The sequence below is a fragment of the Dasypus novemcinctus genome, chromosome 16, assembly GCF_030445035.2.
Source record: "Dasypus novemcinctus isolate mDasNov1 chromosome 16, mDasNov1.1.hap2, whole genome shotgun sequence".
Classification (NCBI taxonomy): domain Eukaryota; kingdom Metazoa; phylum Chordata; class Mammalia; order Cingulata; family Dasypodidae; genus Dasypus; species Dasypus novemcinctus.
The window spans coordinates 21,225,613-21,369,791 of NC_080688.1; the positions used below are offsets into that span (position 1 = coordinate 21,225,613).

Sequence of the window (144,179 nt, forward strand, 5' to 3'; positions counted from 1 at the left end):
AGGAATGGGCGGATGGGTATTATTGCCCAAGAAATTGGGGGGAGGTTGGGGCAACATACCGACATAGGAGATTGTCAGGGGTTGGTTGAGAGTATAATGCTGAGAAAACTTTTTCAGAATATAATTAGGACAGTTACCTGTTTAAGATACTCAAAGGGGAAAATCTGACGCAGGACAGACTCCTAGGGAATATCTGAATGCTCATTTTGCCAGAGTGGGTTATAACATCGGGTAGAGACCCATATAATGAGAGTGAAGGTAGACCCACATCCTGGAGAGGACTAATGCCATCAAATAGAGGGAACCATATCTCTCAAGAGAAAGGTTGGCTCCCAGGGCATTAGGGCAGTTGAGCAAGTCAAGCCTTCAACACTTTTGCAAGTATCTCTGAACATGGCTCCTCAAGAAATGAAGATTGACTGTCACTGTGGGCCCCAAGAGAGGGGGAAATAGATATTGAGTAGATGGAACCAAAGTAAATGTGAGGGCAAAAGAAGTGTTTCACAAGAGTACACAAGGATGGATATAAAACATGTAATATTACACCAAAAACATATAGGGCACGACAGACTAATAATGTAAACCATAATGTAAAACATAGGATACCTAAAAAATTTAGAAAACTGTATAGCCTAAAGTATAAACCAAAATGTAAACACAAATGTTACCTTGTTTGAAAGCTATTGTCTCAATATCTGTATATCAGTTTCAGTAAATAAGATAAGAATAAGTTAAAAGATTATCGCTGTGAAAGGGAAAAGGTTTTATAATGGATATGTGGAAGTACTGTATATTGTATAGATGAATTACTGTGATCTAAGGCTCTTGTAAAGAGATGCTCAATAATTAGGGAAAAAAGAAAAGAAAAAGATAGGATGTAGAATTTTTCCAAATCAATATGTATTCTATATCTAACCTTTAAACTCATCTCTATATTGCATTTTACTAGTAAGAAAGCCTGACATTGTATTTGGCTTCACTTTTCAGGAAGTTTTGGATCACAGACTGGTTCAACAATGGCAGCGGAGTAATACTGGTATGGGATGTTATTGACAGGGGACATATGTTTGACAGGGAGTTATACAGGGCATGTGTCCAGGGTGCATGGAAATGTTTGGATATACTCATAATGGAAACAATTAAAAACAACAGCTGTGGGGGTACTGGGTTCCTGGCTGAGGGGTGCTCTGTCTTGGTCCCTAGGGGAGCAGCGGCAGTCCCCCAGGTGCAACGGCAAGGGCCAGGAAGGAATGAGGGTCCAACAGTGAGCCCCTGATACTAATGACTATTCTTGTGAGCCTATACACCTGAAATAAGAACAAGGCCTAGAGCAGCACTGTGCCTAAGAGTTCCCTCCTGACAGCCTCCGTATTACTCAAATGTGGCCAGTCTCAAAGCCAAACTCAGCACGTAAATGCAATGCCTTCCCCCCAGCGTGGGACATGACACCCAGGGATGAGCCTCCCTGGCGCCAAGGGCTCACTACCAAGTACCAGCTGATGACGTAACTAGAAAATGACCTTGAATTAGAGGTTCAACGCGGACCAGCAGAATATCTCTGTCTACATATAATAACAGTAGTTAAAAATGCTGTTTGACCTACAGTAAGGGGGAAATGGAAAGGACAAATGAGTTTATATGGCTATGAGTCTCTAAAAAAGAGTCTGGAGGTTGTCAGAAGGATTGCCCTTATGCACACATGAGCAGAGTCTCAGAGACAGATAAAGTAGATACAACCCCAGGTATTGGTTCTTTTGAGGGCTAAAGAGACCCACAGGTTCTATGGGCATGGCAGATGGAGTTCACTGCCATGTCAGTTGGCCCTTCTTTGGAGCTGGTGTTTCTGCGTGATGGAGGTGGACTCAGATGGGATCTCTTTTCACAAGCCTTTCATGCTACTTTACTGGAATTGTAGTTGGTGCTAGGGTGTAAGATATATCTAGGGGATTTGAATCTCTGGACTGACAATATGATAGCCAGGCCCTGAGCCTCAACAGACTTCAGCTCCTACACTCTGATTTATTGGACTTACCCCACTCAGCTAACATGGAGTTGAAGAATGTCAACCACCACACCATAGAGCCTAGAGTGCCTACAACTGAAAGCAGGAGGATTGCATCCAGTATCCATGTGGAATCTAAGCCTCTTTTGACATAGATTTGGAATGGACACAACCAAGCCAAGGTCCACAGGAAGGAGGAATACAGTAAGGATTAGAGTGGACTTAATGATATTCTATTCATGAACTATTGTGGTTAATAATCGAGAAAATGTGGCATTGGTGTGGAAAAAGTGGCCATGGTGGCTGCTGGGTATGGGGAATGGGAGGAAGAGATGAGATGTGGAGGCATTTTCGGGACTTGGAGTTGTCCTGAGTGGTGCTGCAGGGACAATTCCTGGGCATGTATGTCCTCCCATGGCCCACTGGATGGAACATGGGAGAGTGTGGGCTATGGTGTGGACCACAGGCCATGGGGTGCAGTGATGCCCAGAGATGTACTCACCAGATGCAATGGATGTGTCATGATGATGGGGTGAATGTTACTGTGGGGGGAGTGGTGGGGTGGGGGCGGTGGGGGTGAATGGGGACCTCATATTTTTTAATGTTATATTTTTAAAAAATGAATAAATAAAATTAAATTTAAAAAAAGAATTACCAAAAAAAAAACATTGGAATCATATAATAGCATATTTAAGGAGGCAAAAGAAAGGATTGGTGAGGTTGAAGAAATGGCTTCTGAAAGTGAACATAAAAAAGAACAGATGAAGAAAAGAATGGAAAAAATTGAACAAAGTCTCAGGGACTAAATGACAGCAAATGGTGTGCAAACATATGTGTCATGGGTGTCCTAGAAGGAGAAGAGAAGGGAAACGTGGCAAAAGGAATATTTAAAGAAATAATCGTAGAAAATTTCCCAACCCTATTGAAGAACATGGATATTCTTGTCCAAGAAGCACAATGTACTCCCATATGAAAAAATCTGAATAGACTAATTCCAAGACACATAGTCATCAGAATGTCAAATGCCAAAGACAAAGAGAGAATTCTGAGAGCAGCAAGAGAAAAACCAATGCATAACATATAAGGGATACCCAATAAGATTAAGTGCTGATTTCTCACCAGAAACCATGCAGGCAAGAAGACAGTGGTCTGATATATTTAAGATAATACAAAGGAAAAACTTCCAGCCAAGAATTTTATATCCAGCAAGATTGTGTTTCAAAAATGAGGGTGAAATTAGATTATTCAGAGATAAACAGAAACTGAGAAAATTTCTAAGCAAGAAACCAGATTTTCAGGAAATACTAAAGGGTGTGCCAGAAACTGAAAAGAAAAGACAGGAGAGAGGGGTCTGGAAAGGAGTCTAGAAATGAATCAATAAAAGTAACTAAAAGTGTCAAAACAGTGTTGAAAATAAAATATGACAGATAAAACTCAAAGAGTCAGAAATAAACTTAACCAATGATGTAAAGCACTTGTATTCAGAAAACTGCAACTAAATATTAAAACAAATAAAAATAGTCCTAAATAACGGAAGAATATCCCATGCTCATGGATTGGAAGTCTAAATATCATTTAGATGTCAAATCTACTCTAATTGTTATACAGATTTAATGCAATCCCAATAAAATTCCACCAGCATTAAAGAAAAAGTTGAAAACATGATCATTAAAATTATTTGGAAGGGTAAGGAATTCTGAATAGGCAGGGACATCATAAAAAGGAAAAGTGAACCCTCATCTCCAGAATTTAAATAATAATACCTACCTATAGTGGTAAAGGCAGCATGGTACTGGCCTAAAGACAGACACAATAGACCAATGGAACCAAATTTATGGTTCAGAAACAGACCCTCACAGGTATTGTCAAGTAATTTTTGACTAGCCTGTCAAACTCATACAGCTCAGGCAGAACAATCCATTCAACAAATGGTGCTGGGAGAATTGGATATCCATAGCCGAAGGAAAGAAAGAGGACCCTTATCTCATACTTTATCTAAAAATTAACTCAAAATGGATCAAAAAACTAAAAATAAAGCAAGAACTATAAATCTTCTAGAAGAAATTATTGGAAAATGTCTTCAGGACCTAGTGGTGGGTGGTGGATTCTTAAAGGAGATAAGAGGAAGCCTGGGTGGACTGCTGATGTTTAATGTGTATAGAAGTTTTGATCGGCTTTGCTGTGAAAGTGTGGAAATATATAGAATAGATGGCAACACACAGTGAGTGGCAGCTGGTTTATGGATGGAGATGTGACTGAAGATGGTAGTCTTGTTATATAAATGCCAATTGACAGAATGCTGGAGAGTGATCTGGTGACTGGATGGAACAGTGGACCAGTAGGTGGTTGAGAGTTGTGGTTGATAGTGCAAATGTGGGAGTGTCCTTTGTGAGCTAGAGCAAATGTATATCACTACTGCAGGGTGTTGGGAGTGTGGAGAAGCGTGGGAAAAGTGAGACTGGGATGACCTATGGACTGTGATTAATAGTAATAATATAATATTCTTGCATCTGTGCAGAAGATGTGCTGTGTTGATACTGAGGCAGTGTGGAAGGTGTGAGCCAAGTGTACACTGTGGATGTGGTAACAATAAGATGATATTATTTTATCTGTAGCAAATGACAGACCACATTGTGGTGTGTTGATGGAGGGGTGTTGTTTCGGGATTCTGCACATGTGCATGACTGTTTGATAAGTTTACAATATCTGTCATAAAAATATATTTAAAAAATAATAATAGGGTGGGTTGGGGGAAAACACACCAAATGTAAGATAAGAACTATGATTAATAGTAAGATTTTGACAATATTCTTTCATGGTTTGTAACAAACATCTCATGACAGTGCCAGGTGTTGGTGGAGGGTTGATATGTTGCACCCCTGTATGATGTTATGCATGTTTGCTTTTTAAGTTCAGAACTTTTACTATACACTTAATTGTTTGTGTATGTTCCTATACAAATAATATGAGGATGATAATAGTGGGATTGGTTGGGGGAAAAATACTTTGTTTAGTAGCAATATTGTGACAATGCTCTTTAATCATTAGTTAAAAAGGTTTAACAACAATGCAAATTATTGGTGGTAGGTTGAGTTATGAGAGTCCTGTATGATGTTATATATGTTTGTTTTGTAAGTTCACAACTATTATTATACACTTATTGTTTATGTATGTTTATGTATGAGTGATATACTTCAATACATTTTTAAAAATTAAAAAAAAAGCAGCTGGAAGCATGTCATCAATGGCATAACCTGGACACTCACTAGTTAAAGAGTAACAGACCTCCCCATGGGGAAAGAATGTACAGATGATATAGCAAACTTTAATCTTCTGAAGACAGTGTACCCCCTTCTAGTGATAACATCAACAAACACCCCATTTGGTGAGGTTTGTACCTCACGTAACTCTTGCAGAAACTCCATTCTTATACCCTGTGGAATGTCTTTGTCCTTCAACCCAATATATTACCCCTGCTTCTCTCGCTTCTTTGCTGAGTGCTATCTTCATACATTAACCAGCCACCATCACAGAGCCTCTCCTGTTCATAAGTCTCAATAAAGTTCATGTCTATCCACTTGCTTGGTGTATTCTTTGGACTTACAGCTGCCCCATCTTGTGCCCTTCAAAGATGAATTGGAACAAATAGCAACTCAAAGAAACAAATATGTAGGAATAAACTTAAACAATGACATAAAGGGCCTGTATTCAGAGAACTACAGTGTATTCCCAAGGGAAATGAAAAAAGACTTAAATAAATAGAAGGGCATTCTGTGTTCATGGTTCGAAACACCAAATATCATTAAGATATCAGTTTGTACCCAAACTGGTCTATAGATTTTACTGCAAAACTTATAAAATTTCCAACAGCCTTCTTTGTAGAATTGGAGAAGAAAATTATCCAATTTATCTGAAAGGGCATCTGTACCTGAAGAACCAAAAATATCTTTAAAAAAAAGAATGAATTTGGAGGATTATCCTGGACAGTAAAGAACATTATTTGCTACAGTGGTAAAAAAAGCATGCACTGGCATGAAGATAGAAAGACTGACCAATGAGATTAAATCAGGAGTTCAGAAATACACCCTCACATACATGACCATGTGATTTTTGATAAGGCTGTTGAACCAAACTAGCTGGGTCAGAACAGTCTGTTCCACAAATGATGCTCGGAAAACTGGATTTCTACATCTAAAGAAAGAACAAGGATGTTTATCTCACACCTTATACAAAGACAAAAAACAAAAAACAAAAAACTCAAAATAGGTCAAGGGCCTAAATATAAAAACCAGAAATATAAAACTCCTGGAAGAAAATGTAGGGAAACATTCAAGGTCTTGTTATAGGTGATGGTTTCTTGGGCCTTATACAGAAAGCACAAACAATGAAAGAAAAAAGTAGATAAATGGGAATTCCTCAAAATTAAATAATTTTATTCTTCAAGAAGGTGAAAAGTCATCTCACTCAATGGGAGAAAATCTTCATAAACCACATATCTAACAATGGTTTTATTTATGTTATATAAAGAAGTCACATAAGTCAACAATAGAAAGACAAGTAACCTAATTAATAATCAGCAAAAGACTTGAATAGACATTTTTCCAAAGAGGAAATACAAATGAACTGAAAGAACATGAAACAATGTTCTATGTCATTAGCTACTAGGGAAATGAAGATGAAAGCTAAAATGAGATACCATTTCATGCCTTACAGAATGGCAATTATTAAAAAAAAAACAAAAGTATGGGTGTTGGAGAGGTTGTGAAAAAATAGGAACACATCCTTACTGATGGTGGGAGTGTAAAATGGTGTAACTTCTGTGGAGGATGGTTTGGGGGTCCTCAGGAACCTAAATCTAGAACTGTCCTACGATCTAGCAATCCTGCTACTAGGAATATATTAAGAAGGACTGAAAGCAAGGATGTTAACAGATATTTGCCTACCAATGTTAACAGTGGCATTACTCACAATTGCTAAAATATGGAAACAATCTAAGTGCCCATTATCTAATTAATGGACAAACAGCATGTGTTATATACATATGCTGGACTATTATTTAGTTGTAAGAAGAAAGACCCAGAGAAGGACATGACAACAAGGTTGAACCTTGAGGATATTATGTTGAATGAAATAATACAGACAAAGAAAGACAAATATTGTGTGTTCTCTCTGATATCTACTAAATATGATTAGGAAGCTTATGGGATTAAAGTATGGAGTATAGGTTACTAGGAGACAAAATGTTCTCAGTGAAGGGAGAGGTGAGACTGAATATATATAAAGTGTTTAATAAGGATGAATGTAAATATTTTGTAATGAATAGATTTGAGTAGCACCTTATAATGAGTATAACAAATGCTGCTGATTTATAAATGGGATTGTGGTTGAAAGGGGTAGTGTAGGGAGTTTAATATTAATTGAAAGACAGCTAGAGGATAATCTAGGGGTTGTATAACAGTGATTTTGGTGATAGATAAGGATTGTGGTTAATAATATGAATAGGAGAATGTTCTTCTACTACCAGGTGTTAAGAATATGGTGATACATGGGAAAAATACAACAAATGAACTTCCAGACTCAGTTACTGCAGTATCGCAAAAGTATTGCAATATTTTTGTAGCAACGGCAAAGAAGGTACTATATCAATACTGAATGCCAAAAATATTACGTGGGGTTTAAATTAATGAGACATGAAAATAATTAAGCATTTTTCTTCATTGTCTTTATTAACAAGGAGACCTTGATCATGTCATTTGAGAAATAAGGGTTCATTTATGTATCTTTCTGAACAGTGGAGAAACTAATTGTTAGGTTTTAGGATAAAGTAAGATAAATGTGCCTGTACAGAATTTTTTAGAGTAATACCTTCGTAATTTCTTAAATTGCCTTCTGTTCTTTTATTTTTTGAAGTTGAAATAAAGTTAAAAAAAAAATCAATGGTGGGCGGATGACGTCATCAACACAGCGACAGAAGACAGCCCCTGAAAAAAATCCTCCCCAGTTACTCAGTGAATGTTCCAACTCAACTTCAGAAGGGCACTGGTCCTGGCTGCTGCGAGACCACAAACCCTACCAGGCACTGAATCAGACATGAGCTTTATTTGGACTTACGAACAGGAGAGAGTGTCCGGAGAAGGCGGTCTGAAGAATGTTGGTAATGCATTGCAAAAGAGGTAAGAAAATGAGGGGCAATATAAAGGGTCTCCGCTTAGGGTCACGTGAAGCACACAAATGGGGTCTGGTGATATGATCATAAGAAGGAAGTTAATGCCTGGAAAAGATTATAGTTTATGATATCATCTGTATGTTCTTTTCTCTATGGGGAGGGTGGTTAATCTTTAACTTATGTTTAGGTCACGCAGGCAGCCACGTGTTACAGGCTTTGTTTCAGTTAAGTAGGGAGAGCCCAGGCTTGGCTCCCACAGTGAATAATATAAGGGGAGATCCCAGAACTATGGAGGATGGTAGAGACTGGAGAAGGACTCCACAAATGCTGAATTGAAGAAAGTAAAATAGCAGGTAGGACACTCCTTTCCAGGACCTGCCAGTCCTCTTCCCTTCCCTCTCAACGGGTCCTGTGCAAAGCTTGGGAGTTCTCCCGAGGCAGCAAGCAGCCTGGGACCATCTCACCAAAGAACCATACTTTAGCCTAACTCACATGAGTCAATTAGAACCCCAGGCATATCCAGGCACAGAGATCCAAGTGCACGGAGATCCACGGTGGAAAAAAAGGTGCCGAGGAATGCGGAAAACAAAAGGGGGGTGGAGAATAAACCGCAGCAGATTGGCAGTGGCTGAGTGGTTCACTCTCAATCCAGTTACTGTCAGTAGGACTCCCTAAATGTAGAAAGGACTTTTGTGGATGGACCCACTTTTCTGGAATGACCCCATGTGACTCCAGAGGCAGGATAACCTAGCAGGAAAGAAACTTAAGCCAGAAAGCCACACAGAAAAAAAAAAAAAAAGTGGGGAGGATTAAACTGAACTACTCTAAGACAGCAGGGTCCCAGAAATGAAAAAAAATGTAAGGAGCACTGAGTGAGGGAGAGTATTTAAAGAAATTATAGGTGCTAGTGAGAAAATTCTGTACAAATACAAACAGAACAGATCAAGATTCCTGCTTGTGGAAGAGAGGAAAGAAATTGGCAGGCTATGGCAGGTTGTTATGATTCAGGTCTGGGGATAGGAGCACTTACAAGAGATAGGAACTTAGTTAAGTTTCAGTTTGCTGATGTAGGTCTTAGTATGAAGGATTCCACCTGGGAACTACTTAGTTTAATGATTTCCCCCAATTCGATCTGGCTCCTAGCCATTGAGAGTTTTGATCCAAATGTAAAGTGTTCAGTCCATGTTCTGTTACTGCCTAAGGTCCTGGAGTAGTACTTGCAGGTTGTCAGGTTGGGCTCACAGGTGAACATGATGCCAGTTTTCCCTTCATCATCATTTTTATGTCATTCTAGACATGAAGGAATCATTTGCTGGGTCACAAGTGGCTGAGGACACACATTCAAAACTCTTGAGAAAAAAGTGTACCACGGAGACTATAACGAAAGGTATAATGAGGGATAAAACTGTCCAACTTCCCTAAGCTCAGGCCCCCATAATTGGAAGCAACCGAAATCAAAGTGATCAAATCAGGGCCCTGTGGAAAACCCTGTTTAAACCATGTGTCTTATTTAATTATTTCATGCAATTGTGTCTCAACTTCTCCAGAAGTGCTTACCCAGTTAAACCAGTTGGTGTTGGCAATGGCAAAAATGCCTCTTTGTTCAGTTTACAAGCAATCAAGTTTGGCAGTGCTATTGTCTAAAACAAGTTTAGCTAATAGATCTAATGACTTGTTGAGCAACTATAGCTCTAGCAGATTCAGTAATATCTCCTATTATGATTAATTTCTAATCGTGCTTTCATTTGTTAACCCCGATCCAAGTTAGCAACAATCTGCAAAAAAAAGGCAAACCCAGAATCACTAACTTCCTGGGTAAACACTGATTTGCGTGAAAATGCAGATTGAGGGGAGTAGTCTAGTGAAAAGTTTCAGATTGATTATACACTCCTAGGGGACTGTGTGGAGACGAAGTGCACATTGCCCAGACGTTTACCAGCTATCAAGGCAATTTACGGCCTTGAAAATGTTTTATAAAATTTCCACGATTAAAATATTGCATGGCAAAGCAATATAACTACAGACAAGGTGATGTTGTTTACAGATTCATTGCTAGGAATACTATCATTTGTCCTTAGTATCCTACGTTCTCTGATATTGAGGATACAAATGAAGATCTGACCAAAATTTATTGGTGTTGTGAATCTCTTGCAGACCCAGTGCCTTAAACCTGAAAGTAGATCTGCATTGTCAAGGTAACTTGTAGTTCACGAAAGCGTGTGTATTATTACAGTAAAATTTCCAAGCTCTTCTGTGATATCTGTATAATTCTTTAGACCAGTTGTGTATCCAATATGGTTGATGCCAAACAGAAGCAGGTTCTTTCTTCCCAATGCACTTTAAAGACCAATTCCTGAGACACTGGAATTCCAAAAGAGAAAGAGTGTATTTGCTAGTCTATCAAACAGGTCATGGGCCCAAGGGCCTAAAAACTTGCCTCCCTGATTTTGAGGAGTTTAAGGATTTTATGGATTCAAATGGGGGAGGGTAGAGTGGTTACCCATCGCAGTACTACATATACACAAGTGTAAGCCTCGCAATGAAGTATTCATAAACAAAGGTAAGATCAGAGTAGAACAACCATCAGAACAGTAAGTATATGCAAGGGTGAGCCTAGTTTGAAATAACTGTAAAGAAGGGTGAGGTTGATCTTGCCAGTTTCACTAATTTCAGGTATTAGCTTTGGACTATTCCGTAATATACAGAAAAATAAGAAAAAAACCACATCAGAATAACAACAATTTAGTAATCATGAACTTTTGTTCATTTTTTCTTAGGAGGTACTGGGAATTGAATCTGGAACCACATTTTTGTGAAGCAGGTGCTCAACCATTGAGGTATATCCACTCCTTATTAATTCTGATTCTTGGTTACAGGGTTACAGTTCCAAGAAAGTTCAAAACAGAGTAAAGAGGTCCTTGGCTCTAGTAGTCATATTTTATGTGAAACATATGGTTCACTTTGATCCAAAAAGACTGAAGTATTTGGGACAAGAAGGAATTTTGTTATTGGTAGAACAATGGGGTCTGCTGCAGTGTGCATAGATCAGAGTTTATGGTAATAAATCCAACAGTCTATGAGGTTTCTTACCTTTGAAATGTCCTGGAATAAACAGACAATGGCATTGTGTTTCCAGGCCAGTGCAAAGACAGAGAATAGGAAAATATAAAGATTTTCTTCATTCTAAGTGTTATTAAGGTAATCTCTATGTGAGGACTTCATGTCATGACTTGATTTGTCACCTTGGGAATATATAGTCTACTGTGTGACATTGTCTACTTCACTTCTTGGCTAGTTTGATTGTTAAGTCTCCAGAGTTAGAGTTAAGTCCAGGAGTCTGATAGAACTTTTTTAGTTGAGTGATACAGACTCATGGATCAATATGTACAGTGTCAGAAGTTAGGAATACTTGGCAGGGTTCATTTAAATAGTGATCTAGGGTTGTCTTTACATGTGTTATTTCCAGTAGACCCATTATCCTGGTGTCAGATTATAATAAATGGGTATCTGTCATGGGGGACAAGAAAGGTGTCCTTTACCTATTGCAGATAATGTTTAGCATAATGCATTAAAGATTTGCAAATTGGGTCATATTATGGTACTTTTAATTACAACTGTTTTAGTAGTGGCTACTATTACATGAAAATATGCAAGAGCATTTTAAAAAATAATCAGGGTCAGTCCTTTTTGTGTAGGCCTCTTTCTTAATCAGGGCAACCATAGATGGAAGTAAAATGACAGAAAGGACATAATTAACTTGTCTACAATTTTTCCCTCATACATGAGAAGCAGGCACTTAGTACTGAGATGCACCCTCTCCCCTGTCCACGATTTTCAACAAGCATACCAGAAGAAGTGAGGAACCTTCTTTGTTTCCATAACATGCTGAAATCATGAATTGAAGTAAAAGTATATCTATCAATATAGATGTTAAAGGAATTTTCTGCAGATAGAAAGCAGGTTTGGATAAGAGCATAGAGTTCATCTTTTTTGGCAGAAGAAAATTATGGAAGACTACCTAATTCAATCAGTGTGTCATAGCCATATAACCTTTTTGGAATGTAATATTGAAATTTCTAGCACAAGAGGCGTTAACAAATAGAATGCCATCTGGGTTGATCATAAGAGCATGCATGGAGTCATTAATTTTGAAGATAATCGTTTATAGTCATGAGGTACTCACTCATTGGTTAAAGGTAGCAGGGTATCAAGGTTAAAAACATTGGAGCATTTTAGGTGAAAGTTAAGAAATGAAATAGAAGAATCTCATTGAAAGTCAGTTTTCTGGACAAAAAATTGTTAGGTCTGCACAGAGTTAAGTTTGCTGAGGTTTTATTTAATTTGGCAGCTTCTTATATCGCTTTAACACAGTTTGAGTAAGCATAGGCAACTGTATCAAGAGAAGTGTTCTCATATACTATAGATTTGGAATTTCCACAGTGTTCTTAATTTAACATTCCTAAGTCTTGCTTATTTAACCATTGACTCCAATTATTTCCTTTTATCAAGGAGGACAGATCCTGATGCATCCCATGCAAATAATTATAGTACCATAAATCTAAGAATATTCAGTAAGAGTTTTCAAATTCTGGAGGGGTCAGGCAAGGAAATAAAGATGGATATTTTATGAATTATACATAGCACAATTCAGTAAAGGATCCCTTGTACCTAGTACATAGAACAATAAAATATTAGCAATAATCCAAAGAAAACTGTAATCATCCTTTAGCAGTTCATTTAGCCTTAGATAATCAATCTTTGTTTCATTAGATCTTCTGTTATCAATCTTATGAACACATCAGTGTCTTCATTAGAATTCTGGAGATCTTGACTCAATACAGTAGTATTCTCTCAAAGTTATTTGAGGAATGTCATAGAAGCAGTGACTCAGAGAAATTGGCATAGTTCTTTCCATAGGTCACTGAGACAGTTTTTTGTTGTTGTTGAAGATTACACACTCTGGCCTGTAGCTGATTGCAAATGCTTTCATGGAAGCATCAGAATAAAAAACGATTTGTACATGACAGAAAACTTAAAATGTCCATAATTAGCTTATTGCTGATTTTCAAAAGTGTGTATTAGAGTTCATGAAACAGTATTTTAAGAACAACTGAACTAATGACCAACAATACTATTGACCAATATCAGACTTATCAGAACTTGGACAACTCATGGATAGCGAGGCTATTGACAAGTCTTTTTTATATAATTTCTGAAGTGTTTATATTAATATTTATCCTATATTTAACCAGTAGAAAGTTACAAAATACTTTTTAATTTCATATCACTTCCTCTGGAAATGTTAATGTAGCAAATAAAATGAACTGGCTTTATCACTTCTCTTTTTACAAGGTGAAAAACAATTCTTTGTGATTTTCCAAGGTTACTCTGGAAAATCCCAACAAGATATCATTTATGGTTCAAATTTTAGAAAGAAACTGTCAAAAGTTGTCAGATTTAAACATTTTTTAAATAGGATCATGGGAAACTGAAACTTACTTAATGAAAGTGACAACAGAAGATTTTAAAAATAAAGAGGAGGCAGCATGATGGTAAAAAATACTTTATTTCAAAAGTGAGAAAGCTTGTCTAACACAATTAAAAGATGGTAAGATCAGTAGGAAGCACAGGAGATTATTCTGATAAGTTACAGAATGTTTCCCACTAAGCAGGTTACTTGATGTTTTAGGAAAACCTTTTATTAATTTTTATTAAGAGCAGACCAACAATCCAAGTATATTTTGTCATTGTAACAGAAAGAAAACCAAATACTAGTTTTGTGTGAATATACTGTCTGATAAGAAAACTCTTAAAAATCTTATAAACCTATCACATCTTAAACTATCCTGACCTTGACTGATAAAATCCCTTTTCTGAAAACCTACAACTTCCTATATCTATTCAGGATTGTATTACATATTCCTGTTTCTCATTCTGTAACAACCTATCCTTTTATTTTAAGACAAATCTATTTCTGTCCCTTAGCAAACCATGTACTGCATACCTTACATGCTTAAGTTCTCAAAAAGATTTTGTAAACTGTCTTCAACCTAACATCCTTCAAAACACAATTTACATTTTTTGATCATTTTAAGTACCTATTAGATATAATGTTATATTATTTCATTAGAAAACTGCATAAATTTAGGAAGAATACATTGAAATAGTATAAAATTGTTTGCTTATATTGTACTTAGTAATGATAATTCCAGACATAGCTATTTTTATTTATTTTTATTTAGTTAATATTTAATCAGTCCTAGGGTTTACCTGAAGTATGTGAACTTTAATTTTTTCAAATCTTTAGATTTACGTCTATGAATATTCTGTTTTTACCAGAAAAATTAGAAGTTTGTTTTCCTTAATTTCTGGAACTATAGGTATATTAATTTATATTAAGTGCTTATTTATCTTTAATCCAACTTGAATAGAGCTCTTTAGAGGAATTTCATAAATTATTTTGGTAACTCAACTCAGAGATAAGAAAATGTCATACATCAAACATACAGACATAAATAGAGAGCTTATCGGTTCAATTAAAAATAATTTAGCTATGTGTCAGACACAAAAATATAGAAATAAAGAAAACATAGAATCCCCATGAGCTTGCTTTTTCTCATTTGTGTTTCAGAGTCCTTTAATGAAACTATTTTGGAGTCTTGTAATTTTTTAGTAATTTCTGAGTGCTAATTAAAGTAGGCAGTCCGTTCAGCTGTTTAATTTGGGAGTTCCTTTTCTAGAGTGATGAGTAATTTTGTGTAACTGGATATTCCCCAAAATGGACATGGAAATTCCAGGTTGTGTTTGGTGAAATTTTGCCATTTTGTTAGGTTGATACAGCTAGCCTCATAAATTTTAAACATGTAATATGCCAAAATATCAGAGAATCAAAGTTTTTAGATAAAGATGATTTTCCCATCTTCATCACTTCACTTCTTACCTTGTACACTGGCAAAAAAACCCAGCAGTAGCAGTAATCAAAAGGCTAGGGACCCAGGCTCAAAATTTGAACTTCCTTATCAACAAGATCAACCCACTAAACTTAAGACTGAGAGCTAGTAAGAAAATAATGGTGCTCAGATCTCAGATTGACTCATCCCTAAACCTTCGAGATGGTGGGGAGGAAAGAAAACATGAAGCGTTCAGCATGCAGTTTTTAAAAATTTATTGAAGTATACCACTCATACATAAACATACATAAGCAATAAGTGTATATTAATAGTTGTGAACTAACAAAACAAATGTACATAACATCATACAGGGCTCTCGTACCTCACCCAACCACTGACACCTTGCATTGTTGTGAAATATTTTTAACTAATGATCCTCAAAATATTGCTACCAGCCAAAGTTTCTTTCATTTGGTGTATTTTTCCTGCAACCCACCCTATTATTATATTTATTTTTATTTCATTTATATATGAACATACATAAACAAGAAGTATATAGTAAAAGTTGTGAACTTACGAAGGAAACCTGCATAACATCATACAGGCATCCTGTACATCAACTTACCACCAACACCTTGCATTGTTGTGAGACATTTGCTACAAATTAAGAAAGAATAGCATCATAATCTTACTACTAACTATAATTCTTATCTTAGATTTGGTGGATTTTTCCCCCCAACCTATCCTATTATGTTTAAATATTTTTTTTTTGACAGAAGTTGTAAACTTACAAAATAATCATGCACATGTGCAAAATTGCCATATAACATCACTCTATCAATACCACACCATGTTGGACCATTTGTTACAGATTATGCGATAATATCATCAGACTATTACCAGGTCCTTAGAGTACCTTTGGTACAATTTTCCATACTCCGCCATATATCATCACAGTACATCTTTGTCACATGGATATTACATTATTACTGTTAAGCACAGTCTATAGGTCACTCCAGTTGTATTTCTTCCATGCTTCTCCACATCCCAATACCTTGTACTAGTGATATACATCTGCTCTAGCTCACAGTGGACACTCATCATCTATACAATCAAACCACAATTCTTATCCACCTCTGGGTTTACCAAGTTTTTCAGTCCCTATATTATCCTCTAGCTTTCTGTCAATTGGCATTTACATCCATATTCACATTTATAAACCGTTACTCACTATGTGTTACCATCAACCCTATACATTTTCACACTTTTACAATAAAGTTAATTACTACAAACATTACATATCAGTAGTCCAAATTAATTCTCCTCTTATCTTCTTGAAGAATCTACCACTTACCACCAGGTCTTGAAGAAATTTTCCTATATTTTTTTCTAGAAGCTTTATGGTTCTTGTCTTATATTTAGGTTTTTGATCCATTTTGAGTTCATTTTTGAATAAGGTGTGAGATAGGGGTCCTTCTTCCTTCTTTTGGCTATGGATATCCGGTTCACTCAACACCATTAGTTAATGGACTGTTCTTCCTGAACTAAATGGGTTTGATAGGCTTGTCAAAAATCACTTGACAGTAGATGTGAGGGTCTGTTTCTGAACCACTGATTTGGTTCTATTGGTCTATATGTCTGTCTTTATGCCAGTACCATACTGTTTTTACCACTGTAGCTGGTAATATGATTTGAAATCTGCAAGTGAGTCTTCCAATTTAGCTTTTCATTTTCAAGATGTTTCTGGCTGTTCAGGACCCCTTATCCTTCCAAATAAATTTGATAATCATGTTTTCCATTTATTAAAAAAAGGCTAGTGGAATTTTTATTGGGATTGCTTTGAATCTGTACATTGATTTGTTTAGAACTGCCATCTTAATGATATTTGGAGTTCCAATCCATGAGCATGAAATGTTCTTTTAATTATTTAGGTCTTTTTTGATTCTTTTAACAATGAGTCATAGTTTTCTGAATACAGGTGCTTTTCATTGTTGGTTAAGTTTATTCCTAAATATTTGATTCTTTTAGTCACTATTGTAAGTGGAATTTTTTTCCTTACTACCTCCTCAGATTGTGCATTACTAGTGTCTTTTAAAATTTATTTCATCTAATATAAGTATGGCTACTCCAGTTTTTTGGTTACTGCATGCATGGAATATCTTTTCCAGCCTTTCACTTTCAATATATTGGATCCTTGGGTCTAACGTGAGTCTCTTCCAAACAGCATTTAGGTAGTTCATATTTTCTTATCCATTCTGCCAGTCTGTGCCTCTTCATTGGAGAGTTTAATTCAGTAACATTCAATTTATTATTGCAAAGTTAGTTCTTATTTCAACCATTTTGACCTTTGGGTTATATCTGTCATGTTTTCTTTTCACCACTCTTTTGAGACTTTTAGTTACTTTTGCTGGTATAATCTTCATTTCTAGACTCTCTTCCAAGCCTTTCTCTCCTGTCTTTTCTTTTCAGACTGTAGCACACCCTTTAATATTTCCTGCAAAGCTGGTCTTTTCATTACAAACTCTCTCGGCTTCTGTTTATCTGTGAATATTCTAAACTTGACCTCATTTTTGAAAGAAACTCTTGCCAGGTATAAGATTCTTGTCTGGAAGTTTTTTCTTGCAGTATGTATATAATACCACTGTCTTCTTGCCTCCATGGTATCTGGTGAGAGCAAGAAAATAGACACTTAATCATATTGGGTATCCCTCATATGTTATGCATTGCTTTTTTCTTGCTGCTCTCAGAATTCTCTGTCTTTGGCATTTGACATTCTGATTAGTATATGTCTTAGAGTTTGTCTATTTGAATTTATTAAGATGGTGGTATGTTGTACTTCTTGGACATGGCTATCCATGTCCTTCAATAGGGTTGGGAAATTTTCTGCCATTATTTCTTCAAATATTCCTTCTGCCATTTTTCCCTTCTCTTCTCATTCTGGGACACCCATAACACATATGTTTGCATGTCTCTTGCTGTCATTTAGTTCTCTGAGACCTTGTTCAATTTTTTCCACTCTTTTCTTCATCTGTTCTTTCGTATGTTCACTTTCAGAGGCCCTTTCTTCAAGCTCACCAATCTTTCCTTCTGCTTCTTCAGATCTACTAATACATGATTCTAGTGTATTTTTTATTTCATTTATTACACCCCTTATTTCCATAAGTTCTGCTGTTTTTCTATGTTTGCTTTCAAATTCTTCTTGTGCACATTCAGTATCTTCTTAATATCCTTAATCTCTTTAGCCATCTCATGGAATTTATTAAGGAGATTTGTTTGAATATCAGTGATTAGTTGTCTTGACTCCTTTGTGTCACTTGGAGGGTTATCTTTTTCCTTTAACTCAGCCATATCTTCCTGTGTCTTGGTGTGGATTGTAATTTTTTGTTGTTGTCTTGGCATCTGGCTTACTAGTTGTATTTTTTCTGGGTGCCATTTCTACCTTTAGTTTGGTGTTTTCTTGCCCTTTCTTCCTTGCTAGTTGTGTAGGAGGAGTCAAGGATATACATGGTGCCTTAAGCTGTGGAGGCTCATGCTACCTGCATTGCTCCAGGTACCAATGAATCTTCTCCCAACTTTCTCCTTTGTAGGAGTAGGGACAAAGCCAAAACTGTGTGTGAAAATCCAAGTCATGCAGGCCTAGACTCAGGTTGCCCAGAGAGACTGATGAAGCTTCACACGCCTTACTCCCCTGCCTGGGGCAGGGATAGAGCTCCAGGTGTGGGCAGCAAACCATGCCTTGCGGGTCCAAAATGACCACCATTTCCCCAGTAGTCTTCTGACCCTTCAGTCTCTGCCAGCCAAATATACCTGCAGTTACCTGGAGCGGATTGTGTAGGGCCCACCAGCTTCCTCCCTGCCAAAAGCCTAGGCTAGAGCTGCAGTCCAATCTGGGTAAAAGAAGCCAGTCCCTAGAGACACTGTGATTTTTAGTCAGTCTGGCTTCCCCTCATGCTGGGACTGAGTCAAAATGGCAGCTACCGGCCTCCTTTTAATGTGGACATGTTCAAACTTTAGCTGTTCTTAGTGTTATACTTCAGCCAGCTGAAATCAGCAATAAGTTGCTGAAGTCTGTGGCCTACCATCTCTCCCTCCCCTGTTTTTGGGAAATGGAACTTCCAGTTCCAGTCACAGAATAGCTTCTGAGGCGGCTTGTGCTGCCAGAGTAAGATGATCACCAGCATGTGTGGTGTGGCATGTACTTTCCCAGAGAGGCAGGTGCAGGACTCCCAGTTTCCTCCCTGCTAGAGGTGGGGCTGTGGCTTAGGCTAGAGCAGTAATCTAGTCTGGATAGAAATAAGGCATTTCCCTATCAGCCCTGTGATTTTCAGTCTACTACATTTCCCCTTATATCAGGGCAAATTTCAAATGGTGGCTACTGGCCTCTTTCTGACTTGGACAAGTTCAAACCTTAGCAGTTCTGTTATTAGGATTATACTTTAGCCCATCAAATTTACTAATCAGTAGCTAAAGTTGCTTACCAACTATCTCTTCCTCCCCATTTTCAGAAAGTCGATATTCTAATTCCAGCTGCAGGATAACTCCCAAGGCAGCTTGTGCCTCCAGTGGAGGATGGGCACTGGCCTCCGTGCTGTGGAGTACTCTGCTTATAAATCTTCTCTGCCAATGGGCAGTATCCTTCTTCCATTCCTTCAGTGATGTTGCAGGATGCTCTTCTGGTATCCTGGAGCCCCCAAACAGGTGCTTCAGATAGCTCTGGATGTTTACAACTGCCCTATAGCACAAGCTGGCTCTAGGACCTCCTTACTCTGCTGCTATCTTGCTGGTGTTCCTCAGCAGGCACTCTTGTCTGTTTTTCTTCTTGTCTCCAGAGTCATCAGCAGTCACCTTTGGATCCTGTCCTTATAGCCAAAACTGCCCCCCCAAAAACCCCAAAATTTCAAAGGAAATTAATTTTCTGGATCTCTTATCTCTTTTAAGCAATTCATGAATTGGACAACATACAATCTGTAAAATGGAAGGGAGCCCTGAAGAGTGAGAGTGAGACGGCTTCTACAGACAGAATAATGTAGTCTTTAAGAAATAATCTTATTGATTGACATAGGATAATTTTCCTTACTTGGCTTAGCCTTGACTTAGAGGAACTAAGCTACAGAAGAAAAAAGATCTGTTGATTTATGATTGGTTGTTCTCAGGATTCTGGTTCTGGAATAGGAGCACTTACAGTGACAGGAACTTAGTTAACTTTGGTTTGCTGACATGGGCTTAGCATGAGAGACTCCATCTCAGGCCTGTGTAACTTATGTATCATCTCACAGACTTGTAACTCTTCTTGTTCTTGATAAGAAAATGCTTACTATTTTCTCAAAAGAAATTAGAATAATTTCCACAATTATTCAACAACATATATATTAAAGTACCACACCCTAAAAGCAGTCTGACTTTAAAGAGCTCATGGACCCACCATAAAATGTTTCATACAATAGGATGGAAGAAAACCTCAAAAGTTTGAAAAGGATAACCAATATTCCCTATTCAAAAGTAAATTAAATGAGAAAATTATGACAAACATGGAAAACATCATCTATGAACTGAAAATTAAGGGGGGAAATTCTTCTAAATAATATTGGCACAAATAAAATATGCATTATGAAGAATAGCCATAAAAGTTGAATATACTTCATAAAATCACCAGATTCACAAATCTAAACCAATATTCCTGAGATAAGTATTGGTCTTGTAGTTTGTGAAATACTTATATAAATTAAAATAAATAATTAAATAATATAAGCACCTACCTTAAAAGTTAAAAGAAAGAAAATTAAATATTATTGGAGTGTAGTCATATGGAAGCAGGTCAATAAAGAAGAAAAAAATAAATCATTTATAAATGGAAAAAAATAGAAGAGCCTCCATGTTGCTCAAATGTGGCCACTCTCTAAGCCAAACTCAGTATGTAACTGCATTATCTTCCCCCCAACGTAGGACATGACTCCTGGGGATGAGCCTCCCTAGGGCCAAGGGATTACTACCAATCACTAACTGGAGAAGCAACTAGAAACAGACCACGAATAAAAGGGTCAACTCAGACCAGCAAAATATCTCAGCCTACATGTTGGATCAAGTGTCAAAAACTGCTCTTTGACCTTAAACAAAAGGGGGAAATGGCAAAGACAAATGAGTTGATATGACTAAGAGTCTTCCAAAAAGAGTTGGGAGGGCATCAGAAGGGTCGCGCTTACCCATACCTCAGCAGGACCCCAGAAAAAGCCAAAGTAAATACAACCCTATGCACCAGTTCTCCTGAAGGCTGTCGAGATCCACATGGTATATAGTGATGGCAGATGGGTTTGGAGCTCTGTGCTGTGTCAGAGGGCCCTACTTTGGAATTTGTGCTTCTGAGTGTGACGGAGCTGGACTCAGATATGACTTTTCTACACATGCCTCTTCTGTCACTTTTACTGAACCTGTGATTGGCACTAGGGCTAGTCCATACATAGGAGACTTGAATCTCTGGACTCCCCATGTGCCAGCTGGGCCCTGAGCCTCAGCAGAGTGGCGACTCCTACTCTCTGGTTCGTTGGTCTTTCTCAGGTCAGCTAACAGGGAGGTGAAGATGGTCAACCACCACACCAGGGAATCAAGAGTGCCTACAACTCTAAGCAGAGGAATTGCATCCATCATCCATGTGGAATCTAAGCCCCCTCTTTTTTTTTTTTCTTTTTTTTTTATTTTTATTTTTAAAGATTTATTTATTTAATTTCCCCCCCTCCCCTGGTTGTCTGTTCTTGGTGTCTATTTGCTGCGTCTTGTTTCTTTGTCCGCTTCTGTTGTCTTCAGCGGCACAGGAAGTGTGGGCGGTGCCATTCCTGGGCAGGCTGCTCTTGCTTTTCACGCTGGGCGGCTTTCCTCACGGGCGCACTCCTTGCGCGTGGGGCTCCCCCACGCGGGGGACACCCTTGCGTGGCACGGCACTCCTTGCGCGCATCAGCGCTGCACATTCTAAGCCCCCTCTTGATCTAGAAGTCATCCCAGGGTCCACAGAATGGAGGAATAAAATATGGGCTAGAGCGGACTTACTGATATTCTACTATAAAACTACTGTGACAAGTAATAGAAGAAATTTTAGCATTGGGGTGGAGAAAGTGGCCACAGTAGTTGCTGAGGGCAGGAGAAGGTAAAGGAGCTATGATGTGGGGGCATTTTTGGGATTTCGAGTTGTCCTTAATGATACTGCAGGGTCAGCTGCTGGACCTTATATAGTACGCCATAACCTACTGAATGTACTGGGGAAGAGTGCGAACTACAGGGCAAACTATTATCTGTGTAGTGCAGCAGCACCCCAAAATGTGTTCACTGAGTGTGATGAGTGTGCCGCAATGATGAGGGCGGTTGTTTGTGTGGAAGGAGGGTGGTGGGGGGATGGGGAATATACAGGAGCCTCTTATATTTTTTAGTGTAACATTTTTTTTGTGATGTATATATCTTCAAAAAGATACAGTTTACAAAATGATATGGTGGGGGGTGGGGAGTGGGTTATGTGGGAACCTCTTATGTTTCTTGTTTTTTTTATGTTTTTTTAATGTAACATTCTTTGTGATCTATTGCGATAATTTTTTAAAAATTAAATATTATTGGGGTGTAAACATATGGAAGGAAGTTAATAAAGAAGAAAAAAATAAATCATTTATGAATGGAAAAAATAGAAGAAATATGTAAATTTCAGATCAACATTCCTAATGGTTCTTTCTGCAATGAAGATAGTGTTCTATATCTCCACACTCCATTACAGAAACCACTAGCCACAGATTGCTGTTGTGAACTTGAAATTTGGTTAGTTTTACTAAAACTGAATTTTTAGTATTACTTAAATTTTGTTAATTTAAATTTAATAGTCATGTATGTCTGTTACTTACAGTATTGAATAGAAAAGGCCCAGAATCTTGGAAATTCAATTAAAAGTAATGAAATAGCTTTAAATAAAAAATGAATAAAGGACACAAATAGGAAATAAGAATGGTAAGGCTAAAGTTAATAGAATAAAATGGAAGATATTTCTTTGGTATAAAAAAAAGTGAATATAATCAGGACTTATAAAACTGCAAGTAAATGTTGCCTGCTCACATCTATTGTTTGGAGAACAAACCCGAAGCCCCAAATTGGTCGAAATGTTGAGGTCAACTAGGTTCTGAGACAGGTTCCAAAAGAAAGCAGCACTTTCTTTTCTTCCCAAAGTCCTGCTCTGTCCTGTTTCTTTTTCTTAGGTGACTATAATCTCTATTTTTGCATACTCTTCTTTTTTTCTTCTTTATTTTTTTTTGAATGTTACATTAAAAAAATATGAGTTCCCCATATACCCCCCACCCCCTCACATCAACAACCTCTTTCGTCATCATGGCACATTCATTGCATTTGGTGTATACATTTTGGAGTACTGCTGCAGCACTTGGATAGTGGTTTACATTGTAGTTTACACTCTCCCCCAGTCCACCCAGTGGGCCATGGCAGGACATACAATATCCAGCATCTGTCCTTGCAGTACCACCCAGGACAACTCCAAGTCCTGAAAATGCCCTCACATCATCTCTCTTCTTCCCTCTCCCTACCCTCAGCAGCTACCATGGCCACTTTCTCCATATCAATGCTACAATTTCTTTCATTACTAATCACAATAGTTCCATAGTAGAATATCAGTAAGTCCACTCTAATCCATACTCTATTCTTCCATCCTGCGGGCCCTGGGATGGTTATGTCCACTCCCCTCTATATCAAGAGGGGGTTTAGATTCCACATGAATGATGGGTGCAGTTGTTGGCACTCTTGGCTCCCTGATGTGGTGGTTGACCTTTTTCACCTCCCTGTTAGCTGGCAAGGGTAAGTTCAATAAACCAGAGAGTAGAAGTTGCAAGTATGCTGAGGCTCAGGGCCTGACTGTCACATGGACAGTCCAGAGATTCAGGTCTCCTGAGTATACACCATCCCAGCACCAACTACAGGTCCAGTAAAAGTAACAGAAGAGGCATGTGAAGAAAGGTCACATTTGAGTCCAACTCCATCATACACAGGAACACAAACTCCAAAGTAGGGCCAACTGACATGGTACTGAACTCCAGAGCCATCTGTCATGCCCGTAGAACCTGTGGGTCTGTGTAGCCCTCAGGAGAACCAGTACCTGGGCTTCTATCTACTTTGGCTGATACCCTTTTAAAACAGTCACATTAGGACTGTATTCCAGGGGTCACACCCTGATTACACAGATAATAAACACAGTCAGTGCTTCATTCTGTGGGACACACCCTGTTCATTTTCATTGGATTTACCAGGTAAGTTCAAAATTATAAATCACAGACGTTGGCTATGTAAGGCTATTGTTAAAAGAAATTATGACATTTCATTCATTTCTTTATTCATTCTTAATTTCTTTTGGTTGCGTTATGTGTACTAAGAAATATTCCAGGTCCTGGAGATACATTGGGGATCCTAACACACTAGTTCTCGTAGATAAAAGCGTGGAATTCTCTGAAATAAATCTGGAAATAAAAGTAAATGGAAAATGAATAAATATGACCATTTATATAGTCCTAAGGTGTGACAAAATTCAACAGGTTCCTGGGATGATGAATGGAGGGTGAGAAAAGTAGGATAGAAGCTACATAGGATTCCTAGAACAAAATAAATTGTTAGTAATTATCTGAAAGAATATTGGAAGCCAATTTTATATTTATTTGGATAAGGGGAAATTATGTAAAAATTATAATACCAAAAAATGCAGGACATAATTTTGTTGCCGTTTTCACTCACAGTTGAATTGAACAACTATTTGAGAATTCAAGTGTTTCCTTTTAATTTGCCATTTTTATTATTTTACTATGAGTATGGTATCATTTATGTATAAAAAGATATATTGAGAGTATAAATGTTCATTAAAATTTAGAAATAATTATGTCTGCATTTATAATCATGTATTAAAATATTTTTTTTATATTCTAGAGAAAATTGAACTTCTTTGAGTAAAATCTCATGCGCTTTCTATATTTGACATTATCTGTACATTTTTTTATTGAGGTGAAATTCACTTAACATAAAATTAACCATTTTAAAAGTACAGTCAGTAGTAGTTAGTACTTTCACCATGTTGTGCTTCAGCTTTGTCTAATTTCAGAGCATTTTTTGTCAACTCCAAAGGAAACCTACCCACGAAAGGAGTTATTCCCCCTTCTCCACTTCCTTAAGTCCCTGCTAACCATTAATCTTCCTGTCTGTATGGATTTGTGTATCCTGGATATTGCATATAAATGAAATCTTTTTTTAAACTAAATTCCAGTGTATGGATACAATGCATTTTGATTATCCACTCAGTAGGTGATAGGTATTTGTTTTTTCCCACCTTTTTGTTTTTGTAAATAATACGGCTATGAACATTTATGTACAATTTCTTTAATATTTCTCTTCCATTTTACGCCAGTATCACACTATTTTAATTACTGTAGATTTGTATTATGCTGTGATAAAGAGAATTGGGTATCCTCTTGGTTTTTTTCTTCTTTTTCACTATAATTTCCACTATTCTGGTTCTTTTATAATTCCATGATTTTAAGGGTCAGCTTTTTCATTACATTTTTTTAATGACCTTTTGGATTTTGATATATATTGCATTGTACCGCTAAATCATTTGAAGAGTATACGTTAGGGTTCTCTAGGGAAACAGCACTGATAGGAAATATCTATAAATTGAATGAGATTTTATAAAATTCTCTCATGCAGCTGTGGTGATGCACACATCCCAAGTATGCAAGGCGGGCTACAAACCAGGGGCTCTAATGAAAGTCCTTGATCATTTCCCAGGAGATGCTGGTGGTCTGAGGTAGAGATGGGAATTCTCTCTCTGAATGCTAGAATTACTTCCCCTTTTCTGAATGTTAGACTTTAGTGCCATGTATATTGAAAAAAAAATTATAGCTGTAGATGTGTATTATTTGAAATATAGAAATGGATATCCTCTAGTTTTGTTCTTTTTCATTATAATTTCATCTGTTCAGGGTCTCTTAAAATTCCATAATTTCAAGGGTTAGCTTTTACATTTCTTTTTAACATTTGTGGGGTTTTGATAGGTATTGCATCGTATCTCCAAATCTTTTGAGGGAGAATTGCCACATTAATTTATTAAGTCCTCTTTAATTTCTTTCAGCAATATGTTACAGATATCAGTATACAAATCTTTCAGAGATTGATTAAATTTGTTCCAAGCAATTTTTTTTTAAAGATTTATTTATTTCTCTCCCCTTCCCCCCCCCACCCCGGTTGTCTGTTCTCTGTGTCTAGACATCCATCTGTTGTTGTCAGCGGCACGGGAATCTGTGTTTCTTTTTGTTGCGTCATCTTGTTGTGTCAGCTCTCCATGAGGGCGGCACCATTCCTGGGCAGGCTGCACTTTCTTTGGCACTGGGTGGCTCTCCTTATGGGGCGCACTCCTTGCGTGTGGGGCTCCCCTACATGGGGACACCCCTGCGTGGCAAGGCACTCCTTGCGCGCATCAGCACTGCACATGGGCCAGCTGCACACGGGTCAAGGAGGCCTGGGGTTTGAACCGTGGACCTCCCATGTGGTAGACAGCCGCCCTAACCACTGGGACAAGCCTGCTTCCCTCAAGCAAATTTATTCTATTTGATGCCACTATAAATTAAGTATTTTCTTAATTTTTTAGATTCCTCTCTATGTATATGCATAAATACAACTGATTTATGCATGTTATTATTTTACCCTGCAACTTAATTTCATCCATTTATTAGTTCTAATAGGTGTGTATATGTGCATGAGTCTTAAGTTGATATATTTGCATCTATTCTATTGGATTTTCTGTATAGAAGATCATATCATCTCAGAATAGAGATCATGTTAGTTCTCTTCCAGTTTGCATGCCTTTTGTTTCTTTTTACAGACAAACTGCTCTGACAAGAATATCCGGTACAATGTTTAATAGCAGACAGTGAAAGCAAGCATCCTTGTCTTGTTAATAATCTTTGGAGGAAAGTATCAGAATTTCCCTATTGTTTTTGATACTAGCTATAGATATTCCATAAATCTCCTTTATCATCTTGAGGAAGTTAATTTCCATTCGAAGCTTTTTGATTGCTTTTATAATGAAATGATGTTGTGTTTTATCAAATGTTTTTTCTGAATCAAATTATATGATCTCCTTTTTCAATCTTAGTGGGGTATTACATTGGTTGATTTCTGTATGTTGACATATCCCTTGCATTCCTAAATTATACCCTACTTGGTCATGTTGTTTAATCCTGTTAGCATTCCACTAGATTTGGTTTGATAGTGTTTTGTAGAGAATTCCAAGTCTTTTCTAATTTCCTCATGATTTTTTTTTGAACCCACTGTTTGCTTAAAATGTGTTGCTAATTTCCACGTATTTGTGAGTTTTCCAGGTTTCCTTCTGGAATTGTTTTTTACTTGCATTTCATTGTGTTCAGAGAAGATATGTTAATCTTTTTAAAATGTTTAGACTTTTTTGTGACCAGGCATATGGTCTACCCTGTAGAATATCCCATGTGCACTTGAAAGAATGTGTTTTCTTCTGTTGTGAGGAGTGTCCTGTACATGTTTACTAGGTCTAAGTGTTTTATAGTGTTTTTCAATTCCATTGCCTTAGGATGATTGAGGCAACATGGGTGATTCCTACCTCTAAAAATGTATTAGTGACTTGCCAATGACACTGTGAAGGAACATCCAGTGTGGTCTTCTTTCAGATACCAAACTATCAACAATTTGGAAGCCTTTCTTGAACACTCAAGTCCAATGTTGGTGCCTATCTAAACTTTACCAAAACATCTGTGTTTCTACCAGAGTCTTACCACTAATAATGCACTTTTCTTGACAGCCTCCTCCCCCAGAAAAAGACCTCCAAAAGTTCAGATATCCAGGTCTATGTGTCTTAAATTTTATATCAGAGATTGGCATAGGAAGAGGATCAGAAACTTTAAAGACAGAATGGTAGACACTAACTTAGGTATTTGTTATTTATTAAGGCCCAAATTTGGGGCTTATTGTTGAAGGAAACCCACATGAAAGAAACAATGGAAGAACTCTGAAGAAATTCATGCCCAACCAAGGAATGCTGGGGACTAATTTGGATGTATATGGGGGCTGCCTAAGTCAGTTTCAAAGGTGATTAAATTAAAGCCAATGTTCACTGACCTAAACCATTCCAGAAAAACCTGAAATGAGATGACTGACAATGGGACAAAAAAGAACATGTAATCCAAACTGTGTAAATTTATGAATACTTAGACTCCTTGTTTCCAGGTTAAAATCATTTACTACATAATATAAGCAATAGAAATGACAGTAAATTTTCAAGAGGAGGTCACTTTTTATAGGAAAGTATAAAAAGTATATTTTTGTACCAGGCTGTATAGGGGCACATTAGATTACTTCAAAAGTTTCCCTTTTCCATAACATCAGATTCATTTTCTTCCTTATCTAATTTTTGAAGAATATTTTGTTGGTTATGTAGTTTAAATTATGACATCTGTTTTAGCTATTTTAATAATAATTCATATTTTCTAATACTGAAGATAGAAATTTATTCATAAAATTTGTTAATTGCCTCAGTTCATCCTAGGAGGTTTTTGCTGTTGTTAGAATTATTAATTCTAGGAATCTCATTAATATGGCGATGTTTCATATTATTTAGAAAATTTGGAAAATTATGAACCATGCCTTTCCCTTTTCTGTGACTGGTATACTCTTTACTCAAATATTTCTATATAATTCTTTTCAAATTGCATGAAAAATTTTCTAAATTGATAAAATATCTTAGGGCTCATACTTCGTAGTTCCCATGGTGAGGATATGAATGGGAAGGCCCTGGGCCCAGAAAGTGCTTCTGGGACAGAAAACTATTAATAAAAGTAATAATAATAAAATGTCAAATATGATTGCTATATATATATGGATATTAAATTTGTACCCCATGATAACCATAAGGAAAATATATAATAAATATATCCAGGTAGAAATGAGAAGGGACTCAAAATGGTACAATACAAAAACACAAATAAATAAGAAAGTAGGCATTAATTAAAAATTGAGGACCATCTGACCCATCCTGCCAACCCTAGCGCCCCTCAAACCTGCAAAGCCCAACCCAATAGTATCCCTATGCCACCGTCTTTTCCTTTCACTGCAAAACTACTTACCTCCACTTTATCATCTGAGCCTCAGTGGAGCTGCAGCACCTACTCTCTGGGTTATTGGACTTGCCCATGTCAGCCAACAGGGAGGTGGGGATGGTCAACCACCTTACCCGGGAACCGAGAAAGTCTGCAACCGCAAGCAGGAGAATTCCATCCATCAGCCATGTGGGATCTACCCTCTTGAGTTAGAGGTGGAATGGGCGTCACCATCCCAGGGTCCTCAGAATAGAGGAATAAAATATGAATTAGAGTGGAAAAATAATAATATTTGTTCATCAACCTTAACAAAATTTCCACACTAATGCAAAATGTTAATAATAGGGAAAACTACGTGTGTGTATGTGGGAACTCTGTGTTTTCTGCATGATGTTTCTATAAACCTATGACTTCTCTAAAACCATAAGGTAGGGGCAGATGTAGCTTATTGGTTGAGTGCCTGCTTTGCATGTACAAGGTCCTAGGTTCAATCCCTGGTAACTCCTAAAATAAATAAACTAAAAATTAAAGAAAAAAAAAAGAATTGAGGATCAAAGAAGGATATAACATTCACAAAGACTAAATAACAAAATGGCAGGAGATAGTCCTGCATTATCAGTAGTGACTTAAAATGAAATGGATTGCAGTGCATGCCTGGAACCAAAGGATTATTACCAAGCACCAATCAAAAATGCGTTTGGAAAATGACCTCAACCAAAAGGGGGAAATTTAAATACAAAAGAGATTTTATGGCTGAGAGATTTAAAGTGAGTTGGGAGGTTATTCCAGAGGTTACTTTTATGCATACTTCTGGAGGACCTCACTAACTGCCACCGTAAACAAAGCCTCAAACAGACATTCTCCCAATGGCTCAAGAAACATCTGGACGCTATAAAGGGGTACAACCCCATGAAATCAGGACTCTGTTGGTGGGCCTTGCTTTGGACTATGTGATGACCTATTTCTCCACTGTAACAGAGTTAGGCTCATCTATTATTTCCCTATAAATGATTCTTCTACCACTTTTATTTGAATCTATAATTGGCACCATGCCCCTGATTAATGACCTGGCTGTTGATTAATCTTCCCTCAGTAGTTTGTTAGCATCTTGTACTTAAGACATTAGCCAGAATGTCTCAGTTCCACTTACAGGGATAAGACAATAACTTATTGAAAAAGCAGACCAGATGGCATTAGGTGACACCCTTTGGTTCACTACATCAGTGACATCCCACTTAAGGATCTAAGGCCAGGCATGCCAGAGTGGTCAGCAGAAAAGGGAGTTATGGAAACCCTGAATTTGTGATTAATTAACTGTTGAAAGTGAGATAGCAAGGATAAGGCTGATGTGTTAGAGGAAAACAAAATTAAGGACTGTATCCCGTTCCTCATTCATCCTTAATGAGGATTCCTTAAAGCAATCCTGCATCTTTGCTGATCTGGCAAAACTGTGCCATGTAGCCTTCACTTTTTTCTCTTATTTCTTTCCCTGCATATAATAACCCCAACTCACATTCCCATAGGGAGTTGGTTTTGGGACAATTCCCCCCGTTCCTTGCTTATGCACTCAAAGTATATCACCTTTTCACTGAGAGACCTGTTTCTCCTATGTGGTGCTGAATCAAGTAGACCCTTTTATTGGAAACAGCCATGTTTATGGTAATAATTTTTAGTTAGCCAGCAGGAGCTATGCTGCACTGGGACCCAGCCTCCCAGGGCAGTCCCCCAGAGCAGCTCTGATCCATGTGTCAACAGCGATGGGGCTTCCCTGGGTCCCTGAGCTCCATGCCTATCAGCTGCCTGGGGAGTTCCCTGGAGGACTGGGGCTGGAGGTTCCAGGCAAGGTTTCTGCCATGGTCAGACACTGGGTGCTTTTGACAGCTGGAAAGTGGGCTTATTAAAATTTCTTTCCTTAAGCAGCTCTGAAAGATTCAAATATATTTGCCAGATCTAGTTGAACTGGTTTTCTTTTAACCTATTTTGTTTTAGGAGGTACTGGGGTTGGAACCCAGAACATAGTACATGGGAAGCAGGTGCTCCACCACTGAGCTACAACCACCTCTATTAATCTAATTTTAGTAGTTTACTCTTTATTCTTAGTTACTAGAAGGAAAATAACCAGTCCTTCCTAGTTCTACTCCCAGGAATGTCAGTAATAAGATAGTAGATAATATCTCAGTAAAACCACAAAATGATGCCAGGAGAAACTTCTAGCCCAGGAAATCTGTAACTTGCCTGGGATTAAAGGTAGTGAACTAGGACATCAAATGAGTTTTGCATAGAGGAGATAACACAGGGTTAAGAAATTTGCCCAGATTCCCCCTCAAGTGAATGTAAAAACATTGGAGTCATCACCCACATGGAGGCATCACTTGATCCTCAACCTCTATTTCTCCTAAAAAACCTTAGCCCCAGTTCACTTTGAATTAGTTTTGGGAACTTTACTCCAGTTCCTTGCTTGTACACTCACAGTAAATCACCTTCCTACCTTGACTTGTTTCTGTTTTGTGGTGCCAGATCATGCCTGCCCATCTATTGGACATAGCCATGCTTATGGTAACAGATTTTGGTGAGCCAGCAGGAGCCATGCTGCTCTAGGGATGTGCCTGCTCCCTGGATCAGCACCAGTCTATGTCTCATCAGCCATGAGTCTTCCTCAGACCCTTCAGGTCAGTGCCTAGCAGCTGCCCAGGGATTTCCCTGGGGGACTGAGCTTGGAGGTTCTGGGCAAAGTTTCTGCTATGGATGAACATTGAGTGATTTGTGTGAAGGTGACTATTTATTTTCCTTTGTTTAAGGAGGAGTAGGTATTATACCCAGGATCTCATACATGGAAAACAGACACTCAACCACTTGAGCTACATCTATTCCATGAAGGGGATTCTGAAACTGAGATTTCACTTATGCTAGGTAAGTGTGTAAAATTCTTTCTTCTGTTCTGATCTGTGTTTGTTTTAACTTTATCAGTGTGCTCATGTTGAGGGGACAGTGGATTGGTTTTGTCAGTCTGTTAATGCTGAGAAGACTGCTGAAATTTATAATATTTATTTATTTTTTCCTTCTTTATTTTCTTTTAAATGTTTCATTCAAAAAACAAGGTCTCCATATACCCCCCACCCCCCGACCCCACTCCTCCCACATCCACAACCTCTTCCATCATCGCAGCACACTCACTGCACCTGATGAATACACTTTGGAGCACTGCTGCACCACATGAACAGTGGTCTACATTGTAGTCTACACTTTCCCCCCAGTCCACCCAGTGGGCCATGGCAGGACACACAATGTCCAGCATCTGTCCCTGCAGCACCACCCAGGACAACTCCAAATCCTGAAAATGCCCCCACATCATATCTCTTCTTCCCTCTCCCTACCATCAGCAGCTGCCTTGGCCACTTTCTCCACATCAGTGCTACAATTTCTTCCCTTACTAATCACAATAGTTCCAGAATAGAATATCAGTAAGTCCACTCTAATCCATACTCTATTCCTCCATCCTGTGGACCCTGGGATGGTTATGTCCACTCTCCCTCTACATCAAGAGGGAGCTTAGATTCCACATGGATGATGGATGCAATTCTCCTGCTTGCAGTTGTAGGCATTCTTGGCTCCTGGTGTGGTGGTTGATCTTCCTCACCTCCCTGTTAGCTGGCCAGGGTAAGTCCAATAAATCAGAGGATAGGAGCAGCAAGTCTGCTGAGGCTCAGGTCCTGGCTGTCACATGGACAGTCCAGAGATTCAGGCCTCCTGAGTATACACCAACCCAAATGCCAACCACAGGTCCGATAAAAGGAACAGAAGAGATGTGTAGAAAGGTCAGATCTGAGTCAAACTCCATCACACTCAGGAACAAAACCTCCAAAGTAGGGTCAACTGACATGACCCTGAACTCCAGAGCCTTCTGCCATGACCAGAGAACCTGTGGGTCTCTGTAACCCTCAGGAGAGCCAGTACCTGGGTTTCTATCTACTTTGGTTGTCTCTGGTACCCTGCTGAGGCGTGTGTAAGCATTACCCCTCTGATGACCTCCTGACTCTGTTTTGGAGACTCATAGCCATATAAACTCATTTGTCCTTTCCATTTCTCCCTTTTATCCAAAGTCAAAAAGCAGTTTTTAACACCTGTTATTACATGTAGGCTGAGATATTCTGCTGGTCTGAGTTGACCCTTTTATTCAAGGTCTTTTTCTAGTTACATCATCAACTGGTGAGTTGATCTGAGGTCATGAATGCAGACATGATGGTTTGAGTCCCATTATCTGTGATCTTAGATTTTGGGTTCCCCTATTGATTTCACATATTTTGCTTTGAAATTTGGGAAACTATTGATTTTGAGGAGTTCCTGTTCTTGATGTTCTGTTTGCTGGTGTTGCCTAGCCATGGGAAACTCTCAGAATGTGCTGCCTGGGTCTCCCTTGAGGTGTATTTTAGACAATCAGTCAAAAATTGGAGGGAATCCCCTAAAGAAAAGGATTTTCTATTATAATCCTACCTGGCCACAGTATATATTGGATGATGGTGAAGAATGGCCTAAGAATGGGACTTTAAATGTTAATACTATTTTGCAATTAGGTTTGTTTTGTAAAGAAAGAAATCTGAAATAGGATGTGGTACCTTATGTTCAAATTTTTGTAAATTTTTGCAATAACCATGAAACCTTAAAAAAATGAAAATTGCTAGTTTTTAAAGAGCCAAAAGAATGTACCTCAAGAGACCCTAGTAGCTGAGGTGAGGGATCCCTTAGATGATATTCCTTTCCCTCCTCAGCCACACCATGTGTGTTCACTGGTGAATCCTGATGCCCCTTCAGCTTCTTCCTTATGATCTAGGAGAGAGTGTGGCCAGAGGAATGACTTCCCCACTCCAAACCCAGAGCAAAGTACAATTTGGGCAGAGAGCAGACACTTCTGAGGCAGGTCAATTCCCAATCCACCAAGTCCCTTTAGGAGTTGATGATCAAGGACACTCTTGAGGATTCATGTTGGTACACATCCTATTCTCAATCTCTGATTTAATAAATGTGCAAAATAGCACACCTGGCTAGAGAGAATATCCTGAACAAATGAAGAGGCTGTTTGTAACTATTTTTGCTACACACACACACACACACACCTAATTGGTTAGATAATTTGGGTGTTACTGAATGCATTACTGACTCCAGAGGAAAGACAGATAGTTATGACAAATCAATTTTATTGATACATATTAAAAAAGCATATAATTCATTCAAAGTGTATAATCAGTGGTATTTGGTATAATCGCATAGTTGTGTTTTCATTACCTCATCATCATTAGAGCATTTTCATTATTTAAATAATAATAATAAAACACAAACTAATAAGAAAATTGTCCACTCATCTATCTCTCTATGCTTCCCCTGCAGCACATAGCTGCTATTTCTAGCCAGTCTTACACAATTATTTTTTTATTTAGCAATTTCATTTTTTAAAATATATTTTTAATTTATTTTTAAAAGATACTTATATTACATAAAATATTACATAAAAAATTATAGGGGATTTCCATATACCCCTCTCCCCCATTTCTCCCCACAGTGACAACTTCTTTCATTTGTGTGGTTCTTTCAGTGCAATTGATGGACACATTTTGGAGCATTGCCACTAAGCATGGATTATACCTTACATTGTAGTTTATGCTTACTCCCACTCAGTTCTGTAGGTTACAGCAGGATATATAATGGCCAGTATTTGTCATTGTATTGTCATTCAGGACAATTTCAAATCCTGAAAATGCCCCTATATTACATTTCTTTTTCCCTCTCCCTGACTTCAGCACCTCCAGTGGCCACTATCTCTACATCAATGACATAATTTCTTTCATTGCCAAAATCACAATAAGTCTATAGTAGGATATCAGTGAGTCCACTCTAGTCCATATTTTGTTCCCCAATCCTGAGGATTCTGGGATGGTGATGCCCACTCTTCCTTTAATTGAGAGTGGGCTCTGATCTCATATGGCTGATGTTGTAGTTGTACACTTTGTTTCCTTGGTGTGGTGGTTGTCCATCCTCGCCTCCTTGTTAGTTGTCCTGGGTGAGTCCAAGAACTGGAGAGTAGGTGTTGCAATTCTGCTGAGTCTCAGGGCCCATATGGCACATGGATAGCCCTGATATTCAAGTCTCTTAGACATACACTTACCAACTCAAGCACCAACTATAGGTTAAGGTAAAAGAGACAGAAGAGGCATGTGTAGAGAAGTCACATCTGAGTCCAACTCTGTGATACTCAGGAGCACGAACTCCAAAGTAGGGCCCACTGGCAAGGCACCAAACTTGGGAGTTATCTGCCATGGCCATAGGACCTAGGTATCTCCAGAGCCCTCAGGAGCCCCACTATTTGGGGTAGTATAAACTTTGGCTGTCTATGAAATCCTGCTAAGACGTGCATAAGCATTACCTCTCTGATGACTTCCCGAATGACTTAAAAGTCTCATAGCCATATAAACTCATTTGTCTTACCTTTTCCCCAAGGTTTTTTTTTTTTTTTTTTTCCCCCAATTGCATCACCAGCCAGTTCTTGGTACTAATCCCTTGGTGCCAGGGAGTCTCATCCCTGTGAGTCATGTCCCATGCTGGGGGGAAGGTAATGCATTTATATGCTGAGTTTGACTAAGAAAGAGGTCAGAGCAACATGGAGGCTATCAAGAAATAACTCTTAGGCACTCTATAACGCTATGCTAAGTTGCAATTTCAAGGGCAAAAGACTCATCATAAACACAGTTGTCAATATCAAGAGCCCATCAATGGACCATCCTTCTTCACTAGTCATTGCTCCTATACTTGGGAGATTGTTTTTCCATTAGAGAATGTGGCAGAGTTCCCCAGGATGGGAATTCAGTATTTTTTTGATTGTGTAATCTCTACCCACTGTGGCAATGCCCCATGAATATTTGAACATATTTATATACCTTATATGTATGCCCAGGTGAACTTCATCCTCTGTATCCCCCATCACTGACAACCCACACCAATGATCTTCCCCTGTCATAGTTGTAATCCTTTTGTGATCTAAAACTTCTTCAAAAATGAAGCCAAGGGAAACGGACTTTGGCCCAGTGGTTAGGGCGTCCGTCTACCATATGGGAGGTCGGCGGTTCAAACCCCGGCCTCCTTGACCCGTGTGGAGCTGGCCATGCGCAGTGCTGATGCGCGCAAGGAGTGCCGTGCCACCAAGGGTGTCCCCCGCGTGGGGGAGCCCCACGCAAGGAGTGCGCCCGTGAGGAGAGCCGCCCAGCGCGAAAAAGAAAAGAGCAGCCTGCCCAGGAATGGCGCCGCCCACACTTCCTGTGCCGCTGACGACAACAGAAGCGGACAAAGAAACAAGACGCAGCAAACAGACACCAAGAACAGACAAACGGGGGGGGGAAGGAATTAAATAAATAAATAAATCTTTAAAAAAAAAAAAAAAAAAAAATGAAGCCAAAAATATTGCCAAATTCAGTTAATAGGAAAATGAAATAATGATAGGATTAAACATGAAATAAAATATGTAATAACTTAGAAAAAAACAAACTAAAATACAGTTTAAAAAATTGGGGTATTAAAAAAAATGAAAAATATTAAAAATTTTTTTTTTGCATTTTGCCTTCATCACTCTAATATCTGTTGTCCTGTATGTACAGTGGCATTTTCTTCCATATCTTCCCCAGTTTCTTACTTTTTTTCATTTTGTCTTCAAAGAAGTTTTAGGTCATATAAAGTCACATACAGAATATAGGGGACTTCCATATACCCACATCCTCCACCTTTTCCCCTTCCCTATTAATAACCATTTTACATATGGATGGTACATTTGTTACAACAGATGTACAAATATTGAAACATAGCTATTAACCATGGTCAATGGTTTACATTATTGTTTACATTTAGACCATATACATTTTTTTCACATTTCATTTCTTTTTTTTTGAGCATTTATTTTTTTATTGCATTTTTTTTGAAGATATATAGATCCCAAAAATTGTTACTTTAAAAAATACAAGAGGGTTCCATATCCCCCACATGCCTGCCAACTCCTCCCACAACAATAACCTCTTTCATCATTGTGGCATATTCATTGCATTTGGTTAATACAGTTTGAGGTTCTGCTGTGCTGCATGGATTATACTTTACATTGTAGCTTACACTCTCACCCAGTACATTCATTGGGTTATGGCAGACCATACACTTGTATAAATTTTCAATGGAATTTAACGTGGCCTGTATCCATTATTGCAAGATCATGCAGAACACTTCAATTGTCCCCAAAATAACCCCTCTTTCATCTATTCTATTCCTCTCTTCCCCTCCCCTTGGGGCCCATGGCAACCACCAGGGTTCATTCCTTGAAGGAGAAGATTCATAGATATTTGCAGCAATGCTGAGGGCTTGACACACTAGCCTGTCCTCCCCATTAGGAACAGCCCATGCTCTCGAGGAACACCCTCTCCTCTGTTTGAGAACATATCGGCCTCCCCAGTATGGGATCCAACTCCTTCCCACCTATGTGGTTCTCCCTCCATTGATACAACACATTATGACAAAAAGATCACTTGCACATTCTCTAGAAGACAGCCCCAGGTGTACCTTGTCCCAAATGCCAACCCATCCAACCTGCTAAACCAGTAACTCTTCCTTGTCATATTGTCAGAAGGTTTTCTCAACATTGTCGTGTCAACCATATACCTACAAACCCCATGTTCACCTGCTCCTCCCCCAGCCCTCACCCCAGTTCCATGGACTGTCCAACCCATCCTCCCCACCCTAGCCCCTGTCAAGCTTGCATCATCTGAGCCAATAGTGCCCCTATACCTCTGTCATATCCTTTCACTGCATAACTACTCAATTCCACCTTATCATAGATTTTGCGTGTATGGGTACTTCTCACTATTTCCTGTAAACCTATCTTTCAGACTCTAGCTCTCTGAGTTGGCTCAAATTAATTGATTGATATCAGAGAGTATCCTGAATATGTCCGTGCATTATCATTTCGGACAACTCCAAGTCCTGAAAATGCCCCCACATCACAGTTCTTCTTCCTCTCTCTGCCCTCAGCAACTCTGTGGCCACTGTCGCCACATCAGTGATACAGTTTCTACCATTGCTAGAGTCACAATAGTTCTGTAGTAGAATACCACAAAGTCCACTCTAATCCATATTTTATTCCTCCATCCTGAGAATGCTGGGATGGTGATGTCCACTCCATTTCTAAATCAAGAGGTGGCTTAGATCCCATATGACTGATGGATGCAATTCTCCTGCTTGCAGTTATAGACAGTCACTTCCCTGGTGTAGTGGTTGACCATCTTCACCTCACTGTGAGCTGACCTGGGTAAGTCCAGTGAATCAGAGAGTAGGTGTTGCGGCCCTGCTGAGGCTCAGGGCTCAGCTGGCACATGGCCAGTCCAGAGATTTAAGTCTCCTGAGTATACACCAACCCCAGTACAAATCACAAGTTCAGTAAAAGTCACAGAGGAGTCACTTGTAGAAAGTTCACATCTGAATCCAACTCCATTACACTCAGGAACACAAATTACAAAGTAGGGCCAACTGAAAAGGCACTGAACTCCAGAGCCATCTGCCATGACTGTAGACCGTTTCTCTGTAGTCCTCAGGGCCATAAGTACCTGGGGTTGTATCTACTTTGGCTGTTTCTGGGATCCTGCTGAGACATGTAAGAGCAACACCTCTGATGACTTCCTGACTCATTTTGAATTCTCTTAGTCATATAAACTCACTTGTCTTTACAATTTCCCCCTTTTATTCAAGGACTTTTTCTAGTTGCATCACTAGCTGGTGATTGGTAGTAATCCTGTGGTGCCACGGAGGCTTATCCCTAAGAGTCATGTCCCATGCTGGGGGGAAGGCAATTCATTTTATTCTGAATTTGGCTTAGAGAATGCCAACTTCTGAGCTACATGGAGGCTCTCAGGAGGTAACACTTAGGCATTCTGCAGCTCTAGGCCTAGTAGAAATTGCAAACACACAGGCTCATAACATAGTCATCAGTATCAAGAGCCCATCATTGGGCCATCCTTCTTCACTGATCTTCGCCCTGGCACTTGGGGGACTGTTGCTCTTCCATGACAGAATGTGACAGAACTCCCTGGCTAGGAACTTGGCACTCTCTTAGTTGTCATGTGTAACTCTATCCACTCTGACAATACCCAAAGAATATCCAAACATTTTTTATACCCTATATACATGCCCTGGAGAACTCCCTCCTAACCATGTGTCCCCCATCAATGACACCCCACACCAGTGCCCCTCCCCTGCCATTGTTGAACCACACTGTGATCCAAAACTACTTCAAAAATGAAGCCAAATATATTGCCAAATTCAAATAGTACGAAAATGAAATAGTAATCATAGGTTTAAAGATTAGAAATAGAATACATACTAATTTAGAAAAACTAATCTCTTCCATTCCTTCTTCAGTGTCCACATCCTTTTTTTTTTTAATCTTGTCCCAAAAAAGTTTTTAATCACTGTGAAGTCACATATCCAATATAGGAGCCTCCCATACACCCAACATCAAACCCTTTTCCCCCTTCCCCAGCAATGATCATTTTACATATGGATGTTATATTTACTACAGCCAATGTACAGATATTGAAACATAGCTACTAACCATGTTTCTATTTTGGTTTACCTTATTGTTTATATTACAGACTTTATAATTTTCTAAATTTTTAATTACATTATGGTTAACATTATAGTTTATATTATAGAGTATACACTTTTATAAATGTAACATGTCCTATATCCGTCATTGCACTATCTTGTGGAACACTTCCATTGTACCCCAGCCTCTTCCATCTATGCTATTTCTCTCTCACCATTCCCTTGGGGCCCACATTGTTAGAAGCAAGCTTCACTGCTTGAAGGACCAGATTAATAGATATTTGCAACAATGCCGAGGGCTTGACACACGAGACTGTCCTCCCCATTTGGGAGCTATGCATGCTCTTGAGAGACAGACACCCTTCCCTCTGTTGGAGAACATCGGGCCTCCCCAGGATGGGGGTACAACAAATCCCCACTCATTATGTGGGTCTCCACCCAATGATGTAACACATTATGACAAGATGAGTACTCACACACTTCCTAGAAGCCTGCCCCAGATGCACGCTGTGCCATATGCCCCCATCAAACACCTTAAACAAGTAACCCTTCCTTATTATATTTTTAAAGAGTTTTCTCGACATTATAGTTACAACCACATAACTGACAATTCCCCATGTTCACTTGTTCCCCACAAAACCTCTGCACAATTCCATGGACCATCCTACCCATCCTGCCAACTCAACACCCCTCAAGTCTGCAAAACCCCACCCAATAATATCCCTATGTCCTCAATCTTATCCCTTCCCTGCACAACTACTTACCTCCAATTTATCATAGATTTTGCCCATATAGGCATCGGCTCACAACCTTCCTTGCCTGCCCCCCGCCCCCCAATTTCCTGTAAGCCTATCTTCCAGTCTCTAGCTCTCTGAGACAGCTTGATTTGATTAATTCATATCAGAGGTCATGTAGTAATTGTCCTTCAATGCCTGGCTTGCTTCGTTCAGCATAAGTCCCTCAAGATTCATCCACGTTATCCAGTGTGTTGGTACTATATTCCTTCTACAGCTAAGTAGTATTCCATTGTATGTATATACCACATTTTGTTTATCCATTCATCTATTGATGGGTATTTGAGTTGATTCCAACTTTTGGCGAATAGTGAATAATGCCACTATGAACATTGGTGTGCATGTATCAGTTTGTGTCCTTGTTTTGTGGAATTGCTGGGTCATATGTCAAAACTATAGCTAGTTTTTTAAGGAATGGCCAAACTCTCCTCCAGTATGTTGAATCCTTTTGTATTCCCACCAACAGTGGTTGAGGGTTTCCATTCCTCCACATCCTCTCCAATGCTTGTAGTCTTCTGTTTGTTTAATAGCTGCCAGTCTAATGTGTGCAAGATGGTATCTCATTGTACTTTTGATTTGCATTTCCCTAATAGCTAGTGATGTTGAACATCTTTTCATGTGCTTTTAAGCCATTTTTGTTTCTTTCTGGAGAAGCACCTGTTCAAATCTCTTGTCCATTTTTATATGGGTTGTGTGTCTTTTTATTTTCGAGATATAGGATATCTTTATATATGTGGAAACTAGATTCCTTTCAGATATGTGGTACCAAATATTTTCTCTCTTTGGGTAGGCTGTCTTCTCACTTTCTTGATAAACTCCTTTGAGGTGCAAAAGACTTTAATTTTTAGGAGGTCCCACTTACCTATTTATTCTTTTACTGCTCGTGTTTTGTGAGTGAAGTTCGTGAAGTCATTTCATATTACAAGATCCTGTAGATGTTTCCCTACATTGTGTTCAAAGGTCTTTAGAGTCTTGGCCCCTTTTTTTTTTTTTAAGTATTTATTTATTTATTTTTAATTACATTAAAAAAAATATATGAGGTCCCATTCGACCCCACCGCCCCCGCCCCCCACTCCCCCCACAGCAACACTCTCTCCCATCATCGTGATACATCCATTGCACCTGGTAAGTTCATCTCTGAGCATCACTGCACCCCATAGTCAATGGTTCACATCATAGCCCAGACTCTCTCACTGGCCCTTATATTTAGGTCTTTGATCCATCTTGAGTTGATTGTTGTATAAGGTGTGAGGTGGTAATCCTCTTTCATTCTTTTGCGTATGGATATCCATTTCTCCAAACACCATTTGTTGAACAGGCCATTCTCTCCTAGTTAAGTGGGCTTGGTGGCCTTGTCGAGTATCACATGACTTTATATGCAAGGATCTATATCAGACCTCTAAATTTGGTTCCATTGGTTAGTATATCTATCATTGTGCCAACACCACACCATTTTTACCACTGTAGGTTTGTAGTGTGTTTTAAAGTCAGGTAGTGTTATTCCTCCAATTTCATTTTTCTTTTTCAATATGTCTTTGCTGTTTGGGGTCTCTTTCTATTTCAAATAATTTTCATAGTTTTTTTTTGTTGTTGGTTAAAAAGTGCTGTGTCGATTTTTATTGGGATTGCATTAAATCTATAGATCAGTTTGGGTAGGATAGACATTGTAATGATATTTAGCCTTCCTATTCTTGAACAGGGAATATTGTTCCATTTATTTAAGTCTTCTTTGATTTCCTTTAACAGTGTTCTTTAGTTTTCTGTGTATAAGTCTTTTACATCTTTAGTTAAATTTATTCCTAGGTATTTGATTTTTTAAATTTACTGTTGTAAATGGTATTTGTTTCTTGATTTTCTCCTTAGATTGTTCATTATTGGTGTACAGAAATGCTACTGATTTTTGCACATTGATCTTATAACCTGCAACTTTACTGAACTCATTTATAAGCTTTGTTGTAGATTTCTCAAGGCTTTCTATGTATGGGATCATGTTGTTTGCATATAATGAAATTTTGCCTTCTTCCTTTCCAATTTGGGTGCCTTTTATATTTGGTTCTTGCCTCAGTGCTCAAGCAAGTACTTCTAAAACAATTTTAAATAAGAGGAATGATAGTGGGCATCATTGACTTGTTCCTGATCTTAGAGGAAACGATCTTAAGATTTCACCATTGTAAATAATGTTAACTATGGGTTTTTCATATATACCCTTTATCATATTCAGAAAGTTTCCTTCTATTCTTATCTTTTGGAATGTTTTTATCAAGAAAGTGTGATGTATTTTGTAAAATCTTTTTTCTGCATCTATAGATATAATCATGTGGTGTATTTCCTTTGATAGGTTTACCGATGTATTACATTGATTGATTTTCTTATGTTGAACCATCCTTGCATACCAGGGATGAAACCCAGTTGGTCATGTTGTATAATTCATTTGATGTGTTGTTGAATATGATTATCAAGTATTTTGTTGAGGATTTTAGGATCTAGGTCTGTTAGAGAGACAGGTCTCTAATTATTCTTTCTTATTTGTTTTGCTTTGGTATTAGGTTAATGTTGGCACCATCGAATGAGCTGGGCAATGTTTCTTCTATTTCCTTTTTTTTTTTTTTAAAGATTTATGTATTTATTTTTTATTTAATTCTGCCCCCCCCCCAGTTGTCTGTTCTCTGTGTCTGTCTTGTTTCTTTGTCCGCTTCTGTTGTCATCAGCGGCATGGGAAGTGTGGGCGGCGCCATTTCTGGGCAGGCTGCACTTTCATGCTGGGCGGCTCTTCTCACGGGCACACTCCTTGCGCGTGGGCTCCCCTACGCGGGGGACACCCCTGTGTGGCGCGGCACTCCTTGTGTGCATCAGCACTGCGCATGGGCCAGCTCCACACGGAGCAAGGAGGCCCGGGGTTTGAACTGCGGACCTCCCATGTGGTAGACGGACGCCCTAACCACTGGGCCAAGTCCGTTTCCCTCTATTTCATTTTTTGAATTAGTTGAAACAACAGAGGTGTTAGTTCTTTCTGGAAAGTTTGGTAGAATTCACCTGTGTAGCTGTCTGGCCCAGGGCTCTTCTTAGTTGGGATGTTTTTAATGACTATCTCTTTACTTGTGATTGCTTTGTTGAGATCATCAATTTCTTTTTTCTCAATGTAGGCTGCTAATGTATTTCTAGGAATTTGTCCATTTCCTCTAAATTGTCCTTCTTGTTAGCATAGAGTTTTCAAAGTATCCTCTTATGATAGTCTTTATTTCTGTGGGGTCAGTCATGATATCCCTGTTCTCATTTCTTATTTTGGTATTTGCATCTTTCTCTTTTTTTATTTGTTAGTCTAGCTAGGGATTTGTCAATTTTATTAATCTTCTCAAACAACCAGCTTTTTGTTTTGTTCATTTTTCTATTTCATTTAGTTCTTCTCTGATCTTTGTTGTTTCTTTCTTTCTTTTTCTCTGTTTTTTTTTTGTTTGTTTTTTAACAGATTCTTCCAAGTGTGCTGTTAGATGTTTGATTTTAGCTCTTTTTTTGATGTATTAATTTATGGCTATGAATTTCCCTCTCAGTGCAGCTTTTGCTGCATCCCGTAAGTTTTGATATGTTGTCATTTTCATTGGTTTCAAGATAATTACTGATTTCTTTTGAGATTTCTTTCTTGATCCACTGTTTTTCTAAGAGTATGTGGTTTAACTTCCATATCTTTGTGCCAAATCTGAGTCTTTGGCTTTTGCAGATTTCCAGGTTCCTTCCACTGTGGTCAGAGAAATCATTTTGTATGATTTGAATCTTTCTGAATTCATTAAGTCTTTCTCTGTGGCCTATCTTGTGGTCAATCTTGGAGAATATTCCATGTGTGCTTGAGAAGAATGTATATCCTGTTGTATTTGGGTGTAATGTCTGTATAGGTCAATTAGGTCCAGATCCTCTAATATATTGTTCAAAGTCTTGGTTTCTTTATTGATTTTCTGTTAATATGTTTTGTCCAATGGTGATAATGGTGTATTAAAGTCCCCTACTATAAATGTAGAGGCATCTATACCTTCACTTAATTTTTCCAGTGTTTGCCTCATGTATTTGGTGGCACCCTGGTTAGTAGCATAAATGTTTAAGATTGTTTTTTCTTCTTGAAAGATTACCCCTTTTACTAATATGTAGTGTCCATCTTTGTCTTTCACAATACTTTATATTTAAAGTCTGTTTTGTCCAATTTTAGTATAGGTACTCCTGTCCTTTTTTGGTTTTGTTTGCTTGTATGATTGTTTTTGAGCCATTCACTTTCAACTTCCTTGAATCCTTGGGTCTAAGATGGGTTTCTTGTAGGCAGTATATAGATGGGTTATATTTCCTTATACATTCTGCCAATCTGTATCTCTTGACAGATGAGTTTCATCCATTGACATTCAGTACTATTACTCTCAAGGAATTACTTGCATTAGCCACATTTTCTTTGGATTTGTGTTTGTGACATGCTGTTTTTATTTCTCTTTTTTGTCTTTTTAGTTATTCTTACACTTTCCTCCAAGTCCATCTCCTGTTTTTTTCTTTCCTCACGCAGAACTCCCTTCAGTATTTCTCGAAGGGCTGGTTTCTTATTGGCATACTATGTTTATCTGTGAATATTTTGAATTCTCCATCATTTTTTCATATGTCTTTGATTGATAGAGTTTTATTGACTGGAGTTTTTTTTAATTTCTTTTAGTACCTTGACTGTGTTATACCACTGCCTTCTTGCCTCCATGGTTTAAGATGAGAATTCCACTCTTAATCTTATTGAGCTTCCTTTGTATGTGTGGTTCTCTTTTCTCTTACTACCGTCAGTATTTTCTCTTTGTCTTGAGCATTGGATAATTTGACAAGTATATGTCTTGGGGTAGGCCTCTTGGGATTTATGCTGTTTGGTATGCATTGCCTTCCTGGACATGTAGATCCATCTCCCTCAATAAGTTTGGGAAGTTTTCAGCCATGATTTCCTCCAACATGCCTTCTGTCCCCTTTCCCTTCTCTTCTCCTGGGATGCCTATAATGTATATGTTTGTGTGTTTTGTGGTGTCATTAAGATTACTAAGTCCCTGCTGGATTTTTTCTATCTTTTAATTGATCATTTCTACAATCTATTTGATTTCAGATGTACTATCTTCCATCTCATTGATTCTTTCATCTGCCTCTTCAGATCTGCTGATATTTGCTAAGAGTGTATTTTTGATTTCTTGGATTGTGCCATTCATCACCAGTATATCCATTATCTTTTTGCATATGTTCACATTTTCTTCTGTATGCTCTCCAAGTGTTTTCTTAATATCCTTAATCTCTTCCTTCATTTCACTAATTTGGCCCATGGTATGTGTTTGGAGAACTTTGATTCGTTGTTTGATGTTCTGCTCCTCTCCTGGTTTTTAGTTTGTTCATTGGCCTGGATGATGTCTTCCTGATCATTGGCATGGTTTATAGCTTTTTGTTGCTGTCTGGTCATCATTTTATCTTGATGAGTTTGTTCAGTTGATTAGCTTCTCAGTCTTGTCTCAGGGTTTATTTAGGTGCTGTTTTTGTGTGTGTATAAAATCTTCTCTTTGACACTTTGTTGTTCTCATTCTATTTCCTTGTTGCTGTCTAAGTTCCCTTAAAGGAAAAAGATTAGGGCCAGGGAAAGCAAAAGAGGTAAGAAGAAAAAGTATAGTAGTAGTCTTGATAGCAAATATCAACAGAAAAACCATGTCAGACCTGGGAGAATGAATATTAAACTCATGTAAGCTGTGTAGAGATATAAAAATAAAAAAAGTGGAGTACCTACAATGACATGGGAAACTGAATATGGAGAAGAATATAGTATAAATTAAAAGTCCAGTGTGATGAGAGAGAGAAAGAGAAAAGAACAATAATATAAGGGGTGAATAAAAGATAGAAAGCAGAATAGCAGTGTTAGAAATAAAAAGTCAGAAAAATTGGGGGCTGTAACAGTTTGATATTATTGGAGAATTCCAAAAAGAAATATTGGCTTATGTTTGTAAACTGATCTTTCCCTCTGAGCATATTAGATTATATTACATTCAGAGGTTTACTTGATTAAGTATTTAGGTAAACCTCTTGTGCCAGTAGGGCATTGAGATCCCACCCCTTGGTGGGTGGGGACTCACAGATAAAAAGGCATGGCAAAGGATAGAGTTAGGGGTTCTTAAAGTTGGAGTTTTGATGTTGGAGTTTGATGCTAAAGCTGGAGCCCTCGGAATGGAATAACCCTAAGCCCAGAGAGAAGACCTGGGAAAAGGGGATTCCAGGAAGCTTGAAACCTGGCAGATGTCAGCCGCCATTTTTGCTCCAACATGTGGAAATAGACTTTGGTAAGGGAAGTAGCTTATGCTTTATCGTCTGATATATGTAAGCCCCTACCCCAAATAAATACCCTTTATGAAAACCAACTAATTTCTGGTATTTTGCATTAGCACCCTTTTGGCTGACTAATACAGAATTTGGTATTGAGGAGTGGGGAAGTGCTTTTGCAATTATGAAAATGCTGGAATGGTTTTATAAATGGGTAAGGGGTATTTTTTGAAGGAATTAAGAGATGCTTGATGGAAAGACCTAGATTGCTTTGATGAGACTTTTGATAGTAATATGGATTCTAAAGAAACTTTTTATGATGCCTTAGAAGTTAATGATGAAAATATTGCAAACTGGAGGAAAGGTGACCCATGTTTTAAACTTGCAGAGAACTTAATAAGATTAACTCCTGGTGTTTTATGGAAGACAGATTTTGGAAATGGTGAGCCTGGACATTTAGCTGAAGAAATTTACAAAGTAAACCCAGAGAATCTGGCTTGGCTTCTGCTTACAGCTTATAGCAAAATGCTAGATGAGTGAAATGTGCTGAGGAGTAAACAGTCAGGTACAAAGAAAACAGAAACTGATTCTCAAAATTCCAAGTCTCTGGAAATCAAGCTTCCAGATGAAAGTGCCCCATTGGAAGATTTAACTAAGCTTGAAACTGGTAAATCAAGATTAAAGATGCAGTTATATCAGAAAGACTTGTGAAAAGTCTTGCTCTCTAGTGACTTGGACCCCTGCTTCCTGCATGCTAAGCCAACAGACTTTTTGAGAGAACTGTATGAACAAAACCAATGTTAGCCTGAAGTAAAAGGGACATGGAAAGGAGAGATTGAAGGAAAAACTGCTTTAATAGGAAAACCATGGACCCTGACATCTGGAATTAAGACATTACCTTAGGCCAGGAGAGGAACCCCATTCATGTGTACAGAGAGGTTGCGTTTGCCCTAGCAGTTGAAGAGGATAGATGTTCCTGTCCTATGTTCTGAGAGAGTTTTGCTGCCCCAGGGTACAGAAGCACTAAAGCACATTCCCCCAAGAATTTGGGTGGTTAAAGTCAGCACCCCACTGGTCTGAGAGGGATGGACCTGTCCCCCAAAGGTTAGGGAAGGCCAGGTGGTCAACTCATTGCTCTGAGAGGGTTGAGCCTGTATGCCAAAGGTTAGCAGGAATGTTGTCTTCACATCACTGTACTAGGGAAGTTAAGTCTCTAACCCAAAGTTTGGTTAAGGTGTTGCAATCACCCCAGCATTCTTGGAGGGAGAGGTCTGGAGCTTGGTGGACACCCAGATACTTGAGAGTGGAACCAAGCAAATGGCCTTTGGGCAAGCCTGTGGAAAGGAATAGTTTCATCCCATAAGACCCCCCCCTCCCCCGCCAAAAAAAAAAAAACATCTTAAAATAACTCTCAGCTTTGAAATCAAACAGAGGATTCCCTGCAGGTCTACTGGACTGTAGAGAAATTGTGACTCATGTTTCCCTCCAAATTTTTCCTTATTGTAATGGGAATGTTTATCCTTTGTCTGTTCATTTGTGTATTGGAAGTCGATTAATTGTTTTGTAAGTTTCAGAGGTCTATAGCAATTGGGGCTTTGCCCTGAGACAAACTGTATTTCTTTAAGTTGATTGTGACATGATTTAGTACTTGTATTTTAACTGATTTTAGGTGTTTTTTTTAATATTGTAATTTATTTTTGGAATTTAGAAGGTGGGGGGTAACATTTTGATATTAATGATGAATTCCAAAAAAAAATATTGGATTATGTTTGTAAACTGATCTTCTCCTCTGGGAATATTAGATTACATTGGATTCAGAGATTTACCTGCTTAAGCAATCAGATAAACCTCTTGTTCCAGTAGGCTGTTGATTCCCCACCCCTTGGTGGGTGGGGACTCACAGATAAAAAGTCTTGGGAAAGGACAGATTTAGGGGTTCTTAATGGTGGACTTTAATGCTGAAACTGGAGCCCTAAGCCCAGAGAGAGGAAAACCTGGGAAGCGAGGAACCCAGAAAGCTTGAACCCTGGCAGACATTGGCAGATATCTTGCTCCAACAAGTTTAAATAGTCTTTGCTAAGGGAAGTAACTTATGCTTTATGGCCTGATATCTGTAAGCTCCTACCCCAAATAAATACCCTTTATAAAAACCAACTGATTTCTGGTATTTTGTATCATCACCGCTCTGACTAATACCAGACCTAAACAAAGAAAGATGGAATATAGAAAGATGTAAAGGAAAGGGAAGAACATTGGTGGCCAAAATCAGTACACACTGAAAAGAGGAAATAGAGGATGAGGAAGTACAACAAACAAGAAATACTGCCTGCAGCACCTAGTAGAGAAAAAAAAAATGGAAGGGAAAAAAAAAAGGGAGTTGTGGGGATAAAAAGAAAAGAAAGACAAGAAAACAACCAAACAAATACCAGAGAAGTCCTCAAGCAAGGAGCCCTCTTTGCAATTGAATAAACTGCTTAGGAATCTGTCCTTCCCCCTTTCTCCCTTCCTCGTGTCCCTCTCTCCCAAGGCAGTAGGAAGCCACAGCCAGTGTGAGAGCTCCCCTCTGAGATTCATATGGGACCCTGGTGAACCAACTCACCAAAGAAAATAATGAACCACCATCTCTTTGAGAGCTAGAGCCCACATCTTGCCAGAACCCTAAGTATGCTATTAGAAGCCTACCAGACTTGTCCTACTGTCCTCCTCCCTTAGGTGTGTTGCACAGGACTAGTTAATTACACGACTCCACCTTCTCCCCGACCAAGTTTCCCTATCCAAGGGCATTTAGGTAAATTGGGCTGCCTTAACAGATTCACCTCTTCCTAGCCTCTCCACAAGTCAGCTGTCATGCTCCCCCAACCTCAGAAAATGGGGGACCAGACAATTGAACCTACACTTCGGACCACTCTGCACCCCTCTCCAGAACTCTCACACTCTCAGAATTTGTCTGAGACTGACGGGCTAGAGGAATGCTAGGGTTCAGGGACCACTGGGTTCAGAGAACATGGGCTCAGGGAATGTGGGTTTGAGGAAGATGGGGTATGGGGTATGTGGGGTTCAGGGATTGCAGGTTTCAGGGATCATGGGTTTTGGGAACAAGGGGCTCAGACATGCCACCATGTACCAGCAGTGTTCAGGGAATGCTGCAGCTATCAGCCCTAAGGAAAGAGTTTAGCCTTCCCACAGCTTTGGGCACAAGTGCCAGAAACATGTGGTTTTACTTGAGGAATCACTCCTTTTGTTGTACTCACTGCAGATCAATGTCCAGAGACCTCCTACTTTGTGGGTTCCCAAAACAGCTCACTCTGCAGGATTCTGTCCCCACTCAGCTGGGTTTTTTTGCAGGAGAGATAACGAGGGTGCACTCACTCAGATGCCATCTTGCCCTGCCTCCCATCATGCAGTTTTAACCACTGTATCTTTATAATATGTTTTAAAGTCAGGTAGTGTGATTCCTCCAATTTCATTTTTCTTTTTCAATATGTCTTTGCTATTCTGGGCCTTTTGTCCTTCCAAAAAATTATCATAGTTTTACTAATTCAGTAAAAAATACTGTGCTTATTTTTAATGGGATTCCTTTAAATCTGTAGATTAATTTGAATGGGATAGACAACTTAAAAATACTTAGTCTTATCCATGAATATGGAATATTCTTCCATTTATTTAAGTCTTCTTTGATTTCCTTTAACAGTGTTGTGCAGTTTTCTGTGTATAAGTCACATCTTTAGTTAAATTTATTCCTAGGTATTTGATTTTTTAAGTTATTATTGTAAATGGTATTTTTTCCTTGTTATCTTCCTCAGATTGCTCATTATTGGTGTATAGAAATGCTACTAATTTTTGTGCATTGATATTTTAACCTATGACTTTACATTTATAGTTCTAGAAGCTTTGTTGTATGCGGCGGCTTGCTCGGTCGGTAGAGGTGGGGTTGCACTGCCCCACGTTGGGCGCCAGCTGCGACGGTTTGCTTGGTCGGTAGAGGTGGGGTCTGGCTGCGGACGAGGGGTCGGTCGAGCTTTGGACGAGGGGTCGGTCCCGCTTGGGACAAGGGGTCGGTCCGGCAGCAGACGAGGGGTCAGTCTCACAGGGGTTGCGCGGTTCGGCTGACGGGGTTGCCCGGAGAAGCCGGCGATGAGGGGGTCGCCTGGAGAAGCAGGCAACGAACTGGGGACAAGGGAGGCCAGGCCCTTGTCGGGGGCTCTCAGGACTGGAGGGCGCACGGCAGAAGAACCACCGCGGAGACAAGGTAAACACGCAAGTCCACTTTATTGAGGGAAAGGCAACAGTTTTATAGGGGCTGGGGAAGGCTGATTGGTCGAAGCCACGCCCTGTTCTGATTGGTTGCCGGTGAAAGGTCAGTGGGCGGTACTGGACAGGGGAGGGGTGGTGGTTAGGGATTGGCTGTCGCTGTTGCTGGGGGAAGGGGCAGGGTTTAGGGATTGGTGGCTGCTGTTGCTGGGGTGGAGGGCAGACTTGAGTTTCCCGCCCACGCCTGGCTGTTGCCGCTGTCGGGGGAGGGGAAAAGGGCAGACTGGATTTTTCCGCCCACGCCTGGCTGTTGCTGCTGTCGGGGGAGGGGAAAAGGGCAGACTGGAATTTTCCGCCCTGCGCCTGCGCAGGGAGAAAGAAGAAGAAGGGTGCCGCCCCACAAGGCATCGTGTGGCACCATCCGGGAGGAGGGGCGGCCGCGGAAGCATGGCTGCCGAGAAGGGGAGACCCGAGGGCACTCTGCGCCCATGCCGAGCTCCCTTCAGGGGTGGCGGTGAGTCCGACCAACCACCCTATTATGGGGGCAGCGGCTTGGCCTACCGCGGCCGCTCCCCTGCCGGGCCAGCAAACCACTCTTCAGCCCGAGGGGTGACCGCATTTCCCCCTTCTTTTCAAATAAGGGCCAGGATGGCAGCAGCAACAAGTAGCCGAGGCCCAAGAGGAAGTAAGCAATGAGGGAAGCGGGGCTGAAGAGGGAGGTGAGTATGCCGGGGATATAAATGTACAATTTAGGGGGCGGTATCTTGCAGTTGCAAGCAAGGGTGGCCAATGTCCAATTCTTGTTGATCTCGGCGGCTATAAGATCCATCTGCTGTTAAAAGTCCTGAATGACAGTGCGTTGCAGGTAGTTGATCTCTCCTTGGCAGCGAAGACATTGTAGGAGAGGATTACTTTTTCCTGTCAGAGGCTTACTGTCCAATTAAAAGGCTGATGGCTGGGGTTGGTGAGTGCAATGGGGAGCGTGAGGAAAAGAAGGGTGATGGTTTTGGACAAGAGGAGGCTTGGTGAAGTCATTATGGGAGGAAGATAAGGAGTAAAGCATAAAAGAGGATAATAAACAGAAAGGCGATGGAGAGTAGAATTAGTTGGCCGAGGTTCCAATCTTCTGGGGCGGTAGCGGCTAGACAGATGGCGGAAAATATTATCAAGAAAAAAGGTTATGAGGAAGAAATAAAGTATTAAAGGCTGTGGGGGAAGTGAGAAGATTATTTAAAGGATAGGGTTGAGAATGGTATGTTTAAGACAGAAGCTTTGTGGTTTGTAGGAGACTGCTTTATAAACGAAGGAGAATGAGGGCAGTAAATATAGTAACGATAGATAGGAAGATGACAGTGAGGAGTCTTTGTTTAAGGTTCCAATCGTCCGGCGCAACAGTGGCTAGGCCAATAGCGAGGGGTGTTGCTAAATAGACAATGGCTGCAAAGACAAAATCATCTTCTGTTTCCTTAAGAATAACTTTTCTTTAAATACTTAGTAGCATGCAATATTAGAAACCGTTTCCTAAAAGCAAGTTGGCAGGGGAGCTTGGTTGCTGTTAATCTTTCCTGTTATAAAATTACCTTTTATTATTATTATCATCAATTCAGTTTTATATATATATATTTAAGAATGACCTTTTGGAATTAGTCATTTAATACCTTAATGTAAACTATTGAAGATAAATTTTATCTTTACAGAACACATTCCCTTACGTAAAGTTATCACAATACCTTTTACACTTGACGCATGCAAATTAAATTTCAAGAGTTTATGAAAAATTAGCCATCCTACTTTAGGACAAAATACGTCTTTTTGCAAAACTTATTACATTTCTGTTAGCATTTTTACAAACTTTTAACCCTTTTAATATTCATATAAGTTTTACATTCTTTATATTATCCTGTGAAGAAAAATAAGTTATTCATTTTAATCTAGGCAAGAACAACTTTTTATGAAGACGTACAGTTAATTTTGTTAATTAAGACTTACAATTTTTTTCTAAATTGTAGATACCTTATTAACATTTAAACTTATGTATTAATATAATAAACTTAAGTATTAATATAAGCACTTATTTAATTTTTGGCCATTTGAATAGAGCTCTTTTAAAGATTTCTAGTAATTTATATTTACCATCCGGAGGTATCACAATATACGTTGACATTGAACGAACAGACAGACAAACACAGAACAATTACAACACATTAACAGAAATATATAATTTATTTACAGTTGACTCATAATTCTTACTTTCTTGGTATAGCTGCTTTTAAATCCTTTTTTATATAGCATATCATAGATTATACCCTTCAAGATTTCTTCTGGACTTCATGTTGCCTGTAATAAGCCAGGAGGGAATCTTTTACCTTCCTGCTCCACAGCAAAAGTGACCCTATCTATAAGGCGAGTATAGGTGTCCGGGTCCCAAAGCTGACACGTGGTAAGCCACGGATTAAAGGGGAGAAGAAGGTCCCAATATACTTGAAGCTGTTTGAAAGAGATCTTACACCGGTGATTGTCTAGGAGACCGGCGAGGGCCCGAACTTGTGGGGCTTGCTTAGCATAGGATGTTACCCATTGCTAATGGCCTTTTGGAGCCGATAAGAAAAGGGGCCCTTACCTTGAGAGCGCGGCGATGGGAGCCGAGGTGCGCGGTGAGACGAGGGGTCGGAGCCGATGGGACTCCGACGGTGGTCGCGGGCCAAGAGAAGGCCCCGACGAGGGGAGGGCGGAACGACGAGCAGTGGAGCAAGGCAAATGGGAGCAAGTGCGGAGGGGAGGAGTCAGAGGTGAAGGCAGGGGTGGTGGTGCTCAGGCACGCGCTCCTGAGAGTTTTATTGGCGCCTCTTAATCATAGCGGGTCGGTATAAGCCCCTGACATGGAAGGAGAAAGCCATCCAGCAATTCTCCCAGACCGCCGTGGATCGTATGAGGTCACCAAGGTTCAGGAGCAGCAATGCAGAGCGAAAAGATAGGGGTGAGAAGAGAGGAGGGCATAGGGCTGTGGTAGGGTTGCTTCAGACGTGCAAGCGCGTGCTCCCGAGAAATCCAAGGCTCCTCTTAATCATAGCGGGTCGGTATAAGCCCCTGACATGGAAGGAGAAAGCCATCCAGCGATTCTCCCAGACCGCCGTGGATCGTATGAGGTAGCCAAGGCTCAGGTAGCAGCAATGTTGCACGAGAGAAGTCCCACGGTGAGAAGAGAGGAGGGGGGGGGCGCCAGGTTATGGAGTGAGGCTGTGGTGGAGTTGCCTTGCCCCACGTTGTGCTGTGGGGGGTTGCTTTGCCCCACGTTGTGCTGTGGTGGGGTTGCTTTGCCCCACGTTGGGCACCAACTGCGGCGGCTTGGTCGGTCGGTAGAGGTGGGGTTGCACTGCCCCACGTTGGGCGCCAGCTGCGACGGTTTGCTCGGTCGGTAGAGGTGGGGTCTGGCTGCGGACGAGGGGTCGGTCCAGCTTTGGACGAGGGATCGGTCCCGCTTGGGACGAGGGGTCGGTCCGGCAGCAGACAAGGGGTCAGTCTCACAGGGGTTGCGCGGTTCGGCTGATGAGGTTGCCCGGAGAAGCCGGCGACGAGGGGGTCGCCCGGAGAAGCAGGCAACGAACTGGGGACAAGGGAGGCCAGGCCCTTGTCGGGGGCTCTCAGGACTGGAGGGCGCATGGCAGAAGAACCACCGCGGAGACAAGGTAAACACGCAAGTCCACTTTATTGAGGGAGAGGCAACAGTTTTATAGGGGCTGGGGAAGGCTGATTGGTCGAAGCCACGCCCTGTTCTGATTGGTTGCCGGCGAAAGGTCAGTGGGCGGTTCTGGACGGGGGAGGGGTGGTGGTTAGGGATTGGCTGTCGCTGTTGCTGGGGTAAGGGGCAGGGTTTAGGGATTGGTGGCTGCTGTTGCTCGGGTGGAGGGCAGACGAGTTTCCCGCCCACGCCTGGCTGTTGCCGCTGTCGGGGGAGGTGAAAAGGGCAGACTGGATTTTTCCGCCCACGCCTGGCTGTTGCTGCTGTTGGGGGAGGGGAAAAGGGCAGACTGGAATTTTCCGCCCTGCGCCTGCGCAGGGAGAAAGAAGAAGAAGGGTGCCGCCCCACAAGGCATCGTGTGGCGCCATCCGGGAGGAGGGGCGGCCGCGGAAGCATGGCTGCCGAGAAGGGGAGACCCGAGGGCACTCTGCGCTCATGCCGAGCTCCCTTCAGGGGTGGCGGTGAGTCCGACCAACCACCCTATTATGGGGGCAGCGGCTTGGCCTACCGCGGCCGCTCCCCCGCCGGGCCAGCAAACCACTCTTCAGCCCGAGGGGTGACCGCAGTTGTAGATTTCTCAGAGCTTTGTATGTATAGCAGCATGTCATCTGCAAATAGTGAAATTTTGACCTTTTATAATTTATATAGTAAAGATATAAAAGGTACATTTTATATCTTTTTTTTGCCTCAGTGCTCAAGCACCTTCTTCTAACACAATGTTAAATAGGAGCAGTGATAGTTGACATTCTTGTCATGTTCACGATCTTAGAAAATTTTTAGGATTTCACCAGTGTAGATGATGTTAACTCTGGGTTTTTTCATATATACCCTTTATCATGTTCATAACATTTCCTTCTATTCCTATGTTTTGTGTGTTTTCATGAGGAAAGCATGCTGTACTTTGTTGAATGATTTTTCTCTGTCTATTGAGATGATCTTGCAATTTTTTTTTCAATCTGTTTATGTGGTATATTACAATAATTGATTTTCTTATGTTGAACCATCCTTGCAAACATGAGATGAAACCCCCTTGCTCATGGTGAAAAAATTCTTTTGATGGATTGTTGAATGCGATTAACAAGTATTTTATGGAGGATTTTAGCATCTAGTTTATTTAGAGTTTGGTCTGTAATTTTCCTTTCTTGTGGTGTCTTTGTTTGGCTTTGGTATTAGGATAATGTTGGCCTCATAGCATGAGTTAGGCAATGTTCCTTGTATTTCAAGTTTTTGGAAGATTTAAGCAAGATTGGTGTTAGTTCTTTCTGGAATGTTTGATAGAATTTACTTGTGAAGCTGTCTGGCCTTGGGCTCTTCTTAGTTGAAAGGTTTTTAATGACTGATTCTATCTCTTGTGATTAGTTTGTTGAGATCGTCAATTTCTTCTTTCATCAATGTAGGCTGCTTGTATATTTCTAGGAATTTGTCCATTTCCTCTAAATTGTCTTTCTTGTTGGCATATAGTTTTTCAAAGTATTCTTCTGGCTTCTCCAGATATGTAGTTAGGTCTTCAATTTTAGCTTTTCTTTTTTGATATATGCATTTATGGCTATGAATTTCCTTCTAGCTTTTACTGTATACCATAGGTTTTGATATGTTGTGCTGTCATTTTCATTTGTTTCAAGTAGTTACTGATTTCTTTTGAAATTTTCTCCTTTACCAACTGTTTGTCTAAGAGTCTATTGTTTAACTTCCATATCTTTGTGTCTAATCTGGTCATTTGGCCCTTACTGATTTCCATCTTCATTTCATTGTGGTCAGGGAAATTACTTTGTGTAATTTCAATCTTTCTAAGTTCACTGAAAATTTTTCTGTCACCTAATATGTGCTCCGTCTGGAGAATGACCCATGTGCACTTGAGAAGAATGTGTATCCTGGTGTATTTGGGGGTAGTATATATATATTAGGTCCAGATCCTCTAATGTATTATTCAAAGTCTGTTTCTTTATTGATTCTCTGTTCACATGTTCTTTCTAATGGTGATAATGGTATATTAAAGTCCTCCTCTATAATTGTAGAGTCAAGTATTTCTCCACTTCGTTTTTCCAGAGTTTGTCTCATGTTTTTTGAGGCACCCTGGTTAGGTGCATAAATGTTTATGATCTTTCTTCTCTTTGTCTTTGTTTCTTACAATAGTTTTGCATTTTAGTCTGTTTTTTCTAAAATTACTCTAGCTACTCCTGCCCTCTTTTGGTTATTGTTTGCTTGTAAGATTGTTTTCCAGCCAATCACTTTCAGCCTCCTTGAATCCAGTGGGTCTAATATGGGTTTCTTGTAGACAGCATATAGATGGGTCATATTCCCTTATCCATTCTGCCAGTTGTGCCTCTTGATTGGTGAACTTAATCCATTTCCATTAATAGTCAGTGTTATTCCTGTCAAGGAATTAGTTATATTAGCCATATTTTCTTTGAGTTTATATATGTCATATGTTGCTTTTATTTCTCTTTTTTCTTTTTACTTGTTCTTACACTCTCCTCCAGCTCTCTCCCTCCTGTTTTCTCCTTTCAACCTGCAGAATTCCATTTAGTATTTCTTGAAGGGCAGATTTCTTACTGGCATACTCTCTTAATTTCTATTTATCTGTGAATATTTTGAACACTTCCTCATTTTTAAATGCCAGCTTTGGTGGGTAGAGAACTCTTAGCTGGAAGCTCTATTTCTTTTAGTGCCTTAACTATGTCATACCATTGCCTTCTTGCCTCCATGGTTTCAGATGAGAAATTGGCACCTGCTGTCATTAAGCTTCCCTTGTATGTGATGTTTCTCATTTCTCTCGGTGCCTTCAATATTTTCTCTTTGTCCTGAGCATTGGACAGTTTGACAAGTATATGTCTTGGTAGGCCTTTTGGATTTATACTGTTTGGGGAGCATTGCACTTCCTAGACATGTACATTCATCTCCCTCAATAGGGTTGGGAAGTTTTCTGTCATTATTTCTTCTGACATTCCTTCTATTCCCTTTCCCTTCTTTTCTCCCTCTAGGATGCATATAATGTGTATGTTTGGGCATTTTGTGTTGTTTTTCAAATCCCTAAGTCCCTGCTGGATTTTTTCTATCCTTTAACTGTCTGTTCTACTGTCTGTTTGATTTCAAATGTACTGTCCTCCACAGCATATTAAGCAGTTTTATTAAGACTATTTATATACGATATGATTGAGCCAAAATATATAATCAATGGCTTTTAGTATGATCACAATGTTGTGCATTTATCACCAAAAAAATCTTGGGACAATTTTATTACTTCAAAAAGAAAAACTCCATAACCCTTAGCTATCCTTCACCAGCCTTCAACTACTAATCTTCCTTCATCTTTATAAATTGATTTATATTTACATTTTATAGAAATGGTCTCATACAAAATGTAGTACTTTTTGTCTGGCTTCTTTCCCTTAGTATATTTTTTTTTTTGTTTGATATTAACATCTGTAGCAGTTTGATATGGTTATGAATTCCAAAAATAGAATAGAATAGAATAGATATGGATTATGATTGTAATTTTATCTATATATGGACATGATTTAGTTATGATTGGGGCTTTGATCGGGTCACTTCATTACTGTGTTGAGTCCCCACCCATTGGTGGGTGGGTACTCACAGATGAAAGGCAAGGCAAAGGGCAGAGTTGAGGGTTTTTGATGTTCCAGTTTAATGCTGGAGTCTTAAGCTGGAGCCTCTGGAAGTCCGCATGCAGAGGAAAGAGAAGCAAGCCCAGGAAGAGAGGTCTTGAGCCAGGAGAAGACTACAGAGAATAGAGACAGCTCATTAGACATGGCAGAAACCCCAGAGAGAGAGAGAGATAGAGCTGTCCACCTGATATTCTACAGCTGAAAAAAGAAGCTGAAAAAAGAAGAGCAGAGCCCAGAGGAACCCAAGAAGCCTGAACCCTCACAGATGTCAGCAGCCATCTTGCTCCAACATGTGGAAATAGACTTTGATGAGGGAAGTAACTTATGCGTTATGGCCTGGTATCTGTAAGCTCCTACCCCAAATAAATACCCTTCATAAAACCAACCAATTTATGGTATTTTCCACCAGTACCCTTTTGGCTGACTAATACAATGTCTTGTAGTGTTAACATATTTTTTCAATCTCAAAGTAAACAGACTTATTAAGCAATTTTATCTATATTCACATTTCACATGTGCTTTGTCTATGCTGTACAGTTCCATGTTACATTTTTTATCTTTCCTTTTAGTAATATGCATGCTTTAGACTTTACCTTTAACCTCCTTTCACAACCACATAATAGTATGCTAGTTATAGACATTATATTGGGCTATCTTTTCTATTCATTTCCAAAGATTAACAAACATTCTTTTTACCAGTTCTGTACAAATTAACACTCAGCTTTCCATGCTGTAACCTCATTCTATTTTCTAGTGATCCATATTCAAGTTGTTAGCTCCATGGCATAACAGTATATTTAGTTCATAATAGCACAATTGAACAATATTTGTCCTTTGTGTCTGGCTTGCATCACTCAACATAACATTCTTCAGTTTCATCCATGTGGGCATATGCTTTATGACTTTATTTCTTCTTACAGCTACATAATATTTAATGTTGTGTGTACACTACAATTTGTTTATCCATTCATCAGTTGATGGACACCTGGGCTATTTCCATCTTTTGGCAGTTGTGAATAATGCTGCAATGAATATTGGTGTACAGATGTCTGCTTATGTCACCGTTCTCACTTCTTTTGGATATATACCTAGCAGTGGTATTGCCTGGTCACATGGCAAGTCATTGTGCAACTTCCTTAGGAACTACCAAACAGTCTTCCACAGTGACTATACCATAATGCTTTCCCAGCAACAGTGAATAAATGTTCCTATCTCTCCACATCCTCTCCAGCACTTGTAGTTCTCTGACTTTTTAATAGTGGTCATTCTCATAGGTGTGAAATTATGTCTCATAGTTTTGATTTGCATTTCCATAATTGCTAGTGACATTAAACATTTTTAATGCATTCTTTCACCATTTCTATTTCTTCTTAGGAAAGATGCCTATATAATCTTTTACCCATTTTATAATTGGGTGGTTTGTCTTTTTGTTGTTGAGTTGTAGCATCTCCCTATATATCATGGATATTAAACCTATATTGGACATGTGATTTCCAAATATTTTCCCTTATTAAGTCAGCTGCATTTTCACCCTTTGACAAATTCCTGTGAAGTACAAAAGTGTTTAATTTTAAGGTGGTCCCATTTATTTTTTCTTTTGTTGCTTGTCCAAGAAAACACCATCTACCAAAACATCTTTAAGATGTTTCCCTACATTTAGCACCAGTGTTGAAGAGACTGTTGTGTTTTATTAACATGCTTTGGTAGGTTTCTCAAAAACCAGTTGACTGTAGAGATGAGGTTTATTTCTGGATTCCCAACTCTATTCCACTTATCAATTTGTCTGTCTTTATACCAATACCAAGCTGTTTTTGCCACTGTAGCTTTGTATTATGTTTCAAGGTCAGGCATTGAAATTCCTCCCCTCTCATTATTCTTTTTTAGAATGCTTTTGGCTATTTGCATTCACTTTCCCTTCCAAATGAATTTGGTAATTGCCTTTTCTATTTCTATAAGTAGGCTGTTAGAATTTTTATTGATATTACATTGAATCTATAAATCAATTTGGGCAGTATTGACATCTTAATGATATTTAGTCTTTGTATTAGTCAGCCAAAGGAGTGCCGATGCAAAATACCAGAAATCTCTTGGCTTTTATAAAGGTGTTTATTACCAGGCCATAAAGCATAAGTTGCTTCCCTCACTGAAGTCTGTTGCCATGTTTTGGAGAACACTGGCTGTCAATACCTGCAAGCATTCAGGCTTCTTTTTAAGGCTCCGTGGTCCCAGCTTCTTCAGTATCAGCTGTAGGCTGGGACAAGTCTTGTCTCTCTTCCAGGGCTTGTTTCTCTCTGGGCTCAACTGCTCTGCTTTCTCTAGTATGTTTACTTCCCAGGCTACAGCTCAAAACTCCAACTAACTCTTGTGCCTTGTTGTTTTCTCTGTGAGTCACTACCCACCAAGGGAAAAGAGACAAGTGCCTACTGAAGTTAAACCTTAATCATGTGTTTAATCACTTAGAGCCTTAATCATTATTTAATCAGGAGCAAATCCTCTTAATCTAGTCCAGTCTAATATGCCCAGAGAAACAGACCATTTTACAAACATAATCCAATATATAATTTTGGAATTCACAAACAATGTCAAACTTCTACAGCCTCATAATTAATGAAAATGGACTATCTTTCCATTGTTTAGGTCTTTTAAAATTTCTTTCAGCATTGTTTTGTAGTTTTCTACATATAGGTCCTGTACTTCTTGGTTAAATTTATTCTTAAGTATTTGAGTCTTTCTGTTCCTATTGTAAATGAATTTTTTCTCCTGGTTTCTTCCTCAGATTGTTCAGTACTAGTGTACAGAAACATTACTGAGTTTTGTGTTTTGATATTGTATCCTGACACTTTGCTGAACATGTTTATTAGCTCAAGTGGCTTTGTTACAGACATTTCAGAATTTTCTAAATAAAGGATCATGTCATATGCAAAAGTGAGAGTTTTACTTCTCCTTTTCCTATTTTGATGCCTTTTAAAATTTTTTTCTTGTCTAGTTGCTCTAGCTAGAATTCTAGCACAATGTTAAATAATAATAGTGACACCATGCATCCTTGTCTTGTTCCCAATTTTAGAGGAATAAATGTTGGCTGTGGGTTTTCCATAAGTATTTTTTATCATATTGAGGAGTTTTCCTTCTATTCCTATGTTCTGAAGTGTTTTCATCAGGAAAGGATGTTGGATTTTGCCAAATGCCTTTTCTGCTTTGATTGAGATGATCATGTATTTTTATTCCTTCCATTTGTCAATGTGGTATACTACATTAATTTATTTTATTATATTGAACCAGTCTTGCATGCCGTGACTAAATCCCACTTGGTCATGATGTATAAGTCTTTGGATAAGCTGTTGGATTCTATTTGCAAGTGTTTTGTCTAGAATTTTTCATCTATGTTCATTAGCGAGAGATTGGACTATAATTTTCTTTTCTTATAGTGTCTTTATCTGTCATTGGTATTAGGGTGATGTTGGCTTCATAAAGGATGGTAGGTAATTTTCCCTCTTCTTCAGTTTTTTGGAGATTGGTGTTAATTTTTTCAAATTATTTGGTAGAATTCATCTATGGAACCATCTGGTCCTGTACTTTTCTTAGTTGGGAAGTTTTTTGATGACAGATTCAAGCTCTTTAAATGTGATTGGTTTGTTAAGTTCTTGTATTTCTTGTAGTTTGATGCAGGTAGTTTGTTCATTTCTAGGAATTTGTCCATTTTATCTAGGTTGTCTAGTTTGTTCACATATAGTTTCTTATATATCCTCTTATGATCCTTTTTTATTTCTTTGGGATCAGTAATCATAACTTCACCCCTTTCATTTCTGATTTTATTTGCATCTTCTCTCTTCTTTATTATTCTGGCTAGGGTGTTTATGTCAATTTTATTGATCTTCTCAAAGAACAAGCTTTTGGTTTTGTTGGTTTTTCTCTATTGTTTTTTTTGTTCTCCATTTCAGTTATTTCTGCTCTAATCTTTATTATTTCTTTTTTTCTGCTTGCTTTGGGAGTGGTTTGCTGTTCTTTTTCTAGTTCCTCCATTTGTTCCATAAGATTTTTTTATTTTAGCTCTCTTTCCTTTTTTAATATAGGCATTCAGAGCTGTGAATTTCCCTCTCAGGACAGCCTTCAGGTATCACATAAGTTTTGGTGTTTTGTGTTCTCATTTTTGTTCATCTCAATATGTGTATTGATTTCACTTACAATATTTTCTTTGACCCAAGAATTATTTCGGAGTGTGTTGTTCAACCTCCACACATTTGTGAACTTGCCTCTTTCCTGTCTATTATTGATTTCCAGTTTCTTTCCATTATTATCTGAGAATGTGCTTTGTATAATTTCAGTCTTTTTCTAATTATTGAGACTTGCATTGTGACCTATGCAGTCTATCCTGGAGAAAGATCTGTGAGTACTTGAGAAGAATGTAGAGCCCACTGAGTTTGGGTGTACTCTTCTGTATGTCTCTTAGGTCTACTTGGTTATCATGTTGTTCAAGCTCTCTCTTTTGTTATTAATCATCTCTCTAGTTTTTCTATCTAATGTTGTGAGTACGGTATTGAAGTCACCAAATATTATTGTAGAGATATCTATTTCTCTTTCAGTTTTCCCAGTTTGCCTCACATATTTTGGGGCATCCTGATTATATGCATAGATATTTATGAGTTATTTCTACCTGATGGATTGTCCCTTTTATTAATATATAATGGCCTTCTGTATCTCTTACAACTTTTTTGCATTTAAGGTCTGCTTTGTCTGATATTAGTATAGCTACTCCTGCTCTTTTTCGGTTACTGTTTGCATTGAGTATTTTTTCCCAACCTTCCACTTGGTCTGAGGTGAGTCTCTTGTAGGCAGCATATGGATGGCTCATGGCTTTTAATTTATTTGTTTATTTATTTATTTATTTATTTATTTATTTATTTATTTATTTATTTATTTATTTTTTATCCATTCTGTCAGCATATATCTTTGGATTGTGAAATTTAATCTATTCACTTTCAATGATATTAAGTGCATTATTTACTTTTACTACTTTTTTCTTTGGTTTTCCTATGTCTTATATTTTTGTCTTTCTTTTTTTCTCTTTTGGTTATCCTTTCTGCTATTCTTTTTTCTATACTCCCCTCCAAGCCTCTCTCTCCTATCTTTTTCTTTCAGGCTCTGAGGCTTCCTTTAGTATTTCCTGCAAAGTTGAATTCTTTCTTACATTACTCTTTTAGTCTCTGTGAATATTTTAAACTCACCTTCATATTTGAAAGACTATTTTGCTGGACAAAGAATTTTCAGCTGACAGTTTTTCAGTCTGTTAATTGTATCATACCACTATCTCCTCACCAACATGGTTTCTGATGAGAAATCCACGCTAAGTCTTAATGGGCATTCCTTGTATGTGATGGGTTTTTTCGCCCTTCCTGCTCTCAGAATTTTTCTTTATATTTGACATTTGATGTTCTGAGTAATATGTATCTTGGTGTAGGTCTATTCATATTTATTCTGATTGGGTATGCTGTACTTCTTGGGTTTGTAAATTCATTTCTTTCATGAGAATTGGGTAAGTTTCAGTTATTATTTCCTCAAATACTCTTTCTGTACCTTTTCCCTTCTCTTCTCCTTCTGGAACTCCTATGACATATATGTTGTTGTATTTCATGTTATCATTCAACATCTAAAGCCCCTGATGAATTTTTTCCATTCTTTTCTTTCTGTGTTCTTTTTTCTCTTCAATTTCTGTTGTTCTGTCATCAGTATCACTTATTCTTCTATTATTTTTGAGTCTGCTATTGTATGCCTGTAATGTGGTTTTGATCTCACCTATCATCTCTTTCATTCCCATGACCTCTGTTACTTTTCTAGTCAGGTTTTCATATTTCAACTCATTAATTTGAGTTTGGAAATTTAAATGAATCTCTTTAACTAGCTGTCTCAAAGCCTGTGTTTTTCTAGTGCGTTGATATATTCCTTTTCTTGAGGCATGTTTTCCATTTCCTCAGTTTGACTTGTAATTTTCTGCTGATGTCTAGGTATTTGATTAAGATGGTGAGTTTCCTCAGATACTCAAATTCTTTTTCTTTTGTAGGGGTTTAGTGTAAGGAGGCTGTGTTACTTCTGCTCTTTGATTCCTCGTTCAACCTGTCTTGGGTCTCTAGGATTATCCCTATTAGTTTCTCAAACCTGCAACCTGGACCAAGTAATGGGTTGCAGAACCTCTTCCTAAGACCTTGGGGAGGGAAGCTGTAAAGGTGAGAAGAAAACCTCTCTTATTTACTTTTAATTTCCTTATGTGCACTTCCTTGATCTGCCAGAAGATGGTGCTGTTTAGCAGCCCTCTCAGCATCTTCAACAATCATTCCCTGTTCTCTAGCTGTTTTTCTGGGAGAAAAGAGAGTATTATATCTTTCTTGGATATTTTAGATAAGGCTAGACAAGAGTTTGAGCACTTGAGAGAAGGGCCTTCCCAGAACACTGTCTTTGCTTCTTCAATAGACACTGTTCCTGAGATGGATCCCTGCAGTGACCCAAATGATCCTAGGGAGTATACCCAGTTGAATCATTATAAGGTATGCATTTTGACTGGGTTAAAAATGGGAGCTTCAAAGCAAAAATGTCTGAATAAAATATAAGGAGTACACCAGAAACTTTTGCCCTGTTTGTACACGAAAGGCAAAGAGTAGTGGTTGCTGTTCTCACACAAAACTTGGGAGGGTGCCAAAAATCCATGGTATATTTCTCAAAGAAGCTGAACTTGGTAATGCAGGATTGGAAACCTTGCCTCCAACCTGTGCCTGCTACTTTTCCTGTTCTGCAGGAAGCTACAAAGTTTACCATGCATCAGGAAGTCATAGTGCATAACCCACATAGTGTGCAGAAACATTACACAGAATCACCTTAAGCCCACATCCTCCAGAGAAATGTGACTTATTGTGAGTCCAAAAATAAGGAACTCGGGGAATCTTCCCAAAACCACCCCCCTGTGGGAATGTGAGAGTTTTTATATGCAGGGAAAGAAAACAAAAACAAGTGAAGGCTACATGGCACATTTTGCCAGATCATCAAGGATGGAGAATTTCTTCAAGGGTCTTGTAATGAGGAACAAGATCAACTCCTTAATTTTGTTTTTCTAAAGCACTTCAGACTTATCCTTGCTATCCCAGTTTCAATGGTTAATCAGTCATATGTCAGAGTTAGATCTTGTGCAGTCTCCTAAATTTAGGGCTTCCATAATTCCATTTTCTGCTGACCACTCAGACATGTCCAGCCTTCATTCTAAGGGGGATGTCACTGGTCTGTTGAGCCACAGGGTGCCAACTGATGTAGTCTCTTCTGGTTTTACAATGAGATATTGTCTTATTCCTGTAAGTGGAACTGAGAACATCTGATTCATGTCTTAAGTATAAGATGTTAACAAGCTACTGTGGTCTGATTAATATAAATTTTCTCTAATCTAAAATGTCTTTTAAAACAAATTTTTAAAATGTAAATGGATTAAAATCTCCAGGTGAAAGCAGAAGTTGGCAGAAGGGACTGGAAAGTATTACTCAATTGTATGCTGTCTATAAAAACATCATGTTTCATTCAAAGACATCACTAGCTTGAAAGTGAAAAGATGGAAGAAAATGCCATGAACATACTTTCCAAAATAGAGCTAGGATAACTAGACTAATATTAGATAAAATTGACCTTAATTCAAAAACTGATAAAGGGATAAAGTAGTATTAATTAAACAAGATGATGTAACAATTAAAAATATATATGTGCCTAAAAGCCAAGACACAAAATATATGAAGCAGATACTGACAGACGGGAAGGAAGAAATTGATGTTTCTATATTAATAGTAAAAGACCTTAATAAACCTCTTTCAGTAATGGACAGAACATCTGGACAGAAGATCAATAAGGAAATACAAGACTGGAATTATACTCTAAGTAAAACTAGATGTGTAAAACATTTCTTCTGAAGTGTACATAGATCATCCTACAGGATTGATAATAGGTTGGGTCACAAAACAGGTCTCAATAATTTTTTTAAAAAAATTAAATCATAACGTGTATCTACAATCATAATGGAATGCAGCTATAAAGCAATAACATAAGGATAATTGGAAAATTTTAAAATATGTGAAAATTAAACAATGCACTCTTTTTTTTAAAAGATTTATTTGTTTCTCTCCCCTCCCCGCCGGCCCCAGTTGTCTGTTCTCTGTGTCTGTTTGCTGCGTATTTTTTCTTCGTCTGCTTCTGTTGTTGTCAGCAGCACAGGAATCTGTGTTTCTTTTTGCTGCGTCATCTTGTGGTGTCAGCTCTCCATGTGTGCAGCGCCATTCATGGGCAGGCTGCGCTTTCTTTCTTGCTGGGCGGCTCTCCTTAAGGAGCACACTCCTTGCGCGTGGGGCTCCTCTATGCGGGGGACACACCTGCATGGCAGGGCACTCCTTGCAAGCATCAGCACTGTTCATGGGCCAGCTGCACACGGGTCAAGGAGGCCCACGGTTTGAACCGCAGACCTCCCATGTGGTAGACGGATGCCCTAACCACTGGGCCAAGTCCGCTTTCCACAATGCACTCTTAAACAACCATTGGATTAAAGAATCACAAGAAAATTAGAAAATATTCAGAGGTGAATGAATTCAAGACCACAGTATAAAATTTGTGTGATGCAACAAGGGCAGTGTTGAGAAGGAAATTTATAGATATATATATATATATATATATATATATATATATATATATATATATATATATATATATTTATATTTTAAAAAGAAGAAAGATTTATAAGAGACTTCAACATTGAAAGAACTAAATAAAGTAGAGAAAATTAAATCCATGGTGAACCAAAGGAAAAGCAAATATTAGAACTAAGATAAATATAGACACTAGAAAAAAGTAAAAACAGAAAACCATCATAGTCATAAGTTGTTTCTTTAAAAAGACAGATAAATTGACATAATTTCAGTTAGTCTGATGAAGGAAAAAAGAGAGAGGACATAAATGACTAAAATTAGAAATTAAAAGAGTGCTGTTATTACTGACTCCCCTAAAAAAGGACTGTATGGGCATACTATGATCAATGATATGCTCCAAAATAAGATAGCCTAGATGAAATGGATAAATTATTCCTACAAAAACACAAACTCCCTACAGTGACTCCAGAAGAACAGGAGATTTCAGAAACCAAAAACTAGTAGGATTTCTCTCAACAAAGGAAAGCCCAGGACCAAATGGCTTCATAGGAAAATTTTAACAAACCTTCAAAGAAGAATTAACACCAGTTCTGCTCAAACTCTCCTCAAATTTGAAGATGAGGCAGCACTCCCCTATTCATTCTATGAGGCCAACATCACTTTCATACTAAAGCCAGATAAGCATACCACATTAAAAGAAAATTATAGAAATATCTCTTTTTTGATATAGTTATGAAAATTATCAACAAAAATATTAGCAAACCAAATCCAGTGGCACAATAACAGAATTACACACCATGACCATGGGAAATTTACCCCAAGTCTGCAAGAGGGGTTCAACATAAGAACATCAGTTAGTGTAATACAACACATTAACAGAATGAAAGAAATAAAAAACATATGATCATCTCATTAATGCAGAAAAGGCATCTGGCATAATCCATTACCCCCTTTTAGATAATAATGCATAGAAAACTAAGAATAGAAGGAAGCATCCTCAACATGATAAAGGGCATATATGAAAACACCCACAACTAACATCCTACCAATGGTAATACACTGAAAGCTTCCCTATTTTCAGATGACCCTATGATATATGCAGAGACTCCTGAAGATTTCATGACAAAATAACTATTGCCAATAAATGAATTCTGCAATATGGCAGGATAGAAGATCAACACCTGATATTCAGTAGTATTTTTATACATAAGCAGTTAACAATCAGAAGTAGATATCAAGAAAAAATTTCCATTTATGATATCAACTAAAAGAATCAAATATCTGAGAATAAATCTAACTAAGCATATATAGAACTTGTACATAGAAAAATACAAAACATTGCTAAAAAAAAACAAAGAGAACCTAAATAAATTAGAAGGCATTCCATGTATATAGACTGGAAGACTGCTTATTGTTATATCATTTCTATCCAAAGTGATTTACAGATTCACTGTAATCTCAGTATTCCACCAAACATTGCAGATATGGAGAAGCCAATCATCAAATTTATATGAAGAGGCAAGGAACCCCTTAGAGCCAAAGCCATCTTGAAAAAGAAGAAGGAAGTTGGTAGGACTTTTACTTCCTCTATTAGTCAAAGGAGTGCCGATGCAAAATACCAGAAGCCTGTTGGCTTTTATAAAGGGTATTTATTTGTAGCAGGAGCAGCTTGCAGATACCAGGCCATAAAGCATAAGTTACTTTGTAGTGGAGAAAATCAGGTATGCACGGTTTCGAAGGCCAGGACACGAGAATACCGAGAAGGAAGCTGGTTTATTTCGACCGGCCGGGCTCAGCGGACTCTTGTCCTAATAAAAACCGAGCCCCGAACAGCCTTTTCCAGACCCTTTTATACAGAGGATATAGGATTAGGAAGACTAACAGTGATGGTAAACAGACCTTTGGTTAGGTTCTTCAGATCTTAGTATCAGATAGGTTATTTCCTCCAGGCGAGTTACATATTCTCCACATCCAAGCCAGTTTGGATTAGCATAGCTCCACATTGTCTGGAGGCAGCCCTGAATACACACTCAGTCTCACATCCCTTCTGAACATTCAAAGACTGTAGGGCCTATATTATTTATCTGGCCATCTTGGAGACTAGGTACTCTTGGAAATAATTTTGATTTAATGCACAGGCTATATCATATTCCCCCCTTTGAGGCCGAGCTTAAGTTATTAAGCTTCAGCATCACTATTGTCTGAGTCCCTCTGGACTGGCTGGTATGTATATAGAGCCATGAGATGGGCAGCTGTTTGCCTTTTTACTATACCATTTATTAGGGTGCGCATTCTGCTTATGATGAAAGGAAGGAGGCATGGAAGGATGGTGCATGCTCCTATGAAGAGGACAACTATTCCCAATAGAAGCTTGAAATTGCTTACTATTGACTGCCAGCTTCCAAAGGGGTTATTTATATTCCAACCATTCCAGGTTTGCACTGGGACATGAGCAATTTTTACTATATTGCTTGTAATTTCATCAATAACCTTTCCAGTGTCATCTAATTCAAGGCAGCAGTTAGAGAGATTGAATTTTCCACAAACTCCCCCTTTGGGCTGCACTTCTCCTCTCTGGAGCGCACATGTACTTATTGCTATGAGTATACGTCCGCTCCCAGCTGAGCCCTCTACAATCTGTGTTCCATGGTGTCCCAGAGTCTATAACCTGACATGCATCAAATAGGAGGGACACTTGTTCGTTCTGGCTCATGACTGGGGTGGAGGAAAGCAACTCCCCATTTCGATTAAGCACTCTTATTTCCCATTTACGGGAGACTGTTGGGGGTCTAGGATCATAGCAGGTTATTTGGCCAGATGCATTACAGACACTATAGGAGGTTCCCTGAAACTGACAGGTGGTTACCTGGCCCTTGCAGGTGTAATGACTATGATATATTAATGTGGTGTTGACATGGGCCCCTGTATGCACCTTTTGAATACATGGCTCACATTCTGTGGTGTCAACCTGGGACCAGGGGAGGTTTAGGGCTAGAAGTAGGAAAAATAGGCAGAGGGGCATTGCAACAGATTAAACCGGATTCCTAATCTTCGGCTGTGCGTAGACCAATCAGCTTCCAGGGTGTGATTGGAGCAGAGCTGGGTGTTCCGTCCTCAATCTTCAGCCGTGCGCGTAGACCAGTCAGCTTCCGGGGTGTGACTGGAGCAGGGCTCGGCATTCCCTCCTCAATCTTCGGCCGTGCGTAGACCAGTCAGCTTCCGGGGTGTGACTGGAGCAGGGCTCGGCGTTCCCCTTTTTCACAAGATGAGTTTGGTTGGGCTGTGGGTATCTGGAATACAGGTCCAGGACTCTGGGGCAGCTCGCTTGACTCGGCTATGGTGTATCCACGGGATGATTTCAGCTACCTTAACTGCAGTGGGGGTGGATAAAATGACAAGATAGGGCCCTCGCCATCGAGGAATTAGTGGAGCTGACTTCCAGTCCTTGACCCAGACTGCATCTCCTGGCTTGTACGGGTGTACAGAGCTGCTTAAGCTAATGGGGGCCCTTTCTTGGACCCAGCGATGCAGGTTATGTAGGGTTTTTCCTAAGCTTATCATCTGCTGAGCTATTGATAAGTTCCCTCTTTCTCTAAGATCCCCCTCTATATTTCTGATTAAGGGAGGAGGCCTCCCAAAGAGGATTTCATAAGGAGTTAGGCTTAGTTTTTGGCTTGGGCTGGCTCGAATTTGTAGGAGAGCACTTGGAAGTACTTGCACCCATGTTAGCCCAGTTTCCTGGCAAATCTTGGCAATATAAGTCTTTATTGTACGATTCATTCGCTCTACCTTTCCTGAGCTGTGAGGATGGTAAGCGGTGTGCAGTTTCCATTGGATGCGCAGTGCCTTTGCAATCTTTTGAGTGATTTCAGAGACAAAGGCTGGTCCATTGTCAGAGCCAATTGAGAGTGGTAGCCCATAGCGAGGGATAATTTCCCTGAGAAGAACCTTGGCTACTTCTTCAGCTTTTTCTGTTCGAGTGAGGAAGGCTTCCACCCAGCCAGAAAATGTGCAAACAAGGACTAGGAGATATTTATAGCCTCCAGATCATGGCATTTCAGTGAAATCAACTACTAGATCTTCAAGGGGCATACTACCAATTCTCTGGGCCCCTGGGGCTGTTGTGGGCCCCTGTCAAGGGTTATTCTTTGCACATGTCACACATCTTTGGCATACAGCATGGGTGATAGTGACTAGTCTTGGGATGTAAAAGAATCTTTCTAACACTTCCTTAAGATGAGTTTTTCCCAAGTGTGTGTTCTCATGGTAGTCTTGAACTACGATTGCTGCTAATATTTGTGGCACAACAATTCTGTGATCAGGCAATGTCCACCATCCATTTTCCCCTTGTGTCCCGCCCTCAGAGAGTATCCACTCTCTCTTAGCTTGAGTATATTGTGGCTCTCGGTGACTCAGAGGCTGCGGGGCAAGAACAGGCAGTGTATGCTGGATGTTCTGATAATTAAGGGGTTGAGGAATGAGAGCAGCGGCCAGGTTTTCAGATAGGGATCCGTCCCGTGCCACTCTTTTTGCTTCAGCGTCTGCCCTCCGATTTCCCTGGGCAATGGGGCTGTGGCTTGTCTGGTGTCCCTTACAGTGCATTACAGCTACTTTGGCAGGCTCCCAAACTGCATCTAGTAGCTCCAGAATCTGTGTGCCGTATTTAATGCTCTTGCCTCCTGAGTTAATGAGTCCCTTTTGTTTATATAAGGATCCATGCGCATGCAGGGTAAGAAAGGCATATTTAGAGTCTGTGTAGATGTTAACCTTGGCTCCGGTTGCAAGTTGCAAGGCTCGGGTGAGGGCAATGAGTTCAGCTTTTTGTGCTGATGTGTTATTTGGGAGGCGCTGCGCCTCTACTGTGGTCTCAGATGTTACTACAGCATATCCTGCTCGTCGATTGCTGCCCTGCATAAAGCTACTCCCATCTGTAAAAAACTCCATGTCAGGATTTGCCAATGGCTAGTCTTGAAGGTCTGGCCGGCTGGTGGAATATACTTCTTGCAATGTTTCCAGGCAGTTATGGGCTGGAACCCCTGGCTCTACGGGTAGCAGGGTGGCTGGATTTAGGGTTTTTACAAGTTCCAGCTGGATGGATGGGTTTTCACATAATAGGGTCTGATATTTAACCAGGCGGCTGTTAGTAAGCCAATGTGTTCCTTTGGCTTCTAAGATTGTGACTACTGCATGTGGAACCCGGACAATTAGGCTGCCCAAGAGTCAATTTTATAGCTTCTACTGTAAGCATGGCTGCAGCCGCTACAGCTTGCAAGCATGAAGGCCATCCCTGGGCTACAGTGTCCAGTTGTTTAGATAAATACGCTACAGGTCTTTGCCAGGAACCGAGGTATTGAGTGAGTACTCCTACTGCTATGCTTTGGTGGTTGTGAACATAGAGGTAGAACGGCTTACTGAGGTCCGGAAGTCCGAGACTCAGTGCTTCCATTAGAGCTTGTTTGAGAGCAGTGAAAGCATTTTTCTGTGGGCTTTCCCAGAGCAGGGGATCCCTATCTCCCCCCTTTGTGGCTTCATATAAAGGGCGCATGAGAACCCCAAAATTGGGGATCCAATTGCGGCAGAATCCAGCTGCCCCTAGGAACTCTCACAGCTTCCGGCGAGAATTGGGCTCAGGCAGACTACAGATCGCTTCCTTTCTCTCAAGTCCTAATTCATGGCGCCCCTGTGTTATTCTGTAACCTAGATATTTGACCTGAGGTAGGCAGATCTGGGCCTTTTTCTTAGACACCCGATAGCCCTTCTGCTGTAGATGTTTTAAAAGAGCATGGGTTCCACCAGCACAGTCCTGACAGGTGGAACTTCCGAGAATGAGGTCATCTACATACTGGAGAAGAAAACAGTTATGGCTTTCTGCCTTAAAGGATTTGAGATCGCTGGCCAGGGCCTGTCCAAAAATAGTGGATGCATTTTTAAATCCCTGAGGCAATCGAGTCCATGTCAGCTGCTGCTTTTCACCTGAATTTGGATTTTCCCAGGTAAAGGCAAAAATCGGCTGACTCCTTGGTGCTACCCTAATGCAGAAGAAAGCATCCTTAAGATCTAGGCATGAAAAGTAGATTGCCGATGCAGGTATTAAGCTGAGCAGAGTATAAGGATTAGAAACTGCAGAATGAAGGGCTACTACTGCCAAATTAACTGCTCGTAAATCCTGGACTGGGCGGTAATCTCCATCTGGCTTTTTAACTGGGAAGAGTGGGGTGTTCCATGGAGACTGGCACGGCTTCAATATGCCCTCACTCAGCAATCTCTGAATATGTAGCTGGACCCTTTCTTGCACTTCGCGTGGAACTGGATACTGCCTTGTGCTTACTGGACTGGCTGTAGGCTTTATTTCAGTAATAATTGGAGAAATGTCATGTGCCATCCCCATTGGGTTACCCTCTGTGCATACTTCAGGCACATCTTCAAAGGGGAGCTGCATGACCATGGATTGGCCAGTCTCACTGAGGCAAAACAGTCTCCATTCCTCCTGCAGAGGAAGGGTTAGCGCTACCTTCGGAGGGTCTTGTGGCCCCAATTTCAGTGTGGATTGCCCTGTGGCACTAAAGGTAATTTGAGCCTGTAGTTTTGACAGCAGGTCTCGACCCAGGAGGGGGACTGGGCACTCCGGAAGATAGAGGAATTCCTGAGTGACTTCCCTTCCCCCAATGTTGCAGGTCCTGGCTTGAAGGAAAGGCCGTTGGGCACATTTGCCAGTTGCCCCTACGATAGTGGCTTGCCTTTTTGATAGAGGCCCAACTGGCTTGGTCATTACAGAATGTTGAGCCCCAGTGTCAACCATCATCTGTATGGTGCGGCCCCCAATTTGAACTCCGACCATAGGCTCCTCAGGACCAAGGGAATAGGAGCCCGGTCTGTCCTAATAATCTCTATCAGAGTCCTCCATTCCTGCCAGCCCAATGATCTGATTTGCAGGTTTCTTCTCTGAACCTTTACGGTCCCAGCGTTTGGGTTGTGATACCCCACTGGCCTTTCTGGCTAATGCTTTGGCTGCAGAGGCCGGGTCAAGTGGCCAGCTAGGACACTCTTGCTTCCAGTGTCCATCCTCCTTGCAGTATGCACACTGATTTCGCCCTAGACGTGGGCCCTTCCCTCTCCTTGGGGCTGGGGCTCGCCAAGTTACCTTCCTTGTCACAGGAATGGACTTTTCCACTATGGCTGCCGCCAGAAAATCTGCCTTTTTCCTCATCTTCCTAATTTCCTCCCTTTTTATTTCTTCATCACGGTTGACATAAACCTTAGTAGCTACTTCCATGAGATATTCATTCCAGCAAACCCATCTAATTTCTGCAGCTTTCTCCGAATATCAGCCTGTGACTGGGCAACAAATTCTGCATTTACCATTGTTTGGCTCTTAGGAGCATCTGGGTTAAAGGGCGTGTATACACGGAATGCCTCACACAGTCTCTCATAGAATTGAGCAGGACTCTCATCTAGAGCCTGTAGAATTTGACTGGTCTTTGCCATATTCACTGCCTTGTGGCTCCCCACCTTGAATCCTTCAACTAATGCCCTATGGAATGTCTCTAGTCGATTGAGCCCTGTGGCGCTATTTGGATCCCACAGGGGGTCCTCCTCTGGGAACTGCAAGTGGGCATATTGATCACTGTCCAAAGTTCCCTCAGGTGGGTGCTCTCTAAGCCAGGTTAGCGCTCCCTGCGTGACCCACATTCTCTCCTCAAAGTTCAATAAAGTCATTATAAGTTGTTTACAATCAGCCCAGGTGGGTCTGTGGGTCTGTATGATGGACTGGAAAAGGTCTGTCATGGCCTGAGGCTTCTCCGAAAATGGTGGGGTGTGGCTTTTCCAGTTAAAGAGAACTGTTGTCGTAAAGGGCTGATAGATAAATGTCCAGCTTCCCCCCTGAACCTGGCCATCTGCATCGTAAAAGATTGGGGCCCGGGTTTCACGGAGTGGGAACTGGAAGGCAGCCTTCTCCCTTGCTCCCTCTGCCCCCGGGGCTCCCTGTGGTTTGAGCTGCAATCTCTTAGAGTCTCCTCCCTGACTGACCAGCAGCGCTGCAGCGGTGTTGCCAGGGGCAACCGGCTGTAAAAGCAGCTGGTCTGCATTTTTCCTTGCAGAAGGTGCCAAAGACTGCTGCGGAGACGGTAAAAACTGCTGTGGAGATGGCGTAGGGCTCTCAGGTGCAGATGGCAATAAAGGCAACTGTGGGGATAGTATAGGTGCCCTCTCTGATGGTGACAAAAGCAGAGGCCGGGGTGGTGACAAAAGCAGCAGCGGGGATGGTGCGGACATCGCACTTCCCTGTGCGGATGACGACTGTGGGTCACTGCTTAGGGAGACTAGCTCATTTTCATTCCTTAGTACTGCCGGGGCGGGAGTCATTGCATAAGGCGGTGGAAATTCAAATTCATCAGGCCCTTTCAAAACGGGCGGATTAGCACTGGACTTGGGACGCACTTCCTCTGTGCCCTTTGCATGGTGATTGTTTGGTTTGGTCCCTGGGACAGCACTCCTCCGTTTCTGTATTAAGCAAATTCTAGCTTCCTTAGTCATGCACTTCCTTAACAAAGGCGGGTTTTGGCTCACAGCATTTTCCCAAGCATCAACGTAGGGGAATTGGTCTGGATGCCCTGGATTTCCAGTCACTGCGTCGTGGACTTTATGGATGATCCGGGGATCCAAAGTGCCCTCCTGGGGCCAGCCCATGCCGAAAGTTGGCCATTCTAACTCACAAAGCATCCTAAGCTTTCCTGGCTGAAACCTTATGCCGTACATATCTCCCTGGAATGCACGGGGGAAGTTTTCTAGCATACATCCTAACGGGATTTTACTGTGTGTGTTTCCCATTTCCACCCTGTGCCCACGGTGTACAACAGTCACTCAAGCCTTTCACTTTGTCCGTCTCTGGCCGCGTCCCTCGCGGGAACTTTCAGGGCCTCTTAACCTTAGCGGATCGGTATAAGCCCCCGATATGGAAGAGGGTCCCTTTGCAGGGACCCCCCAGACCGCCCTTGATCGTATGAGGTCGCCATGGAACCGCGGATCGGGACTCCGCACTCGCGCCGCAGAAGCAATTTTCCGCGTCTCACTCAGTCGCCACAAGCACACGCACACAACCACCCCCCTTTCCTTTCCTCGGACCTGGAGAGGAGACGGCTTCCTCCTGTATTCTCAGGAGTACTAGGCCTCCTCTTTGAGAGTTGATCAGACTCCCTCCTAATTTCAGAATTAGGCCTTCCCTGCACTATGCCCCTGGGGGTCTTACCAATCCGACGTGTGGAGCTCCTTGCTTCGTTCTCAGGGTCTCTCAAACCTCCCGGTGTCCCCGGCTCCTCCGGAAGGGCTCCAGTGAAAACTGCAACCTCTTTCTGGACTCAAATGAGGTGTCCAGGGGTGCCCAGGGCTGGGCTTCGCCCGGGCCCTCCCGGCCTCCCCGGAGACGTCCGGTAGGGGCAAACAACTGTTGCCGCCTCTGACCTTCTCAGCGCGTCCCACCGGAGTCGCCAGAAATGTAGTCGAGAAATTCGGGTATGCGCGGTTTCGAAAGCCAGGACACGAGAATACCGAGAAGGAAGTTGGTTTATTTCGACCAGCCGGGCTCGGCGGACTCTTGTCCTAATAAAAACCAAGCCCCGAACAGCCTTTTCCAGACCCTTTTATACAGAGGATATAGGATTAGGAAGACTAACAGTGATGGTAAACAGACCTTTGGTTAGGTTCTTCAGATCTTAGTATCAGATAGGTTATTTCCTCCAGGTGAGTTACATATTCTCCACATCCAAGCCAGTTTGGATTAGCATAGCTCCACATTGTCTGGAGGCAGCCCTGAATACACACTCAGTCTCACATCCCTTCTGAACATTCAAAGACTGTAGGGCCTATATTACTTATCTGGCCATCTTGGAGACTAGGTACTTTTGATTTAATGCACAGGCTATATCAACTTCACTCACCAAAGTCTATTTCCACATGTTGGAGCAAGATGGCTGCCCACACCTGCCAGGGTTCAGGCTTCCTGGGTTCCTCTCTTCCCAGGGTTTGCTTCCTTCTGGGCTCAGTATTTCTCTCTTCCTGGGACTTTCTTCTCTTTCCTCTGTGTGCTTACTTCCTGGGACTCCAGCTTAAAACTTCATCAAACTCCAACATTAAAAATCCCAGCATCAAAAAGTTCCAGCTCTGTCCTTTGCCATACCTTTCATTAGTGAGTCCCCACTCACCAAGGGGCAGGGACTCAAGACACTTCTGACATGGTCCAATCAAAGCCCTAATCATAACTCAATCATGCCCAAGTACAGACCAGTTTACAAACATAATCCAATATCTATTTTTGGAATTAATGACTATATCAAACTACTACCCTTCCTGATCAGAAAAAATTTTATCAAACATCATGGCACTGGCACAGTGACAGACATGTAGACCAGTGGAATTCAAATGGGAGATAAGAAATCAATCCTAAAATTTATGGCCAACTGATTTTTGACAAGAAGCCTAAGCCCACCTTGGGGGAAGGAATAGTTTATTCAACAAATGGTGCTGGGGATACTGGATCTCACTCCTTAGACAAAAATAAACTCAAAGTGGATCAGTGCCTTAAATGTAAGAAACAGAACTTTGAAACTCCTGGAAGAAAGCATGGGAAATATCTTTAAGATATTTTTAGGTAATGGTTTCTTAGTCTTTAAACCTAATGCACATGCAAGGAAGAAAGAAAAAAATTGATACACTGGATCTCACCAAAATTTTAAAATTTCATGCGTCAAAGGTCTTTATCACAAAAGTAGAAAGACAACCTATCCAAGAGGAGAAAATATTAGGAAGCCATATAACCAATTGTTTTAGTTTGCTGAAGTGCTACCAGTACTAACTTCATGTTCGTATAAAGGACTCCAGTAAAAGGATTAAGACCCACCCTGGGCCACACCTTACTAAAGTAACCTAATGAAGAGACCCTTAAATGAAGTAACCTCGTCAAAAAGTCCCATCCATGACAGGCTTATACCCACAGGAATGGACCAGCTTTAAGAACTTTAAGATTTTCTGGGGTCCATCCAACTTCAAACCATCACAGAAAACCTACACTGAAAGCAGTATCCACAAGAATAGATTCACTTAAAAACATAATCTTTCTCTTTTTGGGCTTCTTAAACTAATCTCAAACTGCTATACTAATCAGGGTTTAATATCCAGAATATATTTTTTAAATTCTTCAACTTGTCAAGAAAAAGAAAAACAACCCTTTTAAATATGGATAAAATATTGGAACAGACATTTCTTTAAAGGATATGTACAAATGACCAAAAAGGCCATTAAAATATGCTCAACATCATTTACAGTTAGGGTATTGCAAATAAAAACCACAATGTGATTTCATTTCACACTCACTAGAATGACTACTTTTAAGAAAATCCAGAAAATTAAGTGTTAGAAAGGATGTAGAGAAATAGGGAAGCTTATGCATTATTGGTGGGAATGTGAATTGGTCCAGCTACTGTGGAAGAGAAGTTGACAGTTTCGAAAAGTTAAGTATAGAATTACTATATGACCCTGCAATCCCACTACAGGGTATATACAAAAAAATAAAATAAAAGCAGAGTTTGAAGAGACATAACACCAAAAGTTATAGCAGCATTATTCTCAAGTGCTAACATACGGAGGCAATCCAAGTTTCCTTTACTGATGAAAGGATCACTAAAATGTGATAAATATATGCAAAGGAATACAATTCAGTTATAAAAAGGAATGAAATCATGATACATGCGACAACATGGATTAGGTGAATACTGAAGACATCACGGTGATTAAAATAAGTCAGACAAAAAAGGATAAATGTAATAATCTCACTTAATTAGAATAAGAAATATCATAAATCAGAATATAGAATATGGTTTACCATGGACTTGGGTAATGGTAGGGAATGGGGTGTTAAGGCTCAAATTTTATAACATTTCTATTTGGGTTGAATGTAAAGTTTTGGTAATGGATAGAAAATATTACAACATTGTGAATGTAATTAGCAGCACTAAATTATACATTTGCATGTTGTTAAAAGGGGAAATTATAGATTTTATGTATGTTACTCTGTACAACAGAATCTGGGAAACCTATTGTAAATGATGGACTATAGTTAATGGTACACTTTTTAAAATATATTTTTATGAATTGCAAGAATTCTACAACACTAATGCAAGGTCATAATAATAAGGTGATACATTTGAACTCTGTATTTTATGAATGATTGTTCTCTAAACCCATAACTTCTCTAATAAGCAAAATAAAATTAATTTATAAAAATCAAAATTGGACAAAAATTGTGGGATAATCAATACATTTCCACTTAAATAAAATTTGTGGGAGTTTGCCACCTCTTTACCATCTTGACAAGAAATGCTAAAGGAAGTTCTTCAGGTTAAAGGGAAGAATAGTAGAAAATATATTGAAGTTGCATGAATAAGGAAAAATCTCCAGTAAAGGAAACAATATACATAAGTGACATTACTATTGTTTTTCAGGGGTTGGGGGATTATAGTTTCACAATTTACACGATACAGGCTCTAAAATACAAATGTATAAAAAGTAATGACAAATCAGTGGATTCAGGTTTATAATATATAAATAGGTAAATTTTTACTATAACTGCCTAACATTGGAAGGATAGAGGGACATAGCATGTGTGTGATGTTGAAGTTAAATTGGTATGAAAACAGATGAGATTTTTATGGACTTATGATGGTAAATTTAAGTCCTGTGGTAACCAGAAAGAAAATAGAAGAAAAAAATTCATTGAATTGAGAAGGATTTCTGAAGTGTTCACTATTAAAATGAGCAAAGAACTTGAATTCAACATTTATCCATAAAGGATGTACAGATCATTGGCCATTGGGAGATGCAAATCATAGCCACAGTAAGATACCATCTCACACCCACTAAGATGACTATTACTGAAAAATGGAAAGTGACAAGGACTGGGGAGAAAACAGGGAAATGGAAATTTTAGAACATTATTGATGGAAATGTGAGATTATGGAGCTACTGTATGGAAATAGTTTGTTGGTTCTTAAGGAAGTTGTATATGGAATACTAATTGACACAGCAATCCCAATTCTAGGTATAAACCAAAATAATTAAAGCATGGTCCAAGACAGATATCTGTACGCCAGTGTTAATAGCAGCATTGTTGAAAGTGTCAGGATGTGGATGTAATCATACATGTTAGATTCAAAGGAAATGAAACATTATAAAACAAGAAAATTTTTCAAGCAAGAAATTTATACACAGCCAAACTTAGCAATAAATATTATTTGGACAATGATGAAAACAATGAAATAATTTAACTAAAATTGTGATATAATTACTTTCAAAGTATTGGGCTTGGCTGATTTGCTATATGAGCTCCAAAAATGTTAATATGTTAAGTATTTGTTGAAAAATTAATTTAAAAATAAATGCATGTAATAAAAACTTGGAGATTTCCACAAAAGACTAGTTAAAATATTTAGAAACTGTTACATTTGAAAGTGTGAAAAACAGAACAACTTCCTGTCTGTCCCCCTAATCTTGGCTCTATTCAGTATTTTCAACAAATGATACTTTATTTGAGCCAAAATCCAAAGCAGGGGAAAGACTGGGAAACTGGGAGCTTAGCACCAAACTCAGGATACCTAATTATTACTATGTAGTCAGAATCCCTGGGATAATCTTTCTTTACAATGGCTGTGTTTTCCCTTTTCCTCAGAGATTGATTTGACTATGACTATGAATGGTATGAGACAGTGGCAGTATCCTCATTGTTAGACACAGGTTTTATGAAATTTGACATGGATTGTTGAAGTGAATTGGGAACCATTGCTGGTCATTGTTCAATGTATGTATGAATCCCCTGGTGTCTTGTTAAAATGCAAACCCTGTTTCCATAGTCTGGGATAAGTCCCTTTATTTTGCTTCTCTATAGAGCTCCCACACATGCTCATGCTGAAGATCTACCTACCACAGAAGTACCACGGCCCTTTTGGGGGTCTTGGGTTATTTAGAAAATTTGTTCTCAAACTTTGATGCCTAATGGAATTATACCCTGAGTTTTCAAACTTACAACAGCCAGGGAACACCCAGGAACAATTAAACCTGGAGCTGAGTTGAGAGGACCCAGGCATTAGAATGTGTTGAAATTCTCAGGAGATTTCATTATGTAGAGTCTTTTGCAATCCATTCCCTTAGATGACACAATGCAATTTTGGAAATGTCAGTTTAAATATGCAAATAGTCATAAGCACAAAAATTGCATTTTTTTTTAATAGAAGGAAAAGTACTTTCACATACACATTAGTGTAGGTTTATATATCTCACAATGTTTTTCTAGTAATATTTGCAACCATATTCAGATTAAAAAAACACTAAAGTTAAGAAATTTATAAAATTTAAATCCTTCAATTCCACTCAATTATAAATTCAAATTATTTGTAAAAAATCATTAACTTATGTAGACTTATGCAGTACTCTATGTCAGGTACTTGAATATTAATTTTTGCCCTACAAAATAAAGTTATTAAACAGGCTTCTCATTTTATCTTAGAAGAGTTATCAGTAACAATTTTAACATGTCCTAGAGACCACTATGTGGTCTCCCCCTAACAACCACCTCTTCCACAACCTGTTTCACTTTTTTTGTCACAACATTGGTGTTGATCACAAATTTTCATATTTCTTCATCTTCACTTTACTTTTAATTCCAGCCTTCCTCTAGGGAATTATATTCTTTGTCCTTATAGACCCGGCGTATCTGGTTCCTTTTGAATTTCCAGACTTTGAAGATTTCCTGTTATATAGAATGATCTGCAAAGTATTTATTGAATTAATTAAGTAGGCTTTCAATCATCTTTCTCAAAAGCTATATATCTCTGTTTTCCAACTTTATAAGAAGAGTTTAACTTTTTAATGATTTTGTAAATCCAATCAACAAGATGCATCTCTTTGAAACCCTGATTATGTTTAGTAACTGTGCTATCTTTGTAATTAGGGTTCGTTCCCTGGAATGGATCACTCATTAGATTTATTAAGTGTTTTCCCAAAGGATATGCAAATAAGTTTTCCCGTAGGAAAAAAAAATAGATTAACAGTTCTAAACTTTGGTAGAGGGGCAAAGTGCTGCTTTTCTGTTGAACTTGCTTTATAATTAAGTTTAATTCAATGTCCCATCTTATTTTTTAGATTCTTGGGAATTCCCCAATAGATGAAATGTGAGATGGCCTAACCCCCTTACCAGTTATTAATGCTATGAATTTCCACAAATTTTTTAATATCAAAGTACTATCTTAAAATATTTAAATTTTATAGGTATGTGAGTTTTCATTCCCAGTTACTTTAACTCTTGCCAGTTGAGGCCATGCTTTTCCAAAGAACAGCAATTAATAGTTTTATCCTCACTTCCCACTCATTCCTCAATGCATTCTGATATGGTTTACATCTTCTCCACATACATTCACTACCCTTGAATGGCTCATTACCTATGCTTTAATGAACCATCTGAAAGCCTCTTCATCTTACAAGATTCCCCCCAAAATTCCTTGATTTTCTCCTATAATCCCTCTGTGTCCTACGTCACACACTCTCTTGGATTATTTCTGGGTTCACTTTCTATGTAAGCTCTTTCTGAAACATTAAATGTTGAAACTCCTCAAAACTCAACCCCATTATTTCTTTCTACCTAGGCAATATACTCCATTCTTTTGACATTATTTGTCATCTATATTTATAAAGGAGAGATCCAAGATGACAGAATAGGGAATAGCAGACTGCACTGCTCCTCCAGAAATAGCAAAAAGTTACCTGGTGGTAGGGAAGCCATGGAACCACAGGGCAATCAGAGAGGGAAGCTAGAGAGTGGGGAGACGTACTTTATGGGGGAGAGGGAAGCCAGGACAGTCAGCTCAAAGGGAGAGGGAAGCTGGGAAAGTGAGTTGGTTGGAAGACCAGTCCTAAGCTGGCTCCAAGAGTGAGGAATATCAACAGACAACCAGGGGTACATCCCAGTGCTCAGCAGGCTCATGGGATGGGGGAGCTGTGGGGCAAACAGTTGTGGGGGCTGACACCCAGCTAGCTGGCTCAGGGGAGAGAGATTTGGGGGAAAGAGGGATAGGGTGAATGGGCCAGATCCCAGGTTGTTCCTAGGTAAAGAAAAGATGCCAGCAGGTACTGAAGTGGATCCAGGGAGAGAAGGGGGCAGCTGATCCGGTGGGCTGCCACACCCACCTTCTCTGTGAGAGAAAGGAACTGAAGTCAGTGACGGCATGGATGGACAGGTCCCTGCCAGCCCAAGAGAGATGGGAGCCAGGAGAAGCAGCTGGGAAGCTGCCAAAAATGATACTAACCTGAGGGAAGGGGGGACCAAGAGAGGCCAGAAGGCAAGCCATCAGAAGCTCAACCAGCCTGAGGAAAAGGGGTGCAGGGAGAGGTAGCCCTCGAGCTATAAGGTGCCCAAGCAGCCTGGAAGAGGAGGGATCCAGAGAGCAATCCAGTGAGTTGTCAGGTATCCAGCCGGCTCCCTAGGGGTGGAGGAGGAATGTGTCAAGCAGACTCAGGACAGGAAACTTAGATTGACTTTTTTTAATTTTAATTTTTATTTTTTTCCTTTATTCTTTTTTTCTCTGCACCTGGGTACCTTACTTATAGAGGGCAGACTGCAGAGTGATTGATTGGTGAGCACTGGCAGCCTGAGATGGTTGCTGGTGGCCTGAGAGGGAGGCCTATTTTTTTTTTTTTTACCTCTTGTTTTCTTCTTTCCTTCCTTCTTTTTTCTCCTTATTTTATTTTCTATCTTTAATTTTTCCCTTTTTTGTTTGTTTTTCTTTCATTCTACCTCCTATTTGGTCTTCATTTTCTGGCTTCTAATCTCATGTTTCCAGTTTGTTTGTTTTTTTTCTCATTTCTTTAAAAAAGTTATTCCACCTTTTTTTTTCTTTTTTTCTTTTTTCTTATTCCTTTTTCTTTTTTTATGATTATTCACTCTAATTGCTGTTGTTTTTTGTTTTTCATTTTGTTTTTGTTTTTGTTTTTTGTTTTCCTTGGCTCTTTTTATGGTTTCTCTTCATCTATCCTTATAGAAGTCATATCTGAGTTCCAGACCTGAGTAAAAATTCTAAACTGAGATTCTCAGAGTTTTCTCAGTAACATAAATGAAATCACATCGTTTGAAAATCTTTCTTTTCTTTAACAATCCAAACCTGTTGAATAAACATACCTGTCTAGTGGCTCACTAAAGAAAATTCGGAGCTATTCTTCATTCAAAATATTGGTATTTATTAAGGAGATATTCCATCTCTAAAAATGAAATAAATGTAGATTATATATGCAAAGTAACCTTGCAAATTTTTCCTTTAAATTGACTCTTGTGAAGTGCTCTTAAACTCATATGGCCAGACTCTGTTTTACCCGCTAGTTTGGCTCCATGCCCTAACTCATAGTTAACCTAAAACATATACATATTTGTGAAAAAAAGAGATAGTTATTTCCTTCAAGAGTGTTGTTAAGAAAACAGACTGAAAACACGTTGGGCTATTCAAGAAAACCATGGGTATTAGTCAGCCAAAGGGGTGTCAATGCAAAATACCAGAAATTGGTTGGTTTTTATAAAGGATATTTATTTGGGGTAGGAGCTCACAGATACCAGGCTTTAAAGCATAAGTTTCTTTCCTCACCAAAGTCTATTTGGAGCAAAATGGCTGCCTACGTCTGTGAGGGTTCAGGCTTCCTGGGTTCCTATGTTCCTGGGGCTTGCTTTTCTCCGAGTTCAAGGTTCCTTTCTTCCTGGGGCTGGCTTCTCTTTCCTCTGTGAGTTTACTTGCTGGGGCTTCAGCTTAAGTCTTCAGCATCAAACTCCAACATTAAAGCCCTCAACTCTGTTTTTTGCTATGCCTTTTATCTGTGAGTCCCCACCCTAGTCATAACTCAATCATGCCCAGGTATAGATCAGATTACAAGCATAATCTAATATTTCCTTTAGGAATTCATCAGTGTCAATCTGCTACACCATGAAAATGGAATAATGGATTACTTAAATTTTGTGCTACAAAAATTTAAAAACAATGCAATATTTCTAAATTTTAGAAGAGGGAATTAAAAAAGAAAAAAACAAAAATTTCTTTGTGTATAAATATCTGTCCCTAAAATGGAAATATAGTCCTTGATTTTACTACAGTAATAATCTGTTCTTCTATATCTCCAAATATGTCTGGCAATTTTTATAACTTTAATTTTAAAAAGTAGTTATAAATCCATCTTATTCATAGGAAAATAATGATGAAACTTGATCATTTATTTTTTAAAATCCATAATTTTTAGAAAGCTGGAAGGTTTTGCAGTTCTTAGAACATAATCTAGATCCAACATGAAAAAATATATATAGGATGATATTCCCTTCACCTGTTAGTAAAATATATATATTCTAGAACAATGAAAATATTTTTCATTGAATATGATTTTTCTGCACATATTTTTCAACATATGTAATCTCATACTGATGCCTACAGCCTGAGGAGATATTGGTAGAGTATAAGTCCTCTTAGAAATACAGATTAATAGGAATCTTCTTCCATAGATATTCTAGACTACTTACCCAGCACACCCAAATTCCATAAAATGGTAGGGCCTCTTGGAAAAGACAGAAAGTTTGATTTTGAGACTTTAAGAAGGAATTCAATGACAAAAATTGTTTTCCTTAATTACATCTACATAATACATCAAATTTGAGGAAAAATATTGTATTAAAGAAGCCAAGTCCTGATTAGATTTATCTTGACAGTCATCTTAGTTAGTTAAGGTGTGGGTTTTAGATTATATGACTGATGAAGTTATAAATGAGATAAAAGAGACTTAACCATTGAAATGGTGCCTTTTCTAAGAGAAAGAAGCTCAGAACCTCAGAGTGTGGTGAAAATGGCCTCATTAAGACATTGATCTTTGCCTTCTCAGTCTGGGTTCTGGTGAGTAAGTGAGAGAATATTAACCAGGCAGGAGGGTCCACAATTATTTGGTAAAAGTTTTTTTTTTTTTTTTTAACTTTTAAAATCAAAAGGTATTTAATTTGTCTATAGGCAGTTGGACACTGGACTTCTGAGGTCAGATTAAGTTATTATGGAAGTACAATATCTCTGGATTTAGGATTCACTGATAATTTTCAAAGGGAAATTCAACTAATATTACAATTTAGGGAATTTTTATTCAGTTAGACCAGCGAGAGAATAAACAAATAAGGAAATATATAATGAAAGATTAAATGAGTGAACTGAAGAAATAGTAGAGTTGTTATAAAATCTACAGGAAGGGCAAAGGCTATCTTAAATTGGGGTTCTCTGTGCACATGGGGGGCTCCCTCTCTTGGCCCAAGGAGATGTCTTTATTCCAGACCTCTACTTCCATGGTTTTCCTCTTAAAGCCATTCTCCTTCCATCTATTCCCTCCCTGACCCTTTTAGTCCATACTAATACTGTGAGGATTATGGAACATGACAATGGCTTAGTGACCCATACAGTTCTGTTATTTTTGATGCAGGATCATGTCAAGATTAGCATTATGGGAGCTATTGATCCCTTCTGGTTGATCAACCACATGATAAAATATATTCTTAGTTTTCTTGATTGATTTCCAAATCCATGGGAATGAGATCTAGAACTCAGTTTTGAGTTAAATTGTTAGACATCACAGTGGAAGAACCAAGATCATTTAGAGCAAGTATATCCAGAAGGTCATGTTTAGGGAAGAGTAGGAAGTGAATGAGAATCCAGAAGAGAGGTATAGATGTTGGAGACCAATGTTAGTGCAAAATCAAGAAAATTACACCTGAGAAAGTCCAGACTACTTTCTCTGGTGGTAGAGACCTAATTCCAGATGACTTAGGTCAGGAATCCTTATGATTTGAAATAAGGGATAGAATTGAAAATCTCTGAAAATCATGGGCTAATTAATTAATACAGTTCAGTGGTCTTCATGTTCTTATATGTAAAATGAATATATCTCTACCGTCTTTATTAGTCAGAGAAGCCAAGACTTCTCACATTTTGACCCTGGGAGAGGAGAATCCTATCCCTATGTATCATGAAGCTTACTTCATCTTCCTTTTGATTGGGATGGTGTTACTCCCAGGTGAAGGGTTTGGGATTCATGATAGTTGGGTCTGGAAGTCAAGGTCAAGAATTGAGTCTGAAGCTTCTTTCTACATCCTCAGCTTTACTCACCTACTGTTGTCTGGTTGTGAGTGAAACTCCAGAGGAAAAAAAAAATTGTCATCTGATTTATTGACAATGCAACCACAGGTGAGTGAGAAATTCTTGAAATGAAATTGCACCTCTTTTGCCATAAAATAGTCAGGTTTCTTCTTTTGGCAAGAATATTCCATGTGCATTCAGGAGCTATTCAAGGATCTAAGCTTCAATTATTCTTACAGGACCGTAGAAAAATTGTGGTAATTTAGAGTCTCATCCAGAAATATTCTCTCTAACCATTACCTTAGATTGCTCAAGCCTCTATTAAGACTGTATATTCCCTGAAGAGATAAGAGATGTTTTCTTTTCTCATCCAGCCCATAGCCTCATTGGAGAACTAATGCACACCTGGATCATGTTGGTTCCTAAAATTGGCTTAGGCAAGCAGTGAACAGAGGTGATAGAGATGGATAAGAGTAGAAGTTAATAGGTGGATGGTGAGGTTTCAACAGGTGCATTCAATCAATTCACAATTACAGATACTGGGGTGTAGGGCTGTGCATTGTTGGCAGAAGTGAACGAGGAGGTTGGTAAATTAAAGGAAATGGAGAATAGTATCTTTATTTTCCCCAATTTTAATTTTCTTAAAGTTTTGATGGAAAATATTTTATGTTTTGAAATATTAAAAAAAGAAAATTCAAATTCTAACCACTGTTGTTCCCAACTATAAGTCAACTTTATTGTAATTTTATAAATGAATGCAATGAATATGACCTATTTTTATCTTAATTGTGTCTGTGCATCCAGGAGGAGTATACCAGGTAGAATAAATTTTATGACTCAGTGAAATTTTTGAAGATTTTGATAGACTAGACACTCTCTTGGGGCTTCTTTCAGTGTTTAACAGATAGATAAGATGAAGATACAAGAGAGAAAATGAAAACTGGTGTTTGTAGGCCCCAGAAAATGTTGAGAATGGGAGGTATCTTACCACAGGAATGGGCAAATGTCATTTTTCAGTGCAACAGTCTCAGGAACACATGGCCTGTTATCCTCAACCATCTGTATTTCTTTCTGATAATGGATGCCTTGTTAGGTAGAGATGAGGGAGGCAGCACTTACTGACCCTGGGTTCTGTATGAAACCTCTTCAGTTCTGCAGAATTCTGTAAATTTCTCCAAAGTTCCCTGTAGTTGTAATGAATAATAGTTCTTTTATTTATTTTTATTTTCAAGGAAGCTTTAAATTATGTAAATGTTACATAAAAAATATAAGGGATTCTCATATGCCCTACATGCTCCCCCTCCCACATTTTCCTATATTAACAACATCTTTCATTTAGTGTGGTATATTTGTTACAATTCATGAACACATATTGAAGCATTGCTATTACCCATAGTTTACATTGTAGTTTACACTCTGCCCCACACAATTTTATAGGTTATGAGAAAATGTATAATGGCCTGAATCTGCCATTGAGGTGTCATACAGGACAATTCCAATGTCCCAAATTGCCCCAATGTTATAACTATTCTTCTCTCTCCCTCCCTTCAGAACCTCTGGTGGCCACTGCCTTAGCATTATTGAGAAAGTTATTCCATTGCTAAAATAGTAAGTCTATAATAGAATAATAATGTGTACTTTAGTCCACTATTCATTCCCCAATCTTGAGGATTTTAGGATGGTGATGCCCATTCTGTTTCTTTTTTTTTTTTTTTTTTTTTCCTGTTTCTAATTGACAGGGAGCTTAGATCTCATGGGTCAGATGGATCGAACTATCTTACTTGCAGTTTGCAGACACTCTCTGTTCCTTGTGATGACCTTTATCATCATCTCCTTGTTAGTTGCCTTGAGTGAGTTCAGTGAAATGGAGAGTAAATGTTGCAACTCTGCTGAGATTCATGGGTCAGCCAGCACATGAACAGACCAAAGATGTAAGTCTGTGAGACATATATTTAACAATTATAGTGCTAACTATAGGTTCAAATAAAAGAGGCAGAAGAGCCATGTGCAGGGTCTCTAAATAAGCCTAACTCTGTTACCCTGGGAAGCCTAAATTCCAAAGTAAGGCCCACTGAAAGGGTGCTGAATATCTGAGCTTGTCTGCCCTGCTTATAGGGTCTAGATAGTGGATGTCTCTCTAATCTTCAGTACCCACAGTGTTTGAAGCAGTTTACTGTTGTGCTCAGTGAGATCCTGCTGAGACACGCATAAGCATAATCTCTGCAATGACCTCCTGACTCACTTTGAAATCTCTTAGCCATAAAACTCATTTGTATTTAATATTTCCCCTTTTAGCCAAGGTCTTTTTCCAAATGCATTACTAATTGGCACTTGGTAATAGTCCCTCAGTGCCAGGGAGGCTTATCCCCAGGTGTTGTGTCCCACACTAGGGGGAAGTTAATGCATTTATATGCTGAGTTTGGCTTAGAGAGAGGCCACATTTGGACAACAAGGAGGCTTTCAGGAGGTAACTCTTAAGCAATACATAACTAAGTTAAGTTTCAATTTCACAAGAAAAGGTTCATATGTACAATAATCACTATGAAGGGCCTGGTGTAATGGTCTGTTTTCCTTTACAAGACACTGCCCATGTACTCAGGGGATTCCTGCTATTCTATTCGAGAATATAACAGGACTACCCAGGATGGGATTTCAATTTTCTTTCAGTTAATGTGCTGGTCTCCACCCACCGAGACAATGCCCCATGAGCACTTGAACATATTCACATCTTTTAGAGGCATGTCCCATGTGCACCTCTCCTCATACATCCCCCCATCACTGACACCCCACACCAATGATCTTCCCCTGCCATACTTGTGAGACTTCTGTAATCTAAAGCCTTTTGAAAAAGCCAAAATAATAGCCAAATAAAATTGGTAAGAAAATAAAATAATAATTTAAAAATAATAAAATACAAAAAGAAAAAAAATTGAAATAAAGTAAAAAAAAATTTAATACATGAATTCTTTAGTCACTATAAGATCTGTTAACTTGTATACATAGAGATATTTTCTTCCATATGGTCCCCCAGTGTCTTATTTTTTCATTTAACTTAAAAGAACCTGTAAGTTACAGAAAAGTCACATAGAAAATATAAGGGATTCCCATATACCCAACACCTTCCCTCTTTCCCACTCTCCCTTATTAATAACATTTTAACTGTGGATGTTATATTTGCTACAATTGATGTACAAATATTGAATCATTGCTATTAACCTTAGTCTATGGTTTGCATAATGGTTTACATTTTGGACCATGTAATTTTAAAGGTTTTGATGAAATTTGAAGTGACCTGTATCCATTATTGCAAGATTATGCAGAATAATTCTAATGCCCTAAATAAACCCTATGTTTCATCTATTTTAGTCTTCTGTCCCCATCTCCTTGGAACCTATGGTAACCACTAAGTTTCAATTGGTGAAAAATAAGTTTCATTGTTAACTTGCGATTATACTGCATGCTTGACATATCGGTCTGTTTTTTTTTTTTTTTTTTTTTTATTAGGCACTACCTATGTTGTTGAGGGATTCTTATCCCTCTAATTGAGAGCATGGCAGTACTCCCCAGGATGGGAGTTTGATAATTTCTTCATTATTGTATGGGTAGTCACCCACTAAAATAACACACTATGACTTGATAAACACATATTTTGTAGAGGCATGCCCCAAGTATGTCCTATTCCACATATCCCCCACACCTGACTCCCTACACCAGTAGCCCTCTCCTGCCATATTTGTCAAAAGAATATCCACCATTGTGTCTTAACAAAAACATGACCCCACTCTACTGGTACCAAATTCTGTATTAGTCTGCCAAAGGGTTGCTGATGCAAAATATCAGAACTCTGTTGGATTTTATAAAGGGTATTTATTTGGGGTTGAAATTTACAGTCATAAGGCCCTAGAGTCCAACTCAAGGTACCATAAGAGGTACTTTCTTACCCAAAGTCATTTGCCACATGTTGAAGCAAGATGGCAGGCAATGTCTGTGAAGATTCAACCTTCTTTCTTTCTTCTTGCCCTAATCTTAACAATTTAATCAAAAACATCTCAGCTAAATCTCATTCAGTTGAAGGGTTATCATGCCGAGAGGAATAGACCAGTTTATAAACATAATCTCTTTTTTCAGTAATTCATAATCTTAAACTGCCACACCTGCATATCCCCAGAGCTGACCTGCTCCTTCCTTCAACCCTTCCTCTAGTTCCATGGATAGTACAACCCAAACCTCCACCCCACTTCAACTCACAGACCAGCACTGACAACTGCAATCACATCACTGCACCACTCCCATGGCCATCCACTGCCCAAACACACCCTTCCACCTTATCATAGATTTTGCCCAGGTGGGCATCGCTCACCCTACTTCACTTACTTTCTGTCTCAACTTATCTTCCAGACTCGAGCTCTGTGATTCTGCTCAGTTTGCTTAAGTCATATCAGTGAGGTCGCATAATATTTGTCCTTCAGGGACTGGCTTACATCACTCAACATAAGTTCTTCAAGATTCATCCATGTTATCCTGTGTGTTAATACTGCGTTCCTAATATTTCTATGAATTGAATTTAGATAGACAGTACTTCACACATTAGCAGATTGAATCTGTCAATATGCGTAACTGATTGTTAAATGATTTTATAAATGAGAGGAAAATGAGGTCATATATATAGGCAGTAGTCTAACCATACACGCTGTTTAAAAGTGACATATCATGGATATTGTTTGCCTTATGATAAGTCTGTTGATTTACTTGAAATTGGTAGAAACAAGTGTTTTAGTTATGGATGGTCAAGTTCAAGATGTATAATCAACATCAGGAAGTCATAATTACAAATTTACTGAGAAATATCCAGGTGGATATAACACCACATACAATGTGATATTCCTTTACAATGGAGTTTTACATATTCTGAGATTGTATGTATATGTAAATGCATCCAAAAGGCAGGTTGCAATTCTGCACTGTGACTCTAAACATTTTGTGCTTAATATACAGTTTCTTCTTCGTCAGTGCTGTCATTTTGAGCTTCACACTCAGGACATGCATAGGATGGCCCTTTGTGAACCCAAATTTCTGTGATATTTTAGGAGTTAGTGACCTTCAAAGATGTGATTGTAGACTTCACTGAAGAAGAGTGGGACCTCCTAGACACATCCCAGAGAAAGCTTTTCAGAGATGTGATGGTAGAGAATATCAGCCATCTTATCTCAGTGGGTAAGTCTCTTCAAAAATTATCATCTATATATAACCATCTCTATCTACCATCTACTTATTCATCTACTATCTACATCTATTTAATTGATTCATCTACTATCTACCTATATATTTAGCATATATCATCTCCATCTACTTGTTCAAATATTTAGATCAGTTTCTCCATATTGGTGTGTAATCATTAAATTCTCTAATGTTAATATTATTTTTTGTATTTTAATATTTTATCTCATTTTATAGTTTGTACGACTGCCTAAATGAAATGTTTCCTCACTTTTTTACTTAAATCTATTTTCTCCCAATAGAAATTAATCTTCTGAAATAGAACTTAATTTTTTTATTGAATCTCAATTTCCAACATTCAAGGCAGTGTTGAGAAATCAATGAAAAAATTTTTAATGAAAAAATAAGTGACTGTTTTGAAATAAGTACTCTGCTCTGAGTGCTGTGCTGAGTCTTCAAAACAGTAGTAAAACCACCACATATATCCTTTCTCATAGAATTTTGATCATTGTGTGGAGTTTATGATTACTGGCTAATTTTTAGCACAATAATAGAATTCTTCTTTTATAAGCATAATAATAGAATAATAAAAGAATGTCTCCCTTTTTAGAATATATAGGTTTCTGCAGTCTCTCATGTGCATGTGCATGTGCAGTAGCAACTGTGGGTCCCCAGTGCAATGGACACAAGGTCAAGGGTAACATCTTTCCTGTTAAAATGTTGTCAATGTTCTTTGATCAACGTACTGTTGCACTATTGACTTTTAATGCTTACCTAAATCTTTGGTTACCTGTCATGGACTTGAAGATAGTTTACTGTTATTAACACAACTCAAAATTCAGGTATACTTTTTTCCTACAAACAGGTTATCAGGACAGCAAATCAAATGTGCTCTCCCCATTTGATCAAGGGGAAGTGTGGAGAGAAGGTATAGGACTTCCCCCAAACCAAAGTCCAGGTGAGCTTAGTACCTGTACATCAGTAGAAAGGGGCCTCATAAGATACAGTGTAAGTGCTTGAAAACATCAACTTGAAGTTTCCTTAAGTGAGTTATGATATCTGAAATGTGGGTAAGGATATTAAGGAAATTTCCATATATGGTCATTATTTCATACACTTCCCAATCTCTACTCAAGTGTGTTTTACTTTGGGAAAGGGATATTCATTTGCTATTATACTTAAACTTTCACATAATTATCTTTGTCCTAGTCCTACTCTTAGAAGATTTTCCCTCTTTTTTACCTCCCAAACATCCCAATTCCTTCCTATTTTTCTATTTCAATCCTGAAGATCTTTTCTGATTGTAATGTCCTATAATGTTTCCTTCTGCCTAGAGTGTTCATTAATTTGAGATTCTTTCCCAAATATGTGGGAATGTTTGAAACATATTGACAGGATACTTGGAATTTTTCAACATGTTCATTCCACTATTGTTACTTGAACAATTTACTATGTTTTTTCCAATTATTACAGGAAGGAAAAGTGCCTTTAAAACTCAAGAAATGATAGAAATGATGTTCGCTCAGCCTTCCTGCAGGAAAGGTACTTCTAACACCATTTCATTGGTAAGTTTCATTATGTGAACCCTAGTTTTCCAAATATATACCTGGGGATGGAATGAATTTGGAATTCGGTGCAGTCACCTAACTGTAATTAATGTTCAGATTGAGTACTAATCCACCAAAAATCTATGAAAGGGGAAAAATAACCTGGACAAAAATCTCTAACCCAAAATTAAGATGGCTACATAAAAATGGCTCCCAAATATAATCTTGAAACATCATGAAGTTCAAAATTGATCAGATACTTCTGCAGCTATAATAGAGAATATCTATATATTCTCTATAGCTACAATAGAGAAAATCTCTGTTCATGGAGAATAATGTGTATATAAAACTAACAAGGGAAATATTTTAATTGGAGAGTATCACTTGAGGATTAGTTTAGAATTCATATGTAGAGAAATGAAAAAAAAATATGTTTATGGGCAAATCATTAACAGTCTCTCATCTAACTCCACACAGCAGAGATCCTACATACAGAGGAATTCAATTAAATGTAATTATTTGCAAGATGATTCCACTTCCAGATCCACAGGGGCTCAACATGCATTAATTTCCATGAAAAAGAAAACAGATTTCACCATACCACTTGGAAAAGTCTTCAGTGATCATTCATCTTCTAGTCAACACACTCGAAGTAAATTATATCCATATCATCAATGTGTTAAAGTCTTTATAAAATGCTCTGGCCTTAGGGAATACAATGGAATTCACATTGAAGAGAAACTCCACAAATGTCATCTATGCAGAAAAGCTTTCAGTCAACATTCCCATATTCAACGACATGAGACAACTCACACTGGAAAGAAACTTCATGAGTGTCATCTATGTGGGAAAAAATTCAGTCAAAGTTCTTATCTTCGAGAACATGAGAGAATTCATACAGGAGAGAAACCCTATGAATGTCATCTGTGTGGCAAAGCTTTCAGTCAAAGTTCTCATCTTCGAACACATGAAAGAACCCACACTGGAGAGAAACCCTATGAATGCCATCTTTGTGGGAAAGCCTTCAATCAAAGTTCTTATCTTCAAAGACATGAGAGAGCTCACACTGGGGAGAAACCCCATGAATGTCATCTCTGTGGCAAAGCTTTCAGTCAAAGTTTTCATCTTAAAACACATAAGAGAAATCACACTGGAGAGAAACCCTATAAATGCCATCTTTGTGGGAAAGCCTTCATTGATTGCTCTAACTTTAAACAACATGAGAGAACTCACACTGGAGAGAAACCCTATGAATGTCATCTATGTGGTAAAGCTTTCCATCGACATTCCCATCTTCGACAACATGAGACAACTCACACTGGAGAGAAACCCTATGAATGTCATTTCTGTGGGAAAACCTTCAGTCAATATTCTGATCTTAGAAAGCATGAGAGAACACATACTGGAGAGAAACCCCATGAATGCCAGCTATGTGGGAAAGCCTTCAGTCAAAGTTCTTATCTTCGAAACCATGAGAGAACTCACACTGGTGAGAAACCCCATGAATGTCATCTGTGTGGAAAAGCCTTCAGTCAAAGTTCTAATCTCCGAAGGCATGAGAGAACTCACACAGGAGAAAAACCCCATGAATGTCATCTGTGTGGGAAAACCTTTAGTCAAAGTTCTAATCTTCGAATGCATGAGAGAGCTCACACTCAAGAGAAACCCTATTAATGTCATCTATGCAAGAAAGCCTTTAGTTGCCATTCCCTTCTTCAACATCTTGAGACAACTCATACTGGAGAGAAACACTGAATATCTTCTCTGTAGGAAAGCTTTCACTCATAGTTCTGCCTCAGGCAACTTGAGAGAATACATGCTCAGCAGAAACCATACGGATATTGTCTATATGGCAAAACTTTAATTTTTTGAACCTCAGACAACATGAGATTACTCATATTGGAGAGAATCCCTATGAATGTAATCAATGTGAGAAAGCCATCAGTAATTTTTCTGACCTTAGATGAAATGAAAGACCTCAGACTATAAAGGTTTTGGATATGGAAGAGACTTCACCTATAGATTTTACACCTTCAGAGAGCAAGCATACTGAATAAACACTATGTAATCAATATGAAATTTTCTGTAGTAATCCATACTACTTCAGTTAATTGAAAGAAAACCAAACATTAGAGAATCTATATGAATGTTATTGATGTGGCAAAGACCATAGTAGAATGTTTGATGATAGACCACACAAGAGAACTCACAATATAATGTAATGAAAGTGGAGAATTCTCATCTACCACTCTGACTGATAAATCAAACCAGAGAAATCATATGTGTTATTCTATATCTGAACTGAATAAGAGAGTACCTTAATTTATAAGTTATCCTTTAAATAAAATGAGTGAACCCCCACAGAAGTGCAACACGAAGTCTCTAATCATCATGCACTGTCATTCAAACAAGCACAAGCCTTGATGTCCTAAAGGAAACTCATTCTAAGAATAACCACAAAAACATGAAATGATAGGGCAAAGTCTTTACTAGGAGGATGCAACCCTTTTGTGGATTTCCAGAAAATTTATTCAATGGAAATCAATGGAATATATTCGATGGAAAGTCATTTATTGACGATTGGGAGCTTGTGTGAATCAGTTAATGTGTTTATGTGAGGGATAGTATTTGAAGCATTTGGGAAAATGATTGGGCAGCTGTGGGCTCTTATGGATATCAGTCTTAGAAATGTTATAATCTGGGGATAGGAGAATTTGTAAGGTCTGTGATTTGGGAGTCTTTTAGGGTAAATGAATATGGTTGCCTTTAATGGGTCAGTGATATGCATTTCTTTTGATCAGTGAGTAAATATTAGAAGAGGAGGAATAGATAACTTTGCTTTGTTTATGGATGAGAGGAAATAATACTTCTCAATGTCTAGAATCTTTATCAGTGGGTAGAAGGGTCCTGCAAACAGCAGTTCACTGAGCCAAGCAGAGGTCCAGATCACTCCCATTTTCTGTTGCTAATGGCACAGTAGGGAGTGCCAGCCAGAAGCCATAGAAAAAATCATCTTTTTGATAATCAAACAGGTAATAAATTCCAAAATCTACAAGGTCCTTAGTCAGGACCATTATGATGTATATGGAATTTGGAAATCCTGTCCTTGACATTATTTATTGAAAAATTAAAATCCACTGCAGACATATAAAAAAAATTTACAACTATTTTCATACATAATTTTAAAAGTCTGCTGAATGCATTCCTACTAAAATGGGAACTAAAAGAAGTATTTTTTGGTCTCACCACTACACCCCCCTATTTTTGTAATATTGAAAGAATGTTTTACCATAAATAGAGAACCAAAAGGGATTTCTTCTCTCACCATTTGCATTAATATATATATATATAATGCAATATATATATCTATAATGCTAGCTGGCTTAAGTTTGGCAGACCCATCAGTGAACCAGCACTGAGTATCAGGGGTCCTCAAGATGTCAAGGCAGAGATGGAAGGTCCTTCATTTAGTATTGCAACAACATCTTTTTGGATGGGTGCTGTGAGAGTTTGAAGGTTTTTGTTGATCCCAGAAAAGATCATGTTCTTTTTTTTTTTCCCTCACATCATGACCAAGTGGAATTTTTCCTGGTATGCAAGGCTGTTTCAACCTAAGAAACTCAACATAATACAACACATTAATGCATTAAAGGAAAAGGTGAAGGACAATCTCAATCAATGCAGAAAAGGTATTTGACAAAATCCAGCGTCCTTTTTGATAAAAACACTCCAAAAGACAGAAACAGAAGGAAAATTCCAATATGATAAAAGGCCTAATCTCATTCTTTTTTTAAAATATTTTTAATTTTCTCTATTTTTTAAATTTTTTTTTCTTTATTTTCTTTTAATGTTACATTAAAAAAATAGGTCCCCATATATCCTCCACCCCCCTCACCCCACTCCTCCTACATCAACACCCTCTTTGATCATCATGGCACATTCACTGCACCTGGTGAAAAAATTTTGGAGCACTGCTGCACCACATGGACAGTGGTCTACATTGTAGTCTACACTCTCCCATAGTCCACCCAGTGGGCCATGGCAAGACACACAGTGTCCAGCATCTGCCCTGCAGCACCACCCAGGACAACTCCAAATCCTGAAAATGCCCCCACATCATATCACTCCTTCCCTCTCCCTACCATCAGCAGCTACCATGGCAACTTTCTCCACATCAATACTACGATTTCTTCCATTACTAATCACAATAGTTCCCCAGCAGAACACTAGTCAGTCCACTCTAATCCGTACTCTATTCCTCCATCCTGTGGACCCTGGGATGGTTATGTCTAGTCCCCCTCTACATCAAGAGGGGGCTTAGATTCCACATGAATGATGGATGCAATTCTCCTGTTTGTAATTGTAGGCACTCTTGGCTTCTTGGTGTGGTTGACCTTCTTCACCATCCTGTTAGCTGGCCAGGGTAAGTTGAGGCTGTCACCTGAGTCTCTGTTTTTTTAAAATGTTACATTCAAAAAATATAAAAGGTCCCCATATACCCCCACCCCCCCCTCACCTCACTCCTTCCACATTACCTACCTCTTTCGTCATTGTGGGACATTCATTACATTTGGTGAATACATTTTGGAGCACTGATGCACCACATGGATAATGGTTTACATTGTAGTTTACACTCTCCCACAGTCCACCTAGTGGGCCATGGCAAGACATACAATATCCAGTATTGTCCCTGCAGTACCACCCAGGACAGCTCCAAGTCCTGAAAATGCCCCCACATCATATCTCTTCTTCCCTCTCCCTATCCTTAGCAGCTGCCATGGCCTCTCTCTCCACATGAATGCTACAATTGCTTCCATTACTCATCACAATAGCTTTTTCATTTTTTTCATTTTTGATACCCCAATTTAGTTTTACTTTATTTAGTTTTTCTAAATTAGTATATATTTTATAACCTTTAAACCCATCACTCTATTCCATTTTATTATCAATGGAACCTGGCAATATATTGGGCTTCATTTTTTAAGTTTTGGACCACAGAGAGTTTAAACTATGGCAGGGGAGGAACACTGGTGTGGGGTGTTATTGATAGGGGCACATGGTTAGGAGGAAGCTCTCCAGGGCATGTATATGGGGTACATAAAAAATGTTTGGATATATTCATAGTGGTTACAATTAAAAACAACAACTGAGGGAGTGCTGAGTTCCTAGCCAGGGGAGCTGTATCACAATCCGGAATGGAATAGCAACAATCCCCCAAGTGCAATGGCAAAGAACAATAAAGAAGGATGGCCCAACAATGAGCCCTTGATACTGATGACTATGCTTATGAGCCTGTATACCTGAAATATGAGCTAGGGATAGAGCTGCAGGGTGCCTAAGATTTACCTCCTGAGAGCCTCCATGTTGCTCAAATGTGGCCACTATCTAAGACAAACTCAGCATGTAAATGCATAACCTTCCCCCCAGCATGGGTCACAACTCTTGGGATGAGCCTCCATGGTGCTGAGGGATTACTACCAAGCAATAGCTGATGATGTAGCTAGAAAAAGACCTTGAATAAAAGTGTCAACTCTGGCCAGCAGAATATTTCAGGCTACATGTAATATCAGGTGTTGAAAACTGCTTTTCGACTTTAGATAAAAGAGGGAAATGGAAAGGACAAATGAGTTTATATGGCTATGAGTCTCCAAAACAGAGTCAGGAGGTCATCAGAGGGGTTGCACTTATGCATGCCTCAGCAGGGTCCCAGAGACAGCCAAAGTAGATACAAGCCCATGTACTGGTTCTCCTGAGGGCTACAGAGACCCACAGGTTCTATGGTCATGGCAGATGGCTCTGGAGTTCAGGGCCATGTCAGCTGGCCCTGCTTTGGGGTTTTTGTTCCTGATTGTGATGGAGTTTGACTCAGATATGACCTTTCTACACATGCTTCTTCTATTATTTTTACTGGACCTGTGGTTGGCATTTGGGTTGGTGTGTACTCAGGAGACCTGAATCTCTGGACTGTCCATGTGATAGTCAGGCCCTGAGCCTCAGCAGACTTACCAACTCCTACCCTCTGGTTTATTGGACTTACTCCAGCCAGCTAACAGGCAGTTGAAGGTCAACCACCACACCAGGAACCAAGAATGCCTACAGTTGCAAGCAGGAGAATTTCATCCAATCATCCATGTGGAATATAAGTCCCCTCTTGATATAGAGATGGAGTGGACATAACCATCCCAGGGTCCACAGGATGGAGGAGTAGAGTATGGATTAGAGTGCATTTACTGATATTCTACTGTGGAAGATCATATTGACACTAATTCAATGGTATGGGTTTGGGACCTTTGATTGGATTTGATTCAGTTGGGGGGCGGGGCATTGATTCCAAGACTTCCATGAGGCATGGTCCAGGGTGGGTTTTGGCCCCCTTGGTGTAGTCCTTTATAAATGGAAAACTGAAAGCATAGGCACATGCAGAAAAAAAAAAAAAATCAAGAGAGAAACCCCAAGAGGCTGGAATCAGCAGAACACAGAAGCACAGAAAGGATACTGAGGGGCTGAAAGAGGCAAGGACCTAAGGAGAGGAAAGACAAGCCATATGCCTGATTTCCCACAGCTGAACTTAGGGAGACTGTAAGCCTGGAGGAGAAGGCAGAGACCCAAACCAGGAAAGCTTTTACTTTGTCTTGCCACATGGGCGGAGCCCAGGTTCATTAGCAGCAGACCTTCAGTGAAACAGCATCTCTGATGATGGTTTAATTTGGGTATTTTCACAACCTCAGAATTGTATGCTTCTAACCTAATAAATTCTTATAAAAGCCAACACATTTCCAATATATTGCCTTGGCAGCACTTATGAAACTAAAACGGGCACCTCTGCCACCCCACTCATGCAAATGTATCATTTTCTGGTGGCCTTGTCAATCATGGTGCTGAATTTACTGTCATTGGGCACTGCCTGAGGAAGTGCTCTGAACATAGGACCCAGGGTATGATGTCTTTTCCTAACCTCAGGAGGACCTGAGAGCTCTTGGTAATTTTTCTATTTTGACCAATGTCTGATAGCATACCAGAATGTGGTTTTTGAAGTGTAGTGCTATGATGTCTGGGAAATTTGTCTAAAAATCAATGACTCTGCTTTCTAAATGACCTGATATCTATATGCCAAGGGAATACCAAAAAGTGGAGTGTGTTGGCACCAGTAAGTGTGTAACCTAATAACATTCTAGGCTTCCTTTTTGGAGATGAGGAACTTTAGGGACAGTAATTTCTTACTTATTGGGCCAGAGATCCAGTGCTGAACTCTGGCTGATATACTACCTAAGAAAGTGACCTGCCAGGCAAGGCATTATATCTTGTTGTACTTTATGGTCCAACCAGATTTTTGAGGCCCAGTTAGCAAAACATGCAATCCCTGGGTAATTTCTTCTTCACATAGGCCCGCTAACATTATTTCCTCAATATAATAGATCACTTGAAGTCCCTTAGGTATGGATAGCTTACTCAAATTCTGACCCACCCATTGGGGGCAGATAGTGGCAAGTATGAATACTCACATGGCACAAGAGTGGAGACCTTACTGTAGGCCTTGTGATTGGAAAGAAACTTGATCCTTGTCCTCTTGGAGATGGATGACAAAAAAGGCATTCACCAGGTCAACTGCATACCAAACACCAGTGGAGGTCATTATGGCTTCCATGGGAGTCACAAAGTCTGGGACCACAGGTACCAAAGAGGGAACTTCTGCATTAACCCCAATAGTCTATAATTAGCCACTGTGCTCCACTCATCTTTTCTACTGGCTATATCAGTTTATTATAGTCAGAGATCATGAGATAGAGGACAGCTGTGGATGGGGGTTCTTTTTATGAATTCTGTAATGTCCTTATCTCCACAGGAAGGCAGTATCACCAATGATGAACAATGCAAAGTTGTGTGAGCACTGTGGGTACAGGTTCTCTCTTTCCCCCATCCATTGGCCAGAATTTTTTAGGATAAGGGAGCATGTACTTGTAGTCAGCACTGGAACAGGCAGTGTTGTAGGATATCAACTGTGACAATGTATTTCCTGGTGGGGAGCATGATTACAGATGTGACCAAAGGCCAAAGGGACTATTTCTACAGGGTAACAGTAACCTTCCATCCCCATACCCTTGTGAAATACCCAAAACCTCACTGTGCCTCCACTCTGCATCACCTGGAGTGATAGTGACCTGGGTACCTGTATCCAAAAGTGCTGTAAAGCTTTGATGTGCCTTAATAGTACATGCACTGGGACATATAGACTAGAGTCCCTTGGGGATGATTGGGACCCTTGTCCCCACTCCTAGGCTATTTTCAATTTGGTTATGTCTTGGCCCCTCCCAGAGGTCAGACTCCTCAGTCAGGGCTAAAGTTAGAGGCAGCGAATCTCCAATTTTCTCCTCTGTCCATACACAGGAATTTAGAGGAAGGGACCAGTGAAGGAAAGATTGTTCCTATTGAGTCAATGACCCTGCTTTTAAATTATATTTTTCCCCACAGTTCTCCATCAAAGATGACATCTATGGTGAGCTTTGGGTCCCTTTACTGTAGTAGCCACAGGAACATTGGTTGGTGATTGGAGGTCCCAAGAAATGACTGCTCTGACCCATCCTGCAGATCTAAGGACTTCTTGGGTCCTGCTGCCCACCAGTCTAGCTTTTTCAATACCTCAGTGGCCATACTCTTAGCGTGGAGTAGGGAGGGTATGATAGACCTGTTCAATAGTGCTTTCCAGGGAAATCCCCAGGGTGAGGAGCAGAACCATCTTGTCACCCACACAGGAGATCACGTTTGAATAAAATCTTCAGTGTCCCACCACAAACTAGAAATCTGTTGAGGGGCTAAATCCCTCCAAAAGGATTTGAATATCCAGGCACCTAAATCCAATAACCTGATCATGATCTCCACTCCCTTCTTACTACTCCATGGATTCATTGGCATTCAGGGGGAGGTCACTGAGAATGCTATATGCTCATCTGACTCCTTGAAGGATTCAGTTAGAGACTGCAACTGCACAGAGATCTCCTCCCTTCCCATCCCCTACTTCCTCCCTTAACTCCAACTCTCTAAGAGTTTGTTGGAAGACTGCCTTAGATGTGAAGCAGCCAAGGCTCTTTCAAATAGTCTTGATGGTAAGGGTTATAGTGGTACCCACATTTTAAAGGTAGCTCAATAAGAGGGAAGATCCTCTCTAGGCTTCTCTTTGTACCTCTTTTTCACATCCCATATCTCTTCTGTAAAACCTGGTAATTTCATTTTTGCCTTTGGGTCTCCATCTTCAGTTCTAGTAGTCTGTTGAATAATGACTGGCCTATCACTAATTACAAGATAGGTCTAGAGGCCTGATTGAATTTATATCTGGTTCCAGAATGAGAATAGACATAAGAAGTCATGTCTCAGCAGAGTGTATACCAAGTAGTGGAAATTCCACCATCATTGATCTCAGCATGGATCCAGCCAGCCAACTCCCTGGAATTCATGAGGGGATTCTCAAAGTCCAATTTATTGTCATCCTTCCTCCAAAGGATGTAGAGTGCATGCCCTAGTTCCCCACCTACAGGCCATTACCTCTACCCAGGCTAGTAGGGCACACTGAAACTACTGTGTAGCCCACAAAGACACCAGTACTGTTTTGTCCAAGATGCACCTGTACAAAAGAAATGCAAGGGCAATGAAAATAACCCACTTTATATTTCCCCACACACTCTGTGGAGCAAGTTGCTTTACAGTGAAACACCAAACACAGGGTCAGTCACAGTAACAACTTTTAGTAAATGAACACTTAATTGACAGAATTTTTCTGCACAGAAAAAGGGTCCAAAAGAGCAAGGGAAAAAATCCATCATGGCCCATGTTCCAGGAAGGCCAAATGCTCAGGCCAGTGTAGGTTTATTGCAGCTCAGCATGCCCCACTTCTCATTGGAGAGGAGAGATGCTGTGCTGTTTTTGAGTGTTGAGTATTTATACACCTAAGCATGAGGGGATCTGACACAGATTTCCTGCCTGCTTAGCAGCTTGTGTTGCATGTTCTGAGTTTCTGAGTTTATGGTATGGGCAGGCCTTTCCATTAGAGCTAACACCTGCACCAGACTTGGAGTGAAAACATACTTAGGCATCCACATACAATAGCAAAGGAGGTTGTGGGTACGTAAGAGCTGGGAGACGCCCTTTAGATGGGCTACTGACTTCTTCAGGGTATTAGATTCTCCAGTTTACCCTCTATGCACCAGTTATGGTACATTGGCTGCTTTGTTATATACTGCAATACTGTTGTTCACCATAGGAACGTTAAATAGAGGTGGGCTCAAAAGAAACAATCCTCAGGATCAAATCACATCATTTTATTACAGAAGTCATTAGGAACTTCTCCCAGGCCTGGTGAAATTTAGGGTTTCACTTTAAAAGAAACATTTTCCTCCAAATTTGGGGCACTCTGTATGGGGAGTTATTTGACTTCAAATGACATCTGTGGCCAGCGAAGTCTATCCTAATTACCTATAGAGAGATTTACTTGAGACAGTAGTTTGTACAACCAGTAGGCCAATTTGGTCCACCATTTGACAGTTTGGTAAGAATAATTTGAAGTGATGGCTAAATGCTGACAGAGCTGACAGCGTTGCTTAGGTTGTGGCTCCAGAAAAGTCTGTATCATTGAGTCCAGGGGATAAAGAAGTTGTCCATTACTGTGAGATAACCTGGGAAGAGAAAGAGATAATATCATTTAACTCCTCTCCCCTTACCATTTAGGGATCAAGATGCACTTGCCCAATAGCTTTAGGTCAGAATTGACAAGATATGGTTACCCAGGCTTTCTGTCAGAGCTCTGCAGCCACAATTGCAGGGACCAATTATCTCTGTTATTTAACTCATACCTTCCAGTTTTAATCATCCAATCTGGGGAGGCAAGTCATAACCTGAATAAATTTGATAGAGCCAAGGCTATTGTCTACCTGTACTGAAAGGTCAGAATTCCCAGGTGCAACCAGAGGATTGAAGAGTGATGGCATTCTACTGCCCCTTCCCATATAGGCATGGCATACCACAGGAAGGAGGCACCTACATCAGCTCCAGGTTTGAAAGGGAGGTCCTTAAAGAAACTACAGCCTAAACCCCAAATCTCATCAAGGGATTGTGTTCTCAATTGTTTTTACTAAGATTAGGATTCTTTTCCAACAGCATAGCCTAATCAGGCAATTGCCTGCACCTCCACCCCTCAGTATTTACCAATGTATGTGGCAGTGCCATGTTTCTCTTCCACCATAATGTCCACATAGCTTTAAATTCATGGGGCCCCATCCAATAAGTTATTTTTCCTGAAAAACTAGGTGTAGTTGTTCCTTGAGTCATCTGTTCCAATGTTGTTGTTGTTTTTGTTTGTTTATTTTTGCCACATTTACTTGGAGGTCTTAAGGAACATGAAAGGCCAATATCATGCAATGACAGTGTGTCCTTTCTTGGGCATCATTGCTGTAAATGAGATACATTTATCTGATTGAAGTCTTGTAATTGAGATCACATAGCCTAGCTGTTTTTCCATCAATGTTCCTGACATCCATATGATATACATGAATTGTCTCATATCTAGAGTATGTGTCTAACATGGTGAGACACCTTAGAACCCGTGACTGATAAGAAGCCTAATGTAGTCAAATTGCCACTGTCATGCAGGGCCTAAGCCCCAAATGATATGGCCCAACATACCATGCTGTATCGCCTGGGGTCACTGTCAGGAGTTACATGAATGTTTTGTGTCTAAAGCCTAGGCATCTTCTAGAGGGAGTCCTCATGATTTGGTTGGGCTTCTGTAACCTATTCTTTCATGGATCCCGTAGGCAATCATGGCAACTTGGGTACTTGGATGGTCAGCAAGGATATTCTATTCATGTTGTGCTCTTTATGTTTCAAAAGCAGTTTTACAGAGATATATTTACACAAAATACAATCCATTAAATGTGTACAATCAATTAGGGTGCTATCTTTTTTTACTGTATAATAAATTTTATTTATAGAGAAATTTTAGCCTGCATAAAAGTTACATTGAAAATATAGGGGATTCCCCTATATTCCACTGCCAAACTCTCACAATTCCAGCTATTCATAGCATCTTACATCGTCGTACTTTTGTTGCACTTGATGGACAAACATTGAAGAATTTCTGCAAATCAATGTCTATAGTTTGCATTATACTTCACACTTTTGACTGTATAGTTTTATAGGATTTATCAAAATGTATCATGTCCTGCATCCATCACTGCAATATCATGAAGAACAATACCAATGCCCTATTTTCAAATTGTTCTTTCCTCCCTCTCCCTATAGAACCTTGGGTAACTACTATCTTTATATCAATGTTACAAGTTCTTCCATTACAACAATATTGGTAATTCTAGTTAGGTCCATTGTTGTATTCCCCTCTTAATTTTTTCATTTCTAAATCTGGAGGATTTGGGTATGGAGATGTCTAGTCTGCTTCAGATGAGAAGGGAGTTAGATCTTATGAGGCAGATGGAAGGAACTGTTTTGCTTGCACTTATAGGTACTCTTTTTTGGGGGGTATGAGGGTTGTCCATCATCATCATTTTGTTAGTTGACCTGGGTGAGTCCAATAAAGTGCAGGGTGGGTATTGGCTGCAAATTTGCTGAGATTCATGATTCAAATTGCATGTAAACAGACTCAGAATTTAATGCTCTGGATATATATTTAATGGGTATAGTGGTAATTGTAGGTTCTAATAAAAGGGTTAGAAGAATCATGCATAGAGTAATTATAAAGGAGTCTAACAGTCACATAGGGGAAATAGATTATCATATATTCCAAGGTAAGGCCCCCCTATGGGGTGCTGATTTTATGGGGTTGTGTACTTGCCCATAGTGTCTGGATGTCTCTAGAGTCCTAGGGAGCACCCCTGTTTTGGTTTACTCTACTGTCGCAGTTAGTGAGATCTGCCTGAGATGGGCACATGTGTAACCTTTGAAATGTCCTCCCAACTCGCTTTGCTCCCTCTTAGCCATAGAAACTCTTTCGTATTTAATGATTTCCAACCTTTTGGTCAAGGCCTTTTCCCAAATGCATCATTGACTGGTGTTTGGTATTAATCCCTTGATGCCAGGGAGGCTCATCCCAGGAGTCAGGTGTCATGCCACAGGGATGGTAATAAGTTAATTTTTTTTTAGTTTAGTTAAAGAGAGGCCATATTTCAATGACAAGGTTTTGAGGAAATAACTAGTATGCCATCGTTATTATTAGGCTAAGTTTCAATTTTATAAGAATAAGGTCCTTAAGTACAATCATTAAATATCATAGACTTGGCATATTGGTCTGTTTTCCTTTACTTTGGCACTGCATATGTACTCTAGAGATTCTTGCCACTCTACTTGAGGACATAACAGGACTCCCCAGGATGCAAGTTTAATATTTTGTTGGTTATTTTGTGGGTCTCTACCCACTGAGATAACACTCTATGACAATTTGAACACATTCATATTCCATGGAGACATTCCCCAGGTGTGCCCTTCTCTACACATCCCTTCATCACTGACACTCTGCACTGAGTACTGTCCACTGCCATACATACCAAAAGAACAACCCTACAATTGTATTGTCAGCAACAGTCTGTATCCTCCCCAGAGTTCACCTATTTCCTCCTCCAGCCCTCCTCCCAGTTCCATGGATACCCCAATGCATCCCTCAACCCCACTCAATCACATTTCAGCACCATCAACCCCACTCATACCACTGCACTTTGCTATCTCCCATTCACTGCCAAACTGTCACCCTTTACCTTATCATAGATTCTGCCAAAAATGAGTATCAGCTGACTACTCTTTACTCCATTTCTATCTTTTGCTAACCTATCTTCCATACTCTCCCTCACTTAGTCTGCTCAGTATCCTTCGTTCATATCAATGACATCATGCAGTACTTGTCTTTTAGTGACTGGCTTATTTTACTCAACATAAGGTCTTTGAGGAACATTCATTTTGTCAAATGTATCAATAATACATTCCTTCTTATAGCTATGTAATACTCCATTTAACATAAATGCTGCATTTTGTTAGCCATTCATATAAACACTTGGTTGCTTCCAAATTTTGGCAATTGTGAATAATGCCATAATGAACATTGCGTGCATATATGTTGTACCCTGTTTTCAATTCTTCTGGATATATTCCTAGTAGTGGAATTGCCAAATCATATGGCAATTATACTTAGTTTCCTGAGGAACCAACAAACTGTCCTCCGTAGTGTCTGCACCATTCTATATTCCCACCAGAAGGAGATGAGTGTTCTTATTCTTCCATATCCTCCTGACACTTTTAGTTTTCTTTTTATTTTTTATTTTATATTTTATATTTTATTTTATTTTATGAGGTACTGGAAATTGACCCCAGGACCTCATAAGTGGGAGCAAGTGCTCAACCACTAGTTACAACCACTCCACAATGACAGTTGATGTTTTCATTTATTTATTTGTTTTGTTTTTAAGAGGTACTGGAGATCAAACCTGGGACCTCATGCATGGGAAGCAGGTGCTCAACTACTGAGTTACATCCACTCCCCAATGAGAATTGTTTTTTTCATTTGTAGGTTTTTTTTTTAAAAGGTACTGAGGATCAAACCTGGTACCCCATACATGGGAAGCATGTGCTCAAACACTTGAGTTACATCTCCTTCCCTGTGCTTTGTTTTTAATAGCAGCCAGTGTAGTAGGTGTAAGATGGTATCTCATTGTAGTTTTGTTTTACATTTCCCAGTTATTGATGTCGAGAAAATTTTATGTATTTTAGCAATTTGTATTTTCTCTTTGAAAAAGTATCTGTTCAACATCATTGCCCATTTTAAAAATGGTTTGTCTTTTTATTATTGAGATGTAAGATTTGTTTATATATGCAGGGTATTAGATTCTTACCAAATAAGTTTTCCCAAACATTTTCTTTCATTGAGTAGGCTGCCTTTTCACTTTCTTGAGAAACTCCTTTGAAATACAAAGTTTGAAATTTTGATAAGCTCCCATTTATCTATTTTATCAGTTAGTTCTATATGGTCAGGTCTATATCTGAACTCTCACTTCATTTCCATTAGTCACTTTGTCTGTTCTTGGGCCAATACCATAAAGTTTTGAGTACTGTCACTTTATAGTATGCTTTAAAGTCACTTATAGTATGCTTTTTCAAGATGTTTTAGGGTACCCAGGACCCCATACCATTCCAAATAAATTGGATAATTGGCTTTTTCATTTCTGTAAAATTTGTTGGAAATTTTATTGGGATCATATTGGATCTGTAAATCAATTTTGGTAGTCTAGATACCTAAATGATATTTAGTCATCCAATCCATGATCATGGAATATTCTTTGATTTATTTTGATCTTCTTTGATTTCCTTTAGCTATGCTGTGTAGATTTCTGTATATTAGTTGTTACATCTTCAGTTAATTTTGTTCCTATGTATTTTGATTATTTTATTTACTATTGTAAATGGGACTTTTTGTTGATTTCCTCCTCGTATTGCCCATTATTAAATACAGAAACACTACTGATTTTTGCATTTTGATCTTATATATCCTTCATTTTACTGAACTCGTTTGTCAGCTCTAGAAGCTTTATTGTAGGTTTTTCAAGATTTTCTATGTATAGAATTCTGACATCCGCAATTAATGAACATTTTAATTTTTCCTTTCTAATTTGGCTGTCTTTTATGTCCTTTTCTTGTCTAACTGCTCAAGCAAGAACTTCTAGGGGCGTTAATAAGAGTGGTGACAGTGGGCGTCTTGTCTTGTCCCAGAACTTAAAAAGAAAGTGTGTTAACATTTCACCATTTAGTATGATGTTAGCTGTGGGTATTTCATATGTGCCCTTTATCATGTTAAGGAAAGTTCCTTTATTCCTATCTTTTTTATTTATCAAGAAAGGATGCTGTCTTTTTTTAAAAAGACTTTTTGCATCAATTTAGAAGATCATGTCACTTTTTCTTTCCTTCTGCTAATGCGCTAATTTGCATTAATTAATTTTCTTATTTTGAACCAATCTTATATACCTTGGATAAAAACAACTTGATCATGGTGTGTAATTTTGTATAATGTATTTTTTTGGTTCGATTAGTAAGTATTTAGTTAAGGATTTTTGCATCTAAGTTCATTTGACAGACTGGTCTGTAATTTTCTTGTGGCATCTTTATGTGTCTTTGGTATTACAGTAGGTTGGCATCATGGTGCCAACCTACTGTAATACATTATAGATTTCACCTGTAGAGCGATGTGCTCCATGGCTTGGGAGAGAGGTTTTTGATGACTAAATAAATCTCAGTATTTGTGATTGGTCTGCTGAGTTATTCTATTTTGTCCTTCCTCAATGTAGGTTGCTAATATGTTTCTAGAAATTCATCCCTTTCATCTAAATTGTCCATCCTGTTGGCATATACTTTTTCAAAGTATATTCTTTTGGTACTTTTTATTTCTGTGGGGTCAGTGTTGATATCCCATCTCTATTTTATTTTATTTCTTTGCATCTTTTCTCTTTTTTTCTTTGTTAGTCTAGCTAAGGATTTGTCAATTTTATAAATATTCTCAAAGAACCAACTCCGTTTCATTACTTATTCTAACGCTTTTTTCTCAATTTCTTTTAATTCTTCTCTAATCTTTGTTACAATATGTCCCTCCCTGTGACTGCTTTGGGATTAATTTCTTTTTCTGCTTCTAGTTCCTCCAGATGTGCATTTAGGTCTTTGAATTTACCTCTTTTAATAGAAATAGAAATACTGATAGTTTTAATAGAAATACTGTAGTTTAATATGTTTTGTTCTCATTTTCACTTACTTTGTTACTTATTTCTCGTAATTTTTTCTTTTTTATACTGATTTTTTATTAATCTACATGTTTATGAATTTTCTCTTTTTCCACATGTTATTAGCTTTAACTTCATCCACTATTATCAGAGAAAGTGTGTATAATTTCAATGTCTTTAAATTTATTGATATTTGACTTATGTCCCAAAGTACAATGTAATGAAAGATCAATAAGCACTTGAAAGAAAGTATATCCTGCTCTTTGGGTTTATATTGTTCTATAAATGTCTCAGGTTTAGTTCATTTATTATATTATTCAATCTCTCTGTTTTTTTTATTGATCCTTTCTCCCAGGTGTTCTATCAAATCCTGAGAGTGATATGTCAGTGTCTCCAACAAATACTGTAGAGATGTCTCTTTCCCTTCAGTTTTTTCCAGTATGTGTCTCATGTATTTTAGGGCACCTAAGTTAGCTTCATAAATTATAGGTGTTTCTTTTTAGACAACTCAAATGGTTCAACTTTTTAAATCAATTCTATTAGTCTATGTCTTTTCCTTGGATAGTTCAATCCATTAACATTCAGAGTTACTATTGTAAAGGTATTTGTTATTTTGTCCATCTTATCCATTGTTTTTTTATATTCACATCTTTCTATTGTCTGTCTTTTAATGTTTTCAGCTTCTCTTAGTTAAAAGTCTTCATTTATACATTTTTCTCTGGGCCTATAATCCTTGTCTTTTCCTTTAGGCTGTAACACATCCTTTAATATCCTTTGTAGATCTGGTTTCTTCATAACAAACTCTCTCAGTTTTTGTTTGTCTATGATGACTTTAAACTCTCCATCATTTCTGAAAGACAGTTTTGCAAGATAAAGAATTCTTGGCTTGCAGTTGTTCTCTTTTGTTACCTTAAATATATCATATCACTTCTTTCTCAACTCAATACTTTCTGATAAAAGATCAGTACTTAACCTGACTGAGCCTCCCTTGTATGTGATACATTGCTTTTCTCTTGCTGTTCTCAGAAGCCTCTCTCATTATCTCTGGCACTTGACAGTCTGAATAGTAGATGTTTCAGAGTAGATTGATTCAGATTTATTCTGTTTGGGGTACATTGTTCTTCTTGAATATTGATATCCACGTCTTTCATACGTTTTGGAAAAAATTTGGTCACTATTTCCTCATATATTCTTTCTGCCCCTTTTCAATTGTCCTCTCTATCTGGGTCACCTATAACTCTTAAATTTGTGAATTTCATTTTATCATTCAGTCCCTGAGACCAGATTCAATTTTTTGCATTTTTCTGCCTGTTCTTTTTTTTCTTTTTTTCAGGTTCAGATGTTCTGCCCTCAATTTCACTTATTCATTTTTCTATCTTGTCAAATATTCTTTCATATGCCTCCAATGAATTTTCAGTTGTGTCATTTCATCTTTATTTCATATAAGCTCTGTTCCTTTTTCATTTTTCAGACTTTCAAAATTGTTCTTTATGTTCATACATTGTGACCTTAATATCCTTTATCTCTTTTTTGTATTTTAGCAAATTTTTATTGTCTTTTTAAAAAACATACATAGAGCATGCAAAATGTTACATTAAAAAATATGAGGTTCCCATATGCCCCACTCCCCACCTTCCCCCTCCTCCCACATCAACAACCTCTTTCATCAGTTTGGCACATTCATAGCATTTGGTGAATATGCATTGGAGCACTGCAACACTGCATGGATTATAGTTTACATTGTAGTTTACACTCTCTTCCAGTCCATTCAGTGTGTTATGACAGGATATATAATATCCTGCATCTGTCCCTGCAATATCATTCAGGACAACTCCAAGTTCCAAAAGTACCCTCATATCACACCTCTTCTTCCTTTTTCTTGTCCTCAGTAACTACCATGGCCACTGTCTCCACATCTTTATCTCTTTAGTCATATTTTCCTTCATTTTCTTAAATTGATTAAGGAAATTTATGTGAACATCATTTATTAGTTTTATTAAATTCTGTGTCTCTTCTGGGTTCTTGGTTTCTTCCTTTGGCTGGGTCATATATTCCCATTTGTTACTATGGCTTATTATCTTTTGTTGATATCTAGGCCTTTGATTGTGTTGGTGATATTATTCTGTTGATCAATTTCTCTCTCCTGCCAAGCCATTTTATTGCACAGCTCTTCTTTGATGTTTGGTTCTTTTTTTTTTTTTCTAAAACTTTAAGATAGCCATGTTTAAGTCATCAAAACACAGACAGGCATGTGGGATCTAAGCCCCCTCTTAATTTAGAGGTGGAGTAGACATCACCATTCCAGGGTCCTCAGGATGGAGGAATAAAACCTGGATTAATAAAAACCACAGCAGGGAGGGGACTGGGTTCCTGGCCAGTGGTGCTCTGTCGTGGTCCCTAGGGGAGCAGTGACAGTCTCCCAGGTGCAGCGGCAGGGACCGGGAGGGAGTGAGGGTTCAACAGTGAGCCCCTGACGCTAATGACTATGCTTGTGAGCTGATAAGCCTAAAATAAGAACAAGGCCTAGAGCAGCATTGTGCCTGGGAATTTCTTCCTGTCAGCCTTCATGTTACTCAAATGTGGCCAGTCTCGAAGCCAAACTCAGCATGTAAATGCAATGCCTTCCCCCCAGCGTGGGACATGACACCCAGGGATGAGCCTTCCTGGCACCGAGGGACCACTATCAACTACCAACTGATGATGCAACTGGAAAATGATCTTATACGGAAGGTTCAATGCGGATCAGCAGAATATCCCTGTCTACATAAAATAACATGACTTTAAAAGGCTGTTTGACCTAATGTAAGGGGGAAATGGAAAGGAGAAATGAGTTTATATGGCTACGAGTCTCTAAAAAAGAGTCTGGAGGCTGTCAGAAGGATTGCCCTTATGCACAACTGAGCAGAGTCTGAGAGACAGATAAAGCAGATACAACCCCCAGGTATTGGTTCCTTTGAGGGCTAAAGAGACCCATGGGAGTTATGGTCATGGCAGATGGGGTTAACTACCAGGTCAGATGGCCCCTCTTTGGAACTGGTGTTTATGTGTGATGAATCTGGACTCAGATGGGATCTCTCTTAATAAGACTTTCATGCTAATGTGCTGGAGTTGCAGTTAGTGTTGGGGTTTAAGATATATCTAGGGGATTTGAATCTCTGGACTGACAATGTGATAGCCAGGTCCTGAGCCTCAACAGACTCCAGCACCTACAATCTGATTTATTGGACTCACCACACTCAGCTATGATGGAGTTGAAGAAGGACAACCACCACACCATGGAGCCTAGAGTGCCTACAACTGAAAGTGGGAGGATTGCATCCAGCATCCATGTGGAATCTGAGCCTCCTCTTGACATAGAGGTGCAATGGACACAACCAATCCAGTGTCCACATAGAAAAGGTGGCATTGGATTGGGAAGAGTGGACATGGTGGCTGATGGGTATGGGGAAAGGCAGGAAGAGATGAGAGGTGGAGGCGTCTTTGGGACTTGGAGCTGCCCTGGATGGTGCTTCAGGGGCAATCACCGGACATTGTAAATCCTCACAGGGCCCACTGGATGGAATGGGGGAGAGTATGGGCCATGATGTGGACCATTGACCATGAGGTGCAGAGGTGCCCAAAGATGTACTTACCAAATGCAATGGATGTGTCATGATGATGGGAATGAGTGTTGCTGGGGGGGGGGGGGAGAGGTGGGATGGGGGTGGTGGGGTTGAATGGGACCTCATATATATATATATTTTAATGTAATATTATTACAAAGTCAATAAAATAAATAAATAAATAAAAACCAAAAAAAACAAAACAACAACAACAACAAAAACCTGGATTAGAGTGGACTTACTGGTATTCTACTATAAAATTATTGAGACTCTAGCAATGGAATAAATTGTATCATTGATGTGGAGACAGTGGGTGTGGGAATTGCTGAAGGCGGGCAGAGGGAAGAAGAGGTATGATATGGGTCGTTTTTGGGACTTGGAATTGTCCTGAATGATATTGCAGGTACAGATGCAGGACATTATATATCCTGCCATAACCTACTGAATGGTCTGGGAGAGAGTGTAAACTACAATATAAACTATAATCCATGCAGTGTAGCACTGCTCCAGAATGTATTCATCAAATGTAATGAATGTGCAACATTGATGAAAAAAGTTATTGATGTGGGAGGAGTGGGCTGGTGAGGAGTGGGGCATATGGGAACCTCTTATATTTTTTAAGGTAACATTTTGTGTGATCTATATATCTTTTTAAAAAAACAATTTAAAAAAAACAGACAAGGAGCCACTAATGGAGCAGAGACCAGATCCACATTGCCTGGGAAAGGGAAGAGAGATATTTTGTCTTCTTCACTTTTCTGCCTGACCAGCAGATGGTACTCTTTGGCCAACATTCCCATGGAGATTAATTTCTTCATTATCTGCTGACTAGCTCCTCTGAACCAGTGATAAATTTTTTTGTGGTGATAATGCACAACATTATGATTATACTAAAAGTCTTTGATTACACACTTTGTATAGATCATATGATATATGAATAAATTTCAATAAAACTCCTTACAATAAATATGTTATTGTGCAACAATAACCAGAAATAGCAGCATCATGCAGCAGGGAAGCATAGAGAGACTGAGAGGTGAACAATTTTCTTGTTTGTTAGTTTGTTTACTTTTTATGATTATTATTGAATAATGAAAATGTTCTAATGATAATTGAGGTAATAAATGCACAACTATGTGATTATATGAAATACCATTGATTGCACACTTCAGATGAATTGTATGCTTTATTAGTATGTATCAATAAAATTTTTTATTAAAAAAAGCCAAGCTATATTGTTTATACTTGAAAAAGAGAAATTACAGTCTGCCTTCAGCCACACCCTTCCTCTCCTCAAGGAGGAATATGTCCTTTCCCCTCTCTGTTGACCACAGGTTTCACCAAGGCTGTGTGCCTCAATGATGGAGGATGGGTGGAACACCAAGCCTGGGGGTAGCTACTCAACATTCTTTTTCTCCTCTTTGTCTTTCTGTCCCCACTACTCCTGGACAAAGTATATGACATTCTCTTGGTGTACAATTTCCTAAAGTGGCTCCCTTAGATGACGTCTATGCTTTCTCCCCTGTTTTGTAAGAGAGTTGCACTCTGCCTGTGCTGCTCTGATTCCATCTTCCTTTCCTTCTCTCCCTCATTTTTGAAGGATAAAGCGTGGATAAAGGGTTCTTTGCTGGCAGATTTTCTCTTTCAGTACCTTAAATGTATCAAACCACTTCTCTTATACCTCCATCATTTCTACTGAGAAACTGGTACTTAATTTTATTGAGTACTCCTCTTATGTGATGAATTGCTTTTCTCTTGCTGCTTCCAGAATGAACTCTTTGGCTTTGGCATTCTTATTAATACGTTTTGGAGATGTTCTATTAGGAGTTATGCTGTTTAGAGTATGCTGGCCTTCTTGGATATGCCTATTTATATTTTCATAAGAGCTAGGAAATTTGGGGCTACTATTTCCAAAAGATTCTTTCTGACCCTTTTTCTTTCTCTTTTCCATCTGGGACATCCATGACACATTTGTTTGTGCACTTTGCACTATCATTCTTTTTGCTAAGACCCTCCTCAATTTTATCCTCTTTTTGCTCTATCTGTTCTTCTGTCCATAAGACTTCAGATGACCTATCCTTTAGATTGCTGATTCTTTCCTCATTTTGTTCAAATCTGCTGTTGTATCCATAGTGTATTTTCAATCTCATCTATTTTTGCATGTCATTCCAATTCATTCTCTTCATTTTTTGCATGTTTAAAATTTTTCTTTATGCACACTCATTATCTTATTTATTTCTTTGACCATATTTTCCTTTAATTTCTTGAATTGATTTATGAGATCCATTTGAGCATATTTTATAGTTGTTCTGAATTCTGTGTCTCCTCTAACTTTTTTATTTGTTCCTTTGGTCTAAATCTTGCTATTTCTTACTATGGCTTACAATTTTTTGCTGATATGTAGATATCTGATTATTTGGATAAGTTTATTCTGATGGTCAGTTTCTCTCTCATGCCTAAAGTTTTCATTTCTTTCTTTCTTTTTTTGGTGTACCAGAGAAGCAGGTGCCCAACCAGTTGATCTACATCCACACCATCTTGCCTAAGGTTTTATTGTTGATTCTCTTTGTGTTAAGGCTCTACTTTGACAGTTGATTCAACTTATTCTAGATCTTTAGAATTCCCAATTTTTAATCAAAATAGGCCTGAAACCCACAAAAGGGGCACAGATTAATTCCAAAGAGCCCTGGGGAGAGGGTCAGGATAGACACAAAAATCCCTCCCATTTTTTTGCTCCCTGAAGCTACACTTTCATGACCTGCCTAGGAGATGGCACTCTTTGGAAAACTTTCCTACAGCCATGAGCACAGAATGTGTTTTTTCAACATCTACTGGGTGGTGTTCAAGCAACAGCCAAGAGGATACCACTTCTGGGCAGGTTAGAATGACAATTCAGACATGGGACTCAACACTCCAAACTCACCAATCAGAAGCCATGCTCAGCATTCGACCATGTCCCTTCCCATTCCTAGGGAGGAATGACTTCATGCCACTCTCCGTCTGTGGCATTCAGCCAGAGACAGTGCCAAAGGCTGAATTTGAGGATGGGAAATGTGCTCCAGCCACTGTATTTGAGTAATTCACTCAGATTCTTTGTTACAGTTTCTCGGTCTCCCTCACTCTTTTCTGTATGTGTCATGGTGCTCCCCTTTCCTTTGGAGTCCCAGAACTGCTGTGTCTTTGCCTGTCCACTATCTGTTCTTATAGAAGGAGTTTTCCTACAACTCCCTACTCTACTGTCTTTCCTGGACATTCTGTCATAATTTACTCTTTTTTCTCATAATTTACTTTTAATATAAATTGCTGTTCAATGAGGGTCTCCTTATTTTAGTGAAAGTCCTTTTCTAATAGTATGAGTTCCTGTCTCTTAACGAACATTTCAAATTCTATTCTATGTAAACATCCCAGGTAAGAGGACATAACTGAGCACTATCCTTCAGTTCATTTTTAAGTATAGGTACCCAATTGTTGCTTCTTCTCCTTCCCTTTTTGTCTGAATTTCTCCCAAAATAGTGATGATGGCTGGAGAGGGGAAGGAAGTGGAGGAAATCCTTGTGCTTCCTCTTATAAAATACATCCATTAGGCTCACAAAAAGCTTAAAGATCTTGATTAACCCTTAACTGGAATTTTTTTCATGCAAGTTCACACTAAGGAACAATTATGGAAAATTCTCTTATTTAAAAAATAAATTACTTTTTAAACCTAAGAGCCCAGGTTCAGATTTTTCCCACTCAAGTTCAGCCTTGTCTTTTTTTAACCTCATTTCCCAGGACTCTAGAATTCTTTGCTGTTTTCTATGTAGTGTTTAAAATTGGATGAGTCTTTCTTTCTTTCTTTCTTTCTTTCTTTCTTTCTTTCTTTCTTTCTTTCTTTCTTTCTTTCTTTCTTTCTTTCTTTCTTTCAGGAAGATTTCAAACTGTTGTGTGATGATACTATAATGCAAGGTAACTAAGAAGATCCTCCATGCAGGCTTTAAAATGATGAAGTAAATAAGAAACCTACTAACAGTCAATGGAAATAAGGGGTTAATTCTTCTAATTTTGTTATGCCTAAATAGAAACTGTACCCATGATGAATGACGTGCTCCCTTTCTATCAATCCCTGTTATCACAATTTTGGTTCTTCTGTTATGGAATATGTTTCTCAGACTTCATGTGCTTGGCTGCCAGGCACTGCCCTGTCTGTACCTACTCGTGATCTAGCTGTGACATTCTTTTTAGGGTTAGTTGAGAGGTATGATTCTTTGATCTTAACCTGGATATCAGTGTTATTGGAGTACAACTTGTATCCCTGCCTGCATTAAGGTGGTGCTCCCACATGCCTCTCAACTGTTTGAATCAAGAACCTTCCTTTGTGGGGAGATTGAGTCTCACCTACTGGAGGCTCAGCACATCCATCTGGTTTCTCAGTGACCACAACTGGAGCTGTTTTCTGCCACAAACCCTGGAGCTCTCTCCACCCTTACCCTGGCCTTGCTGTGAGAGATTCCCTTCACCTGCCACCCTTCAAGCTTGATAAGGTAAGAGATGGCCCAAACAAGAGGTTTAGGAAAAAAAATCACTTTGATAATGATCTCGATGAATTTATTAAAGAAAATGTGAATGCTGCTCCTTTCCAAACTGCTAATGATTATTTTTGTGATCTTCATTTTTTTTTTACTTTTTTCCCTTTTCTTCTTTTTTTTCTTTTATGCTTTCTTTAAAAAAACAAATCAATTTTATTGATATATATTAACACATTTTCCACTTTAATTTTTGTCTCATGGGCATGGGGTTCTGATATTCCTGGTGATGTTATTTTACCCAGCTCTTGATATACTGATTTATTTAAAGTTCTTCACTGTGTACAGAATATAAATTCTCATTGATTTGTCTAATCATTAGATGGAATGAATCATAAAGATTCTCCATAAGACAGAAAAAACAAGTGATCAATACATAGCTGTGAAAGAACATCCAGACTGAGGTTTCCAACTTGGAAATTGAAGACCACCTACCCAAATGACATGAATTTGTTTAAACTGGATGATGAATTCAACACCCAAAGCAAATCAGGAACATCCAGAAGGCAGAAGAGTCCATGTTTTGCTATTATCACTTGTAGGATAAGATTTATCTAAGATGTAGGAGCAATTACTTTTGAAAATATTAAAAAGTATTGTTGCTAAAATCAGATATTTGAAATATTTCACTCTATTTCCTTTGGGGTAATAGAATAAATTAAAGACAAAAAATAAAAAATAAATAAAATAAAATAAAATAAAATAAATGCAGTTCAGGTTTGAGAATGGTAAGTCCTGTTGTAATTTCTATTTTAATTGGTCCTTATAGAAGTTTCTCCCCCACCCACATGTCCACTGGGGTGTAAAGAAAATGCCCAAAGTGTTGCTATTGGTACTAAAGGTGATCTGAGCTCATCTTCTCTTTAGATGAAGATATCCATCCAGGAAACTTGAGTTTTACTATGCTTGGCTTCAAAGATGAGAGAGGAAATAAAAATTAATAGTCAATTACCCATCAGAGTGGCTAATGGAAACTAAGAAAAGCCATTCTTTCTGTATTATGAGTTGAACAATGCAAATGATGACATTGTGCTTTTCTCCTTCAAGATCTTCATGACTTGCCTATTTTTATTACTCTGCCTGGATTCAGATTTCAAAACTAATAATAAATTCAAATCATTGAAGTGAAGGAAATGAAAATTATATTGGGCAGCTTACTAATTTTATTCTTAGTGGATAGATTCGCCCCTGCCTCCTAGTGGTAGCCTTAATTTTCCACTTCAAGTCTGGGGTATTTCTCCAACAAACTCTATCATAGTTCATTCATTTGGAGGTGATTTTTATTCTGCCTGGAAACCAGGAGAGAGATGTGTGAAGAAAATATTCTACATATAATGAGGGCAGGGAGGGAGATGGAAGATGGACTAGATAGCCCAATGTTGTGAGAGAAAAACAGGTGCTTTCAGCTGATTCAGGGTCAGTTTCGATTTTTGTCTCTTTTATGTTTGGATATGTTTGTGTGAAGGCTGGCTTTGGAATAGGATGGTATTTGTTGCAAGCATGTGCTCCTTTGAGAACTTGCCTTTCCTTGTTTTTATCAAGAAAGGATGCTGTATTTTGTCAAATGTCTTTCTTCCTTTCTTTTGGATTGAAAACTGCCATCCTTGGTATCAATCTGGACTTGTTTCTCAGAGACTCCTTATCCATAGTCATTTTTAGGTGAATCAGAATTTTATTTTGAAAATTTTCAAAGGTATAGGAATGTTTTTAAAAATGCACCATTAATACCTTCATTCATATCACCACGATTTAACAATTGTTATTGTTTTGCCATGTTTGTGTTATCTGTCCCCCATAGCACTTACAGGAATACATATCCTCTCTGGGGTCAGAAAGTGTGACCTGTGACATCTCTGTTTTCTCTTGTCTATTTGCCTCCCCTCTCTCCCATCTTTGTCATCACCCCAGGGGCCTCCACCTAACCTTACACAGCTGCTGGTGTGTTCTCTGGAAGGACAAATCAGGGCTGCTCCCTGCTCAGAATCTGGCACTGAAGGGTCTTCTTGGCACCTGCCCCCTGTCATCACAACCATGCCTACTCACATGATACCCTTTCCTCATTTAGTGTTTCATCCAAACTAGTGCCTTTTCTCAATTGCTTCTTTCTTTCTGGAATAGGCTTTTCTCCCTGTATTTGGGTCACCTACCATGCTACTTTCTGTCATTATTTTTTTGTCTTTATTTATTTTTTTAATATTACATTAAAAAATATATGAGGTCCCCATATACCCCCCACCCCCCTCCCCCCACTACTCCCCCCATAACAATAATCTCCTCCATCATCATGAGACATCCATTGCATTTGGCAAATACATCTCTGAGCACCGCTGCAACTAATGGTCAATGGTCCACATCATAGCCCACACCCTCCCACAGTCCACCCAGTGGGCCATGGGAGGACATACAATGTCCGGTAACTGTCCCTGCAGCACCACCCATGACAACTCCAAGTCCCGAACAAGCCCCCACATCTCATCTCTTCCTCACATTTCCTACCCCCAGCAGCCACCATGGCCACTTTTTCCACACCAATGCCACATTTTCTTGGATTACTAATCACAATATTTCATGAATAGAATATCAGTAAGTCCACTCTAATCCATACTATATTCCTCCATCCTGTGGACCTTCGAATGGTTGTGTCCACTCCACCTCTATATCAAGAGGGGGCTTAGATTCCACATGGATGCTGGATGCAATCCTCCTACTTTCAGCAGTAGGCACTCTTGGCTCCTGATGTGGTGGTTGACCTTCTTCAACTCCATGTTAGCTGAGTGGGGTAAATCCAATAAACCAGAGTGTAGGAGTTGCAAGTCTGTTGAGGCTCAGGGCCTGGCTATCACATGGTCAGTCCAGAGATTCAGGTCCCCTAGGTATATATTAAACTCCAGCACCAACTACAGTTCTGCTAAAAGTAACAGGAGAGGCTTGTGAACGAAGATCACATCTGAGTCCAGCTCCATTACACAAACTTTCTGTCATTATTGATCCCTTAGTAGGTCTGATCCCACATGTGACCTCTCCATCCTGTATCCCTATTAACACTAGTCATAATTTCCACATTTTGTTTTGTTCTATTACTTGTCCTTATTGTAATACAGTGGTTAATCATCCCCAAAGTATGAATAAAATGCATCTTTTGCTTGATGTGATTTTAAAAGTTTGATACTGATTTTGCTTTCTTCTCTTTTACTTTTTCTTTGACTGTTACTTAGACATGCTGTTTTGGGATGCATATATATGTAGTAAGCTAGATATAAGTAAAAATCAATAGAATGCTTCTTCCTTTCCCACCACACTTGATGTGATCAGTGGGTGGTAGAAGACAGAAAGGGGTGTGACCATATGGTGGAATGAGGGAGTGTGAAGGATACATAGAACTCCTTGGATGAGTGAAAGAGTGTGATGGGTGACCACCAGTGAGGGTAGAAGGGACCAGAATGGTAGCACAGGGGTTCCTGGTATCTTTCTTAACATGGGTGGTGATTAACTGGGATTTTACACTTAGTTAATTTTCCTAATGTACATAAATGTTTTATCCATTATTCTACATATAAGATGCATTGCCCAATAAGAATATAAGAAAGTATCCTATGTGTAAGCAATTCTCTCATTTCTAAACTTTCTGAAAATGGGCCAGTTAGGTGGAGGATGGTCACCTTGCTCAGGGGAAGATAAGTCTTGCTGAGACATGGCTGTGAGTGGGGACTCTATGTCTGAACCCAGGTGTTCTTTCCAGCAGCTAGGCCCCACTTGTCCCGCAAAGGATGGCAGTCATACTGCACTCCACCTTGATGAGGTGCACCTGTTCCCCTTGCAAATGGATTGAGCTTCCCTTGTGCTCTTAAGGCTTCTAGTTCCTGAAAGAGGCAGCCCAAAAGGACCCATGACATCTGAACACTTTGCTTGCTGCCTATCACCATGTTGTTTCCTTTGTTCTGAAGGAGGAAAGTTGCCTCTGCCTGCCAGGTGCTTCCATACCACTGGGTTCCTTCAACATGATGGTCTTGACACTGCCTTCAAAGGAGACCCTGCCTGGTGATTTGGCCCTGGAGAGCCTCCCGGTTCCAAACTTCCTAAACTTCATCTGTTCCATTGCTTTATGGTGTCCTCTAGGGGAGTCAGAAACCCCAGAGCTCCAGTTCAACACTGACACCAAAAAAGAATCATGAGGAAGAACAGGTCATCCAAGAGGTGTGCAGCCACCAGGAGAACCAACTGCCAAAGACCACAAAGAACGTAGCTCCAAGTTGGGCTAAACATCTGGTGCTGGCATGGCTCCAGATGGCGATGCAACTATGAATGTGACTGTTACTATGGATGAGTATTTGAATCCAGATGGGGAAGGGATTCCTCATGGGACAAGGCTCTGAATGGGGAGGAGGTTTCTGGCAGGCTCACAGCTGTGGATAGGGACATGGTTGCAGATGAAGATGTGCTGTCCAATCAAGCAGCCGAAGTCCCACCTGTTGCTCAATGTGAAGTCAAGATTGAGTCATTTCCTTTCCAAGGCCCACAAGACAGTGACCTCTCTAAGGAGGTCCTGGGACCAGGGGAAGGCACCCTAGTGCTGTCTGTGGTAATTTCAATGTTTAATGACTTAGGTATTTTAGGAGGAGATTTGTCAATTTTTCAAATGCAAGGGTAGCTTCAAGTGTCTCCAAGATGCTCAGCCTCCCCTCCCTGCCCAACCCTTTCAGAGTGCCTCGAACAAATGCAGGCACCATTGGAGGGGAGTCCTGGGCATCCCATGGTACTTAAACAGATCTCTTCAGCTTGATACAGGCCTCTCACTTTTCATAAATGAATATTATAAAAAGAAGGAGCCATAATCTCATCTTCTGGGTCTTTATCTACTTGGGAAGATTTTAATGAGCTCAGCGCTTTAGTCAGCTTTAGTGCCAAGTTGCATTTTAACTGATAATTATAATTTTCATTATATATGAATATTGTAGAATTTTTATGGAGATTCTCAGGTGAAGGAAGGACAAGCCACACCATGGATTTCTAAAATAAAAGTTTATTAGTACTCACAGGTCCTGGAACATAGAGGAGTGGTACACCTAAAGGGTCACATGGGCAAATACATCAGGATTGTGTGCTCCATCAAGATGGCAGGGAGCAAAAGGTTACAGTAAACCTGGGGATTGTCCCTTTCTAGTGTTACATGGCTGGGGTCCTAGCAGTTGGTCAAGCAAGACTGGTGAATGGGAGTTTGCGTTTGACTTTTGTAGAGGCCTAACCCAGGTAGGAAGCAAGGAGAGGATATAGCTGTTCATCTTATATAAGCAGGTGTCAGGGGTCACTGAGGGATTAAATCAGGTTAATGATGCTGAGACATGGTAATACAACAGTGCCTTAAGTTACTATCTACCTTGGAGATGCTCACACAGCATAAGAAAGTGAAAAGTCCCTGTTGTGTTTTAAATCACTACAATCACCCCTGTAGTTCCTCTGCATCAGGGAACTTAGAGTTGGATCATGTTGGCTACTTGTGTTGTGGAGATGTCAAGGGTGAAGGGTGTTTGTGTCTTGGATAGAGGTGACAGCCACCATAGTAAATGTGGAGTCATAGGAGAATGTATAGGATAGTTGAGTCCTCCAGGGTAGGGCACCAGTGTCCTTAAACATGGAGGCCTGAGTTTTCATCAGATTTGGGAAGTTTTGTGTCACTATTTTTTAAAAAAATCCTCAGTGGCCATTTTTTCTCATTTACACATTACATATTTTGCACCTCCTCAGTTTAATTTCTTCCTGAGTATTTTTTTTTCTTTTTAATGTGTTATAAGATTACTTTTTAAATTTTTTTCTTATTATTTGTTTCTGTGGTATAGAAATACAAGACTTTTGTGTAACTTTACTGATATTGCTTGTTAGCTCTAAAAGTATTTTGTGAATTCTAGAGGATTTTTAATATATAAATCATGCCAACTGCAAACAGAGGAAGTTTTTCTTCTTTCTTTCCCACTTGGATGCCTATTCTCTTTTCCTTGCCTAATTGCTCTGGCTAGTATATCCAGGACAGCAATCAATAGCAGTGATGAAAGAAGTCATCTTTTGTTTGTTCCCAATCCTATTGGTAATGCTTTCAGTCTTTCCCAAATGAATAGGATGCTAAATATGTATCCCTAGTTTTGTTTGACTGTTTGTTTGCTTTTAAAAATCATGCATAAAGTACAGAATTCCCATATTAGCGCTCTCATGCACACAGTTTTCCCTATTCTTAATACTCTGCATTAATGTGGTAATTTTGTTAAAATTGGTGAAACACTGTTATGTGATTTATATGGTTAACTGTAGCCAATAGTTTATGTTAGGATTCACTTTTTTTGTTGTTGTACAATTCTATGACTTTTAAGCCTTTTATTCTGATAGATAAATATAATCTGGTATGTTCCATTTTAGCCACTTTCCAATATATAATTCAATGGAGTTACTTACATTCACAGTATTGTCTCTACTGTCTACCACCCCAATATTTCCATCACTCCAAATAGAAACCCTATATCAATTTAGTATTCATTCCTCATTCCCTGCACCCACCCTGGACCCAGGTAACCTGTAACTAGTTTCCAACATTAAAATTTATTTTTCAGAGCCCTTTTAGGTCTATGGAAAAATTGTGCTGAAACTATGGTTACTTCCAAAATTCCCCCTCTACACCTTCTGTCCATAGTTGTCTTTTTATTAATATCTTACATTGCTGTGATACCTCTTTACAGTTGATAAACCATTATCAATGCATTGTTATAAATGAAAGTCTACAGGCTACATTAGTGTTTACTCTTTGTGTTGTATTGTATAGTTTCATGAGTTCTGACAAATGAATAAGGTCATGTGTCCATTACAGTACTGCACAGAATAGTTTTGCTCACCTAAAAATGCCAGTGCTCCACCAATTCAGCCTCCCCCACTCTCCCCTTGAAACCCTGACAATCACTAAAATATATTTGATTTTATAGTATTGCCTTTTTCAGAAATGATGCAGTTGGAATTAGATGGTATGTAGGATTTTGAAGACTGGCTTCTTTCACTTAGCCATATGAATTTAAGATTTATCCATGCTTTTTTGTGGCTTAATATCTAATTTCTTTTATCTCTGAAAAACACCCCATTCTATAGATATACCACACATTGTTTATCCATGCACCTATTGAAGGGTGTACTGATTCCTTCCAATTTTTGGCAATTATGAATATGCTGCTATAAACAATATTGTGCATGTTTTTGTATGTACATACATTTTAAGTTCACTTGTACAAATACTTAGGAATATTAGTGATGGGTTATGTGGCAAATCTATGTTTCTTTTTTAAAAACTGGTAGACTGTCCTTCATTTTTTTAGGTCTAAATAAAAGTTGTTTTTTTTTTTTTAATTATACCTGGCTCTTTTTTTCCAGGAGTATTTCCACATTTTAAAATGCTCTTACCCCCAATAATTTGTTCTATTAGGATGAAATACATAAAATAAAAAAGAATCAGTTCAGGTAGTTTTTTACTAGCCTCACCTAAAGTTTATTTAAAGAAATGCAAAAAACGTTGCTGTCTCTATCATCTCCTCATTCTTTACTAACAATGTTACTAGATCTTCTACTAAAGTCTTTTTAGTATATGTAATATTCATTCTTGGATGCATATGTCACTGCCAGTTACTTCCTTTACTATGCCTTTTCTGTTCTCTTTAAAGAAAATTTCTCACCATCCAAAATTGCTTTTTTACATGTGAGTGGCAGTTTGATAGAGAACACAAGGAAATCTTCAGGTAATCTGTTTATTCCTATCCTTAGGAAACCAAAGGGATCTTCATGGCTGTACCATTTTGCTTTCCACAGGTAGTAAGAGAGAGTTCTAGTTGTACCACATCCTAGTTGTACCACATCCTCATCAGCATTTGGCATTGTAAGTTTTTGGGTTTCTACGCATTCAAATAGTTGTGTAGTGGTATCTCATTTTTCAAATTTTTGCATTTCCTAGGCAACATAATGTTGCCAATCCTTTCATATGCTTCTATACCATCTCTATATCATTTTAGGTGAGGTTTCTGGTCAGATCTTTTGTCCATTTTTAATTGGGTTGTTTGTTTTCTTATTTTTGGGTTTTAAGTATTCCGTGTATATTTTGGATATACTCTATCAGATATGTGGTTTGCATACACTTCATCCCAGCCCGTAGTTTATCTTTTCATTTTCTTACTAATGCTTTTTGCAGAATACAGTTTTTAAAATTTTTAATGAAACCCAACTTATTTTTTTCAATATATAATGCTTTTGATATTGTGCATAAAAATCATTGCTAAACCCAATGCCACCTAGATTTTTTACTATATTTAATGTTATAAAAATTGTATATTTTTACATTGTATTTTAGATTTATCATGCATTTTGAGTTTGTTTTAGAGAAAAGTATGTAGTATATGTCTATATCTCTCTGCATTTGGTTGTCCAGTTTTTCCAGCACCATTGGTTGGAAAGACTATCTTTATATCTTTGAATTGCCTTTGCTCCTTTGTCATAGATTAGTTGACTGTTAACTATATACATGTGGATATACTTTTTTCCTCTCTATTGTGTTCCAATTATCTGCTTGTCTATTGTTTCACCATCACCAGCCTGTTTTAATCACAATAGCTTTATAATAAGTTTTTTTTTTAATGTGATGCATTTTTAAACATAGTGAAAGCCACCTGGCAGATAACCAGACAAGTTAACTGTTCTTAAGATTTACAAGTTCATGTCAACATTCACAGTCTTTTCACCCAGATGAGAGCTAATGTATACACCTTTTTGAAGATAAAATTAAAAATTAGAAACCGAAAAGAAGAAAGGGTATAGACTCTGAGGAAGGAATGAAGAAATTGCCTTGCCACTGTATGTACAGGACAACACCTATTACATTGATGAAAGGCAAAATGTCAAAAACAAAGTTTTAAGATATTTTCATTTTTAACACCCTGATTTATTTTTACTTTATTTTAGTTTTTCTGAATTAGTATGTATTCTATTTCTAATCTTTAAACCTCTCACTACTATTTCATTTTCCTATTAATTGAATCTGGCAATATATTAGGCTTCATTTTTTAAGAAGTTTTGGACCACAGAGGGTTTCAACTATAGCAGCAAAGGAATGCTGGGGTGGGTGCTATTGATGGGGGAAACATGGTTGGGAGGGAGTTCTCCAGGGCATGTATATAAGGTATATAAAAATGTTTGGATATATGTTGGATATTTTCATAATAGTTATAGTTACAAATGACAACTGATGGAGTGCTGAGTTCCTAGCCAAGGGAGCTCAGTCACATTCCCCAATGGAACAACAATCCCCCAAGTGCAAGAGCAAAGACCAGTGAAGAAGGATGTTCCAATGATGAGCCCTTGACACTGATGACTGCTTATGAGCTTATGTGCCTGAAATTTGCGCTAGGCCTAGAGCTGCAGGATGCCTAAGTGTTACCACCTGATAGCTTCCTTGTTGCTCAAATGTGACCATTCTCTAAGCCAAACGCCACAGATAATTGCATTATCTCCCCTGCAACATTGGACTTGAATTCTGGGGATGAGCCTCCCTGGCACCAAGAGATTACTATCAATAACCAGCACATGATGTAACTAAAAAAAGACCTTGAATAAAGGCGTAAATGGTAAAGACAAATGAGTTTATATGGCTAAGAATTTTCAAAAAAGAGTTCAGAGATCATCAGAGGGACCACACTTATGCATGCCTCAGCAGGATCCCAGAGAGAGCCAAAGTAGATACAACCCCAGGTACTGGTGCTCCTGAGGGCTACAGAGAAACACAGGTTCTATGATGATGGCAGTTGGCTCTGGAGTTCAGTGCCTTGTCAGCGGGATCTACTATGGAATTTGTGTCCCTGAATGTGATGGAGTTGAACTCAGATGTGAACTTTCTACACATGCCTCTTCTGTCACTTTTACTGAACCTGTGGTTGGCACTGGGGTTGGTGTATACCCAGGATACTTGAATCTCTGGCCTGGCCATATGCCAGCTGGACCCTGAGCCTCAGCAGAGTTGTAACAACTACTCTCTCATTTTTTGTACTTACACTGGTCAGCGAAAAGGGAGGTGAAGGTGATCAACCACCAGTCCAGTTAACTGAGAGTACCTACAACTCCAAGCAGGAAAATCACATCAATCAACTACATGGGGTCTAAGCCCCCTCTTGGTATAGAGCTTCCGTGGGCATCACCAACCCAGGGTCCACAGGATGGAGGAATAAAATATGGATAAGAGTGAACTTACTGGTATTCTACTATAGAACTATTGTGACTAGTAATGAAAGAAACTCTAGGATTGATCTGGATCAAGTGGCCATGGTAGTTGTTGAGGAAAGGGAGAGGAAAGAAGAGATGCTGTGTGGGGGCATTTTTGGGACTTGGAGTTGTCTTAAATGATATTGCAGGGTCAGATGCTGGACATTATAAATTCTGCCATGACCCACTGAATGTACTGGGGGAGAGTGTAAACTATTTATCTACAAAAATAGGACAATTTAATAAAAAAAAAATAAGTTAAAAAATAAATAAATAAAGCATACAATCCATTTAAGTGTGTAATCAGTGGTATTTGGTATAATCACATTGGTTTCTAGCTTCATTCCTTTGTGGTCATAAATGATATTTTGTATTCTTTAGTCATACAAAGAGATGTGCTTTGTACCCTAACATACAGTCCATTCTGAAGAATGTCTCATGTGCACTTGAGAAAAATGTGTATTTTATTCTGTTTGGTTTAAGTGTTCTGTTCAAGTATGTGAGGTCTAGTTGGTTTACAGTGTTGATTAAGGCCTGTATTTCCCTGTTGATGTTTTAGTAGCTCTAACGCTAATCAAACATAGGATACTGAATTTGTTAAGTATTATTGTAGAACTATTTTTGCTTCATTTTTATCAATTATTCTTGTATATTTTTGCTGGCTCTTTGGTTTTGTGTTTATGTCATCATAATTGTTATGTATTCTTGATGGTTTGTCCTTTTATGAATCTATGGTCTTTTTTTCTCTTGTAAACGTATTGGTCTTAAAGTTCATATTATCTGATATTTGTATAAGCCAAAACCAGCTCTCTTTTACTTCCTATTTGCCAGGATAATTGTTTTCCATTTATTCACTATCAACTTATGAGTATATTTGGTTCCACAATTAAGTCCCTTTTTCCTCTTTTAGGAAGCTTAGAGTTGGACCATGTTTTATTGTTTATCACCTCTGCCAACCTCTGCCTTTTAACTGAGGAGTTACTCCATTTACATTTAAATTAATTGCTAATAAGATACGTTTTACTACTGTCTTTTTTTAAAAAGACTTATTTATTTATTTATTTCTCTCCCCTTCCCCCCCCACCCAGTTGTCTGTTCTCTGTGTCTGTTTGCTGCATCTTCTTTGTCCTCTTCTGTTGTTGTCAGTGGCACAGGAATCTGTGTTTCTTTTTGTTGCGTCATCTTGTGTGTCAGCTCTCTGTGTGTGCGGCACCATTCCTGGGCAGGCTGCACTTTCTTTTGTGCTGGGCGGCTCTCCTTATGGGGTACACCCCTTGCGTGTGGGGCTCCCCTATGCAGGGGACACCTCTGCATGGCAGGGCACTCCTTGCGTGCATCAGCATTGCACATGGGCCAGCTCCACAAGGGTCAAGGAGGCCCGGGGTTTGAACCGTGGACCTCCCATGTGGTAGACAGACACCCTAACCACTGGGCCAAGTCCACCGCCATGTCATTTCTTATTTTATTTTTATTTGTCATATTTTTATCCTCATTATCCTTTCTCCTTTGTGTTTAAATAATTTTACTTTAACAGTTCCTCATGATTTTCTTTTCTTTTTTTCATCTTTTCTTTACTGTATCCTGTGGATTACAATTAAATCTTTTTTTAAAATTGTTTTTTAATTGTCTTTTTTAAAAAAGATAAATAGATTGCAAAAAAATGTTACATTAAAAATATGAAAATGGGGAAAGGCAGGAAGAGATGAGAGGTGGAGGTGTCTTTGGGACATGGAGCTGCCCTGGATGGTGCTTCAGAGGCAATCACCGGACATTGTAAATCCTCACAGGGCCCACTGGATGGAATGGAGGAGAGTATGGGCCATGATGTGGACCATTGACTATGAGGTGCAGAGGTGCCCAAAGATGTACTTACCAAATCCAATGGATGTGTCATGATGATGGGAACGAGTGTTGTTGGGGGGGGAGAGGGGGGGGTGGGGGAGCGGGGTTGAATGGGACCTCACATATATATTTTTGATGTAATATTATTACAAAGTCAATTAAAAAAAAAAATAAATAAATAAATAAATAAAATATGAAAAAAAAAGAGTTTCCCATATACCCCACACCCCACTGCACCCCACTCCTCCCACATCAACAACCTCTTTCATCATTGTGATACATTCATTGCATTTGGTGAATATATTTTGGAGCACTGCTGTACTGCATGGATTATAGCTTACATTGTAGTTTTTATTCTCCTACAGTCCATTCAGTGGGTTATGGCAGGATATATAAGGTCCAGCATCTGATCCTGAAATGTCATTTAGGACAACTCCAAGTCCAGAAAATGCCCCCATATCTTATCTCTTCTTCCCTCTCCCTGCCCTCAGCAACTACCATGGCTACTGTCTCCACATCAGTGATAAGTTTATAAGACATTGGCTTGATTTAAAACCAACTTAGCTTTAGTAGTATACAAATGCTCTGCTTTCATACACCTCCACCCTTCTCTTTTATGCTGTTATTGCCACACATTGCATCATTATACTTAATGTTCTGTTAAGAGTGTAAATTACAATGTAAACTATAATCCATGCCATGCAGCAGTGCATGGGAACCTCTTATATTGTTTAGTATAACAATTTTTGTGATCTATGTATCTTTAAATAAAGATAATTTAATAAAAAATACAAAAACAAATTAAAAAATGAAGCAAGAGATCATAGCTTTTTGTTGGAACTGAAAATTTTCTACGTACCTTCAGGAACATTTCAAAACCAAATTCCTAGAAATTTTAATAGTTATTCAGTGAAAAATAGGAGGTCAGTATTCAAACTTTACCTTCACTATTCCTTTCCTGATGTTCTCAATGATGATAGCTGTGTTTAACTCTGCGTATCCACTTTCACAAACTTATCTGAACAGAATTGTATTAACGTTTTGAGGAAATGCTCCTTAGAACACTAACTAGAATATGCTGAAATCTAGTGTAAGATAATACTGAGGGATTGGTGACAGATGAGCTGGAGAGGTGGTTCATGGCCAGCCCATGATATTTCTGGCATAAAATATTGAGGAATTTGAACTTTTTTGTGCAGCCTATAAAAAACGTGAAAAGATTTTAGATCAAAGACATTTTGAATTTTATAGATGTCTTAGCAGCAGTGTAGAGGATGAATTTGAGAGTCCAGGCCAGAAGCAGAGAATTTACTTGGAGGCTTGTGGCAATGATCCAGGCTATAAGTAAAGGAATCATGAACTAAGTCAATGGCAAGAGGAGTGGGGAAATGAGGAGAAATTGAGAAATCATATTTAGCAGTGTTGATGCACTTCTGTAATTAGTTGCATCAAAGAATGAGAGAGTGGGAAGTATCAAGGAAACCCTCTAGTTTCTGACTTAGAGAAATTGGTAGGTGATGGTGGAATTCATCTTGAACAGGAATATCACATTTTATTTATCCATTCATCTGTTGGGGGGCATTTGAATTAATTTCAACTTTTGGCAATAGTGAACAATGCTGCTATGAACATTGGCGTGCATATATCAGTTTGTGTCCTTGTTTTCAGTTCTACGGGGTATATACCCAGCAGTGGAATTGCTGGGTCAAATGGGAAATCTATAGCTAGTTTTTTGAGAAACCATCAAACTGTCCTCCAGAATGGCTGGATCTTTCTGCATTCCCACGAGCAGTGGATGAGTGTTCCCATTCCTCCACATCCTCTCCAGCACTTGTAGTCTTCTGTTATTTTCATAGCTGCCAATCTTATGGGAGTAAGATGGTATCTCATTGTAGTTTTGATTTGCATTTCCCTGATAGCTAAAGATTTGGAGCATTTTTTCATGTGCTTTTTAGCCATTTGTATTTCTTCTTTGGAGAAGTGTCTGTTTAAATCTTTTCCCCATTTTTTAAATGGGTTGTTTGTCTTTTTACTTTCAAGATATAGGAGTTCTTTATATATGCAAGATATAAGTCTCCTATCAGATATATGTTTACCAAACATTTTCTCCCATTGTGTAGGTTCTCTTTTCACTTTCGTGACAAACTCCTTTGAGGTACAGAAGGCTTTAATTTTGAGGAAGTCCCATTTATCTTTCTGTTCTTTTGCTGATCATGCTTTGGGTGTGAAGTTCATGAAGCCATTTCCTATTACAAGGTCCTATAGATGGTTCCCAACATTGCTTTCCAAAGTCTTTATGGTCTTAGTTCTTATATTTAGGTCTCTGATCCACCTTGAGTTGATTTTTGTATAAGGTGTGAGTTCGTAGTCCTCTTTCATTTTTTATACATGGATCTCCAGTTCTCCAGGCACCATTTGTTGAATAGGCCATTCTCTCCCAGTTGAGAGGGTTTGTTGGCCTTATCAAATATTATATGACTGTATATATGAGGATCTATATCAGAACTCTCAATTCAGTTCCATTGGTCAGTGTGCCTTTCCTGGTACCAATACCATGCCATTTTCACAACTGTAGCTTTGTAGTATGTTTTGAAGTCAGGTAGTGTGATTCCTCCAATTTTGTTTTTCTTTTTCAATATGATGTTGGCTATTCCGCACCTCTTTCCTTTCCAAATAAATTTCATAGCTAGTTTACCTAGTTCATTAAAGAATGCTGTGTTGATTTTTATTGGGATTGCATTGAATGTGTAGATCAGTTTTGGTAGGATAGACATCTTAATAATATTTAGTCTTCCTATCCATGAACAGGGAATATTCTTCCATTTATTTAGGTCTTCTTTGATTTTCTTGAACAGTGTTGTGTAGTTCTCTGTGTATAAGTCTTTTACATCTTTAGTTAAGTTTATTCCTAGGTATTTGATTTTTTAATTTACTATTGTGAATGGTATTTGTTTCTTGATTTCCTCCTGAGCTTGCTCGTTATTGGTGTACAAAAATGCGACTAATTTTTGTGCATTGATCTTATAACCTGCGACTGTACTGAATTCATTTATGAGTTTTCGAAGTTTTCTTGTAGACTCCTCAGGGCTTTCTATGTATAGGATCATGTCATCTGCAAGTAATGAAATTTTGACTTCTTGGATGCCTTTTATATCTGGTTCTTACCTCAGTGCTCGAGCGAGTACTTCTAAGACAGTGTTGTTTTTTTTTTAATTGATTTTGTAAAAATATTACATTAAAAAAAATATGAGGTCCCATTCGACCCCACCACCCCCACCGCACCCCTCCCCCCCCAGCAACACTCACTCCCATCATCATGACACATCCATTGCATTTGGTAAGTACATCTCTGGGTATCTCTGCACCTCATGGTCATTGGTCCACATCATGGCCCACACTCTCCCCCATTCCATCCAGTGAGCCCTGGGAGGATTAACAAATAGAAGGGGTGATAGTGAGCATCCTTGTCTTGTTCCTGGTCTTAGAGGGAAAGATTTTAGGATTTCACCATTGTAAATAATGTTGGCTGTCGGTTTTTCATACATACCCTTTATCAAGTTCAGAAAATATCCTTGTATTCCAATCTTTTGCAGTGTTTTTATCAAGAAAGGGTGATGTATGCTGTCAATGCTTTTTCTGCATCTATAGATACGATCATGTGATTTTTTTCCTTCAATCTGTTTATATGATGTATTACATTGATCGATTTTCTTATGTTGAGCCATCCTTGCATACCCGGAATGAATCCCGCTTGGTCATGGTGTATAATTTGTTTAATGTGTTATTGAATACGATTAGCAAGTATTTTGTTGAGGATTTTTGCATCCAGGTTCATTAGAGAAATTGGTCTGTAATTGTCCTTTCTTGTGGTGTCTTTGTTTGGTTTTGGTGCTAGGGTAATGTTGGCATTATAGAATGAGTTAGGCAATGTTCCTTCTGTTTTGATTTTTTCGAAGAGTTTCAACAAAATTGGCATTAGTTCTTTCCAGAATGTTTTGTAGCATTCACCTGTGAAGCCACCTGGCCCAGGGCTCTTCTTATTTAGAAGGTTTTTAATGACTGATTCTGTCTCTTTACTTGTGATTGGTTTGTTAAGATCATCAGTTTCTTCTTTTTTCAGTGTAGGCAGCTTATGTGTTTCTAGGAATTTGTCCATTTCCTCTAAATTGTCCTTTTTTTGGCATATAGTTTTTCCAACTATCCTCTTATGATAGTCTTTATTTCTGTGAAGTCAGTGGTGATATTCCCTTTCTCATTTCTTATTTTGTGTATTTGCATCTTCTCTTTTTTTCTTTATTAGTTTAGTAAGGGTTTGTCAACTTTATTGATCTTCTCAAAGAACCAGGTCTTCGTTTTATTCATTTTTTCTGGTGTTTTCTTATTTTCTATTTCATTTAGTTCTGCTCAGATATTTGTTATTTCTTTCATTCTTCTTCCTTTGGGGTTTATTTATTTTTGTTTTGTTTTGTTTTTAGTAATTCTTCCAAGTGTGCAATTCGGTCTTCGATTTTAGCTCTTTCTTCCTTTTTTTGATGTGTGAATTTATGGCAGTGAATTTCACTCTCAGTACAGGTTTTGCTCTATCCCATAAGTTTTGATTGTTATGTTGCCATTTTCATTGGTTTCAAGGTAGGTTCAGATATCTTTTGAGATTTCCTCCTTCACCCACTGTTTGTCTAAAAGTGTGTTGCTTAACTTCCATATCTTGGTACCTAATCTGGGTCTCTGGCCCTTCAAGATTTCCAGTTTCATTCCACTGTAGTCAGAGAATGTAATTTGTATTATTTCAATCTTTCTGAATTCATTGAGACTTTCTCTGTGATGCAACATTTTGTCTATCTTGGAGAATGATCCTCCCTGGCACTGAGGGATTACTACCAAGGATAGAATCTTTACAATTGAATAAACTGATTGGGAATCTGCCTTTCCCCCTTTCTCCCTTTCTCACTTCCCTCTTTCCAAAGGCAGCAGGAAGCCCATATTCCTTCTGAAATTCAGATGGGACCCTGGTGAACAAAATCACCACAGAAAATGACTCTCAGGTTCTTTGAGAGAGAGAATGCACACCTTGCTGTGAACCCTAAGTATGCTCTTGGAATACTACCAAGTACTTCCTATTGTCCCCTCCCATAAGTGTGTTGCATAGGATTAGTTAATTGCCTGGCTCCACCTTCTCCCAGATGTAACCCACTGAGGTTAGGTAAATCGTGCTGCCTTGGTAGAGTAGCCTCTTCCCTATTCCTGGTTTCTCCTCAATCCAACTGATATGCTCTTCAAAACTCAAAAAGGGGGTTCCAGGCAATTGAACCTGCACTCATAGGACTCCTCTGCACCCTTCACCAGAGCCCTCCCACATCAGTTTTCCCCTCTGGCTGTGTGACCAGAGGTGTTCAAGGAAAGCTATGGTTTTACCTTGAGCTATCACTCTTCTTGTCGTGCTGTCTCTGGATTGATGTTCAGTGCCTCCTGCTTTGTAGGTTCCCAAAACAGCTCACTCAGGCAGGACTTTGTTCCCATTCAGCTGGTTTTTTTTTTTGTTTTTTGTTTTTGTAGGAGGGATGATGTGGGTGCTCTTACTCTGATACCATCTTTCCCCATCTTTGCTGCATCATTTTGTTGTATCAACTCTCCATGCAGTCCAGCTCTATGCACAGTCTAGCTCTCCATGTGGGCCAGCTCTCTTTCCAGACCAGTCCACCTTCACCAGGAGGTCCCAGGAACCAAAGCTGGGACCCTCCTCTGGTAGACAAGAGTCCAATCACTTGAGCCACATCCACTTCCCAAAAAATTAATTTTTAAACTCATGAAGATACTTTAGAGTAGCGTAACATTTTCTACTTACTAAAGAATCAATTCACAGTTGAAAATTATCAGGAAAATTTGGATTTAAATATTAAACATGTATTGTAGTACAGTGGCAATTAAATTTGGCTTTATATCCAAATCAGTTGGAGACTGTGGGAAAAAGTAAATGACTTCCTTTTCTATTCTATTCTACTCTACTCTATTCCATAAATGTGTATTTTTACTCTCACAGTAAATGAATGGGGGCATAAGTTCATCTGATCATATGTAAGCTTGTACACTTTCTGAAACTGTCTCATTTATCTGGAAAATAGCTATATTTTCTTCTAAATTCAAATTAGTAAGAAAACTAATTAGTTTATGATAGGATACTTAAAATAACATGATGATGGTGAAGTGGATGTAGCCCAAATGGTTAATTGCTGGCTTCCCCTATACTACATCCCAGGTTCAACCCCTGGATCTGGTACCTCAAAAAAAGTGATGATATAATTAATAAAAATTAATATTTCTTTTCTTAAAATGAACATTTATTTGATTTACACTTATTTGCAACCATCTACAATTCTTCACTCCCTTCTTCACAGTGACCTCTGAACTAATTCACAGAAATTAGACAACAATCATGTAATTTCTATGCTTATTTCTGTGTATGTGTGCAGTTATATATCTGCTTTCCCTTTTAATGACCCCAAATGATATTTGGTATAGATCGTAAGCGCTGGGTAGCTACAACTTGTGGTTCAGAATCATTTCTTACTCAAGCAGATGCTTACTAAACATATTTCCTCACAACAGCTGTGCCCTGATGTGCTGTACAAATGTCAACCAAAAGTGCCCACAGTTATTTTTCCTTCAAAATCATAAGAGCAGAAAGTAATCAATCATAAAGATCATGATCCACTTTTAAGTACACAGTTTTAAAAAAATAGTCTCTAAGGAAATGTAGAAGTTGATGATAATATGTATACTGAGTATAGTGACTGATGTTTCAGAGGTGGATGAGGATTGTGGCTACTAATGCAAATACAAGAATGGTTTTCTATGAACAAGAACAAACTTATGTCACTATTACAATTGGTAATCACTATATTGTGATGCATGGGAAAATATAATTAATGCAACTTATAGACTATTGGTAACAGCAATATCATAGTATTCTTGTATCAAAGTCAAAAAAGTCATTATCTCAATACTAAGTGTCAATTGAAGGTGTTATGGGAATTTTTGTTTTGAACTAAGGAAAACACTCAAGGGTTTCTTTGGGCAGTGACTGCACAACTCTGTGATGAAAGTGAGAGCCACTGAGCATATATTTTGATAGAATGTACAAATAATGGGACTGCATGAAACAGTGAACCATGTCTTGGAAGATGCACTGTGAACAATAGTACAAATATAAGTTTGTTCTCACATGAATTATAAAAATATTATAAGACAATACATGGTATTAATAGTAGGGGGGTATGGAATAAATATACTGGCAATAGGTTGATCATGTTCTTTCATAATCTGTTAACAATTGTTCTACAATAATGTAAGCTATTGGTGTAGGGGTTGTGCATGGGAATTCTGCACATTATGCATGATTGTTTTGTAAGCTAACAACTTCACTAATAAAAAATAAATAGATAAAATTTTTAAAAAATTTTCTATCCTCAAGATGAAACTGTGTGCAGTCATAGAATATCAAGTAACAAGAATTTCCCGACAACATGGTGTAAGTCAACTGTCTGTGCTCTACTATGTTTACTTGAACATATGAGTGCTCAATACATTTATAATGAAAAAGCTACTTTTGTAAACAGTTTTTCACATTATCAGTGTTTAAATAGTGCACCCCTACTCTCTAATCTCAATATCTTTTCATCTATGTCCATTTAATGCAATTTAAAATACAATAAAATAAAGTTTGCTGAAGTATATATCTAACAATTAAAAGGAAAGATAGTGTATAAAGCAACTATATATATATATGTATATATATATTTAATCCATGGAATGACACTACACAGTGAACCTTAATTTAAACCATGAATTGTAATTACAAAACCTGTATAGTAGTTGGGTAAAGTATCCATTTTTAGGGAATGGGGACTTGACACTGCCAATGCAAAAAAGCCACTCACTGATGGTGGTAAGTATGAACACAAAGAAGAGATAAAAGGGGGGCAAGGGGTTGCCTTTGCTTGGGGCTTTGCGGGTTTGAGGGTGGCTGGGGAGGGACGGATGGGTAACGTTGCCCAAAAGTGGGGGGAGGGAGGGGTAGCATACGAACCAGGAGAGGGTCAGGTGTTGGTGGAGAGTAAAATGCCGAGAAAATCATATCGAAATATAATAAAGAGGGTTACCTGTTTAGAATGCTCGGAGGGGAGGGTCTGATGCAGGACGGGCTCCTGGGGAATGTCTAAATGCTCATTCTGCCAGAGTGGGTGACACCATGGGGTAGAAACCCAAGTAGTGAGAGTGGGGGTGGACCCACATCCTGGGGAGGACTAATGCCATCCAATAGAGGGAACTGTATCCCTCGAGAGAAAGGGTGGCTCCCAGGGCATTGGGGCAGTTGAGCAAGTTAGGCCCTGAACACTATTCCATCTATCTCTGGAAGTGGCTCCTCAGGAAACGGAGGTTGGCTATCACTGAGGGCACCAAGGTGGAAGGGAAAATGGACGTTAAATGTGTGGAACCAAAGTAAATGGGGGGTAAGAGAGGAGTTTCTTGAGAGTACACAAGGATGGATATAAAACATGTAATATTACACCATAACATATAGGAGATGACAGACTGATAATGTAAACCATAATGTAAAACATAGGATAACTAAAAATGTAAAGAACTGTGTATCCTAAAGTATGCACCATAATGTAAGCACAGATGTCACCTTGTTAGAAAGCTAATGTCTCAGACTCTGTACATCACTTTAAGTAAATATGATATGAATAGGGCGTAAGAGTATCACTGTGGAAGGGAAAAGGTTTTCTGGTGGATGTGTGGGAGTGCTGTATATTATATATATACATTGCTGTGGTCTAGGACTCCTGTGAAGAAAAGCTGAATAATTAGGGGGGGGGGGAGAAAAAAAAAAAAAAAAAGAAAGGATGTGGAATTTTTTCAAGTCAACATTCTTTATCTAAGTTCTTTATCTAACTTTATCCAAGTTCTTTATCTATCCTTTAAACTCATCGCTATATGCCATTCCCTAGTAAGGGACCATGACATTATATTGGGCTTCAAATTTCGGGGAGTTCTGGATCACAGAGTGTTTCAACAATGGCAATGGAGGGATACTGGTATGGGATACCAATGACAGGTGATATATGACTGACAGGGAGCTGTACAGAACATATGTCCAGGGTGCATGGTAATGTTTGGATATACTCATAGTGGCAACAATTAAAAACCACAGTAGGGGGGGTACTGGGTTCCTGGCCAGTGGTGCTCTGTCGTGGTCCCTAGGGGAGCAGCGACAGTCTCCCAGGTACAGTGGTGGGGACCGGGAGGGAATGAGGGTTCAACAGTGAGCCCCTGATGCTAATGACTATGCTTGTGAGCTGATAAACCCAAAATAAGAACAAGGCCTAGAGCAACTTTGTGCCTGGGAATTTCCTTCTGTCAGCCTTCATGTTACTCAAATGTGGCCAGTCTCGAAGCCAAACTCAGCATGTAAATGCAATGCCTTCCCCCCAGCGTGGGACATGACACCCGGGGATGAGCCTCCCTGGCAACGAGGGACCACTATCAACTACCAACTGATGATGCAACTGGAAAATGACCTTATACGGAAGGTTCAATGCGGATCAGCAGAATATCCATGTCTACATAAAATACCATGACTTTAAAATGCTGTTTGACCTAAAGTAAGGGGGAAATGGAAAGGAGAAATGAGTTTATATGGCTACGAGTTTCTAAAAAAGAGTCTGGAGGCTGGCAGAAGGATTGCCCTCATGCACAACTGAGCAGAGTCAGAGAGACAGATAAAGCAGATACAACCCCCAGATATTGGTTCCTTTGAGGGCTAAAGAGACCCATGGGAGTTATGGTCATGGCCGATGGGGTTAACTACCAGGGCAGATGGCCCCTCTTTGGAAATGGTGTTTATGTGTGATGAATCTGGACTCAGATGGGATCTCCCTTCATAAGACTTTCATGCTAATGTGCTGGAGGTGCAGTTAATGTTGGGGTTTAAGATATATTTAGGGGATTTGAATCTCTGGACTGACAATGTGATAGCCAGATCCTGAGCCTCAACAGACTCCAGCACCTACAATCTGATTTATTGGACTTATCACACTCAGCTAAGATGGAGTTGAAGAAGGACAACCACCACACCATGGAGCCTAGAGTGATTACAACTGAAAATGGGAGGATTGCATCCAGCATCCAGGTGGAATCTGAGCCTCCTCTTGACATAGAGGTGCAATGGACACAACCAATCCAATGTCCACATAGAAGAGGTGGCATTGGATTGGGAAAAGTGGACATAATGGACAAAGGGTATGGGGAAAGGCAGGAAGAGATGAGAGGTGGAGGCGTCTTCGGGACATGGAGCTGCCCTGGATGGTGCTTCAGAGGTAATCACCGGACATTGTAAATCCTCACAGGGCCCACTTGATGGAATAGAGGAGAGTATGGGCCATGATGTGAACCAATGTATATGAGGTGCAGAGGTGCCCAAAGATGTACTTACCAAATCCAATGGATGTGTCATGATGATGGGAACGAGTGTTGTTGGGGGGGGGGAGAGGGGGGGTGGGGGGGTGGGGTTGAATGGGACCTCACATATATATTTTTAATGTAATATTATTACAAAGTCAATAAAAAATAAAAAAATTAAAAAAAAAAAAAAGCCACTCACTAAGTGCCTTTGGGGTCTGATGATGCTAACCATGGGAACATCTTGGCAGAAATCTTTCTGTCAGACTTTTTAAAGTAGATCCTTTTAGTGGGCACTGTTAGATTGGGGGTATTTTTTAGCCTCTTTATTTGTTATGGAAGATAAAATGGAATGGACATATAGAAACTGACCAGCCAGGATGAAAACATGAATAGGGCCATAAAAGGAACAGAGTTCTGATGTCTGAGACACCGTGGATGAACCTTGAAGACATTGTGTTGTGTGAAATAAGCCAGACATAAAGTACATATAGTGCATGAGCTCACTGATTTGAAAGAGTTAGACTAAACAAACTCATAGGATCTAGAATATAGGTTACCAGGGGACAGGGTGAGGATAGGGAATAGCAAGTTAAGGTTTAAATTGTGCAGGGTTCCTTTGGGTTGATTCTAAAGTTTTGGTAATAGATGGTGGTGATATTAGTACAATATTGAGAACATAATTAACAGCACTGAAATATGGTTGAAGGTGGTTAAATATAGTTGTCTGAATGTGGTTAAAGAGGGAAATCTTAGTTTTTAAAAATTATCCATGAAACTGAACTACACACACAGTGAACCCTGTTAAGCTGTAGTCAATAGCTTAATTATAGAAATATGCCATTGTCAATTGTAACAAACTATACCAATGCAAGGTGCTAATATTAGGATGGTGTATCCACTTCTAGGCTGAGCTAGGAGGTTGACAAAAAATTTGTTTCTTTCAGGAGTACCGGCTTCCCACAAACAAGGCTCAAGATTTAATACCCAATGCTGAAACCTCAAAAAAATTGTTTCTTTCATATCATTTCCATATCTCCCTCCATCTTCAAGGCAGAAATGGCAAGTGGAGTCCTTCTTAAACTTCCAGTCTCCCTGACATCCTCTTCCTCACTTCTCTGCATTTGCAGGCTCATGTGATTACAGTGGGCCCCACCAATTCTTTAGATTTTGTTGCACACAGAGCCCCATCAGCTGCAAGTTTAACTGACAATGGCCCCTTCCCAACTGTACATCCTTTGCCCCATGCCTTCCTGTTTACAGCTCACCAAGTGTCTATGACCTTTGTCAGTGATCCCACCATGACCTATATCCCCACTGTTATTCTTGGAAAGACTTAAAAATCTTGCTGCTAAATCCAGGGCCTTTCCCAGCCCAGCTCTCCCAAACTTGAGGGACCTAGCACCATCTGTCCCCCAGAGAGGGGACAGAAGAAAGGTATCCTGGGCAGGACACTTCCCAGGGTGACAGGGTAGGACAGTGAGGGAGATGAGTGTAGATTTACAATGGTAGGAATGTCCAACCAAAAAGTACTTTCCTGCATCCCACAGATTTTATTTTGGATTATTTTTAGCCCATGAGTAATTTACCAGGGTGTTATTTAAATTTGAAAATATGCAAATTTTCTTCCTTTTACTATTGACTTCTAAATTAATTGTGTTTGGGTTAGAGAACATGACTCACATATGCCTATTTTTATAATTACATTCAGGATTTTTTTATGGGCCCGTACATGACAGTTGTTTTTTGTTTTTGTTTTGTTTTTAATATTCCATGAATGCTCAAGGAAAATGTATAGTCTTTCCTTGTAGGACCCAAAACTATTTGTCTATGGAAAAGATTTTCAATATGTTTCAACTTTCCAGATATTTGTTATTTTTTTGTCAGCATGATCTATCAATTATTGGAAATTTTTGTTAAAAAATAGAACTAACTTTCCCTGTCATTCTATCACTTTTTACCTATTTTTATATATTCATAAATGTTTAAAATTGCTATATATTATTGAAGAATTGAGCTTTTATCATGCCATGCTGGAATCCTGGGGATAAAAATAATTTAAAAGAAAGATGTGAAATTCATCTTTAAAAAAATTGTATTTAATATAATATATATAAAATGTTATCCTTTCAACATTTTTATATATAATCCAAAGTACATTTTGTAGGTATAGTGTAAATAAGAATGTAAAGTACCCATGAATAATCATGCTATACTGCCTACAAGCTGAAATGATAGTATTTTGGATATAGTGGGTCAAAAATATCAGTAAGAATAAAATTGTATTTTGGATATATTAGGTCATATAATAATTAAGAATAAATTTTACCAGGGTTTTCATACTTTTTTTGAACACAGCTTCTAGAAAATTTAAAATGGCATCTGTGACTCACACTATATTTCAACTGGACAGCACTCCTCTAGATCATCTTCCTAAGGCATAAAGAAGAAGATGCTCACAGAATGTCAGGGTCTCACCCCAAGAAGAGAGAAGCCAGCTGATCAGGCTCCACTGTTCAAGTCAGGAGCAGCAACTACACAATGATCTACAACCTCTGGAGCTAAATT

General features: G+C 39.0%; 1 protein-coding gene across 1 annotated transcript; it reads left to right on the forward strand.

Moving 5' to 3' along the window:
- Positions 1-8,001: 8,001 nt before the first annotated feature.
- Positions 8,002-97,057, forward strand: LOC111759222 (zinc finger protein 596-like). Its single transcript, XM_058277308.2, has 10 exons — positions 8,002-8,175; positions 9,463-9,555; positions 10,323-10,363; positions 10,946-11,005; positions 31,717-31,868; positions 31,998-32,109; positions 92,451-92,577; positions 93,446-93,538; positions 94,054-94,145; positions 94,605-97,057. The coding sequence occupies exons 7-10, from the start codon at positions 92,544-92,546 to the stop codon at positions 95,799-95,801; spliced, it is 1,416 nt and encodes a 471-aa protein (XP_058133291.1). The 5' UTR covers positions 8,002-8,175; positions 9,463-9,555; positions 10,323-10,363; positions 10,946-11,005; positions 31,717-31,868; positions 31,998-32,109; positions 92,451-92,543; the 3' UTR covers positions 95,802-97,057.
- The last annotated feature ends 47,122 nt before the right edge of the window (positions 97,058-144,179 follow it).

Excerpts from the sequence above, each read along its gene's own strand:
- LOC111759222 (XM_058277308.2), top strand. The coding sequence starts at position 92,544 with ATGGTAGAGAATATCAGCCATCTTATCTCAGTGG. Across the intron at positions 92,578-93,445 it reads CAGCCATCTTATCTCAGTGG|GTTATCAGGACAGCAAATCA; the intron begins GTAAGTCTCTTC and ends TCCTACAAACAG. Across the intron at positions 93,539-94,053 it reads TCCCCCAAACCAAAGTCCAG|GAAGGAAAAGTGCCTTTAAA; the intron begins GTGAGCTTAGTA and ends CAATTATTACAG.